Source organism: Hibiscus syriacus, unplaced genomic scaffold (genome assembly GCF_006381635.1).
Source record: "Hibiscus syriacus cultivar Baekdansim isolate YM2019G1 unplaced genomic scaffold, ASM638163v2 tig00111099_pilon, whole genome shotgun sequence".
Classification (NCBI taxonomy): domain Eukaryota; kingdom Viridiplantae; phylum Streptophyta; class Magnoliopsida; order Malvales; family Malvaceae; genus Hibiscus; species Hibiscus syriacus.
Window position 1 is genome coordinate 1,002,260 of NW_024062984.1, and position 138,481 is coordinate 1,140,740.

A 138,481-nucleotide genomic window follows, 5' to 3' on the forward strand; every position below is an offset into this window, starting at 1 on the left:
TCCCCACCTTCGAGCCTATGAGACACACAAGTTATGCTACAGATCTCAGCCGAGTGTTTTTCTTGGCTACAGCTCCCTGCATAAAGGGTACCAGTGTATGGCGCCTGATGGTCGGGTTTACATCTCCCGGCATGTTCTATTTGATGAAAATTGTTTTCCTTTTTCAGGTGCAAAGACTGTCAAAAATATGGTTTTTGATACTGGGCAACACGAATCTGTCGAACTATCTGTTATACGTGGGGCAGATAGAGTTTGCATGGGAGGTGGAACGTGCATGGTTCCACCCATTGGTTCTACTCTTCTTCACCTCAATTGGATTCCAGCTGTCACGATGTTATGGGAACTCAAGACTGAACTCCACCTCAAATGGGTCCCAATTGCCACGGAGATATCACTGATATGGAATTCAAGGTTGCCATGATGATACGGGAATTCAAGGCAATGTGCAGCAGTCTGGGAATGATGAAAGTCAGTCTGCTGTTAATGTTTCGGTTGATGTGACTGATCAGGGAGAAAGCTTACCCAATATAGATGTGACAGATCAGGCGGGATTCAATGGTGCATCCATGTGAACAACATTGGTCTGCAGCAAAACGAATGTTACGTTACTTGAATGGTACACTCGACTATGGACTCCCGTTTTTTCCCAGAGAGAGTTCACTTCAGCTAAATGCATTTGCTGATGCAGATTGGGGGGCGAGTGTCGATGAGAGGCATTCCATCTCGGGTACCTGTGTGTATCTAGGAGGAAACAGAAAACAGTGTCGAGATCCACGACTGAAGCTGAGTATCGGAGCTTGGCATAGGTGGCGTCTGATGTAACATGGTTAAATGCCTTGTTAGACGTTATGTGTGTGAGGCTAGGGACTACACCGGTGATTTGGAACGACAATTCCAGAGCGATAGCCATGAGTGTAAATCCGATGTATCATTCGAAAACTAAACATGTTAAGCTCGACTTACATTTCGTTTTTTGAGAAAGTTGCAGCAGACAAGTTGAGAGTGAATTATGTGCCTTCGGATCATCAGGTTGCTCATGGTGCTGACCAAACAAAAACACGCAGACCCATATGTTGACGTGGTGTGTTTAAATCATGATAGATGATGACATGACACTGCCACGTATGATTTATAAATAAAAATTAAAAATATTATTATTAATATTTATATATTTTTATTTAATATTTTTATCCAATAAAATTATGACATGTATTAACACCATATTAATTTAAATTTAATTCAAACAAAACGAGGAATTGAACAGGCTAACATGCTTGAAATATCAAAATCTAACAACAAAAACAAATCTTTTATTTGTTTATTTTTTACAACATAAAATATTTAACATATTCTTTACGTCTCTTACACATTTTACATTTTCATTTGTTTTATGCGTTTGCCGGCGAGTCGTTTGAGAAGAACGCCAATGTGTTGGAGGAGATGTTGGGTGTGATGAACTGGATGTTCCCACTCGCATGGTTTGGTTTTTGAAATCAAAAGACATTCTCCTGAAGTAGAACTCCATTAAAGTCCTGGGAGAGCTTCTCTCTTGCGACCAACGATAAGGAGAACACTTGGCAGCATGATTTTCAGAACCAGACCGGTTAGCGAACCGGCCATGCTATCGGTTCACTGGTTTAATCAGTCGAACCGGTCTGATCGATCGGAAGAACCGGACGACGTTATAATTATTTAAAAAATTAAATAAAAATATCAAAAATATTTAATAAAAAATAATTTTTTATATCACTAGTCATATTCAAAGCAAATCATAACATATATAAGTTAAAAATCATAAAATCAAGTGAAACAAAATGATTCAAATTAACAACAACATAATATTTAAGGTAAAATATATTAAATAATAAATATAATTATATAACTATAATTAAAAAATAAATTTGGGGCTAATAAAATCATAACAAAATAATATTGTTTGGTTTAATTTTTTTTAAAAACAATCCCACATAGCTAAGAAACATAGAAGAGCATCCAAAAAGTCTAAAGAATAAAAATATGATAACAAAACAATCTCACATGTCTAAAAAACATAGAAAAACATCCCAACTAACTTCTATAAATAATAGAGGTAATTTGACATTCAAAATCATAGAACCTTTTGATGATCATTGAGTGAACTATTCTTTCACTTTAATCAAGCTCGAATTTTAAACTTCAATTGAGCTTCTAATTTTTTTTTAGTTTAAGCCTTTTCGAGTTCAAGTTTCAAAATTATATTTCGAATTTAAGTTGAACTTGATAATTTTTAACTAGTGAGTTTGAGTCGAGTTAAGCTTACTTTTAAAGTTTTCAAGTTCGAGTCGAGCTCATCAATACTAGAGTTCGACTTGGCTCGTTTAACAAACGACGTCGTTTGGTTTAATTTTTTTAAAAAAGAAATACAAATTGACAGTTTTTTCCGATTTTCAGCCGGTCCGGTTCGAACGGTTCAACGGTTCTTGTCGGTTCACTAGTAGCGATTCAACTGATATAAATTGAACCGGATTAAGCAACGATTACCGGTTAAACCAACCGGACCGGTCCGGTTTTCAAAACAATGCTCGGCAGCCATTGATGTAGTCAATGGAATCCTACTCAACTTCATTAAAGATCGTATTTGTCCTTGGATAACAAAAGCTTCACTCATGGTGGTTTTCCACATGGTTTCACCATCAAACGAGAAGACTAAGGCTGAATTCGTGGAAATGGATCTCGTTTCTTTATTGTTAGAATCCATAATCGAGTCCAAAAAAAGTTACTGCGAGAGGGCTTTAGGTGTCATAGACAAACTCTGCGAGACAAAACAAGGGAGAGAATCTGCTTGCAATAACGCTCTGGCGATGCCGGTTATGGTGAAGAAAATATTGCGCGTCTCAAAATTGACAACCGAGTACTCTGTTTCGGCCATTTGGAAGCTGAGCAAATATGAAGAGAAAGTTTTGATGGAAGCTCTGCAAGTTGGTGCATTTAAGAAGCTTTTGCTGCTCGTACAAGTCGGGTGCGGCGACGAAACCGATGAGAAAGCAACTGAGCTTTTTGAAATTAATGAATCCATACATACCTGGAGTGGAGTGTATTGATTCTCTGGATTTCAACAACATCAATAGATCTTTTTGATATTCCCCCCCACCCTTGGATGCAAATTCTTGATTATTTGTAAATCTAATTCAAAATTGCTCTTAAAATTGATTTGTTCTCAAGAAAATATATGTGAAATTGCTCGGCTTTGGTTATGTTAGTAAGGTTGAAGTTCTGGATACCCCTGACTAGAACCATGTTGAACATAATCTAAGGGAAGAGTTGAGAAAAAACGTGACGAGAGACCTTAGAAGAGACCTAGTGAGAAGGGAGAGGTTTTTCTCTCTCTACAAACCATCCTTTAAAGATTGTCAAAAAGATGGAGAAGTGTTTGATAAAATATGTGAGAAGTATTATATATGTGTTAAATATTGTGTTGTAAAATATAAATAAATGAAAGCTTTGGCTTGATGGTTAGGTGTTGATATTTTAAGCATACTATTCAAGTAGAAATTCATACAAAATATGTTTTGTTTGGTTTAAAATTAAAATTAAAATGATATTGATATGTGTTATTATCTTATTAGATAAAAATATATAAATATTAAGAATAATATTTTATTTTTTATTTAAAAATCTGATGTGATAGTATCACGTTATTATCTATCATAACTTGAATACGCTATATCAATATTTGAATTTTCGTGTTCTTACTTGATTAGTATCGTATGTTAACTGTCAATTGACTAATAATTTTTATCTAATAAAAATATTTTTTAACCCAAAATAAAAGATTTAAATATCAAATATTCAAAAAAAAAGAATACTAATAAATTTAACAATACTGTGAATAATTTTATTTCATTGTTCATTCACTTTTTGTGTGTGTGGACTGTGGATATGTTCCATCCTTATCACACCATTCACCATCCATCTCCCATCAGCTCCAGTAATTCTCGGTCTCACGAAGCTTGTGATATTCTATGCTTTCTCCACGTGTCCTCCATGAGCCTCTTCCCTAAACATTCAGACTCTGGTCCACAGATCCCACGTTTCGCCGCATATCCCTAAATCTCCTTTACTGCTCGACACGTATCCGTTCCCACCCAAGCGCCTAGCAACACGTGTTGACACGAATTCCATCACGAGTCGTGATCAATATAACCAACAGAGGGCCCACCACACGAAATCCTACACGTTTTGTATCTCTTAAGCAGCCACGTTGCACCCGATTCCTGTGAATTCTGGCAAAATAATTGAATGTTTGAATAGAACGGTCGAGATTCGCGGGGACAATGAAATCTCGCACCACGTGTCCGCATACTGGCACAAGTGTTCAGAAAGTACCTACGCATCATGTGTTTCTGACTCATCACCAGCTCTTCATGCATATATGCCACGCGTCATTCCGGACTCCAAGTTTCCTTTTCTTAGCGATTTGCACCAAATTTAAAAGAAAAGGGAAAATCACAAATAAGTTGAATATGGATGATTTTGCAAACTGAAGCAAACATTTTAGAAATCAAGATAATATCTATAAGATATGTATATCTCATTTTTATTTTTCAATATAAAATTTAGTGGAAGGTTCATGTCAGTTGCAACAAACATCTCCACGTAACCGCTTAGATTCTTCATTTGTAGCATGAGGTTTTAGCAAGAATCGTTGTTTTTGTTTTTGGAGCATTTTTGAAATGGAAAACAACTGTGGGATAATGGGGTTAAGAGAAGATGAAATTGAGCTAGACCTGGGATTATCAATCGGAGGAAGCTTTGGAAAAGCCGAGAAACTAAAGCCCATAAAAGACGAACCAAAACCCAGCAATAACTCCGTCGCAGATCTCGAAGAAAGCGTTGTTTTTGATCCCCAAGCGAAACGTGAGGTTCAAGCTTTGAGGCGACAAGAAGCGAGGAAGAAGAGAGAACACAAGCAGCAAAAGAGAGGAATACATCACCGGAGCGGCGAGTTTCAAAGCAAAGACAACGGCGCCGGTGCAATGGAAGATAATGAATGCAAGAAAACCAGAGTTGAAGAGTTTTCCGGTAACGTAAATCCTAATTCGAGCGGCGAGCTGAATAACCTGTTGGTATGTCCGGTAATCCCGGTTCGGGTCCCGGACCCGTATCCGCAGATCCAGTTCGTGCCGCTCGCCACTGGGTTTGCGTATTCTTGCGTAAACGCGGTGCCTTGTTGGGGTGATGTAGTTGGGAATGAGAAGGACGTTGTGCAGCCGCTGGTTGTGGCTGTGAACGACGGGTTCCCGTCCTTTCAGACGACTCGAGTTTCGGGTCAGAATGGTGTAAATGGATATTATTCAGAACAGAATATTAGCAGAGATGAAAGGAAGAAGAAAACATGCTCAAACGGGTCTACAATGTATAGTTCCTCTGCGGGTTCGGATCTTCAAAGCTCTTCTAAATCTAATCAAGGTACGTCCTTTACCTTTTTTATGTAAATATTATGTTAGTATTTCTGTTTTAAAAATCAAAAGGGTTATTGAAAATGAAAGATGAAATCACGTGATGATACTCTGCATTTGTTCTTATATTTTGTTTACCGTTCATTTTCAGGTGGTTGCAGCAGTGAAACAGGAATCCCCACTCCACAAATGAATTGTTCAGTGGCAAGCAATCCTAAGGGCCATTCTGAACAAAGCGCTACTTCTCGCCAAACGGACTACGCCCAAAGCATCGAGAAAACACCATCATTGAATGTCACAGCGTGCACTTTATCGAATCCGAAGAAAGAGCCCAAACCCCAAACCGAATCCGATGTTAACAGCAAAACCGTTTCGACAAACGAAACTGCAACAACGATCTCAAAAGATACCAAGGGAAAGCCTCCTAGGCCTCGAACTCCACCGCCTACTAGCGACCACGTCCTTGGCCTTCGGAACATGCCTTGCGTCTCGACGAGGGGCAATGGCCCCAATGGTAAAACCGTCAATGGTTTTCTATACAGATACACGAATTCCGAAGTCTGCATCATCTGTGTCTGCCATGGAACTTCGTTTACCCCGGCCGAGTTCGTGCAGCACGCTGGTGGTACCGATGTTTCTCATCCTCTCAGACACATCACTATGGTTCCCGCCGCCTTTTAGTGGAAGACAACAAATGTATAGCCATATTCCTGATTGTTTTGCCTGTTTTCTAGACCATGTTTTTCCCCCCAGGCAAAACGGCTTCTAACAGCATTAATTTGACAAGAAGATTTTAGGTCAGTTTCTTCATGTGTTGTTTTCTTTTAATTTGTACAGCTTCCTTCATGCCAAACTTGTCTCGTTTTCCAGTGCTTTTGATGCATTTTTCAGATTATAGTAACGGAATTCCATTTATTAATTCTGCATTGTACCAGCACGTTGATGACAGATATTGACAACAAAACATCGATTCAAACAAATAGTAGAATAGTGGGCAATAGAAGAAAAAAAGAGAAGGGGGGTTGGGGGGGAAATCAAACTTGTTTGCAACGCATTGTGATGGTAATTGACTCGGTGTTTCTTAAACCCGATAGGGACCCCAATAGGCCAATACTTGGTGCGACGGAAACTGTACCAACCCGAATTTCACATGTTTTTTTTAAAGCTCAACAGTAGGATGTCAATGGGTCAGTTCGAGTTTTTGGGTCACTCGATCTGAGAAGAAAGGGTCCTCCACCTGTGACCCAACTCGATCCGAAAAAATTAATGTTTCATCTATCTCGATCCGAATATATGACTTAGAAACCCGATTCGATCAAAAATAATTAAAAATATATATTTTATTCAATAAAAACAGTGATTTAATTAAAAAAAATTATATATAGAGGGGTAATATTGTAATTATCCCTAAATATATATGTAAAATTATATATATTTTTCGGGTCGGGTCGGATTTTTTTCACCCTAAATCCGACTCGAATAGTGTGTTTTTTTTTTAAAAAACACGACCCGACCCGAATCTAATTTTTTTAAAAAAATTTGATCATATCAGGTCGAGTCGGGTCGAAACCCGTCTAATTCGGGTTGAGTTGCTATCCCTACTCAACAAACTGATAATGATACCTTTGTTTATTGTTTCGATTTTTCTTTTACCAATAACACGATTAAATTTCGTTAGCAAAAATATAACACGAAGAAAAATAATTTTTTTTTATTTAGAATGACGATTGAAAATCTAAGTAAATTTTATAAAATCTCATTGAGATGAAACGATAAGAGGATGATGAGCGAACTAAATAATCTGATAGATTATTTCACAATATAATTTAGATTATGTCAATAACCAACCATTTATCAAAGAGAGAATATGATTATACGCGATTACTAACAAATTAATCAGATAATAAATATAGTGATTTTTTTTGTGAGCACCAAAATAACCGTAAAAGTATGGAAAAATATCAAAAATCATAAAGATCGTGCTATAAGAGTAGAGAAAAATGTGTCACAATAACTTATATTATTATTTAAAATTAAAAAAAACTAAAATGAAAGATGTAATATAAAAAATAAAAAAAAACTACTAATCGTTAACGATTAACAAACAAATATTAAAATTAGTGTCATCCTTGATTATAAAAGAAATAATAGACAAAATATTAAGAAGAAAATTAAGTTATATAATCATATATTTCTTTAAAAGAGTCAGTAAGGCTATTAGACCATCCGCCAACTCGATTGTAGCAGCTTTATCTTCCACTACCTTTTCCTCCGCCGCTCTTTCCTCCGGATCCCCTGCTTCCACCGCCGAACGCCTCCTTCAGGCCATCCGCCAACTCGATTCCCAAATCCGCTCTCACGTCCTTGCTAGCCACCCTCTCCTCCTCACTCAGTTATCTTCTCTCAACAACGCTGAGGTTTCCCTCTCCACTCTTAGATCTTCCATCTCTTCGCTTCAATCTTCGGTTCGTCGAGTCCGATCTGAGCTCTCTGAACCCCATAATTCAATTTTCTCCAAGACTGTCCAGCTCTCGAATTTACATAAAACTTCCGAGCTTCTCTAACAATTATTTTGCTCTCGGCATTTCTTTTCTTCTTTTCATTTTTCAATTAGTTGTGTATAGATTTCGGTTTATCTAGGTTTTCGAATCTGGTTTCTAGGAGATTAGGATTACTTTTTCTTCTCTGGTTCTTTTTTTGACTGTTCTGTTGCAGAGTTGCTTTGTTACTGAGCAGAAAGCAAAGGAAAAGAGATGGCTCAAATTCATTGAAAAACATTAACTTTTGTGTGCGTTACAGTGCGTTTGAAAAAAAGAGGGCCTTTTTTCATTTTTTTCCATTCTGTTTTGTGTAAAGTTTGATCCTTTAACTTAAAGATTCACTTTTTTCCATTCAAGAAGGATCGATAAACTTGACACAATCATAGTTATTTTCATACATAGCAGATCCGGTGGTATTAATCTTTGTTTATATCCTTCGGCTTGAATCCTTCTTATCCATTGAAATCAAGCGGTTTCTTTCAGCTTCTCTTCTTGGTCAAGATCCGTTTCTTTTACTTTACTTCTGAACTAGATCTATGCAGTTACCGCTTACCCATTTCTTTTCAATCTTTCTTCTTTTTGGGTTTGTGATCTTTCTCTTATTCGATTGATCGTATCCTTTAAAATTCCAAGAATCTTCAGATCTCATATCTTCCTGGGCGCAGTTGAAATAATTCTTCAGATCCACTGACTTTTAAATTTTTTTTTCCTTTTTTTTTCTTTTCGTTTTATTCATTGAATCCCAAGAATCTTCAGATCCCAGATCTTCCTGGGGTTTTATCATTCTCGATACTTCCATCGTAATTTGGGAAATTGGTTTAGAATCAGGGGACACCGCTTATTATTATATTTTTTGCTTATTTGAATCTAACTTTCTGTATTTTTAGTATTATTATTTGTTTTCAGCTCAGTTTTCTCGCACTTCCTAACGAACTTTCCAGGCTCAATTTCTTCCGCCTTGCAGTTCGATCGGTCCACCTTCCTCGTAGAGCAACGATCGCCTTCGTCAGCGGTTTAATTTCTGAACAAAAAATTTTTGGTTTTCTCTTTTTCTTCTAATTTCATAAGATTTTGCATGCTAATTTCTTGATAGGTAAAGGTTTGATTTTGTGTTATAGCACGGTTTTTATCAGATTTTTATCTGAACAAAGATTGTTAATTTCGCATCCACGAAATTTGATATATCCCTTTTGGCTTTGTCGTTGTTTTGCATATCCCTTGCATATTTTTGTACTTAATATTTCTTAATCTTGTTGTTGTTGGATCTGCTTTCTTTGACTTAGCTTCTTGCTGTTTTTTCTCTTGTTTTTATACTGATATTTTTTTACCAGCTTTGGGTTTGATGTTTTTCAATTAGTTGAGTAGGATTTCATTACTCTTATATCTCGTGTTACAATTTTAATCATTTTTTTGCTTAGCTCGGATATTTATTAAACATTTTAAATTATAGTTTCTAGATATTGGCCTATAGTTAAATAAGATAGTATTATTTTTTCTTAAAATCCTATTAAGTAACCAACTAGGATTTTTAGTACTCCTCAATTCTCTAGCGTTTTATTAGTGCATCTTCTGTCTTATTTGGATTCTTTTTTCATAGTTCCTCATAGCTTCGGTTACAGATGATTACTTGAGGTCATGTCATTCTTTTAGATCCCATGGGGCGTATAGGGGGAGGGCTCGACAGAGTGGTGACAAGGAGACTAGATTAAGAGTTTGCTCGCTGAACGTAGGCACATTAAATGCTAGGCTGCTGGAGCTGACCGACGTACTTAATAATAGAAAAATAGATTTTGCATGTATTCAGGAGACTAGGTGGAAAGGGTCTCGCGCAAGAGAGTGTAATGGGTACAAGTTGTGGTATTCAGGCATAGATAACGCTAGAAATGGGGTGGGTATCTTGGCATCCTCTAGGCACAAGGATAATGTAGTTGAAGTTTGCAGATACCGGGATAGGATCATGATGATTAAGGTTATTATAGAAGAGGAAGTAGTGAATATCCTTTCAGTGTACGCCCCACACGTTGGCCTAGGGGAGGGGGAGAAACGTTGCTTCTGGGATCAGTTAGATGATATACTTAGGAGCATTCCGGAGGACCAAAGAGTTTTCATAGGGGGAGACTTCAATGGCCATATAGGAAGTGCAACCGACGGGTATGACGGTGTTCATGGGGGTTTCGGTTATGGTAGCAGGAACGATGGGGGGCGTACGTTGCTTGATTTTGCTACTGCTCACGATTTGGTGATCACTAACTCCTTCTTTAATAAGAGAGATGCGAACTTGATTACGTTTCATAGCGGGGGACATTGTACCCAAATCGACTACATCTTGATTAGAAATCAGGAACGATGGGCTTGCATTGACTGTAAGGTGTTCCCTGAAGAGGCATGTGCATCACAACACAAATTGTTGGTTTTGGTGTATCGCGTACCCCACGGGCGGAGCACTCATAGGAGGGCTAAACTTGGTAAACCTAGGATCCTCTGGAAGAACTTACATGGAGCGACAACTGATGACTTTAGGAGTAAGGTTTTGTCTAATACAAGTTTTGAAACTACAAACTCAAAAAATGCAGATATGTTATGGAAAAATATGGCAAATTCCATCAGAGATGTTGGCAAAAATACCCTTGGGTTGTCGACGGGGAAGGCCAAGGAACATAAAGAATCGTGGTGGTGGAACGACGAAGTCCAAACTAAGGTGAAGACAAAACAAACTTGCTTCAAGGAGTTTCTACAATGCAATGACGACGAAGAAAGGTCGAGAGCTAAACAAAGATACCAGGAGGCAAAGCGGGAAGCCAAGAAAACGGTAGCTAAAGCAAAGGATATGGCATACGAGGAAATGTACAAGAGATTAGACACCAAGGAAGGACAAAATGGCATCTTCAGACTTGCAAAATCTAGGGAGATTAGGAAAAAAGATCTAGGTAACATTAGGTTTATTAAGGACAACAATGGTGTTCTTTTAGCGAAAGATCACGATATTAAGAGGGTTTGGAGTAGTTACTTCTTTGGCTTATTTAATGACGGTGCCTCTCCATGTAGAGATAGTATCGTTGATGGGTTAGCCGACTATCTTACTACGGCCAATGACTGCCCTACAAGTAGGATTGGGTTTGAGGAAGTCAAAATGGCTCTTAGAAAGATGGGAAGGGACAAAGCTGTCGGTCCTGATCAAATTCCTATCACTGTGTGGTTGACCCTAGGAGAAGAGGGAGTTAAGTGGTTGACCAACATCTTTAATATTATTTTAGAGACTGCCAAGATGCCAGAGGAGTGGAGAGAGTCTACGGTGATACCAATCTATAAAAATAAAGGAGATCCCCAACGTTGTGGTAACTACAGAGGTATTAAACTCCTCAGCCATACCATGAAGCTATGGGAAAGGGTGATAGAGGCTAGGTTGAGACAAGTTACTAGGGTTTCGGAAAACCAATTTGGCTTTATGCCAGGCAGGTCTACCACGGAGGCGATTCATCTACTTCGACGGCTTATGGAGAAATATAGGGAAAAGTCTAGAGATCTTCACATGGCGTTCATTGACCTTGAGAAGGCTTATGATAGTGTTCCCCGCGATACGATCTGGAAGACTTTGGAAACGAGACGGATCCCAACTGCTTATATCCGGGCGATTCGTGATATGTACTGTAGATCTACTACTTACGTCAGGACTACAGTTGGTGACACCGAGGCATTCCCGGTGGAAATCGGACTCCACCAGGGGTCGGCTCTTAGCCCTTACATCTTCGCCTTGATCATGGACGACATCTATTGTGCGACACCAGACGGTGTACCATGGTGTATGCTTTTCGCTGACGACATTGTCTTAGTTGCTGAAACAAAATCTGAGTTGAATAGTAGACTGGCTACCTGGAAGACTGCTTTGGAAGAAAAAGGTTTAAGGATCAATATTGAAAAGACAGAGTATTTATGTTCAAACTTCAATGGGAACCAAAACGATGAAGATGTAGAAGTATGCATAGAAGGACACGTTCTCCCCTCAAAGGATTGTTTCAAGTACCTAGGGTCTATGATACATAAAGATGGGGGTGTAGATGATGACGTTACACACCGTATAAAGGCGGGATGGCTAAAGTGGAGGGCCGCTACTGGAGTTCTGTGTGACAAGAAGGTCCCTCTAAAACTTAAGGGAAAATTTTATAGAATGGCAATAAGACCAGCGCTGTTGTATGGATCAAAATGTTGGGCAACCAAGAAGGATCACGTAAGGAGGATTGAGGCCGCAGAAATGAGAATGCTTCGATGGACATGTGGTAAGACTCTGAGGGATATGACGACAAACTCTGCTATTAGGATATCCTTGGGGGTGGTGTCTGTTTCCGAAAAATTGAGGGAGGGAAGACTACGGTGGTTTGGGCATGTCCTTAGGCGACTACCGTCGGATGCGGTAAGGAGGGTAGAGTCGATTACAGTTGACGGTGCCAGAAGGAAAGGACGACCAATGCGAAAGTGGGAAGACTGCTTGAGATCTGATTTGAGGGATTTAGCCCTTACCGAAGACATGACCTCTGATAGGAAAATATGGAGGCTAAAGACTAGGGTAGTCGAGTAGTGTGGGTCACATCTATAGGGTGTATCATCTCTGTCTTCTTTTAATGTCTTTGTAGTATTTTCCATGACTTATACTTTTTATACGTTTCTGTTATTGGTATTTATGAAGGATTAGAACTGGGCTTGCTAACGTTGACTTCTGTGTATCATTCTCTTCATGTTCCCTCTTTTAAATTTAGCCGGATCTTATCTTTTGTTTCTGTCTATATGCAGAGATTCTTTCGCAGGGATTATTATGCAGGGATTAATTCCCGTTACAGACGCACATATGATTTTAATGACTGCATATGAATACTGTTTAGCTATGTATTTATGTATTTATTTATACATGCATTGCATTTTATCTAAATTTTTAATTTTCTGACTGCCGGAGGTCTTCCACGGAAGTTACTCTCAACCTGGCGTTGGGGGTAGCCTACTACCCTACCTCCCCCTTACCCCATACATATGGGAATTGGGTTTTGTTGTTGTTGTTGTTGTTTCTTTAAAAGAGTCAAAAGATTATCACTTATAATTTTCAAGTGTATTTTTTTTCAAGTGTAATTTATGTAATGTTATATGCTAAATAACTTATTAAAATAGGGCCTCATACATAATTTTAAATTTTTTAATTAATAATAAGTTGTCAAAAAGTTTAAAATTAATTCATATTAAAAAATGATAACAGTGATAACTAAGTGAAAATCATATAGAATTATGTATGATTGATCTTATAAAAGTAAACAAAAAATAAATAAGAGATTTACATAATACGAATAAATTAGAATATTTAATGAAAATAAAATAATTAAAATTTAATGATAAAATTTGATATCTTCGTTATTCGTTCATAAATTATTTTACAATTTATATTTAAATTGTCCAATCATGAATGAAATAATTTCAATTAACAATAATAAAGTGATTCATTTATACAAATCATAAATTAATCATTAACAAAATAAAACAAAGGATATAAGAATATTTAAAAATAAAAAAATGAATGAAATAATTTCAAATAAAAATAATTTTAAAAGTAATTAATTTATACAAAATCATAAATCAATTATTAACAAAATAAAATAGAGGATATAAGAATATTTAAAGAAATAAAAAATGAAACTAAAGATAATCTCACAAATCATTGTGTTATAAACTCTAAATAAATAAAAGAGATTATATATATATATAAGAATATTTTTTTAATTATAAATCTATATGCAATATACATGCCATAATTATTTTTATTTCTATATCTACTATATCGATTACAATTATTTGTTATTATACGAGGAGTTTTACGGTACAACAGTTTAATATAAGGTTAAGAAAATGCATAATTGAAAATATTAATTTTTTTTAATATTTTTTGGATGTAATCTTCTTCGTAGGGGCGGATGCATTAAACCCTAGGGGATCAAGTGCATCCTATTTAATGCATCCCATTATTTAAGAAAAATGTGAATTTTAGTTTAATATGTTAATGAAAAGTGGAAAAAAAAATAAAAAAATTACATACCCATTATTTTTAAGAAAATAATATTAAAATTTTGGATTATTATTCTTAAATTTATAGATATGTCACTGCTTCTTCATAATATTTTATCGTTTTATAATATTTTTGGTTTAACTGAAAATGTTAAAAAAAAATAACATTTTACTTATAACACCCATTTTGAATTATAAATATAATCAGAATATCTTATAACTATGACCATTACAAATAAACATCAACGATTTACATAAAAAATTAATACTATAGATTAAAATTGATTGTTATTGTTCGGGTATAAATACCAAAACCTTGTTGAGGTAATCTTTCCCTTTGCTGGCGCCTCTTCAAGATCCACGAAAACCCTAGAAACCACCCAACTTTGTCAACAAAGGGAGGTGAGAGAAAGAGCAACCAACGCAAAAGAAGAAAATATCTACTCTATCGACTCTCACCTCTTTTCTCTTTGCGATCTGAATCTAAAAGCTCTGGTAAGTAACCTCATTATCAACTAATTCTTTACTTAAATTTCATTTTTCTCTTCATTTTATAATATATACTTTTCCTGGATGGTTCTATTTCTTATTCAGATCAATTACTAGTGCTCAATCTTTAGATTTAAGAGATGCTTTACTGGAAAACTAAAATGTTGAAATTTAACCGCAACATTAGTGTTCAATAATCGAATCCACTAGAATTTCGCTGAATAATTTTCTCGAAAGTTCTTTTAATATACATTTTCTAGTTCAAAACACTTTGTTCGTTCGGTAGGTAGTTATGTCAGATGGTTTTGTGGTTCCCCTAGGGGGAATATATTTTCCTTATCTTTTTCTTGGCTTGCTACTTAAAATTGTGGTTAGAGTTTTGAGTATTGGTTTCAATTTGCCTTTGTTGATTTGCAGGTTACAACAATTAGTCAATGGCATCTACACAGAAAGTCCCTGCCGGAATTGCAGCTCCTGCTCCTGATGTTGTATGTTTTTCATTTGTATTTGGATGTTTTAATAATGCACTCAAAGTTAAGTTTCGATCTCTATTTTTGGTTATTTTAGGTTGGGAATGCATTTGTCCATCAATACTATCTTATCTTACATCAATCTCCTGAACTGGTTCATCGATTTTACCATGATAGTAGTAAACTTGGTCGACCTGAAGAAAATGGCATCATGAGTATCACGACCACTATGCAAGTGAGGTTTCTCTATCTATATTTTTCATACATCTGTGCTCGCCTTGAGTTAAACTTTCAAATTATGGATATGGTTCATTATCTTTTAGTTTTGTTTGCTTCTTTGTTTTTGTGCTGTTGTCCAAGCCTACATTTGGTAACCACGTTTTCTGCTCTTTTGAAAGCTATGTCTTTGTAAGCTTGGATTGGTTTAGTTTATTTGTGGTGCTTCATTTGTGGACCAGGCCATCAACGAGAAAATACTAGCACTTGGGTATGGAGAATTCACAGCAGAGATAACAAGTGTGGATGCACAGGACTCTCACAGTGGAGGAGTACTTGTTCTTGTAACTGGGTATTTAACTTTAAAGGACAAAGTGGGGCGGAAATTCACTCAAACTTTCTTTTTGGCTCCTCAAGACAAGGGCTATTTTGTTTTAAATGATATGTTTCGGTATGTTGATGATGGCATACAAGAAAGTGGGAGCCAAGATATAGTTAATAATATTGAAACCGCTCTTGCTCCTGAGCAAGGTAATTGGAAACCCATAATGCCATCTGAAGCACATAATTGTTGTGGTTTCCTCCTATTGACATATATGGTTGTCTGCAGATTCTTCACCTGCTTTGGAGAATCACATTGAGCAGGTGGAACCATTTTCAGAAGAAGCTAACGGGCAAGTGTGCAATCCTTCTGAGGATGATGATGATTCTAATGAAGAAGAGGAAGCACCAGTGGCCGAGGTTGCTGATGAGGTTCTTGATGATTCACAGATGGTTGCTGATTCTAACTCCAAAATCGAGGAATTGCCAAAGAAATCATATGCATCTATTGTATGTATTAAGTAGCATTCTGCTGCTTTTTGAGACTTAAGTTGATATTGGTTTTGGATGTATAGTTTGTGTTTAAGCTAATAGTTTTAGCTTCATCTATTATTGTTCTAGCTGAAGGTTATGAAGGAGAGTGCAATCCCTGTATCAATCCCTAAACATTCCCCTGTGAAGTCTTCAGCAAAATATCATCAGCAACCAAGATCTGCTGCACCATCGGATGCTCCTGCAACAGCATCCGATTCCCAAGTTTCCAGCAACAATGTTGTAGAAAATGGGAATAATCAAGATGTGGAAGGTATACACCTTTTCACGCCTGCACAATTTTCAACTAGTTAGCATCCAATTGATTTCTTATCTGCTTTATTATATTTTTTATTTCATTATGTGTCTACGTGCCTGTGAATTGTATACTCAAATATACTCTTTTAACCATGCACAGCAGAAGGTCCCTCTATCTACATCAAAGGTTTACCTTTGAATGCTACACCTAGCATGCTGGAGAATGAATTTAAAAAGTTTGGACCTATTAAGAGTGGTGGTATTCAAGTTCGAAGCCATAAGGTAAATGTTAGCTTATTTTCAACTGTTAGATTGTGACTGTATATTCAACTAATGTGTTCTCTATATTTCCCTACAGGGTTTCTGTTTTGGTTTTGTGGAATTTGAAATGGCAAGTTCCATGCAAAGTGCTATAGAGGTATTTATCATTTTTTTATGCTGATCTTTTCGTTATTTTTGTCATAATGCATTTTGTTATGTACTTAGAGACCTGTTGGCACTAGGTTGCAACAAGGTATGCAATTCTTAACTTGCCTTTGCCCAGGCAGACAATAAATTTATGATTCTGTTATTTTGTTGGAAATGCTGTTTTCTTTTAGGTGTTATTAGAAATGAGGAAAAGGTGTCGGGTCTATAATGTCTATAGATGAATATGGCGTAGACTCATAGTTGTGTAGTGCAAGGGTGATCCATGCCTTCATATCATATGTATAACACTAGAAGCTTGGATGTGGATTACCTCAGATAAGTTAAAGAAACATAAAGATTTGGTAGTGGAACTCGCTTGCAGAGACCAGATAAGGGATCCTAAAGCTTATTAGTTCCTTCTGGTTTGGTGGTGAAAAAACAGTACTTGTATTTTACCATTTCTCAAGTTGTAAGATTTAAAATAAATTTCTTTTAATAACTATGAAAAATAATTTAAAGAATGACAAAAGCTTCATGGAACATTGGTGATACAGATGTTGTTAATGGTGCTAAGATCTTCATATTGCCCGAGGCACAAAGCACAAAAAGGTACTTGCCCAAGTAAAACGAGGTGTTTGAAGACACACACATATATACACAAGTAACCTATATTAAAAATTATAGAGTATATTTAAATAATAAATCATGTTTATTAACCTCTTTAAATTTGGCCTGCCTGAGTGTAGATGAGGTGCTAAATTTATTTTTGTTTTGCCTATCTGTACCTAAGTGCTCGCCTTGACAACCTTGGGTGATGCCTGTAGAGTTTAGCCTAAATTATTTTTTGCTGTCAATATGGAGTTGCATTTCAAACGTTAGGCTCACATTCTTGCATTAAAAAAACAGAATTTTTTGTCGTTGGGTTTGATCATTCTTTTTCTTTAAAGCCTGTTTATCCCGTTGATGGTTTCAAGTTTATCTAAATCCCTGATTTAACTTTTGATGTTCTTCTCCAATAGCAAAGTGGGGCTTATCAAAGGGAGTGGTTTATTGTTACTTTTTTCTTTCTTTTTTGGTGAAATACGTTTACATATTTATTTTTTTCTTCAAACTTCTTTCAGGCTTCTCCTATTAATATTGGTGGGCGTAAAGCAGTTGTTGAAGAAAAACGATCTACTTCTCGAGGCAAGTTACTTTTGTTTTTAACTAAAGTTTATACTAAAGTGATCTGCATGATTCAGTGGAAATGACCAGAGTAGTAGGTTTCTAACATGGTAAGCCATTTCGTGATTATTAGAGTAATTAGAATTGAGATCTGCTCATCTCTGATAATGTAGATTCTTAGGTTAATGTTGGGACATTGTTTATATCACACAACTTTATGAAATCTGCTGTTATTGGCATGAGACCAATGTGTCCTTGTCCGGATGAAAAATGGTACTTTACTGAGAAGATTTTGCAACATGGACTTCAAAATTTTTGTCGACATTTTTGCATCTTGTAATATGATTGTTTTTCATATGCAGGTAACAGAGGTCGGTCTTCATCTGGATCTGGGGTTGGATACAGAAATGAGGGAGCAAGAGGGCGTGGAAACTACACTGGTGGTAGGGGCTATGGCCGGGGAGAGTTTGTTAACAAGATCAATAATCGAGGAGGATATTTCAACCGGGGAGGTGATGGATATCAGAGGGGTGAGCACATGGGAAATAGTAATGGTGGCCGTGTGAGTCGCTCTGGTGGGCTAGCCAAGAATGTAGCACCAACTCTATCTTCCCCTGCTTGAAGAAATTAATTTAGGAGTTGTCCGAAGAATGGCCAGAGATTTTAACTTTGGATTTACAGTGTAGTTAGCAGAAAGAACTCAATTTTCTTTGCGATGAGACTTGTCTCAGAGGGTTTATAAAAAGTGAGGGGTTTTGGGTGGTCGTGCATGGTTAGAATATCTTGTTAACTGAGTTACTGTTATTGTTCAGGCACGTTTGCCTTCGTTGCCTCATGGACAAGATGCATCTGCAACAGAATTTTGTTGATGGAATTTCATTAAACAACTCATTTTAGTCATCATTATGAAATTAATTATGAGAAAATTGTGTCCTTTTTCCCCTCTTAACCTTTGTGGCTACTATTCTTCGAATAATCTCAATCCATGTCATCCTTTTTTCCCATGCCTGCGTGTAACCGTGTGCAACCATCCAATCCTTATATGTACACTACCTCTGTAGATATTGTAGGACATTATCTTGACCCTCTCTAAAATTAAAATCGTAGAAAATAATTTATATTTTATATATGACGAGATAAATTGAAATGGAACGATATCTACGTATTTCAACGGTTTACTTTACAATCGACTAGTCATTTGATTGTAGCCGTCAATGCATTATGCCACGTGCCTGTCATCAGACAGGAGCCCATCACCTTTCAACTTTTTGACAACCAACCAGTAAAAGTCAAAACCATCAAGCGACTGGGCTACGTGTCGTTCCGCACAGTTAAACAAATAAAACGACACGTGTGAGCTGAGTTGCACGTGTTTCGTACGGCAGAGTTGTTTAATAATCTCATTGGAGGATCGAAGTTTTGACTGTGTTTTAATTTCCTCCACTTTAAATAAAATACTATAATTGTCACGTATAATTCTATTTATAGCAATCGCTCGAGTATTCCTTCGCTTTCGTTATTGATTTGTTAATTATCAGATTTGTTTTCCATGAATTTTAATTAATTAATATTTTTTTAATAAAAAATACGTTCTGTTTATGACTAAGTCATCAACTTTTTTGGGAGTCAAGTGTAAAATTATAAAAATTTAAAGGGTTAAAATATATTTTTGTTTTTTTTAATTGAATTCCACTTGATCAATTATTCTTCAAGTAGGATAGGAGGGCTCCGAAAATGACAATTTGTAATAAGCTTTAATTGGTTATCCTAAGGAGTAAATTAATCCAACTTTTAAATCCCTTGAACTTAAAAGAGATTAATAACTAAACCTCGGAAGGTCAATGAAAAATTTATTTTTTGTTATGTTACATTGCAGAGTTTGCATCTAAAAATGGATTTTTAATATTAGTAATCTATATGATTAATGCCAAATGAAATTAATAAAGTTAAAATTGTTTTTAAAATTTCACGTTTCATATGATTAAGTCTTTTAAGGAAGAAAATTACTTGAAAAGAAACAGTGACACATGCTCTAAATTTTCTTAGCTTAAAAATATTATAAAACTTGAGAAAAAAGTGTCTTGATATTAAAATTTACGAGTTTAAATTTAATTTAAAATATAATTATGTAATATAATTTTATTCAGAAATATCTTATCTTCTTATATTATAATATAATCTAATTCTCACTTTATTAACTTTTAGTGGTTGAAAGAATAGATGGTTGTTATCTTTAGAGGTCTTAAGTTCGAGTACCATGACTACAAGATATTTGAATGTTTATTGTCAAATGATTGAGACTCTCTAAATTGATAAACAAATTAATAAATAAATAGCAGGGACAAATCTAGATAATAAAGAAGGGGAAATGTTTATAGGGAAATACTTATTTGCCATTGGGCATTGGCAGGCCGCCCACCTATCAGCTTATCGTCGGTGCCCTTCGATCATTACCAACCCTATTTAATTATTCCTCTATTCCACTATTACCCTCCCCTTTTATTTGTTGTCCTCTTGGACTTCATCTTGATTAATTTGAACAACTTCACGTCAAACACTTAATTTTAGTGGCCGAATGTTCCAGCAGAAACTATTTATATATATAATAACTCAAATATAAAACTTTACTTAAATAATATACAAACTATTTATTACTTAAATCAACCCGTTTTTGCTTACCTTTTCTATTTAACTGCCACGCTGGCCACCTGGGCTTCTAGATTACTGCCACGTCAAATATGAACTTAATTTAGTTTTTACTTTTGGATGTACTTAATTACCTTTGATTAATGGTATTCATATATTTAACAAATAAAATTAATTGTCGTTTGATTAAGCTTTTATCTTGATGAAAAACTATATATCTTTTGAAAAGAGATACACAGGAGAATTTATCTCATACATTGTGGAGGTAGTTATCAGAAGAAAAAAAATGGAGAGTAGTTTAATAAAGTGTAAAATTTTAAAATAAAATAGTTATATTTTATTAATTAAATTTGTGTAATTTAAATTCGTAATAATTTATCGAGTGAAATACTCATTCACTACGAAACGTACCGTACCAACTAACAATTAAGCAAATGTTTTCCTAATTTTTTATTAAAATACAATTGATTTAAGGGTGTATGAAGTTGCACGAACCAACCCCAATGGCTAAAAGAATTGTTGTTGTTTATAGAGATCACGAATTCGAGCACTGGTGATTGTAGCATAATGATTGAGTATTTATTGTTAATTTTTTTAAAAGTTAAGTTTTTATTTTTTACTTAATAAAATTTTTATATTTTAAAATTTAATCATTTCACCTATTTGATTGATATTTATTGTTAAATTTAATAATTTCAGCTTAGTTGATTTCACGTCTCATATCATAATATTATCGATCGACATTTTAGAAATTTATTATTTTTAAATCTTTATTTTTAAAAAATATATACATTTAAATTTATGTGCTCGTCATGTGTCACATAACGATAATATCTTGTAACAAAATTATTAAAATTTAACAATTATAATTAATCAAGAATTTCAATTGATTCAATAAAATATTATTTATATTGTAATTTCTGTACCCCAAATAAAAATCTAATTAAAAAAATCAAAGTTAATCCGTATAAAAAAAAAAGGAAGGCAAGCGCAGGTAAAGAAACCTAAGAGAGATGGCATTTAGAAAAAAGGAAAGGGGTAAAACGGGAATCACAAGTTACACAAAACACAATCATACGTTCCCCCTTTCTCCAAGTTCTCTCCATATTAATTCAACATTCTCTCTTTTTCCACAAAGACTTGGCCTTTGGCTTGGCTGTTCGTTTTGTTTGATTACTTTTTTTTGGCCCCCTACACCATTAGCAGCTTCACGACCCTTTGATAAAAATGGGTTTTCACGAAAAAAACTCGGGGGAAAAATTAACATAAAAACGAACAACAAAAGGTGGTAGATGCATGCGCCACCACCACAATACCAACTTCTTAAATTCACTCTCTCTCTACTTCTTTCACAATCTTCCTTCATTCTTGTGTACACAACAAACAATCATCAGATTTCTTTTGCCAGATTTTGGTTTTAATCCTTAAAAAAGAAACCTTCTTTCCCCCCTCGGTTTCTACGCTGTCTCAACCACCACCTTTGCTTTTCCCTTTCTCAGGTACCAAACAATTGATGAAAACGACGACTTTTCTTTCGTTTTATTTGTTTATTTATCTTCTTCTCTGTAATGGGTTGTTTTTGCTTTTCCTGGTCATGGAGCCATGGCCCTTTTTTCGCTTTGATTGGCTTAAAGAAGGCTTTGGCTTTGTGGATTTCTTTTTCTCCTTGTTTTTTCCGTGTGTTTTGGGGGTTGGGTTTTTTGTTCTCTTGTGTTTATTACTGCCTTCGCTTCCATGAAAGGTGATAGGTTGGCGGGGTTGACTTGTTTTCCAGGGGGAGATTATTGGGATTTTCGTTAGGCAGACTCATTGGACAGCTTTGTTAGCTTCGCATATGGGAGTTTTGGCTTTACTATATGCAAATTATGATGAATTTCTCTCTCTTTTTTTAATGAAAACAAAAACTATGGTTGAGCTTCGTGTCATCTTGCTCCCGTATCCGGAGCCTGTTTAACTTTTAGAAGTGAATACCATTTCAACAGGGATTGAGGATTGACTGAAAACGTTTCATGGGATTTGCGTTGGTTTGTTCATATTATTATTTTTTCTCTAATTTCATTTATGAATGATTTCTGTTTTACCAGCATCAAGTCGACTGTTTTCCAATCCGTGCATGGGCTTTAGATTTAACCTCTTTGCTTCTCTATGTAGCATTATTGAAATAGAAATCAAACGTACGTGTTATGAGAAAATAGTTGGTTTTCAGCCTACCGAATAGAAGTATATATGGTTGATATTAGTATCTGATAACAAAAAAAATTGATTAACATCTGGGAGTTTTCACAAGGCAATTCCATTTTTCCCTTGAATTTCTTGTTTAATTACTTAGGAGCATCATCAAGTTACTTGCATTGACCCATAGTTTTGATGACCTTCCTTGTATCTATTGTCCTTTTTCTCATTTTTGCTTTATAGCTAAGTAGAAGAGGTGATGTCTTAGTTCCCGTTTACTTATCTTATGAAGCTATTTCCTATATCAGCCCTCTGATTTAACTTGCCATCCTGGTCTTTTTCTAATGTATTCTTTATTGTTGATCATTTTCTAATTGTTTAATCCACTTATAAATCTCCCATCTTTGGTAGCCTTAAGGGCACGGCCAAACAGATTGGTGCAAAGGACGATCTATTTAGGCATTGTTCACTGATTAAAAGGTTGCCAACATGGTGAGCTTACGCAGACGCAGACTCCTGGGACTCTGCTCTGGTAAACTGTAGTTGAAATGTACTTTATCTTGCACATAATTTAATTACTCCTATCGATATCAATGAGAAGGAACGTTTTCTATATCGCGTTATATAAAGTGTTTTCTATATCAATGAGTGTAATCAAGTTCTAAGTTATGATTGGATAATGTCATTCACGAAATTCGATGACCGTTTGTAGGGAAGAGTTCTTTTTTGACTCCACTTTCTAGATTTTTTGATAATGGAAATGCCCCTGAAAGTTCAACCCAGAATGAAAAATCAGTTATTGTGCATCCCATGCCCTCTGACTCCATCAACCACGTGCCTGGGGTAAGATTGCATTAATAATCAATTGACCAGGTGTAGTATTAAATGGTTTCCTGTTAATTTGCTTCTTGGTTGTGGCGGTATCAGTTGTTTGTATTACTATTTCCTTTTCCATTGTGTATGAACATGGCAGCTTGCTGATATTCATTTTACCTTTTTCCGCTTGGGCTAGGGATGCTTGCCTAAACAATGCCTCTTCACTTTATGTTAAGATTACTATAGCCTTTAGTTTTTTATCAGCATCCGAAATTTTGAGTGACCGGCATGCATATGATATATTATTGTGGATCTTGAATCATATTGCATTTCCCCTATCTCTCAAACACCTGCTAATCTTAATTTGGTCTTGTAATTTATCTTTTCCACCTGATGTGTTTTCGACGATAAAATAATTCTATGAGCAAGTCATTTCATCAATCATTGTCCAAATTAAGATAATAAAACATTTATCTCTTAAACATTTGCCTTATTTCTTTCCATATTTTAGGAGCACTTGGTGATATTTATTTAAGTAAACATGATAGAATGTGTTTGTTGATTCATCGTTGTTTCGCTATCTGTATTGACATATCAGGCGGTCACAATTGCATCTTTTTATGAGACCGGTCAATATTCATGGTTGGTTAATTAGTTATTGTTAAATGAACATTAAAGCCATCTGTTGGTAGCATGTGTGGTTAGTGAGCTAAAAGGTGGATCTATGAGAAAGCATAGGTGTATGTGCTGCTTGTTTTTTTTACTCCTTTAACGGAGCTGTTTGGGATCATTGAATAGAAAGAATTATTTCTTCACTCATAATTGATAGAAAATATGCAATTGGTAATGATAGTATCTTTTCTTGTGTTTTCAACTTGGCCATGCATGTGATCCTAAGGATTCCTTTGCAGTACAGAGAAACGAAAACGATATGATAAATTAATGAATTGTGGATGCTTGGTCAATCCATTGCATCATGGGGCACCCTTTCTTATTAGAGAAAACCTTGTTTACTAGGTCATGGTTCCCTTTTGAGATTTGAATTATAGGATAAATAGTCAGTTGTCAATTACAAATGATATTTAACAACTGTTTGCATTACAGAATTTGTTTTACTGTTTGTGACCCTTTTATGTTTTGGATTTCTAATCAATATTTTTTTAGTTTATTTAATTGGCATGCATGCAAACAGGGGTTCATAATGAATATATTAAGTGGTTCTGATTCAGATTCTCAAGTTCATGATAGATAAATACTAAGTGGCATGCAATGTTTAATTCTGGCCTTTACTTTAGAATTACGCTTAAATGTAACTACTTAATGCTCTCTCAGAAAAGCATCGCCAAGGTTAGCTGTGGATCACCAAACATTTCTGGTTCTGGAAAATCGAAAGAGCATCATAATCAACCTTTTCCGGGTTTGTATCTTTGGATCAAAATTGAAAAGTTTACTTGTCTATGACTTCTTTCTGGTTTATATCTTCTTGTTGGCTTCTTGCTGCTTAAATAAAGAAGCAGTTTCAGGAGGAGTCACCTTTTTTGTTAGAATAAAGATGAACATATATATCTCAGAGTTGAGTCAATGCCGTGCCATTTCCTTATTAAACATGTGATTACTCATTAGCGTCAATGTCTGATGCTATGAGCTGATTTATCATTTTACAGTTTGACTGATGCCTTTGTACAATGTATAATCTGTAGAGCAACCAATCAAACGAAGGAAGCGACACAGAAGGAAGCACGTGTCAAACCAAGAACCTTGCTTAATGAGGGGTGTATACTTCAAAAATATGAAATGGCAGGCCGCAATAAAAGTTGACAAGAAACAGATTCACTTGGGCACTGTTGGTTCACAAGAAGAAGCTGCCCGCTTATATGACAGGTATTAAGTTAGCTTTTATCTTTCTTGTAATGATTGCTACTACAACTTCTTCAGAAACTCTTTTCACTATATGTAATGCAAGTATTGCTTTTCAGTAGTCTAGTTTGATGTAAATGTATTGTTGTCTGATATGAACATGCAGTATTCATTTATTTTCATGTTTCTTCATGGTTATTAATGAATTTCATTGGAAGTGTTCATGCACATTGATAATAAATACAATGAAGTGATACTCGTATGCAAATTCCGCAAGAATATGGTATGGTATGTATGAAAAAGCGGTGAAGGTATATGCGATTAGCTTCTCTATATGAAGGATTGTTTAAGAGCTAAATTTTTATGGCATTTTTGTTTCCGTATTGTTTACCTTCTAAAATTTTTAACTGCCTTTTTTGTCATGGACTATAAGTAAATAATGCTGGTCTCTGCCAGTTCGTGATGTGCTAAGATGTGGTCCTAGCATTGATTTTTTGGTAATATAACTGTCCTTCATAGTTATGTTGATAGATAGATATTTTTTATATGTAGAGCCGCTTTCATGTGCGGAAGGGAGCCTAACTTCGAGCTTTCGGAGGAGGAAAAACAAGAGCTTCGGAAGTTCAAGTGGGAGGAGTTTTTGGCATATACTCGCCATTCAATTACCAATAAAAGTAAAATCCTATTGTGTATTGATGATTGTCTATCCTTGTTATCTCAGCTGTTGTAACATAAACATTCAATGGGTTTATTTTGAACGATGATTACAGAGTACAAGCGAAGGCATCGGAGTCAGACCGCAGAAGAGCTCTGAACCTGCAATAGAGGATGGTCGGTGACCGGGAACAACGAACAAGGAGTCAATAGCTTCTCAGCTTGAGTGGAGCTGAATAATCTGGGTCTATTGATTACACTCTAGTTGCAGAGTCTCCATTTTTGGGTGTATAAAAGTCCCCCTATTTGGGCAACATCTCAATGATAAATCTCCATTGTTATCACAGTGTTTAAATCCCAAATAAGTACTAAGTACTGGTTGGTTGCATCATCAGCCTGAACCATTGCTATTAGACTGATGAAAGGCATGCAAAAAGATAATTGCTGGAAAAATAACTTCTATTTCAGAAGAAGCATTAATCCTTTGCTTAGGTGGCCCTGTGTATCTTAACCATATTCGAATATAAGTAATGCATGCGTACCAAGTACTTCTCAACATTAGTAGATTCAACTGAATATTCCTTCAGTTTTTTTTCCATCAATTCTGCATAAGCACTAGCAAAGGCTAAATAACAGACAGCAACAACATAGTTTAAATTCAAGCAGTAATATCTAAGACAACATTGGGTCACACATAATATCACCTGTAAATCTTATTTTACAGTCTTAAAACCCTTAAACGATCAAACAAGCAAAAAAGCAAAACAAAAAGGGAACATTCTTTACTTTCTGCTGTGTTTGCTAATATTTATTTTGAGCATGTCTAGCTCTTTGTTACTGCCGGTATGTGATGTTTCCACCGACTTGAGCATCTGCGGTTTCTACATGACTGTCATGCAGAAGACGCGGTATTTTTCTAGGTCTTTCGATTGAATCTGATGGTTCCATCACATCTAAACACAGCCAGCTGAAATCTTCATTTTCAACAAAAAATGGATTCAAGAACTCATCTTCTATGTTGGTGATATATTGATCTTTCTTCCAATTAGAGCCATTAGTTGCCTCTGGTTGTTTTAATAGCTCATCAAACGATATTCCATCATCGTATGGAAAGTCCTGAAAACATATACGGAAACAGCTTACTTCTTTGTATCTTTATCATCATCTGCATAATCAAATGATTAATATAAACAGATTTTTACAATTGGAGTTAAATTGTCATCGGCAAGAGGCATCCCGAAGCTTGAAGGCACTTCGAATGGCTTAGATGCACTTCTTTCCATGGTGATGGTTTCATCATCACCATCAGTAAGAGCTGAATTGCTCAGTTCCTTTTCAAAGGTGTCATACATTTTTTGAAAACCATTATTGTCTTCAGGTCCGTTGCATTCCTTTAACATCTCTTTAAGGTGTAAAGTTTCCTGAGCCAGAGAAAATTGCATTCTTTTAGATAGTCAACCATCTATGATAAATGATTATGAAATTTAGCATCGGGCATCTTACTTTCGGAATCATATCCTCAACAATAGGATTTATCAAACTAGATAATAAGTGAGAGACTGCATCCTCAGCAACCATATTATGCTGATTGCTTCTTTCTCCGGCACAGATATCAACGCTACCGGATCGATCAGGAACACCATAACCTTCATTGTGCTGACCTGATTGACCAGCATCAGTGCTCGAAACATCAATCCTTCGCTTCAGTTTGCAAAGTTTGAAAGTTTTCTGTAACACATTAAAGCAAATATAAATGAAATATCAAACACCCTAAAGCTAAAAGCAAAATATTTGCAGCAGTTAAGCTTATGAATAAATTTCATTCAAATGAAACCACGACTTACATGATCAGTGTCGATGGAATTAGGGTCAGCCTTGAGTTCATACTCATGCGTAACCCAACAAGTCTTGATTTTGTTTCCATCATTACATTGACCTTCATAGTAAACCAAGGTCTTCTTGGTGCCAATCAACTCCCCTGTTTTAGGGTCTATAACTTCACGAGCATTGCCCGTAGGTTTCCAGTAACCGTGACGGGTTGTCCGGTTAATCCGTTTACTATTTCGGTACTTATATCTTGGTGAGTATATAAAATACCATAATCGGTCCCCAGCCTGCAGCTTCGATATCTCTGAAAATGCAAGCACATACACATATATTTCACCATATCGGGTATATGAAAAAAGTAACGACATGATCAACAAAGATTTAGTTTTTTTTTTTGGTATGATCCGTTTGGACTCAACTAGAGTTCATAAAAACTATATTTTTCCTTATATAGTATTAATGTCCAGAATTCAGCAGCAAAGAAAGAAGCTGTTACAGTAAATATGTGTAATATATATATAAACATATATATAATTTACCAGCTAGTTGCCGAGGCTCCCACTGGCAGATGTCGGGGACTTCATCAATAACTTGGACATCATAATCAGGGTCGGAGGTTTTGATCTGCAGAAACTCGATGAGTTCTTCATCAGTTGGGTGGAATCTGAAACCCTTAACTATGCTCATCTTATCTCACGAGATTTTCTAAAAAGAAAGCAGTAATATAAAGCTGAAGAAGGTGAAATGAAAAAAAGAGCGCTTAGGGAAGTTAGTGCCAAAATGATTAAACCTCATATATATATACACACACACACTCTCTCCTTGCTCGCTAAGTTATAGTACAAATATTCCAAGTGGATCCCACTGAACGTGTCTATCTTTTATTGTTGACAGTATAGTTACCAATAGTCTTCATCTTAGTTGCTACTTCGAGGGCAAGTTTGTGAAAACAATGATTTGAATATAGTTCAGTGATATCTTTTGTACCTTACTGTTAATAATATCAGGCTTAATATCAAAATAAGTGTTTAAACTATACCACTTTTCTCAAATAAATATCTAAACTATTTTTAAATTTATTCTGGTGCATAACATTACAAACGTTATCCATATAGGTACCCGGACTATCAATAGTGTCAATTTCTCCATTAAATGACACGTGTCACAACTTGTTAATTTTAAATTTTTTATTTAAAATTAAAAAGTTAAAATTATATATATATATTAAAAAGAAAATACAAATTTTGAATTAAACTCAAAACTTTGAAAACCTTCATTTCAACCCATAAACCCATGTTGGCTGCCGTCTTTTGCCATCAATGAAACTCCACCCGATCTCACCTCTCCCCGACGACAAAAACCCCTGTGAAATCGTGATCGATAGACGACGAATCAACGTTTTATACCCCATGAACCCTAGGATGAAAATTGTGATTCCACGCGATTCCGACGGCTAATCGATGGAAACTACGACGATGTATGAGTAGGAGGGTGGTAGGTACTATGTCGGTGGTAGTGGCCAAAAAGGGCGACTGCGGCGGAGAATTAAGGTTAAGATTTGAGATTTTATAGATGTTTTATAATACAATAAAAATTATTGTTTTTTTATAAATATCATAATATTTGTTTTATTTTTTAAAATAAATTTTAAAATCACCGATTATGACATGTGTTACTTAACAGGGGAAATTTACGCCGTTGACATCCTGGGCACCTAAACGGGTAACGTTAAGCACCTAGATGAGTCAAAAAATAGTTTAGGCACCTATTTGAGAAATGTGGTATAATTTGGGCACTTATTTTGGTATTAAACCATAATATTAGTCTTGCTAGTGAATATGATACTCTTTGCCGGAAGGAAAGTTACATTGCCATCATAAAATGTGCAGTGAATTCATCCAAAGCAAGGCAAAATAATAAATGAAAATTGATGCCAAATTGCCAATGCATCTTAAATGCATACAAACCCATTACAGAGCTCAAAGTGAGTGAATCTAAAAGGAGATAAAGAGTGAACATGTCATGTAAGATGACCATGTAAGGGAACGCTGTTCGACGGTACCGTTGCTCTACGAAAGTAGAGATACAAGAGAGACGAACTCCTGCGTTACCCGACCCTTGGATCTTGTGTTGATGACAAAGTGTTCAGGGTATTTTCTCAACAACATAAGCAGACCATACCATGGTTTCCCCTTGGATTCAGGACCAGGCCAGTCCTCGGATGTAAGATATCTTCGAACTCGGCTATGATGCCAGACATTACTAAACTGCTCAACCAACTGCAACAAGAAAGGCAAAGTAAGCAATCTTTGTAAAACATAAAGTCCCAAAATTACCAACACTGGGATAAACAAAATGAGAGAACGTAAAGCAGGAAATATAATCAGAACTCTTTAGCAAACATTAGCCAATGGACCACATGTTCTTCTCTATAGATCCGTTCAACTTTCGGGACATCCAACGCAAATACGTCTAGGAGATCATATAACCTCTAAATCATTGAGCCACTTTAAACAAAGGGAAGTTAGGAGAGTAAATAATTTGGGCAATTTAAAATCAATAAATCATGACAGAATAAATCTTGTTTCCCCCTCTAAATTGCAGAGGCAAAAGGAAACACACATGAGAAGAAAAATAAGTAGCACTATCAGTGGTGATTGTTGCCATTATCATTTCATCACAAAGGCTGTCTTCCTTTTTCTTTCCCCGATCAGTATAGATTGTATTCATGGCCTCTTCATAAAAATGACATCAATCATGCATGAAATGGCCTAACTTTTAAGTGCACTCCAACGCTGAAATTTCAGAGCAAAATATAGAAAGCCATTTCCATGCCAAAATCTTTAAAGCACATCAGTAAGGGGAGAATCAAAAGAAAAACACAAGGACTACAGTCAACTAGACAGGAGCGTCATCACCAAAAAGCAATAAAAAGTAAAAAGATGACGGGCCTAAAGAAATGGGATTAAAATAAGATTTAAATCACCCAAAGCTCGAACCTAACCTCAGTGTGGAGTTTCTCCATGGCCATCCATTCTCCAGGACCGCAAAGATCCGAAAGCACAGTAGCTACAGAAGAAACCACATCCTTTTCTTCCAACTGCATAAGTTGTTGATTATCTGATTCACGGTCAACTCTTGATCTTCTCTCCCCCTTCTTCTCTGCAGGATCTGCAGATATTACCATGCCAATGGAATGATATTTTTTATCCAAAGGAGGAACCTTTAGTTCCGAAGTTCAGGTAAAATATAGAGAGTAAATATTGACGAACTGAATGAGAACAGCATAAATGAATGAAAGTTCATGTACAAGGATGAAAAGCTGATCGTGTGTCAGAGTATATGACCAAAAAGAAAGAGAAAGGGCATCAGAAAACAATAGAACTGGTTGATGAAATCTTATAAATCATTTTTGGTGCGATAAAAGTCAAAAGACAGCTTTAGAAATGAAAGAGACAACATTGCATAGCTGATTTATCATGACTAATATACCTTAATCTCAGAGACCACATGGTAACCGAAAAACATACTTTCGCAGCTAAAATCTTGCTTATTTTCAGGTTGATAGGCAGGATGTCCTAATAGTATGATTCCATTTCAAAGATATAATCTTACTGACACCAATAATAAGCTAAATAACAAATAGTACAGTCAGATTAAAAGAAACAGCCAATAATAGTATGAGAAAGGTTAATGAGTAATGAGCATGCGAGTGGCAATAAAACATAACAAGAAGTGCCAGAAAACCAAATTCTATGACTGACCAATTACGGCAATTTGTAACATCTATAGAGTATTAAACCAGTATGAATCATTCTGCTTTCTCTTCTATGGAGGCACTGTTACTAGTATCATTAAAAGCTTGGTGTTCTGCAGACTATGCAATTCCTAAGGAGTATTACTAACGACCAAAGAAATAAAGATAACTCAAAGCCAGGACAACCCAATGAACTAGTGTGATTCTCCAAAACCAGATCAGAATTCAGAAGGTGCTGCAGGTAACCACTACTGATAATTTAAGGAATAATGAAATGGGATACTCATAGGGAAAATTAATGTCATAGATTAAACCCGGATATCAACAAAAATGAAGCTTTGAAACAAAAAGTCCATCTGGATAAAGGATTCGGGTTCACTCCAGAAACGAAATTTGACCGATGCAAATTAATTAACAATGCCAGTTTCTGATGGCCAGAAAAATCAAGAAGAATAACATTGGAAAGTATGAACCAATGAGCTAAATAGTTAAGGCAAGTAATAGCAGAACTCTATGTCAGAACATAAGTATCCTAAAACAACAAGCAAATCTGGTTCTGTATCATCAATAACTAAATATTCAGAAAACAATAAACTTTAAAAAACAATGGTTGAAGAATGGAAAGTTTTCTTCCTAGAGCTTCACAATGACAACTACCAGGAAATAATAAAAGACAAAATGTGATCAAGCAATCGCATAAATGATAATTTTTAAGGGAAAACCCAATAGTAAATTGTACAAACCTAATACTCCGGCCAACCCCACCTTCCCTCCGGATCCGGCCTCCGTCCTACTATACCAATCTTCCCTCCTAACCTTCTTCCCACCACTTCCAACATCTTCTTCCTCCCCGTAATCCTCTTCATAATACTCTCTTCCTCTGCCCTTCTTTGCTCCCGCCACGGACCCCACCGTCCTTCCCATTTCCGCACCGCCATGATGACCATAATGAGGTACACCTCCAGCTGCTGACCCTGCACCCGCCGTCTGGTAAATCGAAACATGGTGCCTAGGCGCAAGGGCTCCACCGAGAATACTCCTCACGGGGAGAAGAAAGTAAAACTGTTTGTCCCCGATTTGGAGGAGGTCTTGTGAATCGAGCTTGATGGGAGGGTTACCCGGAAGGTGGAGGACACCTTCTACGAGGCAGCCGTTTTTGCCGAGGACTTCGAGCGCGAAACGGCGTCGGGTGAAGTCGTAAAAGATACGGGCGTGGTGGCGGGAAATATTCATACCGCCTCCGAGGCTCGCTAAGTCGACGTCGACGGTGGATTTCTTGGAGTTGCGGCCGAGCATTATGGAGTAGGTTTGCATGTAGTATTCGAAGTCTTCCCCTTGTAGCTTGGCGAATCCCGCCTCCACGTCGCTCCCACCCGTCGTTCCCATCGTTCGATTGCGGATTCGATTGAATTATTGATCGGCTGAATGGCTTGCTCAAATAATTATATGGGTATCGGAATTTGCAGGAAGGTTTGCCCGCTCCGGTTCCAGTCTACCTTATAAGATTTACCAGATTTCATAATTAACCATTGTGTTTTTTCAATAATTCGGTGTTAACCATTGTGGGGTTAAAGAAAAATCCCAACTTTTGCTTCTCTAAACTAAAGCCCAAAGCCTAAAATATCCAACTTTGGTGTCTTTCTCTTTGGAAAAAGCCCAGTTTTGTTTTCTTTATTCTTTTGCTTTCTTCAAAATCAAATTGGAGCTCAAATAACTCAAGTTTCCTGTTCGAAACCAGTTGAAATACCTCTCTCTGTCTTGCTTTCCTGTTCGATTTTCTTCTCCTTCGGCTGCCGATTCAATTGAATCTTCCCCTCTCTTGTCAAAGGTAAGTTCTTTAATTACTCGATATATTCGTTACTCCATCTGATTGTTTAATTGCTTGAGGAAACATCAATCGTAAATTGAAACTTCCAAATGAACTTTTTAATGTGAATTTTGTCATAGGCTTCGGGTTCCTTTGTTGCAGAAAGCAAAATTGGACTTTGATTTTTTTTTTATTAGCTATCGCATGGCAGTTTATACAGTTTCGATCTGTTTGGATTGCTTTTTGCTTGTGTGCGTTTATTTTTCTTCATTTAAATTGGTTTTAGGTGTTTAACTTAGTAATGGTGATTTGAGAAATGACTGACCCCTTTACGTGAGTTCTTCAGGTGATGCTGGGGACGTTTTGAGCTAGGGCTTTGAGTTTCATCATCATGGAATGATTACTAAACTATCATTTCTGCTCCATCTCTTAGTCTTAAACTGGATACGAGAGATGGGTTTGCTAATGTAGTAGTTGATAATACTATTTGTAGCATGTTCATTGTTGTTTCTGTTTATCTGCAGAACTCCTTTCTTGGTGATGTTGTTTACTTCATTTTACAGTCCAGCTTCTCATTGGTTATGCATTTCGTTTTTTCTCAGCTGTACGGTTTTGCTTCATCTGTTTAAAGGTTTTAAGTGGTTTGAAATAAAAATCAGGACTCCTGAGCTAGTTTTCATTGCCAATCCAGTGAAGCATGTTCTAAAGCTTCTCTCTCTGCTGGTGGTCATCTCCGCACTTTGGATCGGCCTCTTACAGGCGTCTATAATACCACAAAGCCATACTTGGTTGGTGAGTTTCTTTCTTTCCTTGCTTTGGTGTTCTGTTATTTATGTCCACTTATTCTAATGCATTTCCACTTAATTTTTCCAGCTTCCCATCTATTTTATTGTGTCACTTGGATGCTATGGTTTATTCATGGTCGGAGTTGGTCTAATGCGGTTCCCTACTTGCCCTCAAGAAGCATTGCTGCTGCAGCAGGTATTTTGCTTCTCTCCGTCTCGTTTTATTCGCATACATCCTTCGCTTTCTGTGTCCTCTCCTTTTGTTTTCCTAGTATGTTCTTAAGCAGTATGAGAACATCTACTGTTGTTGAGACAAATTTTCCTCCCCATGCTATGTGGTATGTTCATAGGACATCGCCGAAGCCAAGGATTTCCTGAAGCAGAAAGGGGTTGATGTTGGTTCCAACTGATAGTTTTTCCGATAACATCTCTTCTTCGACTCAAGTGAGAACAAATTGCTGCAAGCTTTACCGATGGACCTCTGTTTTGGACCAGAGAGAAAAGGTACAAATTGGGAACTAACTAAAAAGTTTGTATTACTTTCATAGAAGAATTATATTGCCTGTGTGTCTAACATTGAGGAGTATATTTGGTAAAAGAAATGAGTTACCACTTGTTGAGTAATTTTTAGCTATGCTTGTCGTGTCGAGTAGTTTTCCCATCAATAGAACACATCGAAATCTGAACAAAGCGTCATTGTTCATCATATTTTGGATTGGTTGACATCTATTTGGTATGATCCACTCTAGTTAAATGCTATTATGATATTTAACACGTTGGAAAAGGGTAAAGAGATAGCCAAGCCAAGGAATCGGTCTCATATGTTGCTCGGATTATTCTTTTTGAAGTACTCGTGTCCGACACTTTTGTTTCTTTGTTTTTGTCTGAAAGATGAGTTGCCATATTCATCGGCGTCAAAATACGTTCTGGTTCATCAAAAACAAACCAAAAAGGATTCGTCCTCGAAAAGGCCCAATGAGCGAGTGAATCTGTAATCTGGTTTACCCCTGTATTCGCTTGATGAACTTTGATGAAGCACGAGAGTCGCTCATGCCTCGTTGAGCATAAATCCAATCACTGAAATATCTTTTTACAGACTTATCATGCGGTTAACGATGGCTATAGCGTCACCCTCGATAATCACTCGATTCCATCCATTCTCGTTCGCCGTTAGTAATCCTTCCAGGAAAACTATATATATAACCCATGAGGCTGAGTGGTATAGCACTTTGATGGTATGCTTTTCCTCGTAAATTTTCTAACTTCCGTGGTCAAACAAATTAAAAGTTTAAATACTAAAACAGATTAAAGCTGATAATTTAAATACTAAACATATAATTTATCCTTTATTATATTCTAATTAAGTAATCATGAATGATATGTTTAATACCAAGTTGTCATTAAAGATGAATAATATAAATAATGTCATGCTCTTTAAAATTAATTTTTTAATGTAATTTACATATATAAATTTCATAAATTCACGTTCTTAAATTTATTTTTAGGTTCATATACTATTAATATATGTCAATCACATTCTTTCATTAATAAAACTGTTAAAAATTCATCAAGTGTCATGTAAATACTCATACATATTATACATAATATATGCTGACATGAATGTTCATGTAAATACTCATACATATTATACATAATATATGCTGACATGAATGTTAGAATAAACTAATAATTAATTTATAGATTTTGAAATTATTATTAAAGAATGATTTGAATACATTTTTATCAGTTCACTTGATCGATTATTTGTAATCATGATCATTATTAAATTTTGTAATATTAATAATAATGTCTTTTTACATTCCAGGTCCCTCACACCATTTTTTTTTTATAAAAATGTTCCTTTTTTTAAGGCAAGAGCCAGATTCCAGCTCAAAAAACACCCCTCCAAATCCTATTCTCCTTTACTCATTTCACGACCATCTCGTCTCCTCCTCCGTTTCTTCCCATTACTTTTCTACTCGGACACCTTCAGTAGTTCAATGTCACTCTCTCCGGATCCGGCCCTTTGAAAAGAAGCAGCAAAACCCCATTTCGCTATACTCGTTGAAGCATTGGAAATTCAAAAGGAAAAAGATAAACATGGGTGGTTTGAGAGTCATGGTGTTTCTGTAAAGGAGTTAGCAAGTCAGAAAGAATGAAGGGCACCGTATTCTCAAGTAAAGCTCCGGCAATGGCCAGAATCACCGGCGCCTCCGGTGATGGAGTCTCGGTTGCTGGATTCCTCATCCACCGGAATCTTCTCTTAACTACTCTCGTTAACCTCCCTTCTGTGGCTGCTGCCGAGAGCTCCGAGATCCGGCTCCAAAACGGTGTTGCTGCCACTCTCGTTCCTCACAGGTAATTTTCCGCTTTTCTTTTTCCGGTTTGTAATAGGAAAAATGAGGGATTTGGTTCCATACCATACTATCATGAAAATGCCATTGAATTATGGTTAGTTTATTAAAGAAACGTGGGTCCAAGATTGATAGTTGGAGAAGTGTTTTTCATACTTTGTAGAATTCTCAGCTTTGAGATTTGATTGAGGTAATTAATTTGGCCTCACCTTTTCTGCTTATATATCAGTACATGGCAGAACTTTTAACTGTAAAGATTACATTAAAATAATATTCTTCATAATTTAAGCTTGTTTTTTCTTCCTTTTTTGTTGACATTTCACCGTCATGAATTTACTATGAACGCCCACATAACTGCAATGTGTACTTCATTTTTTACCTAGAAGTTAAATTACATTAAATCTTCAAAGGTTCATACTTCATACTTAGTATTTCACCTAAACTCGAGTATCATCTTTCTTAAGAGAAGTTCTTTGGATGAAGATGAAATATGGTATATTCTCAAAAACAGTTTATATACAAGATAATTTAACTTTGCCTATATGGCATGAGAGGGGTTTAATTTAATTTTCGTTGTTAAGTTAGTTTAATACAAGGGCACTTACCTGTTACATAAGTGCAGCAGAGGAACATGCTAGAGTCATAATAACTTCAATAGTTGATCATACAGGTTTGAATTGTGTAGCAAACCAGCAGGCAGTAGCATTATTAGGCGTTGCTCTCTCAACTGAATCATGAATCTTTACTCTTTTTGTTTTCCAGATGTGTCGCACATGACATAACAATATCCTTTGATTTGTTCACAAATATGATAGATAATATGTAAAAATGTATTTTGCTAACTAATATGTATTACTAATATTCAGTAATGACATTTTTTTTCAACAGTAGAAATAGAAACGTATTTATACAGTCGTCTGTGCTTATATATTGTTCATTAGCATTTTCGTTGTCTTAGTACATCGGTGATATTCATAATTTATCAATCACAGCTAAAAAAATTGATGTTTAATGTGATAAATTGGATTTCTTGTAGATAGTTACCCTCTTTAGTTTTGACCCTTTTGTTAGGATTGAAGTGGGAAGTCCTCCTCCTACCTCTCAACCTAACCATTGATGCAACCCTGACATTGTAATATTTCCTTTGCATATGCTGGTCTTGCCTTTCAAATTCAACCCATTGTCCCTTTATTGAAGGCAAGTGCTTACCTTTGGAAGTCAAAAAGTAGAGGTGGCTATAGGTGGGAAAATAGTCTGATCCCTGCTGTTTAAATGACTTGCGCTAGCCAGTTGATGTTGTTCTGGTTGATCTCTAGGTTGGCCCATTTTTGTGGTTTAATAGCTTCATGATTGATTTTCCTTCTGTGATTTACTGGTGTAATGCATATGCTAAGAAAAACAGGTGGTAGTTCTCCTGAAAATTTTCTTTGTAAGTCCTTTTTTAGCAACACCCCAAATTTTAATTCATGGTCATCATTCTGATTGCAGGTTTTTCATTACCATCTCCGTTTTAGATCAAACAACAGTGGTTTTAGATGCACCGGATGGAGAATCAAATACCCAGGGGCACCAACCTCATTACTTGAAGACGTATTCTAAACCATGTTTATATCTAGGAAGTGATGTTTACCTTCTAGGTTACACCGAGAAACAAGAAGTAACAATAGGTGAAGGAAAGGTGGTGATTGCCACAGACAACCTCATAAAAGTGTCAACCGATGGAATTATATGGAACCCTGGCTCGTCCGGATTTGATTCTCATGCGAACCTTGCATTTATGATCTGTGATCCTATGAAGCTAGCTACCTCTCCTAATATCAAGTTGTCCATGACTTCTTCCTCATCCTTGTCATCATGTAAGAAAGATACTCCTATGCAATTCGGTATTCCCATTCCCATCATTTGTGACTGGTTAAACCAGCACTGGGAAGGTAGTCTTGATGAAGTTAACAAACCCAAGCTACCCATTATTAGGTTGATGTCTTCGGTCCAGAAGAGTGAGCATTCTTCTGCATCCTTCACAATGCGCCATGTTTTTAAATCAACTGGAGATGATAGTGACATAACTCCATCTTCATCAAATATCATCATAAAAGTTAAGGATCAACCAGGGCCAAGCAGTTCGGCTGCGGTGAACACTATTGAAAAAGAGACGTGTTCTGATTCACATGCTGAGCATATACAAGGAATCCCAACACCTGAAATATATGAATCGCCAAAGTTGACTGCTGTCCGTCTTAGGAAGAAAGAAACCAGCCAAATCCATCTTTTGGATATAAATTTTCCTCCAAGGATTGTGAAATCTGCTGTAGTTCTGCAGCCTGACAAACAAGAACTTCCAAATACAGGTGAGAATGCTTTAAAGGAGCTTCCTCCAGAAAGCCCATTGAGAGAAGAGGAGCAAATCAAGAACAGACTACATGCAAATCCCAGAGAGGATGCCGATGTTGGCTCGATCGCATCTGTAAATGGGGCCCAGAGCGAGGTCCAGTTTAGTTCATCTCGAGTAGAACGTCCAGAGATGTATAATGGGTACAGCAGTGAGGGGGAGACCATGTACTCTTCCGAGACTGCCGAGAGTCGAAACTACACAAGTCTAAGAGAAGGGAAGTTTCAGCAAGTGGGAAGGAGCCAGAGTTGTGTGGGTTACACAAGATGGGGAGCTGCTCAAAGAAACCCAGCAGCTCGCAGGGCATTGCTGGAGAAGCAGAGGAGCTTTATACATGGAAAGAAGACTTACTCACGACGGCAACTTCTCAAAGAAGTAACGACTACAGCAGCCCTACGGTTTCCTCAATCATGAAGAAACGGAACAACTCAGAGCAGCCGCCAGTCAAACATCGCCCAAGCATCAGTCATTCATCCCCGAGATGGCTGTTTTAATGGTACCAAAATGATGCCAAAAAGCCAACAACAAATATATATACCAAAATGTATTTCATTATTTGCATTCAGTGCAAACTAATATGCTGTGATAATGTGCAGAGTGATTCAATAAAAAGAAAAAGATTCAGCCACCATACCATGTCGTAGTTCTTATCATTGATCCAAGCAGCAACAATGCTAATACAATTGCATTTTCAGGCACAATTTCCTGCCAAGTAACTTTGACAGTATCTTTTTATGCACGGATGAAGGCTTCATTATAACAGCAGTCGTTGCCTCGTAAATCAATGAGCATTGGGATGGGTTATGCTGTTACACGTTTCATTGAATAGGCCCATTAAGAGTGTCAATTAGGGGGACTGATATCCAGTTTAGTGAATTTCCCCTAAATAAATGAATGTTCACATTACCCTTGTGTTAGAGTAAAATTTACTTAAATGTTACACCCCTACCCGGAAGGCTGCATCGAGCAAGAATGGGTCCTTAGTAAATAAAGGTATGATAACAACTTACCAGTCGACTATAACCATTTCGAACCACAAACAATATTAGTTATCATGCAAGTCAAGGAGAGGCATTGGTTACTTATGGTTCAAGGTAGCCTTTCATACTTGGCAAGGATTTTCAAAATTCAAGTGCTGGTAGCGATACCTAGGATTGGGTATCCTCACTAGACATGAAACCGAGTTGGGAAATTCCAAAGATTTTAAGTCATGCCAACAATACCTAAAATAAAGGTATTGGTACTCTCAAAGTGAATGGCAACCTGTCAATTTAAAGTAGTATCAATACCAACCTGTCAATTTATAGTATCAATACCAACCATTTGGGTATCATACTGTATTTAGATTCGGGTTGTGGGGGATAACTATCCAAAAAGATTATCCGCTCAAACAGAGTTTAAAGCTACATGTCAAATGTTCCATATTCAGAGAAGGATTTGCTTAAACAGTGCCTATAGGCATTAGTTAAGGCTTATGTAATTATCAACTCTGATATTTTTCTTCCTTTTTCGGCTAAAAGGCACCAGTTAGCATTTTCCTTAAAAAATCTGTTCCATTGGCATGCCAACTCCGTTCAAGGACAGTCTGAATTGTCCCTGAAATAAAACCACAATCATCATCAGAACATAATTCAAAATAACAAATAATAACAATCCCAAAGCTGCCATATGAAAAGACTAAGGGAAATCATCAAGCTCCGGTATGGTGGTACCACTACAGTGAATAAAATACTCCAGATAATGCCCCCGTTTATGAAAATACAGGGTTGAATCCCAAGCACACGAGAAAGAATATATGCATGTCTTTGACAATGGAGTATTCTTTGTACAAACATAATTGATAATTCACTTTACGAAGCTGTGATTTTATTATCTTTCACTAATGGAAATTCAACCTTAAAATAAAGATATAGAATAGCAACTTACATTACTAGTTGGGCGACACGTAGAGCTCATCTTTAACGGGATGATGGAAGGAAGACCCTAATTAGTTCCTTCATGGTGACCTTTTTCCTGCAAGTTGGACATCTACCCTGCACAGCTAATGCAGCTTTAATGCATTCCTTGCAGAATATGTGCCCACACCTTGTCGACATCTCCTCGGTAAACAAATTCATGCAAATTGGACAACTGAAAGATGGTTCCCTTGGCGGTGGTTGCGGCTTTATAATTTCCTTGACCTGCCAATAGAAAAGTTAACGATACTTGAAACATTCATAAATTCAGTCAAAGTCAACAATGCACCAGTCAATAGAACACATGGATGGACAAAAATAACAAGAGATGTCTTAATCTGATGACCAGCCATAGTCGTACATTCTTTCCTCGAAAATATTAGATTACATCTTTTGAATAATGAACTGATGCAAGAGCTCTTACAATAGACTGTGGTGTGCTTTCCAAATTAATGTAATGATCACAATTGATAACTGTTTGGCTTGGAGGAAGTCTTCTACGTTTGTTCCGATTATTAGTAGTTGACCTAGCCGGCTGCCCTGTAAGGAGAGTAATGTGAGATACCTCAACTTCAGACAAAGAGTAATCTAGGGTTCGAAAGATAAATGAATGAAACAAAGAACCATCATTCTCTAAACTGGTTGAACCGGGCAATCTCATTAGTAACATAAAGATTGGACTTGACCAGAGTGCTGCCAAGCAATAGCTCTATCTTGGTTGAGGTCATATATTTATTCTATTCTAGCGCTTGAGCCATTGGCAAATGATAAACCCCACTTCAAAAGTCGCAAACCAAGAACAAGGGCTAACAGCTATCTGCCAAAACTAGAAATTTGTGTATATACTACTATATCCCCTAAATAAACTAGTACAGACTATAGAGATATCAAATACATTCGTACATTACATGAGTTTACTGCTCATTGGTCACAAATTCTTAATAAATAGCATCCATTCCAAAGTATCTGCAGTTTATTTCAATTTTTAGTGCAATTCACAAAAAAACATAATTTCAATACATCAGCTCCTTATAATCACTTCAAGGTAGATTATGTCACCTAGATTTTCACTTGGATTATGTTGTGTTGGTTAACTGGAGTGTGATTATTTTTGTTTCGAATTTCCCTCCTTCAGAAATTCATCTGCAGAAAAGACAAACAGGTTCCTTCCCTAATCTTGTTAATTATTTGATATTTATGAAACAAGAAAAAATGAACTGATGATTGAATAATACAAAGCACTTGAACAATGAAATTAACAAAGAATATTTTGACCTCATGTAGATAAATAGAATGAATTTACAAGATGGAATGGTGCATCAAAACAAGCTTCTGTCATAACATCCTTCTACTGCAACATGATGGAAATATTGTAAACGTCCTTCCCTCATAAATTAAACTACCTGAATCCACATCAACAACAGTCCTTCTGCTCCTCCTTGAATTATTTTTAGCCTGACATAAAATCCCAAGACAATTAGTAACACTCATGATTGAAATGAATCCATAAAGAACATATTTCACATACAGTTAAAGGGAAGAAAAAAAATTATTGAACAAGAGAAGCAAACCTCTGCAAATGCTGTAGCAGAAGATTCAATAACATCATCTTCAATAGCTTCAACATCAATGGCATCAGGTGGTACAGGCTCTATGGGATGGCCGGTCACTTCCTCGAGGTGAGCCTGTTGTGAACTACCCCCCTGTTCACTAATATCACAGGGTGGAGAATTTAGATCCAGCACCATCTTCCTTTGACGATACCCTCTAAGAGGAGTGCCTCTCGTTTCGATAGTGTTCATGTCCATTTATAATTTTCTACGCCCTTCCTAAAAACCACAGCCTCAACAAAATCTAAAAGGCAGCTAAAAAAAACAACTTTCTCAGATCAGTTCACCATATATATAATATCAAATTTTCACTAAACACATACCAGTTCAATATGGATAGTAACACCTCCAAGGTGAATGAGAGATATTTAGCAAATATATATATATAAACAAAGTTTCTATCAAATATATATATATATATAAACAAAGCTAGCTACCCACAAACGAGTTGCAACTATTGATTTAATCTTTCCAGTTGGATTTTATTTATTAAAAAAGAAATTATGAAAAATTAAAGGATAATGAACAACCACTTGACACGAAATCATTATTCTAGAAAGGGAATAAATTTAATCAAAATCCATACTCGAACGACAGGCCCAAAAGAAAAGCTATTAAGTATAATAAACTAATAATCGAATAACAAGTTAAAATTTAAGAAAATTTATCGAATAGGCCAATGTATCCTTTAAAAACTCCCGAAATAGAAGGAATATGAATCAACAGCAACACCGATCCTTGAATGAAAGCGAATTGAAATAAGAAAACAAACTGATAAGAGAATTAAAGAGAGTTGAGAGATCAAAATCTTGCCTTGAAACCCTGGGCTAAATCCAATAGCCTTCAGAATTTTCCAGACAAAACAGAGAATCGAAGAAAACAAGCGACGCCCAGAAACCTTCTGAAAGACTTCCCTGTTAAGGGGTTTTAAAGAAGTAAATTTGAGTGTGACCACGCACAAATAGTGGTGCCATGGGGTTTTGAGTTATGAACTTAAATTATTGGGTAAACTCAATGTATTGTCACAAAACTGTAGGAATGGTTTTATTTTGATCACTAAATTAAAAATATTATCAATCACGTCATTTAAATGTTCAAAATAGTATTATTAAAACAAGAATCAGATAGTTATTATCCCTTTAAATTTTAAATTGAACACTATAGTCTATATTTATACGGGCTTATGAGTGTTTATTAATAGAAATACCAATATGATAATGAAAAATTTTATATACGTAAGACTAAGATTAATTATCATTATAAATTTTACAAAATATCAGATGTGACTTACAAGTGAGAAAATAATTAAAATATTAATATAAAAATACATGAAAATTCAAGATTTATATATAAAGCAAATATAAATCGGAGTTCAAAATCTTGAATAGCTCTATCTAAACTTCCTTGTGGACCTTGTGTCTCGATCACTTACGACCGAGTCAAGAATACCCAATACTTCATTATGTGTTTGAAGAATAGCCTTATTGCATCCTCAACATTATACTTCTTTGGCACATAAATGAACACTCCATACTTACTAAATCGATGATTGATCGACTATCACTAAAATATCGTTGCATCCATCTACCATTGGCAATCCAATAATGAAGTACATAGAGACACTTTCCCAAGCTCTCTCAGAAATTGGTAAGGGTTCGAGTAATCTAACTAGGGTTCGATTATTTTTCCTCTGGACTTTTGGCTTAAGGATTCTTCCTCTTGTCTGGCTTGTATTCCTCCTTGAAGTCATTCAACTAAAAAGTGTTGTCATATTGCTTACTTCGAAGAGAGCTTCCTCTAATCTTGAAAGTAGCTAATGGTCACGCTATTAGTTTTTACCACAAAACTTGAATCTCAACAAGTAATGTTTCCAAGTTCGTAAGTAATATACTATGATAGTCATCTCCTTTTCTTGCATAGTATACCACCACTTTTGCATCAATACTCCCCATATGACAGTCAGAAGCATCACTGTGCACTTAAAATTTTATGTGCGATCAAGAAGTGCCGACACCGATTCCTTCATCACAGCTTGCTTTAAAGCCTCGAAAACTTGACATTTCTCATTTCAATCTTACACTGGATTTTTCTTCAACAAATCAGTTAAGGGTGTGACAATCATGGAATAGCCATAAATGAATCTCTGATAATAGTTTACCAATCGAAGGAATAATCATAACTCATGAACTTTCCTGGGTGGTTCACATTCTAGAATGACTCGAATCATAACCTCATCCATACGCAACTTTTATTGGCCTACAATGTGCCATAAGAATGTTACCTTTTGTCGAGCAAAGGGACACTTTTCCTTTTTCACATAATACTTATTTTCCTTTAACATTTGGAAAACTTACCTTAAGTGATCATCATTCTTTTTCAAAGTGTTATTATACACCATAATATCATCTAAGTACATTATAACAAAGCGGTCTAAAAAAAGTTGGAACACTTTGTTCATAAGTGTACATAAAGTTGAAAGAAATATAACGTTAACTAATGGAGAACAAGGTTGTATTACATCATTCTCACCCTATACAAATTATACCCACCACCGTCAAATACTTCTAATTTTAATCTAGATTGGGTTACCCATTAATGTTTGTTACATCAACGTTATCGTTGTCGACCCTTTCTTCTCACGACAAACTCTTTGTTTCCGTTTGAACCTTCTTCAAAGCCCTTGCCATTTTAACGAGGTACTTTCTCCGAAGTTTGCAAAGCTTAGAGTCGACATTTTCACTATTGATTATAAATTCAAGATATTATCCAACATGGACTTGGAACTATGCGTGCAATGTTGGACCGAGGATATTACTACCAAGCCTTGCAATTACATTGTATATGTTTATGGCACTAAAACTCATAAGCGACCATGTAACACCCTAAACCAGTACGACACACAGTTGACCGATCAGAGTGCTACACGGAACCACCGAGGTGATTGACCAAATATTTTTCTTACTTTCTCTGATTTTAAAGCGGCCATTTTAATAATAAAAACACCATAAAATATAACTTAAACTTTACATTAAAAATAATACAGACCAACTCTTAAATACAGTTACGACTCAACTTTACAACAGGGTTTACAAATATACATGCTCTTTCAAAATCTTGAGACGTACTCTGATATGCTTTGGTCTAGACCTTGGTCACTCTAAAGCTCTTCATCTGCTCCACCTAATCAGTGTAAGGAAACAAATTTCAAACGCTGAGCTAACTAGCTCAGTGCCACACTAAGAACTAGATCATACTAAAAGTGCATCACTGAAAGACTCAAGCTATCAATTCTATTGCTTTGCTTTAGTGAGTATATTTGTATACTCACTCTCTACTCTATGGTAGACATCATGATGCAGCTGAGCATTCTGCATCTCGGAGCTCACACACCCCTCTAGTCTACCGAGGAAAAGGCCCCCAGAATCTCTACATCAGACACCACACCCTCGACTAACCCACCCCTTACGAGTGTCAGGCCTTGGCCTTTGTTAGTTAGCTTAAAGTGCCTTGCGCACTCTCTAAGGATATCCGGATTGAATCTATACTTTCGACACTGCTAGCTTCTCTAAAGGAACTTGGGTGACTTGGGTCGTTTCCTAAGCATTCATACAAGGCTAATCTTATTTCATCATACTTTATCTCGTTTCTATGTTTGAATTAATCATTAATATATTCTCACTTGTAGTCTTATTTGGGAGTAATTATAAGCTTTTGGGAAACCCCACTTGATTCTATAATTCCCCTTGAATTACAAGCCCAATTCTAAATCTCGATATCGATACTTACCTTACAATATCGATACCCTCTCCTCAGTATCAATACCCAACCCCAGGTATCTATACCTCAGCTGAAATACCTTGAAAAAAAAGAGGAAGTATCGATACTCATATGGGAGTATTGATATTGGACCTTGGGTATCGATTCTCTTTAGAGTACCGATACCAAAATGGCATTCTAGAATCTCAGTCTCGATCCAGAACAACTGGTATGAGGAAGCTGTGAGTGTTACCTGATTGCCTTGGCTGCTAAAACCTCTCCAAATCAACTAGGGGTCACATTTTTTTTACCTCTAGCCTTTGAACGTTCAACCACTTCCTTAGCTAAACAAATGCAAGAAAAGGGGTTTACTAGCTTATATAAGACTTAAAACAAGGTTAAAGATACTTCAAACAACTGAAATTTACTAGAATAAACATGAATCCTTTGATTCCCTTAACCTTTCTTAAAAACACATTTTGAAAACTTAACCAAAACCTAAGATTTAGGGCTTGAAATGAAACTTAAGGAATGAGATTAAAACACTTACCTTAATTACTTATAACTAAGCTTGGAATTTGAAAAGCTTCCACATTTAAGCTTTCTCTTGGGAAGGAAAGGGGAGAGAGAGAAAGAAGATATTTTGGGTTTTAGTTTTCATGTGTAAACACTTAAGGTTAAGGGGGGGTTTATCCTTTAAAACTGGCTATGGGTAAATTGCTAATTTGGTCACTTTCCTTTTAAATCCATACTAAAGCCATCATTTACCCTTCTTTTGGGCCTACTGAAGCCCAAAACCCTTAAGAACTGGTCTAGGAAATTTAATGGGCTCAAATTATGGGTTTTGGGTTGACCCGGGGAATTACAGACCAGGAGACCTTGATGACCAAAGCTTTGGCGGAATCAAGGGGGAGTTTGAAAACAATAATTATGGCCTTAATCTCATTAAATCCTAAATGTTAATATCTAAATCTCTAAATTCTTAAATTTCAAGACCTAAATCTCTAAATTTTAATCAAATTTATCTTTTCAAGTTTTATCGATGTTGCATGTCGTCATGTGGCCCATTACACTTGTATTATTCTCCACTTTAATTCATACCATGACCATTACTGACTAAACTTTACTTTGCCTTCACTTAGGAAATATCATAACATTCACTAAGATATGATAGATATTAAGGAATTTTAGGGATTAGGACAATGATGAGTGGGTCGCAATAGGTGGACGGTCGTTTAGTGACGACGGTGGCAATGTCCATTGATAGTAATAAGGGCTTAGAATTAAACTTTTTAGGGGTTTGAGTTTTTTTCCCGAGAGAGAGAGAGAAAGAGAAAGAGATTTGAGGTTTTTGAAATAAGAATTTTATTTTTTTAAATAAATATTTTTAAAAAATTATAACCACGATATGTCACATTTTGAGTGGTTTTTTTTTTAATGATCATGATGAATCTAACTCTTAAAATGATCATGAAAAAATGTTAAATATCTATCTTAACCTAAAGACTTTAAGAATTTAAAATGAATAAAAAATAATTTAAACATTAATTTTTCTAGTTAAGTGATTAAAATTAAATTAATTTTGAACCATAAAATATACACTAAGGGTGCGTTTGGTTCACGGAATGTAAGATTACCAGTGGGAATAAAAGATTACCAGGGAATAGGATTACTGGGAATGTTGTATTTTGTGTTTGGTTGGTTTAGCAGGAATGTAAGATTACCGTGTTTGGTTAAAGGAATAAAATATTATTTGAATGTATATTTGACCAAATTGTCCTTATTATATATTTGTATAATATTACAAATTGTAAAATATTTATATATTTTCTTTAAAAAATTAAATTCATAATATTTATATAATATTTTTTACAAAATTAAAAATATAAAAAAAGTTTAATGAAAGGGTAATTTTTTAACAACTGAACTTCATATAAAATTTTAATTTTTGTAAATCTAAAATAATTTAAGGATAAATTTGTAATTTAAACTTCGTAGAATTTTTATTATTCAATGACAGAAGAAGGATATTTTTGGAAAAAAAATAAAAATTTAAGGGCATTTTAGTCCAAAACGCCGGTAATGTTACAATACCTAAGGGAAGGGAGGTAATGACATTCCTGGTAATATACCCCAAAAAATCTACTATTGGTAATAAAACATTACCGGGAATGAGATTCCCGGCCAACCAAACATGGGAATGTCACAATCCTTGAACCAAACACCCCTAAGAACAATACAAAAAATGATAGAAGGGAAGTACAAAGTATATATTTAAGGATTTTGAAATTAACACCAGGAACTAACTACTTACCGACAACGACATCTTCGATTCAGTTATAAATTAAATCTTCTATTAACTTTAAAAATGATAGAGCATGTCAGTTATGTAATCCAAAGAATTACTATTGACTTGGTAGGTAATATATATATTAGTAATATTTTAAAAAACAAAAACAATAGCATTAGTAAAATACAATGTAATTAAATGAAGCCATTAAAAGGCAACTGAAGTACATCTCATTAAACGGTCAACTCCACTATTTCAAATTTAAAGCCTTTTTTAGAACCGACTGTTCTTTATGCCGCCATTGTGCTATCTATAAAAGACTACACAAGCGCAGAGTTTGGCTTTAATGCTTTCTTCTCTAGTTTTGTTTCAAACGTTTCAATGGAGTATAGGATTGTATGGCACCAATCTCACCCTCTGCAATTCACACCGCACCATCGTCAAATACCTCCGTCTTCAATCCACATCGTCTTAACACTTAATGTCGGCTACATCGCCGCCGCCGCCGCCGACCCTTTCTTCTCGCAACGAACCCTCTGTTTCCGTTTGAACATTCTGCAAAGCCCCCGCCACATTAACGAGGTTCTTGCTCCGAAGCTCGCAGAGCTCGGAGTCGACACTTCCTCCGCTGATTATGAAGGTGTCCTTCAAGACATTATCCAATGTGGGCTTGGAACTGTGCGTGGAATGTTGGACCGGGGTTATTACTGCCTATCATTGCAATTACATTCCGATATGCTTGTGGCAATGGAACCCATGACCGACCAGGAAACCTTGATGACAAGAGCTTTGGCGGAATCGAGGATGGAATTCGAAAACAATAACTATGGGATGGTAGGAGCGACTGGGTCATCTGTTAAAAAGATGGTGAGGAGGGTCAAAGTAGAAGATGGAGAGGAAGGAGATTGCATGGTTTGCTTAGAGGAACTCGGAGTTGGATTTGAAGCATCCCAGATGCCATGTTCTCATCTCTTTCATGGCGGTTGCATAGAAAGATGGTTGAAGCAGAGCCATTATTGCCCTATTTGTCGGTTTGAGATGCCCACCGATTAGATGGATTACAATTCTGTGTTTCTGTTTTCTTCATTTGTTTCTTGTAGAACTGGTGATTGTTTATAAGTTGGTTTCGTTATTTTATCCAGAAAAATGGTAGTAATAAGATTGAATAGAAAGTTGATGAAAGTTAAATCCCAAGAAAGAAATATTAAAGTATCTGCTGATCATAAACTGGATTTTTATTTATGAATAATTTCAAACAAGCTAAAAATTGCTTAAAGGTAAAAAAAATGTTTCCAATTTAACAAAGCCTAGTTAGAATTGCCCTAACGATGAAAGCTTTACATCAAAGCTTCTCAGTTAGTTTGAATATGAAGGAATTAACAACGCCTGTATCCAGCACAATCCATGAAGACTCGAACAGTTCATGGAAGAATTCAGCTCCAGTTTCCTCGGCCGCGATCCTGAATGCAAGGCCGAATGCATTCCCTTTAAGTGCTCCGAGACGAGGCTTCCCACAGACCCCAACAATCAACACCTTGGATGGCTCTTGCAACATGCAGGCACAAAGGTTTCAGCTTTGCTCCCTTCTCTTTCAAGGCATCCATTAGAAAGTAGCAAAACTTAGTCAGAGCCTGGGGGTGACCCAACAGCTTTGTGTCTACTGAATCTTCAAGCTTCACCCACCTAAAATTTCTCCCACTCCTGATGCACCCACTCTTTGTTATTGAAGCACTCCCTTGCCTAAGAATAGCTCTTTGTATCTTGATTGCTTGCTGCATTCCAGATTTCAGCTTATCAAGATTGCATAGGGACAGTGCATCATATGCCACCCCAAACTGCTTCAAAGCACACGTGCCATCCGATTGCATAAATGATTCAAGCAGCGCAGTAACCCCATATACCATATCCGCTGCTGAAACCCTTGAAGTATAACCATGTAGGCGCAAGAAACTTTTGTAGTAGAAATCATTAAGTCCGTATTCAGGCAAAATTTGTTCAAATTGATCTTTCATCTTCTGTTTTACTTCATGATTCATGTACTGGAACTTCTGCTGGCAATCTACAAGTGCAAATCCCATCCTTGCAAGAAGAAGCTTAAGCTTCTTCATACCATTATCACTCCAGGTCTTCAACTTAGGGGCAATGTATGAGGAGCACAGCATTGAATCAAATAAATTCCACTCTCTTAACAACACAAGTCTTGGTTCATCTTCATAGGCAATTCTTGAGGAATCAGGTGCTCGAACCTTGGTACCATCTTTAAGAGTCACCGAAGTAACAGCATCGAGATTCCCTAGACTGTTAATATGCTGCTGAAGCTCCATAACCCCAGCTTCATACCTCTCATCTGTTAGCCCTTCGTGAACAAACTGATCAGTAAGTGAAACTCAAGCCAGCCAAGGCAACTCATTTGTGTTTTTCCTCAAAGAATGTGACAAATCATACATCAAACACCCTGATGGCTTTCCATGGAAAGTTCCCATCCGATAATAATCCCTTTTCAGTTTCTTAAAACGCCGCGACACTGGTTCTTCACCTTCTGAGGATGATCGTCTTCTTTTCCTAGAACTATCCCTGACTCTCCCTTCCTCCTCTTCCTCCTCGCTTTCGCTATCTTCATCTTCTTCACTATCCAACTCTGAATTATGCAAAGAATAGCTAGCATTTGCCAACTCCTTAACCTCAAAATCATAGGCCAGATCAGCCAACCGTTCATCATCATTAGTATAAAGAACAACCACTTGATCATTCTGATCACTCAAGTTATGCAAATGAATCGGCCTATGACTATCTATGATAAAAACCCTTGCAGCTGACCCTAGCTTAAGATCCTCTTGGAGGTCACGGTGGCAGCCCCAGTTTATCAAAAGCATAGGAACGGGTTCATCAGAGGAAGAACTCAATTCAGATGCTGCATGTTCTCGGATTTCTTGAAAAGAAGACACCGGATAACACGAGTACCGGACAGAATCAGATTCAAGAATATGGAAAATGATTTTGAGAGCACATAGAGAGTCAACATCGGAGGTGGACGGGAATATAAGTAAAGGAGAGAGAGAAGATGCCCCAGCTGATTCCCTAAGCCTCGAGTAAAATGACTCCACTCTTTCTTCCCTCACCATTTTCTTCTGTTTTCCTCGACTGGACGCTCAAATTTGATGGAAAATCGGAAACTTTTCTCCGGAAAATAACAAAAACTGATACCCGGAAACAAAAATCCCTCACTTTTCTTCACGTTATTTCACTAGATTGCATCCTAAATCTAAGACCTATAAGAAGAACCTCACACTATAATTCGATTGGTATCAATCTTAACTGGACATAAAAAAATCATGAAATTGGGGCAATCCTAAACAAACAATAAAACAAAAACCAGATTACAAATTGGTGATATAATAAAACACAGAAGAGCAGCGTTGACTTGAAAGAGAACTGAAAGTATTTCAAGTACCTGAGATTGAAGAAAGAAAAGAGAAGTGAAATTTTCTCCGCGCCTTTTGTTTGCTTATTTTGAAATCCAGATCTGGGAGCAAAATAAAAGACAGTGAAAAACGGAGGGGGAGCGCTGTCTTTTGCTTTAGCCGTGAGTGATTTTCATTTGGGTTTTTTGAATTTTAGGGGGTTTTCATTGAAATTTTGAATTGTTTTGAGCGACCGCGAAATTTTGACGCTGTTTGAGTTTCACTGACGCCGACGGATTCGCTTTTAAAAAAGATTAACGGTCATGATTAAATCGCCTTTTGGCGTTGGGGATGAAATTAAAAAGGGTTATATTTAGTAATTGTCCAAAAATTATTGTACAGATTTTGACTTGGCATAAACTTCATCGTTAAATCAATCAAGTTCTTCTACTAGTTTTTTTTAATTAATCCGGGGTAAGTACAAAACATTATATGTTATAAGATAATTCTCAACCCTTTAATATTGAACGCTCACACCCCTGACGTTCACGGTGCTCAAACCCGAGTCTCAAGTAATAATAATCATTCCTTTATTACGGAGACCACTCGATTCATGCTTCTTCTACTAGTTTAATTGTTAATTTAAGGCAGATGTCAGTTCGTCATATTAGAGGTGTAAGTAGCATATTTAAAATACAGTTAATTGCATCATATGTTCCCAATCCATGACCCTCATTTTAAGTTAGTCCCTAAACTTTTAAACATTTTAATTTCATCCTTAAGCTATGACTATTATTCTAAATTAGTCCTTAAACTTTTAAACATTTCATTTTCATCCCCAAGCTATGATCTTCATCCTAAATTGGTCCCAAACTTTTTGAATATTTCAATTTTATCCTAAATTATTTGTATATACTAATCACATCTCTTGTTAATAAAACCATTAGGTAAGTTATATTATTGTATGTTTGAAAAAAATTTGTTAAACTATGTTTGAAATGGATTACATATTTGGATGAACTTGAGGATGAAATTGAAAGATCTAAAATTTTAGGGACCAATTTAAAATGAGATTCATAGTTTGGGGATGAAATTCGAATGTTCAAAAGTTTAAGGAGTAACTTAGAATAAAGGATGAAATTGAAATATTTGAAAGTTTAAGGACTAATTTGAAATGAGAATCATAGTTTAGGGACATATATTGCATGTAACTCTTTAAAACATGAAGATTAAATTGTAAATTAGTATATATTTGTTATAATGATAATTTGGATCTTATGTGTTTAAAATATAAACAATGTCAATAAGAATTATTTATTTTTAATACGTCAAATTTAAATTATATGATGCTTGCGTTTTTAAATATTATTCATATTATATTTGAGCTGAATAATATTAATTCAGTTATTAAGTGAATATGATGAATCAATTAATACTTAATATTTTCAATATAGATTTAATTTTTTTTATCACAGTTGAACACCTTTGATGTTATTAATCCGATTAGACATTTTAACTTGTTTGAAATATTAATAAAAGGAAAAATACAATCGGAGATGAGAAATTAGAGTCTCCTTGTCCCATACTTTCGCTAAATTTCCTTTTTTAATATATATATATATATATATATATATATATATATATATATATATATATATATAGGTTATTTTTATTTAATCTTGAATAATTTTACATATTTATTAAATTTTTAAAATAGGGATGATTTTTAATTTTTTAAATTCCTACACTGATATATGCTATTTAATATAAACCCTAACATGATAGCTCAAAATTTCATATAAAATTTGTAACAAATCGAACAGAATCAAAATCAACCAAAAACTTAAGTGAAACCGCTATGCTTCAAAGTAGCCTTCAGGGTGCATTTAATTCACAGAAGTTGAGATTACCGGTGGGAATAAAAGATTATCAGGGAATATGATTACTGAGAATGTTGTATTTTGTGTTTGGTTGGTTTAGCAATAATGTAAGATTATTGTGTTTTGTTAAAGGAATAAAAAATAATTGAAATGTATATTTGACCAAATTGTCCTTATTATATATTTGTATAATATTACAAGTTGTAAAATATTTATATATTTTCTTTAAAAAATTAAATTCATAATATTTATATAATTTTTTTACAAAATTAAAAATATAAAAAATGTTTAATGAAAGGGTAAAATTTTATTTTAACCCCTGAACTTCATATAAAATTTTAATTATAGATTTTTTTTTTGTAAATCTAAAATAATTTAAGAATAAATTTGTAATTTAACCTTCGTAGAATTTTTATTATTCAATGACAGAAGAAGAATATTTTTGAAAAAAAATAATAATTTAAGGGCATTTTAGTCCAAAACACCAGTAATGTTATAATACCTATGGGAATTGAGGTAATGACATTCCCGGTAATATATATCAAAAAATTCACTATTGGTAATAAAACATTACTAGGAATGACATTCCCGGCCAAACCAAATGAGGGAATGTGGATTCTATTCCGGGAATCCCATATTCCCCCTCCAAACGACCCTCCATGTATTTTACAGTATCCCACACGAACAACAAAAGGAGCAAATTCGCAGGCCTCATTTCCTCCAAAATGGACAGCAGCAACCCTGGGAGAAATGAAGAAACACAGAATTAGCATGTATACATATGCGTGTGTGTAAGATTTTTAGAAACCATACCACAGCAATCAAAGTGCTCAGTGAGGTCACTGGAAAACATACCCTCGCACCGCTGTTAGTTGGTTTCCGATTACGGGGAGTGTTGCATGGAGATCGCTCACCCGGTGTTACCTTGCCTCCATTGTTCCTCTCTTCTCGCACCTGATTAAAAATGTGAGTGTAACCGTCGGCGGAGGACGGGTTATTCTCGTCCCAGTCACCGAATTTCGGAACAGCAGCACCTTTATCAGGCTGCGACACCAGAAAGCAAAAAATATTCGCATTCGAATCAGTTTGTATCAAGAAGTGTCATCGTATGAAAAAGAGCGGTTCGAGCTACAATCTCGAGAAAAGCAAGAAGAGCATAATGCATTATTATGTTGATGCTTTGCCATGTTAAATGAGATGATGTACGATGGATAAGCTATGCTTTTTCAAATCCACCAGCACACTGATTCTGTTTTATGCATTTGTGAAAGAATAAAACGGAAGGAAGGAAGATAAATTACACTTTCGTTCCCTCTAGCACTCGGCTTCATTTTGGATCTCCCGGGTGATGCCATGCTACCCCTTCCTGCTCCCCGTGCCTGGTGATGAACCGGTGATTTATCTATGCTGTTTTCTGATCCAATACTTGATCTCGTAGATCGTTTCGGGGCTTCACCAGAACTTGCTCCGCGACCATAACGAGACGGTGTAGAGTCCCCGGAAGGCCTGCGGTTGACGTTCTCATTGCGTGCCGGAGAGTCTGCGTGTTGTTTGCGGTCGTCCAATTCTGGCTTCGGTTGTGAAGCCGAGGGAGCTCTAGTTGGAGCAACGTAATCTTGATGTAATCCCGGACTCTCCTGGGGATCATTTGGGTTCACAATCATTCCCCCAATTCGACCCTGACGAGCCTTATCGAAATAAGCTGTGTAGGGAACATTCCCTTCACTCTCCCAAGTGCCAAACTTGGGTACACGAGAACGTTGCTGCAATCAATGGCAACAAAAAGCTAAAGATCAATAACGGGGTCAACGATTAGCAGATCATAGATGGGGCAAAAACAATTCCAAGATATGCGACTGTCTTTTGAACAAACTAAAGAGGAGCATGCTTATAACTTAAGCTCACACTTTAAAGCTTGGTCCTCCGTCAAATAGTAAAGCTGTTTCGATCAATTCTGAATCAAGCTAATTCCATTGAAGAATCCATTTCAGAAAATTCAGGAAACCAGATGAGCACTAAAAAAAATTTACCATTACAACATGAGCTTAACGAAGGATGAAATAGGGAACAGTTGGGCATGAGAATAAAGTAATCTAATCATTATTCTTGTCATAGATGTAAAATTGTGTTTGCATGATTCCGAAAGAGTTTTAGTTACAAAACTCTCGTCTTTCTCTTCGTCTTTTACAATTTTCTCAGGAAACAAACAGAATAATAGTGGAGACTAAACCAAAGCAAAAACAACAAAGGAACCTGGAAGAAAGATCAAAAAAGAGAAAAACTTACTGCCATTTATCTCTCCAGCAAACTTGAGAAACAAAACCCAGAATCCAAAATTGAACAAAAAATAAATCAGTTTCCTCTGTATTCAAACGAACTACAAATAAAACCTAGACAAAATCTACGACCAAAGAACCCTTCGACACAAAGAGAGAGAGAGAGAGAGGGAAGGCAGGTTTTAAAGAGAGAATTTAATCTCGACCATTGACCGGAGCCACCGGTAGTGTTTGACCATTCTCCCTCTCTCTGAAAATCTATGATGCTTCTCGTTTTCAGATCTCTCTCTCATGTCTTTCAACCCAACTCGGCGTACGTTAAAATTTTGCGAAAATTACGAGTTTAGTATTTAAACTATTAGTTTTGATTTGTTTTAGTATGTAAACTTTTATTTTTTAAATCATATATGAAATTAGTTTTTGTTTCATTTTAGTACTCTCCGTTAAAATTTTTAGTTTTTATTTTATTTTAGTAATCCTATTCAAAAGTTAACATTATTTTTTTAAAATTAAAAGTTTAGGTACTAAAATGGATCAAAATTTATAATTTAGGTATTAAACTCGTTAAGTTTTTAACGAAGGGTACTAAAATGAAATGAAATCTAACCACTTGGCATAATTTTGAAAAAAATAAAAGTTTAAATACTATAATGGACTAAAACCGACAATTTAAGCACTAAATATTAGTTTATCTTAAAATTTATGTTAAAAGTAAATTCTTAAATAAATTTAAGGTAGGTTGAATTTATACAATTTTAATGAAAATATAAAAAATATTTAAAACATATCATAATTTGATTTTTTTAAGACGACTGATTTTAACCTCTTCGGTCCATCTTTATCTAGGCTGGCTTCTTTTGACAGAATGCCACTTGCCCCCTCCTAACGCATCCCACACACTGTGTCATGCGCATATATAATTTAGTGTCATATTGTCATTTAATTTTTAATTAATTATTTAATAACAAAATGACTCTAGTGACACTATAGAAAAGTCATATACACGTTAATAAGAATGGACAAGGCCCATTTGCAAAAAGAAAAATTAAAAAAGAAAAAAAAAGTCAACAAACTTTCTACACAAAGTTGATATAATTTATTAGTTTTACATATAAAAAAATAGCAATTTGTTGGCAAAGATCAAAAGAATATTTAAATTTTGAAACGGGAAGATAATGATAGATCTAGAAATTAAAAAATATGATTTAAAATTTTATTTTTTTAAAAATGGATAAACTATGTATTTAGTACTTAAACTATTAGTTTTAGTCCGTTTTAGTATTTAAAGTTTTAATTTTTCAAAATTATATTTAACGTTTAGTTTTTTAATTTCATTTTAGTATCTCGCCATTAAAAATTTAACGCGTATAGTACCTAAACTATCAGTTTTTGTCCATTTTAGTACTTAAACTTTTTTTTTAAAAAAATCAAAGTTTAATGTTAAATTTTGAACTGATGTACTAAAATGAAACAAAAATTAAACTTTAGGTGTAGTTTAAAAAAACTAAAAATTTAAACACTGATAATTTAAATATTAAATGCGTAATTTATCCTAAATAAACTTGAAGAACCGAATACTTGTATATATATAAAGACAAACACAGCCAGTTGGAGTCCATCTCAATGTGGTAAAATTGAATTGATTTGGTCTTCAGTGGTAACTACTTTGTCAAACCGTGAATATAGGGAAGGCTTAATTTATTGAACTGCCAAACAATTTTACTATGTCCCAACTGTTTCTCCTGCGTTCATCGAGGGCAAAACGGAGTTATTTTACTGCTCACTATATCAAACATTATTAATTTTTAAATTGTAGATTAATTTCATTAGTAATTTTATAATATTTTAATTATATTTGATTAATATGAGGTACGTGTAAGATAGTAGTTATTTAAAGATAATTCTCAATCATTCGATAATGAATACTCACATCATTGACATTCCTGATGGTCGAACATGAGATCTCAACAATTCCTTTACTGTAGAGATTGTTCGATTCATGCTAAAATATTTTAATTTAAATATTAAATTTTAATTTCAGATTTAATTTATTGAGCTGCCAAACTATTAATAATTAAATTACATGATGGTCTTGTATTGATGCAGTGATGACATGAATGGAAAAAATAATCTATTTCATCGTTTTTTCTTCATTAAAGTTAGATATTCTTTTTTATCAATTTTCAGTCTTTGTTGAAAATCATATTTTTTTTAATATCTTTTTGCGTTCATCATAGATATTAATAAACTCTTTTTTTTTGTATTTTTATCATTTTATCGATTTAAATTTTGTTGAAATTCTTTTACAACTCACAAAAATAAACATAAATTGTTCGTATTTTTTTGAGATTTTTGATGTCGTATAAAAATTCAAAAAAATGATAAATATTCTTTCAAATGATATAACTTGAAATTAGACTCGTCAGATAATCATCAAAACAAATCAAAGAATTAGAACGTTAAACTTTTAGATGTAATTTTGTTGAATTTGATTATATTTCATAGAAAACCAATATAAGGAGAATAGAGATAGATGAAAGGTGAACATTTTGATTTGATATTGTCACAGTGATACACAATGTGAAGTAAATTGATATTCAATATTATTTACGAATATTTTACATCTAAGTCTTCAAAATATGAGCCTACTGAATGATGTTCGGTATTTAAATAATTATGTTTGTGATGTGTGTTGTTAATGAAAAGATTATAAACATATATTATTTTATAGTTATCTTAGATTATTTAAAAAAAAATAAAATCTTTTGATATCCACTAAATAACTACAAGAGATTCGATTATATTTAAAATAAAGTTATTATAATATTTTATTATTATTCTATTAATAAAGTAATTCGAATTCAAAATCTAATAGTCATCGTTATCGTAATTCTTTTATAACTTAAAATATGGTATTATTTTCATGTTCCTTTTTTTCCCCCTAAAAAGCAAGCCCATTAGCATACCACACACCACTAATCCCTTAGCTTAATCTACACGGATCAACGCGGCTGTGAAAAATAAATAAAATAAAGTAGGAAAAAAAAACACTAGTACATCTTTTAGTGTTAAACCCTCTTCATTATTCCAAAGGTAGATCCCCACTTCACTGACATGGGGCTTTTCGAGTTTAAGTTCAGAAACTAAAAACCAGCTACCATAACCAATGATTCCACTAGTTTCTTACTGAGTTTCCCATCCCCCCCTTTTTTATCTGATGAAATATCGATAACCACTATGTCAAAATCAAGTCATTTAGGATGATTCAGCTATTGTTCTTTGTTCTTTTTGCTGAAGGAGCAATGGCTTTCCTTCTATTGGTAAAGATCGGGCCTTTAAGAGAGCCCGTCATGAAGAGCTTAGATCAATTAAAGACGGGGAAAGGTCCTGCTACTGTGAAAACGATTGCAGGTACGATGTCTGTGATTCTTTTGTCGAGTCTCATGAGCATTGTCAAGATCCAGAACAAGGGTGCGAAGCTTGGAACCATGTCACCTATGGATCAGGTTCTATGGAGAACCCACTTGCTCGAAGCTTCACTCATTGGTATGATTCTGCTCTTTTTCATGCCACATTTGGTTTATGCATTCGCTGTTAGTAACTAAGAATCTTTTGCTTGACTGTTAAATCATTGCCTTTGTTTTAAGCCTCTTACAAAGTACAATGTTGTTTGGTGACTCTGGTTTTATGGTAGATGTTGAAACTATGAGAACAATCTTTGCAGCTGAAGATGACTGCAGGGTAGTTCGTCTTTCTGCATTGGGAAATTGCACATTATGTATCAGACAAAGCAATGATAATATAATAACATATCATGAAATCTAGTGCATAAGCTAAAAAGTCGTATTGCCTGTTTACCTTTATTGACTCGTTAAGTTGATTTCTGCGCAAAGACATTAGGAGTGTTTTAATCTTTTGATGATATTTTTTTTGTCAATGGGTCTTAAAGAAGAGCGGTAATATACGTTCTAGTTATTGATACATAATCACTTGGTGTTCGAGCAGTAATATATGTAGCCTTTTGAAACTTGGGACAGAAGATGGCCTATTTGTTTGATAAATCATTAGAGAGTTTTGGTGAGTGAAACCAAGTTTGTATTCAATAGGTGGAGATGTGGATTTGAACTCAAGACCTTTTGGAGGTTAGTTGTGGCTAGATTCAGGGTCAGGCCATTGCCTTGGCTTCCTTCACTCTTATTCTTTCTCTTGTTCTTGCAAGTGTTTGGTTGTTTCAGTCTTACGGGGTCAGTTCTCGTCTTCCTCGTGCCTATGAACTCACACATCCACAAACAATTACGGTGTGCGTTTCCTATATTTACCCCTACGGTTCACTTCATGATTCCATACCTAGAATCTCTTGGTGGACTTTTAAACGGTTCACTGTTGTCTAGATTTTATTGAGGTATCAGCTCCATGGGATGATAATTACTTGCTTTCCAGTGGAAAAATAGAGTAATCAAAACTCTGCAATTATGGACTTAACACCGTTATCAGTTGCTGCATGCTACAAATAACACAATATATATAATCTAACATTGCTAAATTTTCGTTTTATCTTCGCGTAGCATGCAGGATTAGAAGCAGTTGGAACGAATAAGCGTACGCATGTAACATAGCTGACATGAGTATTCTCACTATGAACTTTACCCGTCTCGTGCAACTAGTATGCTCTCATGTCATAAGCCTTTCTTAAAAGAATTGTTAATTCCGGATTAACCAAGCAAAGGTTATACTTAAAATGCATGCCAAAATTAAAGTTTAGGTTGTCTTGTAATAGAAACCTTGCTTGAAATTAAACAGTATGAACTGCGGTTCTGAGCATTTGCTGATCTAAACTGAATAAGCTTCATGCCTGTAATATTGACTGAAATGAATTTTCTTTTCTTACCCCTTTATTTAGTGGTATTGGTGCATAATTGTGACTTTATGAGCTTGATCTTGTAGGTTTTAGTCTGTTTCTCGGCTTCATAATTGATCGTATGCACCATTATATTAAAAAACTTATCGGGTTGAGGAGTAGGGTGGGATCGTCGAAAGAGGAAGTCGAACGTCTCGAAAAAGAAAGATCACAACTTAAAGATAAGGACAACAAAGCCTCCAAGGAGATAAAGCTACTGAAAGAAGAAATCTCTACCCTATCAGATAATTTGAAGAAGCTGAAATCAGAATCTGAAGAGAAAGACAAGAAGATCGAAACTGCTGAAGCACACATCGCTTCTCTTCAAAAACAATCTGCGGATTTGCTACTCGAGTATGATCATTTATTAGAAGATAACCAATACCTTCAGAATCATGTTTCAGGATACAAAGAGTTTGAGGAAATTTTGAAGGGTTCAGAGAGAGAAAAAATCGTGTTTAGTGTACTGATTGGTGTTACTTGAGGAGACTTAAAAGGGATCTGTGCAGGGGGGAAGTAGGCCTCTGCATTGTTGAAAATTTTCCAACTCTTGAAATGTTAATTCTTGGCATAACTAAATTTAGCTTTATTAAGAGCAATTTATTTGAACATTAAAGAGTTAATTAAGAAGCAATCATCAGTAAGATAGTACTAAACACCAAGCAAAAATAAAAATAAATAAATTATGAGCTATTTTTCTCACATTCAGAGGCAATTTGGTTCCCTGATTTCTTCTACAGTGCCAGTATGATCCTTCACATTGGTGCAGTTCTCTAGCCTCAATTTCCCCCCTCATCAACCCTGCTATTGCCGACGAATTAACTTTGCTCAATTAAAAAGGTACAACAAACCCAGTACTAAAGATAGGCCATGCCATGCCTTCCTGTTAAAGGTATAAAGGAGGGCACAGAAAGGAGTACTTACCTGTGTACTGAATCTGTATGGAAGAAGAAGAGCTTAATTTACAGAAGGCTGGATTTCTTCGCTGCATTGTCGAAGGCAGTTCGGAGAAAAGAACCTGCTAGTTCCTGCAATTATCCTCAATCCACAATCCTTGCAACAAAACAAACTTGGTTCAAACAGTCATTATCCAGCAGTGAGGATCCATAAACCTGAGTTGTAGAGGCTGAAAGCAACAGGAAGCCCTTCAATTGACCATGAAACTCATCTCACGGTCCAATATATCCAAGGCATATGCTATAGCTTCATATTCATGTTGCCTTTTATCTCCCATAACGAAAGCATGGAGTTTCCCATTCACATCCAGGACACTGTATCCAGGTACTTTCTTCTTTCCCGAGTTTTTCATGAGTTTCCTTACTGCAGCTACTTCATCCCACATGTTTCCCTTGGCAAAAAAGTTTGAGACCAATGCATGGATTCCCAAGTCATCTGGATTTAACTCAAGGACCTTCTTTGCTGCCACCTCCCCAATGGACAACTTCCCATGATTGCAGCAGCCAGACAGTAGAGCAACCCAAACGGCTGCCCCTGGTTCATTGTTCATAGACTCGATTAGTCTATAAGCTTCTTCCTCTTGTCCTGCACGAGCTAAAAGATCAACCATACAGGCATAATGCTTCTCAGTTGGTTGGATATTATATTCATTAGCCATCATATTGAACCAGTATTGACCTTCGTTCACCAGTCCTGAGTGGCTGAGAGCCGAAAGAAGTGCAGCAAAAGTTGTATCATCAGGTTTTAAGCTCATGTTTGTCATCTGATGGAAGAGTGATATAGCTTCCTTTCCATGCCCATGCACCCCATAGCTGGCAATCATTGCATTCCAAGAGATTATATCTCTAGAAACTATCTGATCAAAGACTGCACGGGCATAAGAAAGTGATCCACATTTCGCATACATGTCAATCATTGCAGTGCCGGAAACCTGTTCCAAATCAAGCCTTCTAGTGATACATCCGTGTATCAATTTACCCAGTTTTAACAACCCACACTGTGAACATGCCATAAGAGCACCTACAAGGGACACCAAGTCTGGCTTAAATCCGCAGCCCTGCATCTCTCCCAACAACTCTAGTGCATTTCTAGCAAAGCCATTCTGAGCAAAGCCAGAAATCAATGCCCCCCAAGAAATATTGTTCTTAATAGGCATCTTCTTGAAGACGTGCAAAGCATATTCCAAATATCCATTCTTCGCATACATATCGAGAATGCTAGTGTGAACCACGACATCCATGGAGAGACATTTCCTAATCATATATCCATGAATAGCAAGTCCCAACTTTGAGTCCCCAAGATTTACAGATGCCCGAATCAACCCCAACATCACAACCCCATCTCCTTCCATCCCTTCCCTTAGCATTTTTCTATACAAATCAATCGCCTCATTTGTCCGCCCACTCTGCACAAACCCTGTTACCATAGTAGTCCAACAGACAAGATCCCTTCTTGGCATCTTGTTAAACACCACCATCGCGTCATCCATTTCACCACACTTAACATACAAATTCAAAACAGAAGACACTACAAAGACATCATTCTGATATCCGAAATCAACCGCTTTACGCCAAATCTCCTCCCCCATTTTCAAGTCCATCGAGCTAGCACAGGCCTTAATAGCCATGGTAAAAGTGGAGCTGTCAGGCCTAGTGCCTTCCACCATCATCTGACGATAGAAACCCAGAACTTCTTTTGGAAGTTTTTTACGAGAATAGGCAATGATCATCGCATTCCACGAATCTACGCCTCTATTAGACAATTTATCGAACACTTTACGAGCTGATGAGATATCGCCAACTCGCTCATAAGATGCTATAAGATTGCAAACGGAGTTTTTATAGATGCAAAAGCCGGTTAGAATCATGAAAGCGTGAATTTTAGCTATGGATTTTTGGTTTTTGCAGGTTAATAGAAGAGGTTTAAGATGCTTTCGCCATTTAAGAGCCTGCATTTCGATGGAAGTTTAGTTATAGACCTTGCATAAAGATCGACTGAGGAAGGGAAAGAAAATAGGCGTGAATTGGAGGGACAACGATGAGTGAAAAGAGGAAAACAAACAGCTCTCTGTGGGAATCGAACCCACTACATGGTTAAAAATAACACGCTTTACCGGCTGAGCTAGTATGGCTTGCGAACTGAATGGTGTTTTGTATTTATTTGTAATATGATTAATCTCGAAGATTTCGCAACAATCTTTTAGTTTAGTAGTTTCAAAGTGCAGAACAGAATAAAGTGCAGCTGCAGCTTCTCCAGCAATGGCAGAAATCTCAGAAGCTCACGACTCGGATTCCTCGAAATTACAAGACAATGGTAGTGAAGCACCACAACGACCCGAATCTGAACCGGACTTCGACCCAAAATTAATGCGTAAAACCAAACCCGGATTGAAGCGCCTCTTTCTTACCTTTTCCGTCCTCTTCTCCTTCCTCCTTGGTCCGCCTCCATATCTCTGACACAGCTGTAATTCTAAATTTACCCCTTTTTTCTTAATAAATTAAACAATTTTTTTTCTTTTGTATTGAATTTGCAGGTTTCCCATTCTTATGGAAGTCCGTTGAAATCTACCGTTCTCCTCTTCCGTTTAGCGAAATCGACTCGCTCTCGACTCAGCTACGATCCGATAATTTACTATTGCCGCTCCATTTCCACGCCCTTTTCGTCGGATTTGATTCCGATCCCGATAGCGTCCGTCGGCCAATCCTATCCGAAATTGCCAAACCGACCTCTCAAAACCCTAAATGCTCCAACAACTATACTCTCTCTGTCACCGTGGATTTAGGCTCACGTTGCCTCCGCAGCCCAACATCGTCTCCACATTCGAGTTCTTACCGGTGCGGATCAATCACCGCCTCTGATTTTGTTCAGAACGATGATGTGGCGGTCGATGAGAGGCTGGCGTCAGTTTTTGGCGGGAAAAACAATGGGTACAGTGTGGTGGTGGTGAAGGGTGGGAGTGAGAGAGCTGTTGTGGGGAAGCATAGACACGCGTGGATGGTAGTTGGAGATGGCAGCGAGGTGGAGGTTGCAGCCTTGAAGGTTGCGGAGCTGTTGGTGAAGGTGTTTATTAATGGAGGAAGGGAGGAAGGGTCGATTCAGAACGAGTTTATGCCCGTAGGAACCAATGGGAAGATAGTTCTTTCCTTCAATTTGCTCAATGCTGATCCACGTGATTGGGTTTATGATTGGTATGAAGCATTTTGATGTTAACTTTTGCTCATCGTAAATTTGATTGATTTTAAAAACGTTTGTTGATTTTGTTTCTATTAGGTTTGTTTATGTTCAACATCTTTAGTTGAAGAACCGTTTGATAGAATTATTCTAATTTCTAAACCAAACTTGTTTTAGTTTGAATGTTATGGTGCTGCTGCTTTTTGCTCATCTGATATTTCCTTGTACTGGTCTGCAGGGATTTTGAGAAGATAGATGATACCTTGTTGGCCCCTATGATTGAGGCTTTGGGACCAGTGGCGAACATCAGTGTAGAAAGTCAGGTCAAGGGTCATCTTCCTTCTTAATTTCATTCGTATCTTGTATTCCGGTTTTCTTCTGATGGCGGTTTCATTGGTCTCATATGTAGGTTTTGTACCATACACCAAAGGCCTTGTTCTCTTATTGGAATCAAAAGTTGGAGAGCTATGTCTTTAGCACCAAAGATCTTCCTTTCTTTGTATGCATCTTTTAAGTTCTTCTTCTGCTTCTGTATATTATCAATAAAAGAATGCTGCATTTTATTTGGATTACTATATGTTTATGCAATTATCGCTTTTTGGCCCCAGGAAAATTTAGATATTGCAAGTAACGAAAGTTCTCATGATTTTAACAGGTAAATTCTAATGAATGGCACTTGGATACTTCAATTGCAGCTGGTGAGCGCTCAAAGATATTGCAATTTGCGGTGTATGTTCTTTTATTCGATGCTTCTTTTATTTCCTAACTGTAGCGGACGCATATATTGAACTGTAAGGGACTATGGGTGTTGTCAATGTATTTTTGGTTTGATGTCCATTTTGTGAGAATATGTTGATTCAGGAGTGTCAGCCAGCTTTGATATGCCTTTTCTGATAACCTCTCTTGTTCACTCTCATATTTGTGATTTGCTTGCATGCCTGTTTCATTTTCTCGAGCTGTTCATTTTCCTCTTTGTCGCCAGATATGTACCATCTGCAAAGGAATGCCCTCTTCTTCTCCAGCTGCCAAATGGAGAGATTTCTAAGACAAATGGCTTTGTATCTCCAGTTAGTTATCAAGGCTTTATTATATTCTTGTGTTTCACTTCTAATTATTCTGTGGGACTGCATTACCTTATTGCCTCTCATTTTAGATGTGGGGAGGTGTTATTGTTTGGAATCCCCGAGGCTGTTTAAAGGATACAGATTTCGAGTCCAGTGCCAAGAACATAATTCCAATACAGGTTAGATGATGGACCATGGAAAAGAAATGTGTAGTTGAATGAGTAGAAGTACACGTTCTTTTATTGCCGGTGGCTTCAGTTCAGTTTTCTCTACTTTGATGCATGAACATTCTTAAACAGGATCTTGAGAACATGTTTGAAGTATTCATTGGGCAGTTCCGGCAACTTTTTGGTTTCAAATCTGTCAATGTTTATGCTGGTGCATCAGGCGATTGGAATCTTCTGCCTAGTGAAAGAGGTTTTACTGAGTGGTAAACATAAAATCCTATGCAACTAACAAGCTATGCCTAATATGTTGTAGTTCCAAACAAATAATGGATTAGTCCAAACTGAACTCAATTTTGTAGTGGTTTGATCGGCATGCTTGTTCTTTGTGGTTGCTTAAGCCTTAAATTCTATCCAATATTTCTTAAAAGAATAAACAGTCTTCTCTAACTTGATCGGTTGTTCATTCTATGTTCGAGTTTTCTTACTTTCAGTTCTTGTCCAGGGAATTGGATGTCTTGTCGCGGCAGCAAACATGTTTTAATCTCCATTCATGTGTTACGACACTTGGATCACTTTCGAGATTGGTATGTGTTCATCAGTATTAAAAAAGAATTATCTGATTCAATAAGACTTTTTGCTACTGATGACAAATTTTAATGCAGGTTCAATCACTGCCAAGGATGATTATCATGGATGAGATCGGAAAACAGGCAAGATACCAAGTTTGTTTATCAGAGTAGTTGCATTTGTAACTCTGAAAATAACGATCAAACTATTTATGGCGGAGTTTTTGACTAGGTAAAGTTTTCTCTTGAGGATGCAAAGCTGGCACTAAGTAATGCTTCTAGTGGAGAGTATGAATATTCAGCTGGTATTTTCCTAAACTTACCTGTAGATTGTTTCTTAATTATCTGCTGTCCAATATCTCTTATCGGTTAGGCTTCTAACAAACGGTTTATGCCTTTTTTATCAGCCTCCTCTGGTAAAGCAAGGTCTCTGGCAGAGGATGCCTTTTTGCACCCATCGATTATGTCTGTTAGCTACTATTCCTTCGAGCACTGCTTTGCTGTCTACTCGGTTAGTTAAATGAAACTTTCATGTCTCTCTCTTGATAATAATTGAAGGGAAACTGAGATTTTCTTACAAAACCATGTTTTTCTTTACTTTTGGCTATTGGAGAATTAAGTTGGATTGATTGGACTCGAATGACTAGGCTCAAACTCAATGGCTGTTCTATTTTTGCAGCCCTTCTTTTTGCCGGTTTCAATGCATGTTATGCTTGCAGCTCTGAGAGAATTGAGACGATATAAGCAAGAAAAGGCAAAGTACCTAGCTTGGAAGGCTAAAGAAAAACCAGCATCTTAAGTATTTCCCTGGATGGAAGACTGACATCAAGCAATAGGGAAGATACTATAAGGCATGGGAGAAATTCAAGCAACAATACAAGATATGAGACAATTTTTGAAAAACTCTATGCAGGTTTGTATCCATAGAAAATTTAATTAAATCTGTTGAATTTGAGAATATTTTCATGAGTCCAAGTTTTGGATATATGCTGATTTACTGAAAGCTTACAAAAATATAAATTAAGACAATGCAGCACATAAGTTAGTTTGAAGTTTATAATCACTAATGGGCTAAAAGAACCACCCACGACCTATTTTTGTTCATAAAACTGAACATGAAATACCAATAAGAATTGCTACATATGCAGAGGCTCTTATATGCCAAAGTACAGCCTTGCAATCTTCTAGGATTGGCCATTAACTCATCTTCCGATTCAACAAGCAATGACCACTCGTTGCTGGATCTCCAAATATCAGCTTCTTGACTCCAATTCATGAATTATTTTCTTTCTTGGGCCCTAGAGGTACAAACATAAAGATTACTGAGACTCAGTGTAGGAAAGAGAAAAACAAGTCGAATATAGGGATGACAGAATGCTTTCAATACATGCATGTTAAACAAAAAGAATGATGAAGTGAAGGGTTGATAGGCGAAGGAAGTTCTTTAAAGACATTGTATAGTACTAAAGATGGAATTAAAGTGATATACAAGAATTTTCTAGAACTCCCTTGGGGACCAATTATCGGTACATTCCAAAAATACCAATTTCTTTTCAAGAGGCCAGCATTAACTTGCATCTAACTGTTAATACCTCCAAACAATCATATGCACAGAAGAAAAGCAAGGAAGATGAAGGGGGTTTTCTAGGCAATGTAAAAGAGAGAGAAATAACATTTGGAGCATCTCAAATTTAAGAAATTGGACAAAAATGATTTAAAGTTACCATTGGTATGCCTAAAGCTTTTAGATCCTCATCAGTCACGTGCACAAGTGCAGTCATATCAACCTGCAGAAAGATGTTAACAACAGATGGCAGAAATTTGTTTAATTTAATACAATGATAGTAAAGAAAAGGGGGTGGGGTAGAGATAATATAACATAGGATGGTAAAACTACGTACTTCCTTAGCTTGAAAAGTTATTGCATATTTTTCAAGACCCGAAGACTGGAGGCAGCCCTCCACTGAAGCATCAGCCTGCATAAGAAACCACACGACTTAGATACAAAAAAATATAACTACACAATAATGTATATTGTCCAGCCTCATCATAACTGAAAAACATGGAGGAATGCCTCTTATGTCAGAAACAACAAAATAGAAATATGGAAGTGCAAGCATGGAGACATTTACCATTCCATTTAAGAGAAAACCGGAAGTCAACTGAAACTTGCCCAAAGCCTAGCTGTTGATGGTGTCGAACAAAGTTAAAACATTGTTAAAACATTGCCCAAAACATTGTTAAAACAAGTAATATTCTTTGACAATAACAAATTGTAACAAAATGATTGTCACAATAACACGTTAAATTTAATCAAAATAAAAAGTTATGTCAAATTCATTTTGTCCTAATATTTTGTCTAAATAAAAAATTATGACAAATTTATTTAATCAAAATAACAATTTATAACAAATATTAATTTCTCATTATAAAAAAATTATGACAAATAATATTCTTTCACAATAAAAAAATTGTAACAAAATTATTTAGTCACAGTAAAAAGTTATAAAAAAATATTTAGTGATGAAATAAAAGTAGTGAGAAAATAAATTTTGTTGTAATATGTCTTTTTGTCACGAAAACAGTTTTTTGTTTAATGCTATAATTTAACTTAATTGTGACGAAATTTATTTTTTGTGATAAAATAATTATTTTATTTTAACAAATATTTTGTCTCTGTAAGTTACATTTAGTGACGAAATAGCAACTGCTACAAAATAATTTTTGTTACCTTATGTATTTTTGTCACAAAAACCCTTTATATTTGATGTTTAAATATAAGTTAGTTGTGACAAAATGTACTTCTCGTGATGAAATAGTTAATTGATTGTGACAAATATTTTATTGTGATAAGTTAATTATAATAACGAAATTTCATTGTTACAATAAATACTATACAATGGTAACGAACACAATTTTGTCACAATATACTTTACATTACAAGGTTGTTCTAACAAACATGGCAACAAATAAAATTAGTCAGAATAAATATATTGTGACAAATTTAGTACTTTTAATGATAAATAATTTTGTTGAAACAATCAAAATTTCTTGTAGTGTGATAGGGATGCTAAATGAAAAGTGAAAGGGAAAATAGCGTACGATGATGCGGTGTTGGGGAAAAGGGGGAAGCGACCTGAAATTTTTCTTTATCGATGGGAGATCGTGCGAAGCGAAAAGTCAATGAAGAGACGAGGTTGGCAGATATAATATCGGGGAATGGTAAGAACGACCAAAGTGTCACGGACTTACCTTTCCAACTAGGTTTGCAATCCGTGTAGCACCTGAAAAGGGACTCTTTCCAAGTCAAGTCAGCCTCAATCCTCAATGATCTGTCCAAGAAATAGCCACATGAGCCTTAGGATTATTGCAATAATAGAGTTTCCCAAGCCAAGGTTAGAGATCGTGGGGCATAGCAGATGCATACCCTACGACCTCACATTTCTTGTTGGGAAAAAATAGTTTATTATTAAAAAGCATCGGATTACATTGCCATACTCACCCCACACCACCGACTAGGCTGTAGGGGCAGCCCTCGATGGTGTGTCTACACACATACATTTACCTGTGAATCAACCCAAACTCTGTCGGCTGTCCACCCCCTACATATATGCGAAAACAAAATAATAGAAATGCTACCTATATACATTAAAACGCTCGAACTGGGGACTATGTATCCTACCCCACCTTCTCTACCTAAACATTGAAATGTTTGAAAAGATGACAAGCTTATTATACCCTGCCAATAGGCCCTATACATGGTTGGCCTTGGCGTACCTATTTGGTTGTGGCCACATAAGAAAGGAACGTCCACGACATTCTACCCCACCCAATTAGTCGATGTCATCATCGACGAGTGCTTCTCGAACCTTTCCCTTTTGACGTTGAGTTGAGGACTTCTCTCATGGTAAAATTCTTCCTTTCCAACTTCGGCAGCAAGGTTGTCGGTACTACATACGGGTTCTCTCCCAACAACATCAAACAACTTGTAGATGGCATCGAAATAACTCGTGCTGACATCATAAAATCGATACCTAAGACAACATCAAAATCATCCATCGGAGATATGGTAAAGTCAACTTCCCCCTCCCATACTCCTAGTTTTATATTCACATTCTTAGCGCTCCCACATATCGCCACAGCGGATGAGTTCACCGCCTTCATCTGCCCATCTTCCTTTGTAACTTTCAATCCGTACCTCATCGCTTCCTTAGGGGAGATGAAAGTGTTGGTTCCTCCAGTGTCCACCAGGGCCCTTGAAGTTATTCCATTCACTACGAGATCCACATACATGAGGCCCCTAACTGGCTCTTTCCTCAACTTACTAACTTGAGTTTGTAACACACACAAGAATCGAATCGAACACATTATAGCCGGTTCATTTTCAATATCTTCTTCAGACGGATCTTGTTGTGATTCATTCCTCGATGTGTTCACCAGCGCATTGAATGCCCTCATATGCGGACACTCAGCCAATCGATGAGAGACCTTACACAAATAGCACTCCAAGGATGACCTGGGTCTTTCCCCACTTTGCCTATATCCATTCTTAGGATACGAATTCACAGATTGCCTCGATTTATCACCACTTTGCTTATACCCATTACTTGACATATTCAGTGTTGGGTCTCGGAGAAAAGGTCTCTTATCCGCTTCCCAACTGAAAGCTCTATCCCTTCTAGCCACCTTATTCCCGTTACTCAAATTTATACCATCATCACCCCTAAACAAATTGTCCTCTCCTTGAAAGGGGCCTTTTCGTTTGACTATTACATTAGTATAATCGCTGAGACGCTCAGCGGCATTCATAGCCTCAGTCACATCCTCTACTTGTTGTCTCTAGATCTCTGTTCTAGCCCACGGTTTAAGCCCTTCCAGGAAATAGAACATTTTGTCGTTTTCAGCCATGTCTCGGATGTCTAGCATCAGTGTTGCAAATTCTCTCACATATTCACAAACAATCTCTGTTTATATTAATCCCCTCAGCTTCTTTCGTGCATTGTACTCCACATTCTCCGGGAAGAATGTTTTCTTCAATTATTTCTTCAAATCATCCCACGTTTTGATGGAACACACTCTGTCAACAAACTTGGACCGCCACCATAATTTGGCATCTCCTGCAAGATACATTGAGGCCATAGAGACCTTGTCCTCTTCGTAATTAGCCTGCATCACCTTAAAATATTACTCCATATCAAACAAGAAATTCTCTAACTCTTTAGCATCCCTGGTTCCGCCAAACCGCTGAGGTTCAGGTACCTTGACCCTTTGACTTCTGTCAACAGTGCCTGAACCCATATTACCCACAACGAGTTGAATTAAATTGACTTGAGCCTTGAGTTCGTCGAACGCCTCCAATACAGAACTGATTGCATCTTGTGCTTCAGCTTTAAGTTCGTTTAATGATTTTGAGAGTAGAGTTTGAGCTACCTCAATCACTCTAACTCGATCCTCCGAAATTATCCCAGCTTTTAGTGCCGCCACTTCGGCTTCTAAACTTTCAATTCTGTTATGGTCTACCGAACCACTGGAACGTGTTCCAACCATTTTCCAATATATGTTAAGTAACACTGTAATAATCACAAGTAAGTACCAGAATGCTTGGAATATAAATTGTCACAACACAAATTTTCCACCATCCTTGTGCCACAAAGTATCGCTTCGATGTCAACAACACGAATAAGCATTCTTGCACAAATATTACCATAAAGCACCTTTGTGCTACATAAAGCAAGATCCCCTGCCAAACATTGTAATTACGTGTGCTTGTATTGTTACTCGGATGAAAATATCCCTGCACATTTTCATAATTGAGCAACATTGTGCCTAGATCATCTTATTTCACCCAGCCTACTCCCCACATTAGGGCGCTTGACGTAAGATCAGGTCATCCTGCCTACTCCCCTCTGGAAGCGCTCGGCATGAACTCTGTCTATCCTGCCTACCCTACACGTTGGAGTACTCGGTGTAAATCAAGAACACCCTGTCTACTCCACACATTAGAGCGCTCGGCGTAAGATCAGGTCATCCTACTTACTCCCTTCAGAAAGCACTCGGCATGCATTGTCTCCCCTGCCTACTTTTAACGTTGAAGCGCTCGGCGTGATATTAAAGCACATCTTATTTCACTCGGCCTACTCCACACGTTAGGACGCTCGGCGTAAGATCAGGTCATCCTACCTACTCCCCTCTGGAAGTGCTCGGCATAAACTCTGTCTACCTTGCATATCCCACACGTTGAAGTGCTCGGCGTGAATCAGGAACACCCTACCTACTCCACATGTTAGAGCGCTCGGCGTAAGATCAGGTCATCATTAATACTTCTCTCTGGAAACGCTCGACATGTACACTGTCTCCCGTGCCTACTCTCAACGTTAAAGCGCTCGGCGTGATATTAATGCACATCTTATTTCACCCGGCCTACTCCACACGTTAGAGCGCTCAGCGTAAGATCAGGTCATCCTGCCTACTCCCCTCTGGAAACGCTCAGCATGTACTCTGTCCCCCTGCCTACTCTCAACGTTGAAGTGCTCAGTGTGACATTAAAGCACCCTGCCTACTCCACACGTTAGAGCTCCCAGCGTAAGATCGGGTCATCCTGCCTACTACCCACTAGAAGCGCTCGGTATGAACTCTGTCCCCCTTCCAACTCTTAACGGTAAAGCGCTCGGCGAGAATTATGAATGCCCTGCCTACTCCACACGTTACAGCATCCGGCGTAAGATCATGTCATCCTGCCTACTCCCCACTGGAAGCGCTCGCCATGAACTCTGTCCCCCTTCTAACTCTTAATGGTGAAGCGCTCGACGAAAAATAGGAATACCCTGCCTACTCCACACGTTAGAGCACCCGGCGTAAGATCAGGTCATCCTGCCTACTCCCCACTAGAATCGCTCGACATGAACTCTGTCCCCCTTCCAATTAGGTTTGCAATCCATGCGGTACCTGAAAAGGGACTCTTCCCAAGTCAAGTCAGCCTCAATCCTCAATGATCTGTCCAATAAATAGCCACATGAGCCTTAGAATTATTGCCATAATAGAGTTTCCCAGGCCAAGGTAAACTACATAAATGGTAACTTTTGTTCTTGGGATAAATTATTGGTAATTGTATTTTTATAAACCCAAAATAATTCAGGAATAAAATATTAATTTATCTCATTTTCCCATATGTTTTCTTCCCTAAACCTTTGCTTCATCTCTAAACTCGAGACCAAGTTTTAACAAGGATTTGTTACACCAAATAAGCTACTTGATACGTTGGGGGAATCTATAAAGATACAAAGAAATGTGGCAGAAGAGATTTTATATGATTTTTTTTCCAAAAAAAATACAACTTTAAATTGAGATCAAGATGCCCTACTTCACCATTGCAATCAACCATGCTTAGAGTTGTTGCTTGTTCGATTTGCACCATTGCTTGAGGAAAGAATCATAGTAAGGTCGATATTGTTCGATCCGAATTCGATTTCGTAACACCTTGTCGGAGAATTGAATATTCAAAGCTTACCTTTCAACAGATTTACAAAACAATATAAGCATCATTTCGAGGAAAAGAAAAGAGATATAAAAAAGAATTTGTTGTTTAAGCTCACTTGATATGCTAGTTCACAATTGAACTTGAACTCATTGAAGTTGTCGTGGGAGGGGCTAATGTGAGGAAATCTCCATCAAAGACCCTATTTGAGGATGAACAATAATATCATTTCCTGAAAATAATACAAAAAAAGAAGTTTTTTTTAGGAACAAGGAGATTAAATTCGAATCTGAAAATTATAATAAAACCTGAAATTATGGATTCTCAACAAAATCTCTCCAAAACTCTTCCTCTTCTTCTTGTCCTTCGCTCACCTTCTATTCTTCATCTCTTTTTCTTCAAGTCCCAATTACAAGCTCATTTCCATGTCCTCGACTCCTCCAAGCCAAATCACTCTTTCTTCGCCCGACACGCACCCTCCGTGATTGACTTCTCTGTGTGGGAAGCACCCCAGTCTCCTCAAAAACCCTTTTTCTTCTTCCTACTTTGAAGCTCGTCGTGGCCTCGAGTGCTAGACTTGACCACATCGACTTGCAAGAATATCGCCACCGAGGCATTACCGTCACCACCGTTGGTCAAGCTTTCTCTTAGGATGTTGTCGACTTTGCTATTGGGCTTCTCATCAATGTTCTCTGACAAATTTCAGCCAGTGATCGGTATGTTCGGTCCGGGTCGTGGGTCACAAAGGGAAAATATCGGTTGAAATTTTTAAAGTTTAGTGACCAAAACAGAAAAGGTAAAATAATTGAGTGTGAATGGTTTAAACCCGATTTAAACAACATTAAATAAAGGAGTTGGACTGCTTGACATGCCACGTCAGCAAACTATAACGGAATCATTGGTCAACGACGGAAAACGTTAGTTAAATGGCTACATTGAGTTCTTTGTTTGAGTTGTTGGGTCACATTGATAAAAAAAATGGATAAGGGCTATATGTTTTTTTTAAAGTTTAGGGGCTTCAGGTGTCTTTTGGCCATTATTTTATTATTAATAGCGTGAACTATAATGTTCATTTGACTTGAGTGGCACGTTTGAGACTAGGTGTCGGCTAAAGACAACTTAAAATGGGTAGAGTCGAGACTGGTACGTTATGAGTCTCTCGGGCTTGAATTGAATTGGACTAACTAAATTGTGGGTATATAACTAGAAACCTAAGAGAAACGGTTGTTTTGGCTCAATACCCCAAGCATGTTAATTATTTAAGGTATTGTGCCTCCAACAAATTTATTTTGGAAACTACAGCAATTTCTACCGTTCACACCGAACTCATCATCTCGAGGTGACGAGTTTCATAATATATTATTTTTAAATTGACCTATAAAAGTGGGCTCCATATGGGCTATTATGTTAGTATTATTAATAGGACTCGTCACTTTGACATGAGAAGTCCATTAAAATATTTTTTTAAATTACGAAAATAAAATATATAAATTAAAAAAATTAGATTGGGTGACGAGTTCCTTCAAATTTAAAAACTAGCCTTTGGCTAACGGCCACTTGAAAGTCTTCACTTTAAGATGATGAGTTCGGTTGGATAAAATTAAAAAAAATTAAAATTACAAAAATAATTTTAAAAAATATAAAGTAATTAAATAAATTCAAAAAATAAATATTTACAAATATAATTTATTTATATTTCCTAAGTTCTTGACGATGTTGCGGAGTAGTGGAATGATAATGTCGCGGGGCTTGTTGAGTACATCGGGGTCGTAGGCCTTGATCGTCGCCGTCATCATAGCCGTTGTCTTCTTCTTCTTCTTGTCGATGAGGTGTACTTAACACACTCAATCCACATTCGAAATGTTGTGATGGATTTATGACATTCGACGCCATCATTATCGTAATTGCTTCGATTTGACTTCTACTTTGTTGACCATATAGGATATCATGTTCCGTCAAAGATGCTTGAGTAAATTGCAGTGCATCTTATGAACCTCCAATCCAATTCGATCGAGTCTCGACTGAAGTATGAAATGGGGGATAGAGACTGAAACTAGACTGAGATGCATAATAGTACTCTTCAGCTGCAGATGCTAAAGCGGAAAAAGACGACGATGATGCTTTCTTCTTGGACTTGGCGCATGTGGCCTTATGATGTTCTCATTCTCCCATTTCTTACGGTGTCGTGAGATATGATTTTCCATTTGCTTCGTAATTTCAGAGATAGAGAGAATAGTCAAAATCTAGGTCCAGCGGTGTAATGTCGAAACACGAGGGAGCGATCGTTCAAGCTGATTTCATTGCTCCATGTATCTAGCTTGTTTCACCGGCTAATTTTCGGTATGTTTCACACGCGTATCGATTCTATGGAGCGCGTCCATATCAACCATCATCGTAGGAATTGGTTGATGCATCACAAACTGTCGAATCACTCTGTAATACCCCAAATTTTGATTAGTGACTAAAATATAAGTTTTGAAAGTTTAAGGGCTAAAGTATAAACTTTATAAAAGTTTAGGGACTAAAAATATAATTTTAAAAAATTATATATTTTAGCCATTAAATGAATAGATTTTCCTAAAACAATGATTTTCATGAAAATTAGATTTTTGATACGGGATTTGTGCTAAAAGTTATAAAACGATAAAGTTTGGCATTGAAATGGGATAACTGGATCGAGCCGGAATTTTACGAAAAATTGAAGAATGTTAGAAAATGGTTGGAAATATTATTTTCAATTTATACTAAAGAAATTTGGCTTAGAACACTGTAATTTTTTAAGATTTGGTTGAACAATAGATTAGTGACTAAAATGCAATTTTCAAAAATTGCATGGCCAAAGTAAAATCTTATTTAAAAAACCTCAAATTTTTTCTCTATTATAAAAAAAACTCAAACCCTTAAAAAATCATGAAAACATGACGTAAGAGTAACTAATTCATTACAATCAACAAAAATCCTATCCTTTGCTTAATTTCTCGTATTTAAAAAAATTTGGAGAGAAAAAATCTAATTATACTGAATTGAAAGAGATTAATTTAGCCAAAAAAAAAAGGGAAATATATTTTTATTTCTTTTTTATTAACTAATATGATCATAAAGTAGTATTTGCTCTTAATCATTTGACGATTAACGTTCAAACATCTTTACTGTAGACGCTGATGTTCAATCTTATAATTTTTAAAAATAACCATCATTTCTTCAACTATTTAGATAATTTGGTTAACCCGGAAAGATAATTTAGACTAAATGTTGCTGCTGATAATGGTGATTGGTGGTTGTTAAATTTCTGCTTAACGCGTGGCTTAATGATTGTTGTCAACTTGTCATTAATTTCTCATCGATTGTAGCAAAAAAAAAAAAAGATGGAAAAACACACTTGTAAATCTTATTTGGATGCACAACATTCTAACATTTATTCAATTGTGGACACCCTTCAAGCGTTCGCATTCAACTGATTGTCAGTGTCTACGTGATATATTCACTACAGCTCTAATTTTGGTTCACCTTTTGAAGAAGACCGAAGTAGGGGTTCGTCATTGCAGAATTTAACAAAGAACCAGCATGGTTTAGCAGCCGTATATCAACTTTATCACGTGGAAAAACCAAGAACTCGTTCCCTTCACTTCTCTCGAATCCGCAAAGCTCGAGAAACTCGATCCCTCCTCTCAAGCTCCCAACCCTTTCCTGAATCGAATTAAAGCTTGTCGTCACAAAATAGGTAAGAAAAGCACGGAGGAGGTCTCGATGCTATCCCACCGGGCTAAGGCATGTTACCTGGAACTTCGGGTTACCAAGCCGGATCTTCCTGAACTTTTCCTCGTCGGGACTCTTTGCGACGTTTCCGACATAAATCAACAGGGTTTGGAATGCCCTTTTAACTCTGTCATTGTCATCCTGGACTCAAAATAAGCAGGGATCATGTTGCTTAAAGTAGCATACACTAGATCCGGTACATGAAAGGGAAATGCACTTTAGGCCTGCAAATTTAGTGTCTAAATCTGGTTCATGGAGATACATTTCAATGCACATGGTCACTCATGGAGCAAATTACAACACATATGATATAGGCAGTCGATTCTTTCGTTCGATTAGCTGCGAAAATAACGAGTTAAGAAATCGGTTACCTTGTAAGCTAGCTTCAGAGATCTTAGGCATTCTCTCAAACGGTCATCCTTCTTAACAGACTTAACAGGCAAGTAATTCTGCAATTTTCAACAGGATCAAGCTCAGTATGATTTCTTAGTCTTCCTTGTGTTTAGAGATTCCATTTGAAAGATATATAAACCTTTTCTTCTTCTCGTGCAATAGGTCGAGTTGGATTCGCGGCTCGGTTTTCAAGTGGCAATCCGAGTGCTCGTTTTCGTTCCAACTGAGAAGTTACAAGAATTGATTGAACCACAATCAGTTTCAATAACATAACGACACTCAAATAACATACACAAACAACATAGTAAGTAACTGGAACAGACCTTATCCACTTCTAATTTCTTAAGCACTCTCTCCCTTGCCCTTTTCTCTTCATCCTTCTCGACTTTTCGCAAGGCCGTAAGGCTGATAAATTGTACATCCGGAAGTAAATAGCTAATTGTGTCATTGCTTTAAGAAAGTAGAGTTGCCGTAAGGAATACATATTATACGAACCGTTGTCGTTCATTTTCCTCGGCAATCCTCTTTGCTTCTTGTAGTGCTTTGCCTGCTCGAATCCTTTCCTGCACAAAGTGTCTCAGATACCAAGATGCAAGCAATGGCAAAACCAACAAAATGAAGGATTTCACAATACCTTCTCCCTTTCTCTTTCAAGTTTCTTTTCTTCTTCCCGATTTTTTATCCGAACTCTATCCCTAAGAGTGATCAGCTTAATGAGAATGTAAAGGAACAGGTTGGAAAAAAGGGTAGCATGAGTTTAACAAAGGGAGAATGCTTTCATCACAAAGGGATTGCTGTGCTGAAGGCAAACCTTAGTTCTTGTTCTTTGATTTTTACTGCTTCTGTGATATCATCGGGCTGAGGGGACTCAATATCCACGTTTATTGCCGCCTGTGACAGGAGAAAGAAAACCTTGTGAAGGGGCAAAATATATCAACAACACATGGATCTAAAGTTTCATCCTTCAATAGGCCTATATCCGGGGCGGATCCGAAGGGGCTGGAACAGCCTTAGCCGGTTGGCCACCGTAACTATGAAGAAAACACTATCAAGAAAGGGAAAGGCCATACCAGGGGCATCTGGTCAATGTCTGGATCATCCTCGTGATCAATGAGCCAATTCACAGCATCCTCAATGGTAGTATTCCCTGTATCAGTGGGGAAAAATCATATAAAAACATACAAAAAAGTCACAAAATATCTCTCAGAAGAAAAAACCATACTAAGTCGAAAGCTAACCTGAATAATGAAGTCCCCGAACTGCTCTGGCTCGTGGGAATCCCAATGATTCAAGTTCACCAAGTAACTTCATACTTACTTCCATAACCGGAATTTCTTTCGTGCAATGTAAGGGAGATGGATTAACAAAGACATACAGAAGAATTAAGAAGAAGAAGAAGAACCATGAATGAACGACACGTACCTTGTTGGGGCTGCATGGAAGACATGGTTTAAGAAGGCTAAGGCTAAGATAGTGGTTATCGGAAAATGAACAGAAATGGGGTTTAAATGATTTTAAATGGATTCTTAAAAGAAAACCCAACTTCATAAACCATCGAAGTACATATTCCAAGCATTAGAAAACGCGGGCAACTTCAGGTAATTTCTTTTTGGTTCTTGCTTTTTCGATTGGCAACATTTTTATTCCCTTGCTATACTTTTCGGGGCGACATTGATATAGCTCACACGCAAAGAAATTTGCTCCACACATAACCGCCTTTCTTCCTTTAGTTTTACCTAGCGTACGGTTTTTCGAGCCTACTATCAACGATTTATGTAAACAAAACTATTTATATCTTGTCACGGACATAATCTCTCAATTCGGTTGTCACGCAGCGACACTTAAAAGAATTTTTTTCCAAACAAATTAGATTTTTCTTCAATGATCAATATTTCAAATTAATCTGCCATACAAGTGACGTTATACTCGATACAAGTCATTTCGAGATCCCGCCAGGTATAACGAATGATAGAGTGCAGCCTCACTCCTCAACTAAAAGCGTGATATGAGGCCCTCACTTCAAACTATCCTCAAGTATTTATCCTAGAGAGACGTTATACCTTCCTCTCATTTTGAGCTAACAAGCGGAGCTATTATAGTGTAAGTGACATTCTCCTAGACTCATGTAGTATCTAGGTGTGTGGGTATTAAGATCAAGTGGACGGTACAATGTCTTTCTAAGATTACCTAGGGACAGTTTGAGGCCGATTGACATCAAGTGATCTCAATGGTAAAAAAAAAATGTAATTCTTTCTATCGGGTTCAAAGAGTTACAAGGGTGTGTGTACATTATGACTACGTTAAGAAAACTCGAAACAGATATTATCTTATAATTACTTCAAACTAGCTTTGTTAAAACTCAAATATAATTTATTTTAGATAATTGCACACACCTATATAAGTTTCCTTTGAAGATGTAACATCAAATATGTTACAAAACCACAAAATAACAGTCTAATTTGATAAATATGAAGAAAACTTATTACTCCAAGAACTATAATCCAATTTAAACATTACTCGTTGTAATTATTTCAAACATCAAAACATGAGGTGTTATTTTCCTCTAAAATAATCACCTCTCGAGAATTTAAAGTTAAATATATCATGTATGTATATAGAAAATAAATTTGTTCTCCAAATATAAATTTTTATTCTATAAGGATTATTTTTTAAATAAATTTAATTAACTAAATTTTCGATTATTAGAGCCATAATCAAATTTAAATTAAGTATCAATTAAAAACTAAGTTAATGGGTAACAATTTACCTATACTCTTTCACAATATTAAAGATTATATAAAAATAATTTTTATTTTAAATGATCACGCATTTAACAATATCAAATTACGTACAAATCAAGTGTTTTCTGTAGTAAATGAATTTTTGTTATTCTTAGAGGATATGGGGTCGAGCACTATTGATATCAGGGGTGTGAGCGTTCAATGTCAAAACGTTGAGAATTGTTTTTGAATAGATATTATCTCAGATTAATAAAAAACAATATCAAATTACTAAAAAATAATATTAATTTTTCTCAACAATCATTAATACGAAGGGGGAATCAAGGGGCCCATTTCTTTTGGCTCATTATCGAATGTCAATGTCCCAATTCACACCACCCAACTAAAACAACCCAACGACCCCACATCTTCTTGTTTCCCCTTAATATCTTTTTAAAAGCCCACCACCACGCGCACCTCCTCCAATTATTCTAATCTAAAGGCAGGTATTTCACACTTTACCCGAAACTGTTTTTCCCAATCTCGATCGTTGACTCACGCCATAAACAGTCGCGTGAATCAGTCTCCCGGCAAAAAAAAACCTAAAATAGGCAAAAATAAAGTAAGAAATCTTAGCATAATTAATGACAGATTAACAAAATTTAACCTCTCAGAAGAGTCTTCTATGTTTTGCTTAATAGTAATAACGTGAAGCAAAAACAAAAAGAGTTTAAAATATATAAACGTTATATTTTGTCTCGACCATAGATATTAGAGCGCATATCTCAAGTAAAAGCAAAGAGTAAAGGCTGCTGGGAAGTAGCACTGTAGCAGTGAGTGCCGCTTCCACTGCTTTCTATGATAGAAGTAAAATATTGGTGTATATATATATTTATTAATATTTTACATCTGTATTTGCGTGTGGGTGATTTGATTCGCTTCGATATATAGTGAAAAGGAAGAAGAAAGAATTGTCGATCTCTGTGTAACGGTTACTTTGAGCTTGTTGTTGAAGAAGTGAAGATTTGAGATTAAGGGAAAAAAGGAGTGCGATTTGATTCAGTTTTTGAAGGGAAGCAGAAGAAAATGGATTACAGCTACGATCGGTAAAGTTCTTTTTTTCTCTTTGATGTCATTTGGTTTTAAAATGCATAATATTGTTTCTGGGTTTTTCTTGTTCTTTTTTGTTTTATAATTTTATGACAATTTTTTTGCTTTTTTTGGGGGATCAATGCTTTTTTTCCGTAATGGTTTCTTGTTTGATTTTTTATTTTAAGTTATTTTTAGTGTATTAAATGCTGCAATTGGGATTTATTGGATTTGTATTTTGTACTGTAACTAAAATGCTAAATTGAAAGAGTGAAGGTGTGGGAACTTATTGAAATGGTGGGTCACTGTGGCTTTTTATTTGTTCTTTTGCTTTTTGATTAGCTTAAACACCAATGCTTAAAAACATATAGATTGTGATCCCTTTTCCTTTCTTGTTAGATCTAAATGGTACATGTGTCCTTTTTGTTACTATACATGTAAAATTTGTTTGGATCATAAATAATTATTGGATCCAATGCTTCAATTTTTCTTTTTGCCCTTTTTCTTTTTGTTGTTTTACTTCTGAGTTGGAAATTTTTACTGTTTGATGTTGTTTATCTCGATAATTTCCTAAACTTATAGAAACCCCATTTAAGATTTTGGTTAATGCTTGTAAAATGTAGCATGGATTCCACTTTGGTAAAGCATTGGATGATTCATTGTGAAGTCTGCATTGGCTCTTTGCTTTGGTCTGATTGCTTTACTAATATTTGTTTATCGTTTGATCGGCGACAGGGAGCCCTGGAATTGGCATGACGAGAATTATGGTGTTCAAAAGAACAACGATTTTGGTAACTTACTACCTTAGATTATCTAGTTAATGTATTTGAAGTAGCAAAACGAGTAAAAAGATCAAGACGTAGATTATTGATGTCTGAATGATATCTGAGCAGGTGCCTCCCAAGGTGCATGGACTCAAGTAACCTTGAACGAGGAAGACCTTTCCTACATGTTTGATGAAACAACCCCTGTTAAGGAATGTGGGGATCTGTCATACCGTGTTACTCATAATGGTATGCTTTGTTACTTAATATTCTTTGTAAATTTATTGGCATCGTAACACCTAATCTTCTATTTCCTTTAGAAGTAATCACTAATAAGATTGCAACTTTCAGACAATGTGAGTAAGGAATCAGAGGATATTAGGGAGACTGCTTCTCAATTTAAAAGACGTAGAATGCTCCTATTCGACACTCATGCATCAGATTCTTCCCTTGTGTGTGACGAGATGCCATCCGCTTTCCTGAAATCAAGGGTGAGTGCTAGATAACTCATCTAATCCTGTGAACCTGAAAGAAGCATGCCATATTTTCTAAACTTTTGTCTTTCAACTTTGTTTCTAATCTCTGACATAGATTTATATACCAGATGTGAATCATGGTTCTAGAAACGAATTAGTTATTGTAGTTGTTTTGTATTACTGAGAATAGAAACTCTATTATCCACATTGTTTTGTGCATTCATTCACTGGCTAGAGGTTGCTGATATCTACAAATTTTTATTGTTTCTACTAGTCACTAGTAATTTAAATCAAGTTCTTGACTTCTGCCTAGTCTGGTGGCCTTTTAGAAATATGCATGATAGATCAATGTCTGGCTACTTTCTCAAGAGATGCAGTCACAATTTATGAGTATTGCTTAAAATGTACCATGGTTATTACTATGTTTTGTTAATTTGTTTCTTCTTTCCATTGTTAGGAAAGGGATAATTTCATTGAAGAGGTCTTACCTAATGCATCTGAGTGGGTTGCTGGATTTTCAGGTTTCTCATGCAAGCCCATATGAATAAATAAAAATCAACTTGATCTAAATGCATACTAGGGTTTTTAATCATGAGAAACTTTTGCAGAAGATGCATCAGCCTCCGGTTATGATGGCCTACATCAGTCATGTGAAGGTTGGCTTGCTGAATATTTTAATGATGCAGATATGCTTCTGAGCTCTGATGATATGTATGCTTCTATGGACTTTCAACGTTTTTGTTTGATCATGCTATGAATGTGTTCTGATTGCTTTATGATATGAGAATCAGGAATCTTGCCGGTGCATCTGATGTTCAAGTTGATACTTCAGGTACATTAGTCCTTTTGTTCTAAAGATGTTGTATACAGTGTGCTGTTGTTGTCTTCAATTTTTACCTTCGAATATATTTCCCGTGTCATTGTTCCATCACTCTCTCTCGGTTTTACAATGAAACTCGACTCTCCATTCATAGGGTTCTGCCATGACCAACCTGACTCTGGGTCTGATGCTATTCGAAAGCAGGAAACTCGAACTATCGGAAATGTTGTTCTCAAAGGTAAACTATCTTGTTTACACTCTCGTTTAGTGCTATTGAATTTTGTTTTCCTTTTGATTGTCATGTCTTGGCACATTCTATCTCCATTCTCCACCCATCTATTCCTGCCTTTTTTATAAAGGGCAAGTATAAGCTTATGTGAATTGCGTGTGTATCTATTTCGAAGACCATGTCCTTTAAGCAGGACTCAATGACCTACCTTCATTTTAAACGAATACTTTACCTCGAAGTCGGATTAACACTGTCAGATTTAATTCAGGCCGGAAATCTTTCATTCGGATGCCCCCCACGGTAGCATCAGCTGTTGCATACCCATTTGCTTTCATTAAACCCTGTGGTTTCCACGGAGATGTTACGTTGAAGGACATAAACCAGCGAATCCAAACTCCACCACCAGCAAAACCAAAACAAAGCAATGAAGATCATGCTGATGCTTTCCCTACTTCTGCTTTCTCCGGGAAGCCTGTTGTTGGCAAAACTAAAATTCGTACCGAAGGAGGAAAAGGCAGCATCACAATTATGAGAACCAAAGGCTGAGTAGCTATAAATGATACGACATTCGAGATCGACTTATTTTCTTTCGGTTTCGGAATAGACTTAATCAACGCTTTAACCAGTAGAATTTTTGTATTCACATAGTATATCGATGTATAAAATGGTCACTGGCGTCAAGTTTTATGTTGTCCCACATCTTCTGCTAATGCATGTCTGCTGAGCTTTAGTTGGACTCAACAGAACATTAGTTTTCTGACCGATAATCAACCGTCGTCCTCGGAACTTAACCCACCTACACTGAAGAGCATTGTACTCTTTTCTCTATAGAGGGAGGGTTGTTCGGGCTTCAAGCTTTGAGTCTGAAAATAGGTATCAATAGGAGATATGATAACAACTCCAGCCTTGTGTCATTACACCAGTGTTTGAATTGCTTTTATTATGATGTATAGTTCCTATTAGGAAGAAAAGGTTTAATTGAAAAATAATTCCTCAAATCATATTTCTCTTCTTATTTAGGTGTTTAAAGTTTTCTTTTTGTCAAAATAGACACCTAATGTTTTATTCTGTTATCATTTTAAAATGTAAAATACTAAAATGTAATTATATTTTATTTTTCAAAATTTTATGGGTTTCAAAATAGACACCTAAGTCGTTTTTAGGTGGGAAGTTAAAGGAGAGTGGCGTCCACAATAATGGGAAATCAAGGTTCATAAATGCAGACAACTTCTGAGCAAGGCTCTGGCTGAAAATTTTGTATTATGCTTTTATGGGGCAACAGACTAGAGAGTGGAGCCGCATGATTTATTTAGGGTAGAATATTTATTGATACGCTGGGGCTGCCTTAGCCCCCACCTCATTAACATTGCCAAAAGCCCCATTTACTCACCTCCTGTGTTCATTGTGCCCCAAACAAACTATCAGATAATGTGGTCGCCAACATTTAATATATTCTTTTATTAATCTAAAGTTAGTGTAAGGTAATATATGTTATAAATACATGTTTAGATGCTTAAGTTATATTTCAAATTTATTTTTGGTGTCTAAATTTTTTTTTGCTAAAAATAGGTCCATAACGTTTTCAAAATCTGACATGTGTTAAGCATACAATATTTTTTAAAAAAATTAAAAAAATATACACTTTTAGGTGCCTAAATTATACCTTAAATTAACTTTTGGTGTCTAAAGAATCTTTCGTTAAAAAATAGGTGTATGATGTTTTTCTCGTTATATTTTTAGGTGTTTACCGTTATGTTTTTTATTTTTAATAATAAAAAATATTATTTAAAAAAAACTCTCCTCCGCCTTGTCCCTCTCCCTCCCATCCCCCACCCGACGATGACGAAGGGTCAATATCGACTGAATTTTGTTCGGAGCAGGGCGAGGAATAGTGGTTGATCGAGAAATATTTTTTAGGGTGGGCAAATATGTGTTAACGATATAAAATTTTTAAACGGGACACATACAAATAAAATTTTAAGATGATCCCGTTAATAAAATAAGTAACTAATTAAATAAAACTCAATTTTTTTCGCGGCGCTTTTCATGGCGATCGATACAGTTTCACGGTAAGTGGGGGTTAGTTTTTGGTTGTGGAGGGGAGACGGTTCTAACGGTGTCGACGATGATGGTCACGGACCGAAGGTGGTCGATCGATAGTGGAATTTTAGAATTTTTTTTATTTTTTAAATCATAATATTAAATCATTTTTTAAATATTTTTTTTGAAATTTTATATGCATGACAATTTTTTGATAGTGATCAAATTTAAAGGCCGTTACGGTTTAAACACTTTTAATGTTAGAAACATTATACACTTATTTTAGTGGAAAAAATTATGTGTCAAAAATCAATTTGAGGTATAGTTTAGACACCTGAGTATATTAACCCTTAAAAGTAAAAAAATAACGATAGACAGTACAATAGAGAAAAAATTAAATATTTTTTTCTAACGAAAAATTTTTTAAATAATAAAAATCAATTTAAGGTAATAATTTAAGAGCACATAAAAGTATAAAAAGTGTATTAAACCTTTGACGTACAAATGTTTTGTTAGTCCAATGTTAGTGTATCAAGCCTTTGATACACATCTTTTGTTAGTCCAATGTCTTAAGTTCTCAAATCACTCTATCTTATAATGTTTATGAGTGATTATTTGATTGAATTAAATAAAAGATATTGAATTATTTAAATTCATCGGTGTTATTTCGTTATTGAAATTTTGTTAAAAAAAATCAGATTCGAAATTATTTATAATTTTTTAATATTAGAAATACTGTTTAGCGCATGACAAGTCAGAGTGAGAAACAAACAAGATTTGTATTATAATCACCGTGTTGTTACAATTGAAAACGAAAAGACGAAGTAGGCTTTTGTCTCCTTCAGAAACCACGAACTTGCTCGCTCCCCTCTTCCGTCTGAAGATGACCGGTTTTTGGATTACGTGGAGCGCCGTTACTTAAATTCCAATCAGCAAGACAAGCGACAACTCTCATGCTTTTCCAACACTTCCGAAGCTAAAGCCGGCGACACCTTTGCTTTTCGGCCGACCGATTCATCACTTGTCATTCAGCTCTAGACAAATATATTAGGATAAATTAAGTGTTCATCAATTCGATTCATTTTAGTATTTAATTTTTTTTTCAAAATTATGTTTAAAAAAGTTTAGTTTTTATTTCACTCGTAGCCCGCCCTTAACATTTCTGTTACAACTTGATACTTTTTATAGGTAAATTACATAATTCATCTCTTAATTATATTCTCTCTGCTATTTTAGTTATTGAAGTTTAATTTTTATTTAATTACTCAATTTTCAAATTACTTCTAATTTAATCACTCTAACTTTCAAAAAAAAATTATTTCAACTATATATTCATAAAATAATAAAAAAATCATGTCATAAAATAAACTAAAGTGATTAAAATATGAGTAATTTGAAAGTTGAGAATTTAGATTGAACAATTTTAAATTTTAATGGCCAAAATAGGAGTAAGAAAATAGTTAAGGGATAATGATGTAATTTACCCATGAAGAAAACTTCATGCACAAAAGTTCTAATAAATTTTTAACGACGAGGTGGGTACTAAAATGAGACAAAAACTAAAGATAAGTATGATTTTAAAAAGAACTAAAAGTTTAAATATTTAAGCAAATCAAAATTGATTATTTTAATGCTAAATGTGTAGTTTATCGTATATATGTATAATATGACGGCCCGAGCGCAGAAAATAAGAAAGCCTGAATATTTTGAGGTTAATATGTATAATATGACGTGATATGGGGATAACAGAACATCAATCATGATTTTGACAGAGAAAGTAACGAAGGAAGATAAAGTTGTCAACTGTGTTAAGCAAAATCATCAAGAGCGACATCATTCGTTTACCATCTCAAAGATTTTAACAAAAGCACGTACAATAATTGCAACAAAAAAAGGGGAAGGGGGAGGGGGAGGGGGAGAAGAATGAGATGAGATGATTTCAGGTTACTTGAATTAGAAAAACAATCACTGATTTTTTATTTAATTGTTTTTAAAAGATGTCAAGAATTTCCATGATTATGCCGTTGCATAGCGGGCAGTTAACTCGCTGAACCCAAAGCTCCCTCGAGCAAACCCGACAAAACGTGTGGCCGCAAGGAATAAACGCCGCGCCTTTATGCCTAACCATGCACACGCAACACGTGTGCTGCATCCCACCGCTCGCTTCCGCCGTGTTTTTCTCCTCGTATTCTTCGTCGTCGACGGCGTTTTCCGTCGTGTGTCTCATCGGTCCAATCGGCTCTGTTTCTTCCAAAAAGTCCATCAATGACATCCTCACCGGCTCCGCCGTCGCTGCTTCTCTCGCGGATAATGCCCTCTCCAACGCTAATGCCGTTCCGAGTTGGCGCGTCTCGTTACGCGCCATAGGAGAGTCGTCGTCTTCGCTGCTCCCGGCGCCGTTTCCCGCGGTAATTTCCGTCCTAAACCTTCTCGACGGTGGAGCATTACTCTGCAAGTCGACATCGTTCTGAACCCGGTTGTTCCCGACCCCACCCGAATCACTTCGCGCGGCGCTTTGACCTCCGTTCACAACACGAGCCGGGTCGGCCGAGGGAGAACGAAAGGAACCGTGCCGCGACAACTGGGATCTATTATTACCATCAACAATGACATCAGAAGCCGGGACATGGACCGAGGAGGTCCATACAGAGACCGGTCGCTTGAGCCGGAGCTTGTCCCGTAACGTTTTCCAACTCTTCTTTTCCCTGTTAAACTCATCGCCTCGTATAATCTCAAGAAGGGTACGGCTCTGTGCTGCAGGCGATTGTTCAGGCCGCTTAGCGGTTCCCAAAATGGCTTCGAGAGTTAATCCGGCCAGAGTATCCCGGCCGTCATCGACCGCCATCATCTGCTCAAACAGCGTCAGCTTCCTCCGGCTACCACTTTCCATTGCATTACAGTTTCATTAAGAAAGAACGAAGAGGAAAATCAGATAGCGCTCAGTTGTTCATGATTAGTAATACAAAAATAAAATTTTAAAAATGTACAAAAAAAAATGGAAGATAGAATAGAAAGAGAAAGTTCTTAGAATTCTTGGAAATGAAAGAGTGAAGGAGAAATATGCGAGAGTTTGTTTGGCTTAAAATACTCGGATAAAATGCAGAAGGGAGATGTTCTAACGAGAGAATTAAGGAACCAGAAACTGTAATTAAAGGTTAAAATGATGATTACAAACAGAGATTTAATAAACACACATTAAACATTGAGATCCACGTGGTAGTTAGTCGGGTTGTATAAACACAAACAATCTTATTTTAACTTTATTATTTACATTATAAAATATAAAGGGTAAACAACATCTTTAATACTTAAACTGTTAATTTTAATTGATACAAATACCTAAATTTTTTATTTTTTTAAAATCATATCTAATGTTTAGTTTTCATTTCATTTTATTACTCCACCATTAAAAATTTAATGCGATTAATATTTAAACTATCAGTTTTGGTCTATTTTAATACTTAAACTTTCAATTTTTTAAAATTTAATGTTAAATTTTGAACAAAAATACTAAAATAAAACAAAAACTGAATTTTTAACGGTTGAATACTAAAATGAAATACTTTAAGTATTGTTTTGGAAAAAAGTAAATATTTAGATATTAAAATAGACCAAAATTAATAGTTTTGGTACTAAAAGGAAATTGTACCCAAATATATAATTGAAAATTCAATGCTGCAAATAATTCCCAAAGACAGCCGGGTTAGCATGATCTCTACTACTAGCGGCCAAAATCTAAAACCTGTTTGTTCTTTATACCAACTTTAGCGTGCATTATTGTCCAGTATTGCCTTTCATGTTTCAACGAATAAAATTAAGGTTTGATGTCTTCCCTTGTATTTTAGTTTAATTTTAAATTTTACGAATTTTCTGTTATTCTTACACTATTAGTTTATTCTCAATTAATATTTTTAAAGTTTTTTACTTCAAATTTTATATATCTATGATCTATTTTTTAAATATATTATTTTTTTACATACAAAACGAATTATAATTATTACCATATATTAAATTTTACATTTATTGCAATGTTTTATTATATTAAATTATTAAAACAAAACAATTACATCGACAGTTCACGTAACTAGGGGTGTAAATGAGCCGAGTTGAGCTCGAGTATTGCTGAGCTCGACTCGACTCGAAAACTCTGAAATGGAGCTCGACTCGACTCAAACTCGAAATCCTGAACTGAAGCTCGTGAGCAGTTCGAAAAGGCTCGAAATGAAAAAAAAAATCTTAAACTTAACTCGATTAAAGCCTCAAACTCAAACTCAAACATGAACCTTAAATATATGAAATCTTACTGTATTTTTTTTAAAAAGTCAATACATAAATATTAATATTATTATTAATTTATTTTTTTAAAAATAAAATCTTAATATATTATATTTTCGAGCTGCTCACGAGCTTTTCGAGTCGAATATCGAGTAATTCGTTTCAGCTCGTTAAGAACTCGAGTTGAGCTCGAGCTCGAGTCCATTCGATCCGAGTATTTATCGAGCTTTGATCGAGTCGATCTCGAATAACTTGCGATCTGTCTCGTCTCATTTTCAACCCTACACGTAACGTAGCTGGCCAACCGAGCTAGCTCTATAGAGGTGGGAATAATTAAGTATTAGTTTGACTTTAGACACGGTATGTTTAATTTTATCTTATCTTAATATTGATGAGCTCACATGTAAGACCCGTATTATTTAATAGCTTAATTAATGGACCACCCTTATGCTTAATGTTCTTCTGTTATTATATGTTTTGAAGGAATCCACTTAAACTTTACGCCAAGCCTATGGGTTTTACACTCCAACTTGTATTTTTTTTCTCGTTATCGTGAATTAATTAGTGCATTACTATTAAATTGAGGTAAACTACATTATTATATTTTAAAAAAATATCTTTCTAGAACTATCAAACGTTTGTCGATAAGGGTTTATACACATTTGACGTAATTTTGAACAATCAAATTTGATAATTGATACCTATGTATACACATTTACATTTATATGTATGATAACTCTAAACATGCCTCTCTTTATTCTATAGACAAACGAATACAAGAGCGACAATTTTGGCCCAATATCGTAGGTAGATTAATTATTTAGTCTAATATGATATTAAATATTTTATTTTGAGAACTACAACATATGTTACAATAACTTAGAACTCGTCACATATACGTCACGAATTTTAATAAAATATATTTTCTATTAGAATTTGTCATCCCGGCGTGACAAAATCCATAAAAATTTTATATTTTTTAGATCTCGACACGTCGACGTAATGAGTTTGAATAAAAAATATTATTGGGAAAAAATCGTCATGTGGGCATGACGAGTTTGGCCTGTATTATAGCATTTATCGTGTATTTCATATTAATTTTAGAGATTGACTTAATGGATTAATTTTTTACCCGCATTGCCTATAGAGTCAATTTTGACCACAAGGGGTTCCCCTAAGTGAAAGCAAAACAAGAATAGATAAACGTAGGCCCAAACATAAACGGCCCAAAATAATAATAAATAATAGTATAAAATACATCTCAAGTCAACAATGATATGTTATAAACGAAATATATTTTTTAAAAAGATTATAATTTACATATTAAATTAAATTATTATCATAAACATGTCACTTCTATTTTAAAAATGAAGTATAAATTTAATGTGACTTAGTATAATAATAATTTTGATCCATAAAATTTATATATTCTACAAATTATTATTAATTTAAAATAATTCTATTAATTTATTTTTTATATTTAAAATTTATATTGTTTTATCTATTTTTTACGATATTCTCAAATAAAGTGAGTATATGGAATCATATCAACAATTGAATAATTGTATCAAACCATAAATCAACAACAAAATTACTAATATAAGAAATTTACCAATGGATATCAATCAATTATATGTTAAGCAATTTCAACTTGTAACCTTATAAAATACATGTGTAAGTAAACTTATAACCAGAAAATGAGTATGATTGATGATATGTACACAGGGATGGATCTAAGCAGGGGTGCGTGTGGGTGATCGTCCCCTAAAAATCTAAAATTACCATATATATTAGATTTTTTCTATGTATTTTATGTTGAAAATTTGTTTTTGCTCCTTAAAATTTTATAAGTTCAAGTTTGTCCCCTTAAAATTTTATAAGTTTAAATTCGCCTCCTAACTTAATCTCATGCGTTCGTCCTTGCATGTACACTCTATACTTCATGCATTGAAAGCAACAACAATATATGAAAAAGGGTATTCTCAAAATGTACAATAAAAAGTAAATTCCATATGAAAGTTTATTTAACGTTCCTACCTCGTGTCTCATACAACACAAACAAAATGCTCACTAGTAAAATTTAACACAATATAAGATGTAGAGAGTAAATGAAAGCAAAATGAAAGTAATACATAACATTTATGACAGAGGAACAAACATTCTGAGAGAAGATTAATGATTAAATTAGATAAATTTAAGACTGAAATTATTATTATATTAGACCACAACACTAATCCGTCTAATATTCAACATTATAATGACATGTTTGCAATACTAATTTTAACTGATCGACTGAATTATAATCTTTAAAAAATGATGACCAATTTGAAACCGAACTAATTATTGCTGACTTGGAGTGTATATTACCCTGAATAATATATGAAACAAAAAAGGAAGCGGTCGAGAAAGTCTCCTCGAAATCGGACGGTTAGAAAGAGATTAATCCCAAAATCCCTATTTCCACAAATCGAAGGGCCTTAAATCGCCACCCAGTAAATTGGCAGCGACTGTTAGCCCAACTTGTTTCAAATTTTATTTTATCTATTATAAAAAAAATCATTTTTTAGTTGCAATTTGTCCTGTTGATAAGATTTCATTTCCCCTGTTTTGAGGGTAATTTTAATTTCTCACGCTCTCAATCTGTTTATTTATTTAACTATTCGATTCTTCTGTTGAGTGTTTCATCGTTTTGTTGATTCATCGATTCCTTTCAATTTTTCAGCGGTTAACGTTTGCTGATCGCAGCTTGGTTTACGGGAAGTAATCATGACTCATATCCTTTCGATTTGTATGATTAATGCTTAATTCACGAACTTTAGGGCTCAACTGTTGTCTTTTAATGGATGTTTTTAATCTCATGTTAAAACTCTTTAACTTTAGCTAACGCGGCAACCAGAGAGATAGAGATCGAGAAAGGGCTCAAGCTCGAGCGGCCGGCAAAGGCAAGACCAAGGACGATGGGTTAACCGCTGAACAACGCCGTGAAAGGTTTCATCTCTTATTCTTCTCTTGTTCTCACTTTTTTTATTTTTAGTTTTGCAAATGCCAGTCTCTTCCGTCCTTGATTTTGGAACTCTGAATGAACAGAGATGCGAAGGCCTTGCAGGAAAAGGCTGCGAAGAAGGCGGCGCAGGCGGCAACCGGAGGGAACAATGCTGGCGGCGGCGGCGGCGCAAGTAAAAACAAGAAATGATTAATGCAACGATGTCAGGTTGTGAATGATTCACCGCATTGTTTTGACATTGATTTGGAAATCAGATCTTTGTGTTCCTTTAGGATCTTCTTCAGAGTGTTTGCCTTCGTCGTCTTAAGCTATTCACAGGTGTTTGCTTAATTGACATTGAATTCTACTGTTGAGTCTTCTACGTAGCATTCTTCAAGTCATTCCTTTTTTCTGTCCTCTTTGGCACTGTTGTTATTGATTCCCCGTTAATAAAACCCCTTTCGTAATTTTGATCATCTTGTTGGTTTGATTGTTCTAATAGATTAGTTCGGATCAGTTCCTTTATTATTAAACATATAAATTCAGTCATTTTACTATAGGGTTAATGGTCCTTGAGGTACTTAAATTTTTTTGTCAACTAATTTTGTATCTAATGTGGCCCTTAGTTAGTATCATGTGATCATAAATTCTCATCAAAGATCCATGAAGAGTTATTCCAAGTTGGATTTAATTTAATCGTTTGATCTCTTGCATTAGATATGACCATCCAGCTCAGTTGGTAGAGAACAAGGTTCTTATCCTTGGGGTCGTGGGATTGAGTCTCACGGAGGACATTTTATAATTCGGAGGTCACCTACGGAAGCTGCTCTCAACCTGACGTTGGGGTAGTCTACTATCGTACCTCTCCTTACCCTATTACATATGGGAATAAGGGTCAACTAATTTTTTGTTTGATCTCCGGCATTAAATATGAAAATAATATATTTAATATTAATATTATTTTAATGTCAATGTCAATATTATATTAAATATATTAAATTAATTTAAAATTGTTTTAGTATTAGCGTTATTTTAATTTATTATGTTAATATATTATAAAAATAATATTTTATTAAATTTAATAACAATTAGAAACAAATATAGGTCAATTTCATTTTACACAAAAAAAGTAGGGATTAAACTAAAAAATAAAACATAAGAGATTTGACATATAATTTACGTCTTTTTATTGTAGTTATTAGTACTTTTGGATCAAAAGTGTCACATAATGCATTTCGATTAGTCTACATACATTTTTAATGATAAAAAAGTATGACAATATAATTAACTGTTTGAAAATTACGGGGATAAAATATTAAAACAATTAAGTGGTAATTCAGAAAAAATAATTAAGAGGTAATTCAGTAAAAGTGGCCAAATTTAGGAGGTAACTGGATCTCTAAGGGGTGTTTGGTTCACGGAAAGATCATTACGAAAGAGAAAATATAATTATTTAGTGGGTGTTTGGACCTTTATGAGGTGAAAATATTATTATTACAAAAAATATATAATTATTTAAAACAACATTTAATTTTGAGTTATTAAAAAATAGATCTTATATATTAAAAAATAATATATTTGTACTCGAGATCACAATATTATTTTTCATATTATATTATATTATATTATATATAAATATGATACTTGTGAAAATTATTTAAAATTATAAGTTTGATATACTAATTATATTAATTATATGTTAAATGTATTTTTTTCTTTAAACTTAGATAGTGTAATAATTAAAATATTTTTATAATTTTTCATTCAAATATTTATAATTTAATATTAAAGTTTTACTTGTTAAAAATATATATATTAGTAGGAAAATATAGTAAAATATGCATTCAAGTAATCTTATATTCCTTAAACCGAAAATTATAATCTTATATTCATGTTAAGTAAACCAAACAAGGCAATATAGTAATATTACATTTAGTTGATATTATTCTCGAAAGGTAATCTTACATTCCGTGAACTAAATTACTTCTATTGCTATGTAACAAATGTTTAGCTTGACCCATTGATTGGATATTGGAGTTATTAAAGTGGGTCTAAAGATTTAAAATTTTGGGTAAATTGTCCCAAATACCACTGATTTTTAGGTGATGTATTACCACTAAACTTTTAATTTCTTCAATTATATAAATTGAACTTTGATTTTAACTTTAATTATATCACTATGCCAAAGGTGAGATAATATGAACAAATCGATATCATGTTGGTGTGACTATTAATACCTAAAATGATATCGTTCTAGGCACTAAACTTTAAGGGTGTATTAATTTTACCATCAAACTTTTAAACATATCCATTTCGGACATTGCATATTTCCGTTCGTCGTTGGCAACCGATCACCGCCTGTCACTGGTTATCTTTCGCGAAAAGATTGATACTAAAACGTTCACATTTCATTTTTTTCTCATATGATTTGTTTTCCACGAAACCCACTTAAAATTGACGAAAGATCATTTAAAAGTTCAACATACAATACTTTGATATCTTCCAGTAACTATCTGGTAAGGCTAACTTTGAGGTATGTTGTTCACCTTCTCGAAATAATGCTTCTTAGTGTTCGAATTTTTGGACAAACGCCTCCAAATCCCTAAAACCTAAGAAAGTCCTTAAAATCCTAAAAATTACATTTTTCTTTTCTTTTCTTTTCGTTTATTTTCTTCGATTTTGAGTGAATTTCGTGAAAACTAATCTTATAAGAAGCAAGATGAGTGAAATGTGAATATTCTGGTATCGATATTGTTGTGAAAGACGATTGGTGACAAGTAATGATTGACTATCGGTGACAAGCGATGATTGACTATCGGTGACAGGCAATGAGTATTGATTAATTGTTAGCAATAGTCGAGAAAGCGCGAACCATGCAATGTCAAAAGTGGACATGTTTAAAAGTTTTATGGCAAAAATGATACAACTTAAAGTTTAATGCATAAAATAACATCATTTTATTTATCAATAGTTGTTGTTAAAACGGTGTTGTTTTATCAACATCATCATAATGACAAAAATAACTGCCCACGTGACATACTTGAAGTTAAAACTAAAATTTAATACTATAATTATAGAAATTGAAAGTTCATTAATATAAACAATATACTACCTAAATTTTAGTGGTATCTAGTGTAGTTCACCCTAAATGTTTATTAGTGCATGTTTTACCTTTTTATACCCGTAGGGGGGTGTGATGTATTATCATTTTAGATACCTAATGACTTGGTAGTGAATACTCAAAATGTATAGAATATGGTTTTAAAAAGAGTTGACAGAATACTTTAATTTTCTTTTAATATTTTATATTCCAGAATGAAAGTTGACAGCGATGGAAGGTCGAAACGAATTATTTATAAAAATATTCGGGCAAACCAAACTTGAACAGCCAAACTGAATTTTGACCCAAAACTAAGGCTTCATTAGTTGACAAAGTAATTAAGAATAAGGGACCGAAGTATTAAGCTCCGATCAAGTGTATTTTCATTATTTTAAAAAAAATTATTAAATTTAATTTAATGTATTAATAGAGAAAAATAAAAAAAATTACATATTAATTATTTTTTTTAAAAAAAAAATTTACACTGTCATTCTTAAATTTTTAAATTCGTGAATGCTAATAACCTAAAATAATTAACACGTTTGAAAAGAAACCTATGGGTCGAAGCCGAGGAAGCAAAATATCTTATTTTCCGGTCTTTGTTTTTATTTACTTACAAACGGAAATATCGTGAGTTTATTATATAGTAAGGAACTTCATTATTTATTATTTAATTAGAACCACCATATATTCTTTCGTGATAAACATGGATTCAAATATAATTAAATTAATATCACTTCAATTTATGATAATAATAATAATAATAATAATAATAATCAAACTTGAGTGAAAGAGGAATCTACTACTTTCTAATTCATGTGGAAAATATTTAAAAATATTACAACTTACATATTTATAAATTCATGAACGGACTCAAGATTTTATGTTAAGAGACGAACTAAAATTTTAAGAGACGAAAACATATTTTCAATTAAAAATACATATAAAAAATTTAAAATATATGATAATTTTAAATTTTTAGATAATATACCTATATCTCAAACATATTATTCTCACAAGTCAAAACTCAAAATCATTCATTTGGATTTAAAAAAATGTAAAACAAACATTAATTTTATTGTTAAAATAATAATAAATGGATTTAATTTTTACAAAAAATCAACATGTAATGCAAATGCGAATGATTATTATTATTTTTTTAAAAAAATAACAAGATATCATATTAAAATGATACGTGTACCAGCTATGATAATTTATAACACCCAACTCTAACACACCGGCTGGTAAGTTCCTACTTGCCAACGTAGACAAATGATTTGATATTTCGAACAGAATTTGTTTACAGATCCTAAGCGACACCGTTGGTATTATAGAAACATAAGCGGTTGCCGGCTGCGGTAGTTTTTGTTCAGTTCATCAGACAAAAATCGGCCACAGAGCATAAAGACGGTGAGTTCCCACCTTCCGATGTAACATTTGTCACCCCACTTTGTCGTTAACTGTAACAATCAATTCCTCGGAAACCGACTGCTGTTTTCTGACATTCACTTGTCTGTCGCCGCGAAATTTCCCCCCGGCTTTGATCCTCTTGTCTTTATTGACTTTGGGATTCTTAAAACTGATTTCCCTTTTGTACTTAACACCCAAGCTTCCTATTCATCTCCGTATCCGAAGAACTCAATTATCTGTGAAAATTCCAGATTTTCCCTCACTTGTTATTGGAATAACAACCCTTTTCTTGTTCCTCATAATTTGCTTTATATCTTCCTTTTGAAGTTCTTCAGTTTTGGAATTTGAACTTATTTGAACTTGAAATTCCTTTTTGGTATTGTATTTCTTATGGGTTTTTCCCCCAGGACTAATTCGTTTACTAGTGGAGCTGAAATTCTCTGGAGATTTTGAGCTGTTTAACTTGTGATGGTTTCCTGTGCAATTTCTTCATGGACCTTAACGGGTCTTGTAAGATCTTTTCTTGATCTTACTCTAGCTTATTTCCTTCTATGTGGATCAACCTTGGGTTATTTTGCTTGGAAATTCTGTGATGTTTTTGGTATTCACTTACCCTGTCTTTGTTCTGGGTTTTTTGGGTACCAAAATAGCAGCCTCTGCTGGCATAACCTGCTTATTCAATGGCCAAGAAGAAAGATATGCTCTGTTCAAAATCTGGCTTTGAATAGGTTCCCTTTCGACTCGGTTTCCTTCAACGACCGAACCTTGAATTCGAACGATGTTAAATTCGGTAACGGGGTCATTGAATTGGAAGGTGAAGTATGTTCTACTTCACTTTCAGCTGTAAGATTGCAAACTCTGGTGGACAAAGATAGTGTATATGATGCCAAGGGAAAACGAACCTTGAATCAGAAGCAGAAATTGGGAGCTCGGAGGCGGCGGAGGACTGCTTTCGGTAATGGAAAGCCTTCTCCAATATTATTGTCCGATAATTTCCCATCATCTATTTCAGGTGTTTCATCTTCTTTGTATATTAGTGGCGGTGAAACAAGAAGTGTAATTAAGAATAATTTCTGTCCAGTTGCTGAAATTGAAGATAGTTTACCTGGTATGTTAAATGTATCTCCTGTAAAATCTTTATACTGTAATATATATATATATATATACATTCCATATTGGTATTTTTAGCTTCGACCATTTGACTGGTGAAGTTTCATTGCTTTTTCAAGATCTGATATATTTTATTAGCATTACATGTGTGTTGACATATGAGAACATGCTATTTCAGATGATAAAAATACTCAAACTGGCACGGATATAGGTGATACAACCCGGCATGGTTTTGGACTGAGCAGTGGAAAGGAAAAAGGATCGAATTTTACGAAAAAATCGACATGTATCGACTCTAATGAGAAACCAGGGTTTAATGGAGGTGAAGCGAATCGGATCAGAATGTTGGAACAAGCTCTTGAAGAAGAGAAGGATAAACTTGCTGCTATATACCTGGAGTTGGAGAAAGAAAAGGCTGCTGCCGCTTCGGCCGCTGATGCAACCATGGCAATGATTTTGCGGCTACAAGAGGATAAGGCTTCTATACAAATGGAAGCAAGGCAATATAAAAGGATGATGGAAGAAAAAAATGCTTATGATGATGAAGAGATGAACATTCTAAACGAGATACTTGTTAGGATGGAGAAGGAGAATCACCTATTGGAGAGAGAACTAGAAGCTTACAGGCTAGGAGACAAGCCAGAGGAATGTGAATTTAGTTATACTTTGGGTAAAGAGGCACAACAGCCTTCGATTCAACTTGGACGAGGTGAAGATTCACTGGTGATGGTGAAACAGGCGGGGAATAGTGGATCGAGTGACGAGAAGGAAGTGGGAACAGTGGATCATGATGACATAGCCTGCCAAGAAATTGCAACCAAAATGGTCCAAGGCATCGAGAAAACTTCTTCAGCTGCAGAAGAGGAGCTCAAGAAGAATGCGGATTTTGGCAAGCCACTAGACTGTAACCTACATCTACAACATCCCACGTCTGACGTGGAGCCGGCTATCTATGATGTCCATGTTGTTGATGATAAATTAGACATTTCGGAGGAGAACTCAAAAGAAAGTAAAATGCCATCTGATTCTGCTTTAGATCACAAAACCTCGCTATATAAATTTCGCAGGACTTTCTCTGGGGTCAGTAATGAAATGTTGGCCATTGGTGCTGAAATCGAAGGCCTTAGAGAAAGGTTACAGATTGTGCGAGGAGAAAAAGTGAAGCTTACTTTCTCATCAGATCAGAGGAAAATGGTCGATACCCATTTGAAACAAATCGAGGAGCTGATGAACCAGCTTCGGGAATTTCAGCAACTGAAGGAGCCTGTTCGACAGGCTTCTTTACCTCCTTTGCCTTCATCTTCCAAGGTATGCCCTTCTCAATTTGACCGTCCTTAATTATATAAACCCAGGACCATCTCTTGCATGCTTGTTGGTTATATCTTATGTCATGCTGTTATTTCGGTTACCTATAAGGATTATTTGTATTGCTGCAACATCTTTATAATTGCAGAACGCCATGTCTGCATGAAAAATGGACAACCGTAATGAATGTCAACTGTGTTCACTTAACCTGTAAAGCAAGCAAAACTGATCATGATTTTCAGATAGTAACAAATGATAGCTGCTAGTTAAGGTGCCTTTTTGGTAGTATGTACGTGTCGTTTTAGGCTTTTTGCTTATACCATTAATGCTTAATTGCAGGGTCCTCCTCCATGCCATAGAAAACTTCTTTTACAAGTAATTTAACAATCTATGAGTCAAAATGGCTCGAAAATCAAATAACTCACACACCTCTTTAGGATAATGTTAGGGCTGTTTTTCCATTTAAAAGGGTCGGTATCAAAGCGGTTGGAATGTTGAATAGAAGGGGACCATATAATCACCCTCTGAAATTAATGCACAGCTCAAAGTAAGCATATAAACTACGATTGATAATTCCTCTACTTTCAGGTCGTTTCTAACAGGAGACGGTGCCGGAGCGTATCCGATGAAATCGAAGATGGTGCCTAAAGCCACCCCATGTATGGTAGCCTGTCGAATCCGGGAAGAAAACCGCCGCCTCCTTGCTGGTTTGTGTCAAGTGTCTTTTTCAGACAATTTGTTTATTGAAACTGTAAAGTCCATAAAGAAGGTAGTTGATGTTTGTTGGTTGCTGAGAAATTGTACGCAAAACTGTGTTAATATATTACTAGTTTTTTTCAATTAAAAAGAGTGAAAGCTTCAATCAAAGAGATTGCCCCCTCCAATAAATGAATGATGGATTTGTGAATGATCATTACAATTTTTGGGGTTCGGGTCCATTAAAATTTTAAAACAGAAACTAATCCCGCCCACCATCACCGTCGGAGACGGCCGCTCCCCTTAACCCCTGCCGTCCCCACTTCTAATCCCTCTCTCGAGAACACTTCTCTGAGTTTTGAACCCCAAACGCCCAACCAATGTCTCATTCAACGGCGGCGGCCGACACGAACGCCGCTAAAAAACCCCAACCCCTTCCTAGGACTCACCAGGAAACCCCCAACCTAATCCAAGCCTACCAAGAGAAATGGTATTCTCTCAAGGCCGACCAATGGGAGGAAGTAGCCTTAACCGTCGCCTCTCGTTGCAGCCTCTTCGACCACCCCGCCTCCAAGACCACCGTCCGGTGCCGTTACAAGATGGAGAAACTCCGCCGCTGTACCGCTCCGAACGCCAGGGACTCTCTTCGAGCTCCCCTTGGCCTTACTACGACGCCATGGAAGCGCTGGAGCACGGGACTTTGCCTTTCTCGACTCGACCATTGCCTTCTATTGTTCCAACCAGAGAGAGAGAGAGACATTTATCCCGATCATAGGCATGAAGCTGGAAATAACTACTGTAACGATGAAGAAGAAGAGGAGGGGGACGACGATGAGGAGGAAAATTACCAGTTCAATAAAAGCCGCAGTATCAATTACATTCTACGTCGACCAAGTGTTGTGAACCGGTTCTTGGGGCGGTTAAGCGGTGGGAAGAAGAGGGTCAGACCGGAAGAGGGGGGATGGTGACGTGGGGGTTGTGGGAATGGAGGAAGAAGACAAGAGAGTGGGCTTAGCAGTGGAAATAAGGAGATTTGCAGATAGGTTTGAGAGGATGGAAAGGCAAAAGATGGAAACAATGCATGAAACTGAGAGATTCAGAATGGAAATGGGGAACCAAAGGATTGAGAAGATACTGCATTCACAGGGGAGAATTGTGGATGCCATATCAGCCGGTTTCGGGTTAAACAAGGTTGAAGATGATTTGGATTCCTCCAAAGGTTGAAAACTGTCTGCAATTCCTTGTTCTATGCAGGTTCGGGGTTCGTACAGAATCTTTAATTAGATGGAACTAACAAAATTTAACTGCAAATGTTGAGATTTGCATTATCATGGATCATGGATCCAGTTTTGAAACTGTTCTTGTCTAGCAATTTTACCAGTGTTTGATCTTGATATATACTTGCCATATGTGCTAATTCTTGCTCTAATTTAATGGCACCTTGTTGCCACTGCTATAATGCCTTGTCTATATGCTGATTGTAGTCCAGAACCGAAGCCAAGAATGCAAGTAAAAAACGGATGCAATTGATAGCCAACATTATGCTTCAGTGAAGAATGTCTAGTATAATTGAGCCGATTGGATCTTAGTTTGATTGACATTGTTTCTATTGTAACATTCTGAAAGGACGTGGTCTCATATTTGTAAAATGAAATTTGGATAATTTAAGCATCGTATTAAAAAAAAATAGCAGTCGAATTCTGTTATTATCCAACAGTCGAAACCTGCTACAAGACAACAAAATCAATACACTTTGAACCCCCTCCCCAAACCACAGTCGAATAGCCTTCCTATACACTTTGGCTCGAACAATCCCTTTAATAATATCTACAACCTCACTCACACCCCAAACACCCTTAAACTACCTGTAGTTTCTTTCTTCCCAAACACAATAGATGTGAGCACTCCAAGCCATTCTCAAAATGTACGCCAGAAGCAATTTTCCCTTAAACCGAGCAACCGCCCGTCCAAGCTCCTCAGTCCTACAAATGTTACACACCCTCAAAACAACCTGCCAAACCTCCCTTGGGAAAACACTCAAAGAAAATATGATCCCGAGCATTCTACCACAACTCATCATAGTTCCTACAACCAACCTCCACATTCATTTCCATTCTGAGCAACCGATCAACAGTGGATAGCCTGTTTGGTACTGTCATCCAAGCAATGGTAGAGTGCTTAGGGACATTCATGGAAACCAAATCAACTTTTGCCACTCACCCTTGGCCCGTCTCACCCTACAATCACCTCGTTGTTATCCTACCCCCAATCAAAGTTGCCTGCAAACAAAGGCCTAACCTCCTCCCTCAACTTCATAATCTTCCTCAAGACCTAACAGAAATAAAGTTCACAAACAACCTGCCAGAAGTATACTCCCTTAAACACAGAAGCCCGGACCCAGGCCACCCATAAGGAACCTTTATTAGCAAGGATATTTTTCATCAACGAGAACACACAAGCTTTATTCCAGCGTATCAGGTCCTTAATCCCAACCCCTTCAAATTTGGGAACACAAATGCAATCCCACTTAACCATAGCCCCTTTGCAAGCACATCATCACCCTTCAAAAAAAACCAAGAACAAAGCTGCTCCACTCTCCTAATAACAGCAGAGGGCAACACTAACTTCCTACACCAGAAATTAGTAATGCTATGAAGAACTGCACCAATCAGCTGCAACCTGCCATCAAAACTAAGTCCAATTTTAGCTTTAGTCTTCTCCATCACAAGCACAATCTCTCTCTGCTAGCTTCCTAGGGACTAAGGGAACTTCAAGGTATCTAACAGGTAAAGATCCCTACTTAGACACAATAGCCTTATGAACCAGGGACATCTTAAACCCATTTGACAATCAACACTTAAATATTATGTAGTCTCTGGTGCTCAAACCTGGAACCTCTAAGAATAACAATTATTATTTTAACTATTGAGATAGTTTGGTTCGTGTGATATCATATCATATATTAAATAAGTTGATATAAGATTTTTAGATTTTTTTAATCATAAGTATATTGTTAGATTTTTTGTTAAAAACTTTAATACACAATTATATAAGCACGAACCAAGTGATATCGGTGATAAATGAATTATTGTTTTTCCTTGAGGTCTCAGGTTTAAGCACCAAGAATGTCAGAGGTACAAGCGTTAAATGCCAAACAATTAAAAATTATCTTTAAACATATACTACTTTGTACTTACATTATATTAATAAAAACAAATAAAATTTTCATATCATATTTGTATATTCAATCAATTAGTATATGGTTTTATGATTTTCCCTAATCTGTTCAAATTTTTGTTAAAAACAAAAAGTTATATAGTTTATTTATTTGTTTGATAGATTTTCTAAATTATTTAGAAAATTATAAATTTTTAATTAATTAAATTAAAAGATACTAAATATTAAAAAACCATAACGATTAGACATTATAACAACAACAACAATAATAATTACACATTTGGTCATCATTTTTGAATTCTTATCTATCAGACTATCCAACTATTTAAATACATTCAATCAAGCCACACATAAGTGATGACGTGATTGTTAGTAAAATTGATATAATTACAAATTTGGTCACTGTTACTTATATATATTCTTTCAATTTGGTCCTAATTTAAAAAAAATCAATTAAATTTAATCTTCGAATTAGATTAATACCACATGACACTAATACCAAATATCATCACATGTGCCATCACCTTATTAAAGGATTTAATTTATTTTAATTTAATAGATTTACTTTTCACCATTTAGAGGATGACACACGTCACCCTCCGGTGAAATTTTTTTAAGGTATTAAAATTAAGGGAGTGTGGGATTTGAACCTAGGACACATGGGAGCTAAAACTCCCTCATAACTATTTGGCTAAGCAAACTTTTATATCTAAAGTAGACCACATATGGTATATATTTTGTATACTAGTCTAAATTTAAATTCATAATATTTTATACTACATATAAACTTAAATTCACATAATATATTAAATTAAATTAACATCTTAACATTAAAAATATATATTTTATTTTTATCTTAAATTTTAAAATATTTTAATTTTTATCTTCACCTATTTTTACCCCTGTTTGTTCAGTTTCGATGCTGGATGCATGTCTTGCACACACTCCCATGTCCAGTGGTTGAGAGGGAGTTTTATCTCCCATGTGTTCTAGGTTCAAATCCCACGCTCTCCTACTTAATTTTTTTCCAAGTATCTAGTGTAAGGGGACATGATCTGATTTAAAGATTAAATTTATTTAAAATTTTAAAAATTAGGATCAATTGAGAGAATATATAAGTAACAATAACTAAATGTGTAATTATATAAATTTCACTAACTTCCACATCAATACTTTCGTTTAATGTTAACGGCATGCATTATGATTGAATGAATTTAAATAATTAGATGGTCTGATTGATAATAATTAAAAATGGTGTTCAAAATAAAAATTGTATATAATTGGGTGGTGTCTGATATTGTTTACCCAATCAGATGTGCTTGGTGAATGACACTACCATCTCACCCTCAGTCCTCGCCAACCCCCACAGACCACGTCAAAGTGTGATGGCTCAATATTGACCTTACCAACTAGCCAACCAAACCTACTCCTCTTTTGTTTCCCTTTGTTTTTTATTTAGTTTTTTTTTGGGGTCAACCTCACAGCACACGGAGCTTGTGGCTACTACCCAACCACAAGAGAAGAACAGTATATTTTGCCATATATTTTGGGTTTAGTTTGATCACCAAATCTGTGCTCTTCATCACCATCTTCTTCGTTTCTTCTTTAAAAAAGCAAAAATGGAGGGAGGAAATATGGGTGGAGAAGTAAAGGTCTACACTTTGGCCGAGGTTTCTCAACACAACCATGCTAAAGACTGTTGGCTTGTCATTGAGGGCAAGGTAAATGCTTCTTTTACTCGGTTCAAATTTCATTGATAACCCATGGTCTTGGATTTATTTAAGAATGGTTTCTTTCTTTCGCTTACATTTTTGCAAAAAAAAAAAAAAGATTTCTTTTTTCAATTTGATTCTCAAGTTGCAGGCTTTGGTTTTTGAGAGTTCTTGGATCTGGGTTAGATTGGTGTCCCCCCTCGCTCTCATTTGATTAATATGTGTTTTTTGTTTGTTTGAAAAATTGATTTGATTATGATCAGTGATCATAAGAAAATTCTGAATCCCAGTGGATTGATATCTCTTAGAGGCTGACGGCTTATATACTCTGCATATTTGACTTATCTCTAGAAGGCTATAGCCCTCAAAAGAATCCATCTTCAGTATGAAAACTGAAATTTTCTACCTTTTTTTCTTCTTCTTCTTCTTCTTCTTATTTGTGGATTATTAGTTAGATTCAAAACAATCATCTTCAGTTCCAAAAACAATCTTTTGCTTAGATCTCTTACTATCTTTGTTTTAATTTCACCCTTAGATGCACTATTTTTTTGATGAATTCTGCATGTTTATTTCCCTTCGGTTTGCGGAGCATACTTGTTGGTCCTTGGTGTAAGAACGTTTCCCTTCAGTTTGTTTAGTTATTAGCTTAATCCAGAATGGTGGTTTTGGTCATTAGTATGCCGCTTCACTGCCATTAGACTTAGTTTGCCCTTAAAATGCAATTTTGTTTTGTGAATCCTGCATCATGGACCTTGCACGGTGTATTTCTCTTGGTGATTGGTGATACCTTTCATCAAGAGGGATTGCCGGGTCGGTTTTTTTGTGTGTTTTCCATAATTTGCAGAGTACTTGTCGGTCACGGGCATGTACGAGTGTTTTCATTGTTGATCGGCCTTTTTGTTCCGTTTCTTCGAGAATTTAAAAGTTGGCTATGGTGTTTTAGTTGGCTGACATCTTTCTATTGATGATTAATTCGAAGAATATGAGAATTGTAGTAACAATGTTCGCACCTTGCAGTATCGTACTTGTTGGTAGATGTGCTTCGGATGAGAATGACATGAAAATTTTGTATACGCATTGAATGCTTTACATTTGCGTTTTGATCTCCTAAAAATTCATCATCTTATGTTTGAACAGGTATACAACGTGACCAAATTCTTGGAAGATCATCCCGGTGGCGATGATGTCTTGCTGTCTTCCACAGGTAAGACGGATATCCGCAATCTCTCGACTCGTTTTGTATAATCTGATGTTGTAGAAAAACGGACATGTCCTTGTTTGATGTATGGTTGGCAGGGAAGGATGCAACCGATGATTTCGAGGATGTTGGTCATAGTAGCAGTGCTCGAGCAATGATGGACGAGTTTTACGTGGGCAACATCGATACATCGACCATTCCCACCAAGAAAAAATACACTCCTCCCAAGCAACCTCACTATGACCAAGACAAGACCTCGGAATTCGTCATAAAGCTTCTCCAATTCCTCGTTCCCCTGCTGATCTTGGGGTTGGCCTTCGGCGTCCGCTTCTATACCAAAGCACCGGCTTCATCTTGAGACCCCGAAAGAGGATTCAAACGATATTCCCAATAAAATTTACGCTAGTTTAAATTTATTTGGAAGTTTTACATACCGTGGGATAATGATAAATGGTTGGATATTTTCATTCAAACATTTGTTTAAATGAATCCGACGATCGATTCATCCTGGATTGTGATATTCTGATAATTGCCTTTTCTCCTTGTGTTTGTCCAGTATCTCCCTTTTCTATGATCAACGTTCAAATGAATGTCCATTCATTCATGCATGCGGTTCTTCATTAAAACTCATCCAAGGCAAAATAGCTAATCATTTCATATTGCAAAATTGCAAAATAAATTACATACATATTCCATAACTCATACATCAAATTCCACTCAAGTCTTTTAATCATTCCAGAATTTTCATTGGACTGGAAGCAAAATATGCTTTTTTCATAACCATATCTAAGTGAACAATACGAATACGATCGTATTTCTGAACAGCTATACTTGAATGCTTCACTAGCCTCATATATTTCTGAACAGGTGCGGGCCACATCTGGATTCGTATAACGCTTTGGATGTTGGAACGGGCCCCGAATCAACTGCATGCGGCTACTACTGCCTTCCTAGCAGTCACCTTTGCCTCCTCCATTCCATTTCTAGTGCAATATCTGACAGTAGCAAATCCCGCGGTTCGAAAGCCATCACCTTTTACCTTCGACTCCGGAAAGTCAGCAAATCAGTCTTATTGCAAAGTCTTCTCCAATAGTAAGAGCATATTCAATTACACTAAGAGCTCCCCCGGTGGTAATGCCGTTGCTTCTGATCTCTGCTAGCAATGACATTCGAGGAAAGACTAGACCGGGTACAGGGAAAGCTACTCTTCACCGGAAATAGTAAGAGCCGCGAAAAGGCATTCTCTTGAAAGTTTTCAGTAATCGTCTGCGCGACTCACTAAAGGATTTTCACTTAGCCCAGCCGCTTATCCAACTGCAACCCTCACTCTAATAAAGAGCATTTTCCTCGTCAGAAGGTTTTTCCCTCAGTTCAAAATCTTTTCTAGTTTTAGTCTCATCAAGGAAGCTTTTCTTTACCGGGATTGGCTTGTGAAAAGGCTACTCTGGAAAGGCGGACTTGAAAGGCCGTCCATCCTCTCACCCGAACGCGCTTTGTACTCTCTCTACCATTGCACTCGTTGGGCGTATTCCCACCTTACAGCTAAAGCTGGGGAAGGAAGATGGAACTCTCACTCCCTCATCTTGTCCAAAAGAAAGTCGAATTTAGCCAAAGATTCTTCGCCCCAAGCGGTCTGAGCATTCGTGAGAGCCCCCACTTCTTGTACTTAGTTCCTTGTCCATTCGGAAACAGAGGGGTCCTTTTCATCTGATGTTCCCCCTTTGAGGTTTCAGGACCCTTGTCCAAGATTCAGAGCTATAGCCGCTGTAAGTTCCCGAAGCAGCTACTTTCGAAGTAACAGAAAAAAAAGCAACGACTGGAGTGGGAGAATCAGAGTCGAAAAGAAAATTCCTCACTTCTTTCTCTCATTCAAAACCGTGCATGAGACTTTCATCTCGCACGGCTCCTAAGTGATAAAAGTAAAGAACTTATCTTCTTCTTTTTTATTACCTTCCTACGTATATATAAGATCGAACCCATTCGATTTCTAAAACAGATTACTAATCCTTAACTTTTCGAGGAATCCTTCATCAGTGGTTGTGAACGACTGATTTTTCTCAATCTTTTCAACCTTGGTTCCGTAGGAGCAAGTCAGAAAGATTGAAAAATAGAACCATCTGATTTGATTCGTTCTCAATAGCCATGAGATGATCATCTTAGGGTGATCCTTTTGTCGATGGATGCTCCTATTACACTCGTAGTCTCTGAAGGATGAGAACCAACTATATAGCATCTACATCAAAAATTCAAGTATTGTATACGTCATTAGTCCGATCCTTTGTAGGAACTACCCGTAATAATGAACTTGCAAAATGGATCTGTTTATCATAAAGAGAATCGTTGTTCCTGACCCTTCTTCACCTTAATTGTTACTTGAACAAGTCAAAGTTATGTCTTGGTCTGAGTGGGGATAGCATTTCTCTTCTGCATGTCTATTGAGTTTTGAAAAATCCAAACATCTAAGAGATAAATAGAGAGGTAGGAATTTATCGAACGAACCACACTCCTTCGTGTACGTCAGGAGTCCATTGATGAGAAGGGGATGGTCCAATACCGGAATTTCCGGTAGAGCGGGGTGAAGTTCCGGAGCTTCCAGAGGTTCTTCCGGTGAGGAGTAGATATATCTTTACTTTATAGGTTACGGGGATAAATTTTGGCTTTAATTTAATGACTCCTCAATGACCTCTCAGGTAACCTAATCAAAAAGCAGACGGAAAGCTCTAAAGTTAAGTTAAAGACGGAAAGCTCTAAAGTTAAGTTAAAGACGGAAAACTCTAAAGTTAAGTTAAAGTCGGAAACATAGGGGGGTTCTGAAGCTTAGGAGACAGTTTCACTTTCGTTAGATTGTGCGGCAACGTGAGCCAACGTCACAGAAAGGAGTCGGAGTCCGGTTCCATCAGAAGAGGACTCAGTCTCCTCACTGAGGTCTCAGTCAGAATCGTCAGAAGCTTCAGCTAGCTCATTCCCTTCACAACGTGGGTTAGTTTTATTACCCGCAATGACTACGATCGATTCATCTCCAGTCCTTTCCGTCGTATAGACAGTGAATGGCGGAAATTAGGGCAGCCCTGGCCCGTCAAAATGAGATTATAGCACAAAAACAAAGAGGCGCCGAGATTGCAGCCCCCAAAACCCAATTAAATGCAGCCCCCCTACATCTGAAGAAATTTTGGCATAAAAAAGAGCTGAGTTGGCTGCTCTGGAAGCACTGATAGCAGCCTCAACTTCTGCACCTCCCGCTTTTCAGCCTTATGTTCCAGCTGCACAAGCAACAGCACCTCCACCTGCTCAGTCAGGTCCATCTACTTCCGCACAGTTTGTCACTAAGGAAAAATTGGATGAAAAATTCCGTTTAAAAAAGCCAAAGAATGCAGGAACAATCCAGCCTTATCGCAGTCCATATCCTCCATATCATGACACGGTTCCTTATCCACCAGGGTACCAAATCCAACCATTTTCTATGTTTGATGGGAGAGGTGGCCCTAAAAGACACTTATCTTATTTCATTACCATAGTATGGCAGAATGGTATGATTATACGACTAGAGAACAGATAACCAGGAAAGACAGAAAGGGAGAACCGACCGGGGCCTTGCCCTTACTTTAGCTTTAGGAAGAAATCCAGACTTTGGAGCTCAGCTTAGGGATCAGAGGTGAACCACCTAGTATGGAACACAATCAGTTAACTAAGACAATCGGAGTAAGCGGGCTATGAAGTTCACCCAGCGTTTAGGGTTTACCGAACTTAACTCGTGGAATGGCGATTCGGAGTTTAGTTAACGGGCTTGTTCAATCAATCTCATGTTCTTATGGCTCGTCCTATCCTATAAAGAAAGGGGATATACCATAACCATAGGGAAGAAAAGGTGCGAAAAATAAGCTTTTTCTGAGCATATATAGTGGTATAGTCTTAATGCGCAGGGGAAAGAAAACGGATGCGCCGTACTAAGCAAGAAAGGGGCTGCGCATGTATGTCCAATGTTTCGTAGACATAGTGATTTATCATTGTACGAAGTTCATCAATCGGTTTAACTTTCTATGTATATAGGAGAAAGGATGTAGTTCTCATTTGTTTTTCGCTCAAAGACGTTATATTTCTGAGCTTAATGCTGAGAAATACCTTCTTGTCATGCCCATCAGAAGAAAAATGACAGCAAGTTACTTCATTGTTTCTGGCCTGTATACAACCAACCTCAGCAAAGTGAAGCCTGAAATGGAGAATTTGAAGTAAGCATGCTAAAACAATGCATCAAAGGTAAAGGCATAAGATGCAATGGGTTTACCTTTAGCAGACTCCTTTTGGTGCTCAGTAGGACATCGTTTAATGGTACCATAGATGTCCCTTCCATCACTGTCATGTGAAAGTAGTGACTCCATATTTTCATCCAAAGGATCAATCCTATCCATGTCTTCCCGCATGAGATAACGATGCTATAAGAAATTAGAAGTAATTTCAGCATTTTATTAACTTGCTCACCAAGAAAGGATTTAAGAAACACATGTTCAAGATAATCTTATCACCATTTACTCTTTCCTTTTCAGATATATATATATGCATATATATGTCTATTATATTATATTTTGATTTCTCTATTATATTATATTTTATTTAGATTTTACTTTAGGCCCCACATAAAATTAAAATTATTGAAGGGCTAAAGACGTAAATTAAATTATAATTTCTTAAAAAAAGGCATAATAGGGATTCTCCACTGCATGTTTAAACCATATTCGTAAATTTTTATAAATTTAACCCAACAATAATAATATTTATATAATGTTAATATTCTAATATGCTTATATATATACACACACATGTTATCTAATTTTTTAGGATTTATTTAATTGAAACTTCAAATTCATTTACCTAAAACTTAAGTTATTACCCCCACTAAAAATTAATATAAATATTAAATTGAAAAGTAAAATGAGGATATAGTTTTAAGAATATGATCATCTTGAAATAATAATTTCTTTCTTTGAGTTGGGATCCTGAGGTCGAGAGTTCGAGCCTCTCTCACACCAAAAAAGATAGTTTCAGGTTTAAGAGTTTTAACAGTTGTTGGTAAATCGATTCAATTGGAAATATACCACTCTGCAAGTTTGTGTCGACCAATCGGAAATTCACAAGGTCAAAGAATCTCTTGTTTAAAAGTGTGAGCATTCGATTGAGTCGAGTTATATTTTACAATTTGAAGTTAATTTGAAATTATTTTTTAATCGAATCGAATTTTTAAACTTTTATTTAAATTTAATTATAAATATTTATGATATTATGATATTATTTATTCTAATTTAAATGATATTTTTGTAACTATAAACAAATTTTCATATTTTTCATATATAATATACATTTATGATACAAAGTCGAATGACTCAACTTAAACTTAAAAATCAATCTATTAATTACTAAAATTTTTAAGTTATTCGAGTTGTAAAATTAATATTTTTGAATTATTCGAGTTGTATTTTACAATTCGATTTGAACTTAAAAAATTTTTGAGTCAAGTTTATAAAATTACAACTCGAAATTAATTCGAGTCGAGTCTAAAATATTAGTTTTTCTTTTTAAATCAAATCGAATTTTACTCGCTAGCGTCAAAGAATCTCTCGATGGCGAACAAGATCAACAGTGTCATTATCTTCATTGCATTTAATGATATTTCGATTTCGAACTAGAAGATGCATCTTTTATAAAACGAGGTTCCAACAGCAAATTTATAAACTGAGAGAGAGAGTACCATTCTGAGTAAAATTCCAACAAATAGAATCCATTACATTCGAAATAATAAAGTAATGAAAGAGAGTTTCAGTATCTTTGACCGCATAAATGGGACGCCGATACAAGAGTTTCAATACATCGTAAGCATAACGGCCTAAAACCAGAATCACACACACAATAACTGTTATTATGCACACAACAACGGGGCATCAATGTTAAGAAAAGCAATCTGAAATGAAATTCCACATGAATGTCGAGAAACTGGGATTTACCAGCCCAAATATCTAACCCCTTTTTCATGACTGATCTTCATCTGACCTTGGGCGCATTAGTCTTCTACGCCTTCTTGGGATCGGAGATGCATCGCCATCGCTCAATGTGCGCACATCACCTTCATTGTCCTCATCTTGCAGACCCAAGATATTTTCACCCCAGAGGAACCTACGCTCAGGACGTCGATGCCTTGACCAAACCCGGGACCTTGCTCTGGGTTCACGAGCACTGTCACCCGAACCAATCATCTGAAACAGAAAGAAAGTAGTCCACCACGCTTCACCTGTGCCATTCTCCCTCTCGCCAGCCAACCTATCTCCATCTTCGATGACGTAGTCTCCAACCACAACGGCACCTGGCATGGCAGATCGAATAGCACTTACAGTGTCGTCATATCCTCTTTGGTGCTCAAGGCGGCGCCAGGCTTGTTCTCTGGATGGATCAACATCTGAAGGTCGTGTCATTGGGTGAACCCTCCTGGCATGCCGGCGCAATTCCTGGTAATTCCCACTGTAGGAGCAAGATTCCTTAGAGCAAGTTCTCTTCTTCAAGTTTAGATATTTCCTGGCCTCTTCCACAACCTTCCAGCCGAGTATGTTCCCTCCACAGAAAGGGCATTTCAAACTAGATTTAGAGTTTGATGTATTCTCTGCATCTACTTCTTCAAATTCAGCTCGTCCCTGAAAAGATTCCCCCGTACCTACAATGCCTTCTCCTCTTGAATCAAGGTTTATTTCGTTGAGATTTCGACTTCCATTACCTTCAATAAACACTGTTCTCAAGTTCATATCAGCAGTAATAGAATTCTGTGGGTTAATGGGTGTGGGATGAGGTAATATCCGACTCTTACTAGAATTATCCCTTAATTTTTTAAATCGGTCTAAGCAATTTGAATGCCTGTAACTTGTATCACAGATGTAAGATCTGCAACCCTTCTCATGCGAGCTGCACAAGAGGAGAATAGCATTGTGCGGATATTCCATGCAGATTGGACATGAAACTTCATCCAGTTCTTTATGGAAAGCATGGGCATCCGAATCAGTAATTGCTCTTCGTTTAATCCCAGCCATCTTGCACATGCTGTGTAAAGTTACTCAGCATATTGAACTCATCAGGTAATGAGACCATAGTCCATTAATAAAAAAAGATAAACTACATTGTGATCGCCATAACCAGCAATCAGCACCATGCAAAGAACATTTTCAAAAGTTTCCACCTACGTAACTATTGAATAGTAAAACGAGACAGGAAAAATGGCATCATTTAACAGAATCGGAAAAGCAATCAGCCAGATACACCCAAGATCAGAGAAAAAGAAAGACAAGCAAACAATTCAGGAAAGCCGATCATCTTCCGCAAACCCCAATTTCTTTCTTTCTAGGAAAGACATGGTGCAGGAGGGTAAAGGAATGAACATTCCCTAACTTCCTTGACAACTGCTTTCTCATCCTCAATTCCTATCCCATTCACACAAACACACTAATAATGACATGCAGAGTTATGTTTTTTCAAAACTCAAAAGCCTGTACTTGATAGCCTTTTAGGGATCAACCACCAATCTAGTTTATATTGAAGTAAAAAGGCGTCTGAAAAAAAATCTTTGGCCCCATACATAGGCGGGAATTAAGATGAAGTGCAGTTCACAAGGACAAGCATGCATCACAATGGAAGGATCTGGCACGAACTATTATAGCTTAATTGTTTATTTGGCCAGAAAAAAGAAGAAAATATATCTTACCTAATGCCACTAATTGTTCAAAATACTAATTTCACAAGTTGATTCGCGGAAAATTACTGGCAACATGGTTTGTGGTTTACAATGATTCCTTGTACCACTAAGTTCGCATATAATGGCACTCAGGATTATTGTTTCATTTTTCTTTCTATTTTGGGGGACAAAATGTTCATTTCATGTGATTTTATTGATAAGTTTCTCCCCTCATAAGGTAAACACACATATACCAATATAAAGGAAGTCATTTGCTCTTCACAATTGGCAGAACACCTACAAACCTATATGAAATGGAAAATCATGCAAACCACAATACATTTGGAAAGATTTTTTTTCACTTCATAACTTTATCAACTACATAGCAGACCAAAAAAAGTTTGGTAAGTTGTTTAACAAGTCCCCTTGAAATAGCCTACTTCAAATAGCAATAGTCTAAAACATGCTCCAGTAACAAATAACAATTTGCTGAATGCTAGACCAATAATTAAGAAAAAAATTGAACTTGGATATAGCGCGCCCAACCATCTCTATCACTAACCCTTTTATGTGGCTAGAGAAAATAATGGTGGCGATGTAGAATCATGTGACAGTGAAGGGGGGAAGCAACCATCTTCCATTTTCAAAAGGTCCCATTTGACATGTTATCAACAATCATTTAAGTGGTGAAAAGCTAAACCATTTGATAAAATCTTGCTGTTTTTCTAGGACAAATTTTGGAACCCATTGCTAGACCACTCCTTCCAAAATCAGTCACATGTCTGAAACTAGGGCCAGAAAGGAGGGTACGAATACCTACTATCCATCTAGACAAAGGCAATATAAGAACCACCAGCCAAAGCGTTTTCTATATCTTCACTAATACTAATCAGCTTAGTAAAACAGAAACCTACTCAAATCTTGAACGAAGTTCCCTAGATTGTTCCTTAATTTTTCAAGTCAAAACATAGAACTTAACGACATTCAGTACTCTGTACAAATAACATTTTGATGTTCAAACTTGAAGATATCACTTCTCTGATTTTTTTCACATACAAATATATATAAAGAAGTAACCACAAGAACCATAGATGTTTTTGTGTATGAATTATAAAAAAAATCAATGTAGGCATGGGAAACATTAGCCAATCTATTAAAGGAGTGACATACCAAGCACAATCAATATTTCTATAACATAAGGAAAGCATTGAACATTGAACTGAACATAAACTTACCACGAGGCTGAACTTTAAATAAACTTCCTACTGCAGCTTTCTGTGTCTCTATGTGCTACCAACTGAAAACTATATAATCCTTACTTATTAACTTCTACAGAGAAAATCACATTTCACAAGAAAAAGCCTGATGCAAAGCTCCGAAGCTCTGAACAATTAATGCACTGTAATTAGTCCTATAAAACTTGATCAAACAGAACCCTTGATTCAGTATTAAGAATTAATTCATGAATCATAAGGCCAACATACCTGCAGTCAGATAAAAAAACAGAAAAAAGAAATAGTCATTTACAATATATATCCAAATCTAAAATTCCTACCAACTACCAATGGAGAGAGGGCAAAATGCATATAACCATCCAAACAGTTCAGAGGAAAAGATTGTAATGGTGGTTGAACCATCAATGCAACAACACCTTCTCAAACTTTTTATGCTCAATGAGACTAAATCCCCAGTTACTTGAGGATAAACATATGAGGCTGCAATATATATATATATATATATCAGTCATCAGTCCGAACAACCTTTTTTTCATTTATGCACAACTTCTTTCAACAAACACCGCAAACAAAACTTTTTTCAAAGTCGATTCGAATTAAACATCTCTATAAAGTAGCTAAAATTTGTGCTCAGATACACTTTTCAATCTAACCAATTATCTACATAGAAATAGAAACCCGATCTCCTCGGCAACTTTAAAATAGAATATAACACACAGAGAGATATACAAGTTGCTTTCCAAAAATAGAAAAACAAACTTCATCTAAACCTCACATAGCACCTCATCTAAAACATCAATCTTACCACCAATTTATCCAAACCCTAAACCTCTCCCCCAAAAGGATTCCTCATTTATATAATCATCGATTTAGAAATTGCATAAAAAAAATCAAAAGCACCTCCCTGGAGATAATAACACAGATCAATTCCTGAATAGAAGAACACATTTTTAAAGATTAAATATATAAATATATATAAAAAGAGGATTTACAGGAGGAAACACGGAATTCGGGAACTGTAATCATCCGATCTCTAAAAGGGAAGTTGAGATTGCGTCGGAAAGGTAGAAGAAACGTGGAGAATTACGATCAACAATAATTGAATTTGAAATATAAACAAACTTAAAGACCAAACCCTTATCGATTTTTAAACTATTTTATTCAGATTTATGTGTATTTATATAGGTGAATGAATAAGGTTTAGGGGGTGTGGGTAAACAATCGGATACAACCGCCTCCCTTCTTGTTGATGGATTGCTGCTCTTACACGTGTTCTGCACGTAATTGATTTCTATCAAGCCATGGGTTCCGTAAATATGACGTGTCATCCTTCTCATCGCTAACACGCAGATTCGCGTCCCCTGGGTTTTGGATTTGTTTAAGACGGTGCGACGGGCCGTCATCGACCCAGCCCAAGTTTGCTTTAACCCGTGACAATCATTTATGGGGAGCAAGAGACAATTAGGGGGTCATTTGGGCCCAATACCATAAATGGGCTAATCATTTAGCCTAATACAACACTAGATATTTTATTATGTGACTACGCATTTGTTACAGTGATTTAGAAATTGTCACATGGACATGACTAGTTTCAATTAAAAATATTTTTTATTAGAACTTGTCAGTCCGATGTTACGAAATTGAATAAAAAATTATATTGTATCGAAACCTATCACCTCGACATGATGAATTTGAATAAAAAAGTATTATTTAGGCAAACTCGTCATGTGGACGTGACGAGTTTCCATGCACTGTAGCATTTGCCATAAATACCAAATTAATTTTGGAGATAGTCTAATGTGCTAAAGATTTTACACACCAAAGGAGTTGGTTCAAGTGGTAAGCAACATGATATCGCTTAAGTAACATCTCAGGTTTGAGTCATTGTGTTTGCAAAAAATTCTCGTTGGAAGACTAACCCATCAAAATTATATGTATGACCCGAGTCGATCCAAATTAATTAATACTAGAAATATTGGAACTGAAAGGGGGGAAAATGATTTTACTACTATGGTCTATTGGGCAATTTTACCAACAATTAGGTTATTGAATGTTATTACCAAATGTAGTAATTCAAGTCTGTCTTCTACCTAATATCGGGCAATAGGATGATTGTTGGTAACGAAGTGATCTTCGGTTCAATCGATTGATTCAGTTAATTGATCAAATTGAATTATCCAATATCATTAATTGGATTTTTTTTCTTTAACTGATTATTGAATCGATTTTTTTTTAAAATTTAACTGAACTAAGTTCGGTTTATTAATCGGTTAACTGAAATAATAAAATTTATAAATTTATATATATATATATATATATATATATATTATATTTAATATTTTTTGTTAATTCGGTTAAAATCACAATTTAAACACCTAACTAAATAATATATAAATAATATATCAAATATTTAATCATTTTAGTTAATTAAATTAATTAACCGATTTTAAACCAAATTAACCGATAATCAAAGTTTAAAAAGATCATTAACCGTTAATCGATCAAACTCAAAATTTACCGATTGATTAAATGAAAAAAATTCAATTCGATTGATTAAATTCGATTTTAACCGAATTATGAACTCCCTTGTTATCAGTTATTATCTTCATTGACTATTAGATCACTAGTGGAAGGACTATTCAAATAAATTTTCCGAGGACTGACTGATATTTCAGGAGAGTCTAACAACATGATTTAGAAGTGTTTACCTTAACAAATAATGATTTTAAAACATGTTAGTGGTGAGATTACAGAAATAAGGGTGGAGTATATAAATGGTTTCAATCATGACTATTAAAAGTTATAAATAATTTCTTAATCATATGACGTTATTTTGTTGAGTTCACATACTATTAAAAATTATAAAATAGTCACTCGACTATTGATATGTTTTAAATTCCTCTTTTTCTGTTAAAAGATTAATGATTGTCTGAGCTAGATGTTATCCTATTGATTGAAATACGATAAAATTTGATCTCAAAACTATTTAAAATTTATAGTCGTTTGAGATTCCGAAATTAGATTTTATCATATCTCAATCAGTATGTCAACGTCTACCACAAAAGATCATCAATTTTTTAACGAAAAAACGAGTTTGAAATATATAAATAGTTGAATAATCATTTTGTAGCTTTTAATAGTCGGAATACTTAACAAAGCAGTTATATATAATCATAAGACCATTTTATATTTTTTTAATAGTTAAAATACTCAATAAATCATCACACTATAATCGGGATCATTTATATATTTTACCCTAATAATTACTTAAAATTATATATGAAATTGAAATATAGATTAGAGCTTAAAGTTGAGCACAACACGGGCTAAAATCATAATTTAAACAGGTGATGTGAGGCAAACAGAAGGACCAAGACGAGTGGAAGAGCGTTGGCTTGTCCAATATCTGGACATCAGGAATGGCTAGAAAGCGACAAATTGGATGGCAGATTAGCAGTGGAGAATGAAAGCAACGCTTGCTGGCTGGCAGCCTGTAGCCGCACAAGAGCCAATTTTGCATGCAGAAAAGGGGTTCAGATCAAGTGGGACCGACTACCGAGTCGGAACTTTATAATTAAGGCACCCCAATCTTACCACATTAGCCACCGAAACCTCATCTTCCAAAGCTCATCCCCAGTACTGATGCACTCTGACTTCCATTGATGACGTAATCTTCTTTCTTTCCCATTGAATTAAAAAACATTTCTTCTCAGGTTCAGCATGCACCAACGTTTTGGAGAATAGCTCCATCGATCCACTTATCTCTTCATCTGATTTCTGCTCCAATGCCCATACATTACACTCTTCAATCTCCATTTTAATAATTATATTATGTTCAGAACTCTTCACGTTTCCTAAAACTTAGCTTCTCAATTTTGAATTTTTACTATCTGATCATCAGATGCAAATTGCAAACTTCCCCCAACAGTACTTCTTCTTCAAAGGTTTTATTTTTCCTTTTTTTTTCTTTGTCTTGTTTGTTGGTACATCCTGCAAGGAAACTGGTAGTTTGTCCACAGGTATTGAAGATGACCATCGAGAGAAAGCTGTTTCTGACGATGGGACAACAAGGTTTTCCCTTGCTCATATTGTTCGAGAAAGTTTTACAGTTCTCAAGCATTGGGAGGCCACCAAAATGCTCACAAGAGAGAAAGAAGTGCTGCACCTGCACGGAAGGCTAAAAGGGCATCGAAACATGGACCGACCGGTAACTTATTGTCTTCGTTGACGTTACCGATTGTTTATGCACCGCACCGGCTGCAGTAAGCCACCATTTGAGTTTCTTACACCCTCCGATGTATATAACAGCTCATGCTGCCAAATTCCGTTATTTCCCGAATCATCACCGTTTATCCGACAGGTTCGGGTCGAATGGTGCCGCCAGGTTCGGTAATAACGGTGCAACAATGGTTATCGCCACAATCATCATGCTGAAGAGGACGAGCAAAGTTGCTTCGATTGGAAAAGGAGCATAAGGTTCAACTTATCTCTTTGTTTATGAATCAAGAGAGAATGATGATCGATAAGCATTTTTTTTGTTGGAGCGTAATTGCTATTGTTTTTGCTTTAAATCTTCTCCTACATGCTTTAAAAAAAAAGATATGATGATGTGCAAGAATCAGTTGATACTTATTAATAAAATTTATGATAAGTTATGAATAAAACACAAAGAGGATGATGTGTTTGATGTTTTTGAACTGAATCTTACTTTCCACCCAAAATATCTCTGTATGCCTATTAGCTTTTTTTTAATAGATATTTGTTGCTGCGATTGTACGTACGTGAAAATATCAACATATGAATCACATGCAGAAAGCTTCGACAGTGTACGTAAATGAATGTACTTTCCACCTTTGTCTGTAAATTTATAAGAACATGCTCCGAAAGCCAGCAGATGAATTATGTGGAGAGAAAATGTGTACATGTCTTTTTACAGTGCATATACAATATATAGAAGTGCAATACAAAATTTCGGATGATAGAGAGCTAACTATAAATGATCTTGCAGTCTTCATTTGTACTTTTCCATTATTTTCCTTGCTTCTTCTACAGGGTCTTCCATGGAGCCACTGCCACTGCCACTGCCACTGCCACCGCCACCACCTCCTCTTGGGGCTTGATCTTTGTTCAAGGCAATAAAAACGAAATAAACAAGTCCCATCGTGGCCTGTTTATCCAGAAGAACACATTATTCGTCATGATAAAATGGTGCAGTGCCTCTAGCGGCTGCCACCACCTTGTTAACAAGAAGGTTATTTTTAGTGATAGCCACGATTTTAACAAGTTAATTGAAAAGATGAGGTTCGATATATAGACATGCAGTTAAAATCTTCCTGGAAAGGAAATGTTGCAACAATTGTAATGACCTGCCAAATTCCTTGAGTAAAAATGAATGAAAAGTCAGATTAGACATGAAATGACTTCTAGAATCACGAACAGTAACAAAGCTGGTGACCCGGAGTTATTCTAATGTCACAAATGAAAATTATACATGATTCAAACATAGACTTTATTTTTTTACACTATAAGTTGTGACCTGCAGCACTTGCAGGCATCCAAGGAAACCAATAAGTGAGGGTTGTGATTTACGTTGTTCACGTTCCTCGTGGTTTATAATGATGCTTTCCGGGTTCCTTCTCAATGGTGAATAACAATCACCCAGTCAGACAGACTGAATATCAAGTACACAGCTACCTCAAGCTGCTAAATCAATTTTTTATATTTCGCATTTCAGAAGGAAAAGATGGCATCATCTTCTGTTGACCTATAGAGAATATAGCTCGTAATTAGATTTAGATTTAAGTAGCAGCACTTGCCATTTGTGACAGTTTTGCACGGAAAACATTATTCAAAAGGGATGCCTGAAGATGTCACAAAAAAACTATGGCTTTAAGGCAGTGTGTGTGTGCGCGCGCGTGTGTTTTACATATCACATTCTCATAGGTTACACGCTATACTACTCAGATTTCAAGGGTGAGTGGAAAATACAGTTATGTATCCTATTCCTATGTGGGTATTTATATGCTGATTTTCTCTATGAGGGTTGTACCTTTGTACCCATGTCCAGACATCTCTTTGACACAAATACTAAAGGAAAATTGAAGAGTTTGAACTTTGAAAGACTAAGGTTACAAGATCATTCTAATAGAAAGACCTTCTAACAATATAAGTGCAAAATGAGAATCGCACAATATATTTGCCGGCAGTTATATATGTATAGTGGTCGACAAGGGCTTGTTCCCTCTCCTTGCATCTAAGTTTTAAGGAACAACAGGCCCATTTTGTGCCTCGTAAGCAACACACGACACAAGTGCTTGTTCCTACTGATATGTTTGTTTAACTTCTAAAACTGAACCTATGCTGCTACTTAAGCCTCTCCCGGATACGTACAGAATTCATAATCAGAAGAAATCCACAGCATTGCATGTTGCTCACCAAACAGACTACAATAAATCAGCAGCCGTAAATAATTTCTTTTCCCTTTAATATTCTGTAAGCAGTAAAGGCACACGATGGCAACTACTAACTGTGAATCTACCATGAATCATACACAGGATATACAGCAGCAAAATCACTACATAATCATATAAGCAAAGAAAGAAATACAACATACCAGCGCAAAAAAGGCTGTTGACAGGAATGACCTGAGTACAAAAAGTGCAGCAGACAAAGCAACTACTGTAACAGAGATCCTTGCGATCGGCCTCGGTACAGAGTCCTGAACTCGAAAACATAGGAACGAGCATTTTCTACTATGATGTTAATCCGAACACTATAACCACAGAAGAACACAAAAAATGAACTTACTGGCACTAGATTGGTTCCAGCTTCAATTCCATCCTTCCCAACCTTCCATACATTTTGCATAACTGATAATAAAGTTCAAACAGGCTTTCAGTACAAATTGAGAACAAGAAATTGAACCTCATACGCTTGAATCAACACGAACTCTATAGCTCATCATTACTAGTCAAAAGACCCACATTAAAACACAGTCCCAAATCAATGAACTTGTGATAGAATTTATCCAGAAAATTGACTTGCCTTAATGTTACAAATCTAAACTACAAACCCAGTTCTGAATCACATCATTTTTAAACACTCATTTACATGTCAATGCTTATTCAGAAGAATAAGAGAGAGAGAGAGTAAAAGCAAACCTTTGAAGAAGTTGGACTGAAGTGCAAAAACAAGGGGTCTTGGTGCTAAGGGCTGCTTAGATTTGATATTTGAGAAAAGTGTCTTTCTCTTTAACCTTAAAAAGGAAGTGGAAGACAAGAAACTGGAGTTAGTGAGAGCTAGGGTTTGGTTCTTGTAGAAACATTTTGGAGAGAGTGGCGATGTAGAGAACATGCTATTAATCATAGCTGGGGAAGCCATGAAACGGAGAAAAACAATTCAGTTGAAAATCTTCCAGTCGTTTGTATTGTAGAGTCGAGAATCCTGACGCTTACTCTCCACCTCACAAAAAGGGAGACATAGGCCCACATACAGATTAGCCCAGCCCAGATAATTAAGCTTAGGGTAATTTTCAAAATAATTTATGTTAAAGAAAAATTTTAATTGATTGTTAATATAATTTTAAGATTTAAATTAAGTGAAAATTTTGAGTACTAAATTAGATTTTTCATTTTAAAGGGATTTTTTACAATCAAACATATTTATAACATTATATGTATAAAATTAATTACAATAATAAGAAGAAAAAGACCCAATGAGTAGTCACCAAAGGCTCAAAAGAGATGAACAAATTACATAATCCAATAAATCCAAACTCAAAGCCCATTTTCTATTTCTTTTATCCAATTAATTAAATGGGGAAAAGAAAATCTACCAAGGAAGGTGGCTTGTTCCCAAAGCCAAGCACCAATTTGTTCAAAGCCCCCAAGGGCATTCTCCAATATCTCAGCTGAATATCGGAGACGTTGATACGAGCACCAATCAATGGGTCAAGGAACACCAGGCGATATGAATAGGCAAGGTTTCCCGGGGAACCGCAAACCCGATTGCTCCGACAAGAAAGATAAGAAATTTGAGCCGGCGCCGCCGCCGGCCAGGGTGGGTCGCAAGCAGCGAAAACAGAAAGGACCCGAAGCCGCGGCTGGGCTCCCGACCGTAATGCCGCTTACAAAGTGTAAGCTCCGGCTTTTAAAGTTGGAGCGGATCAAGGACTATTTGCTGATGGAAGAAGAATTTGTGGCTAACCAGGAAAGGCTGAAGCCGCTGGAAGAGAAAGCCGAGGAGGATCGATCTAAAGTCGATGAGTGTGGGTAATTTGGAGGAACTTATCGATGAGAACCACTCGATTGTTTCATCGTCGGTTGGGCCCGAGTATTATGTGGGGATTTGGTCGTTCGTTGATAAGGACCAGTTGGAGCCTGGATGTGCTATTCTAATGCACAACAAGGTAATTAAAGTCTCAAGATTTATTGGTTTTGTTTTAGTTTTACGGTTTCTTTTCTTTTTCTTTATTAGAGATTGTTGAAGAAAACTACTTAAGAATTCTTTTAGCTAGTAGAGTAATGAGTTCTTTAACGTGCATTTAGAGTCTGTGCTAGGGAAATTATGATATTTTGGTTATGCAGCTGTAAGATAATAGAAACTGCTGTTATTTGGATTTTAGAACAGTGGTTGCTAAATTATCATATATGTTACAGTTCTTGTGAAATTTGAATAAACAAGCTAGTGGGTTTTAATCATATGATTGCTTTAGCTTAGATTGACGAGCTTTAAAACTTTGAACCTTTTATCAAAGCTAAATTCATAAACGAGTTCAATCCATTCTCTAGATCTCAAACTAGAGGTTATCTCAAATAAAATTGAGCGATGATTGATATGAGATTAAAAATAAGCAAGACCATGATGGGTATTTGCTTATTGAGTTTGCTATCATAGTTGGTGATATTCATGTGTTTGGGAGTATTGTTCGAGTCTAAAGATCTTGAAAGGTTAAACCATATACCTCTTATCTCCTTTAATTGGATTGTAAGAATCTTTAAGGCATTATGTTCAATCTTTATTTTTGTTCTTGGAAGGATATTCATGCTTGTTTATTGTATGTCTTCAGGTTCTTTCTGTTGTTGGACGTCTGCAAGATGAAGTTGATCCCATGGTAGGTCGAAAAGGCTCCATTGGAATCTTATGCAGATATAGGAGGTTTGGATGCTCAAATACAGGAGATTAAAGAGGCAGTTGAGCTCCCTTTAACTCACCCTGAATTATATGAGGACATTGGTATCAAACCTCCGAAAGGAGTCATCTTTTTTGGAGAGCCTGGGACAGGCAAGACCTTGCTTGCAAAGGTGTGTATTCGTTTATCTCTTAGAACACATTTTTCTTTCCATGCAAATTGTTTGATTTGGGGACAAAACATGTCTGGACAACATGATAAGCTTCTAAAAATTGCAGTAGAGGGATATCATGGACTCATATGAACTTGAAATATGTGATTTTGTATTCTATTGCTAATATATATATTTTTATCTTGGCTATAGGTCCTTGTTTACTCTAATATCACATGGTTGTTTCGGTTTTTTTTCTGCTTTATAAAATATATCTGAGCTTGTTTTGTGACTTGCACTATTTCAGGCAGTGGCTAATTCTACATCAGCAACTTTCTTACGTGTTGTTGGAAGTGAAATAATTCAGAAATACTTGGGAGATGACCCTAAATTAGTTAGGGAACTCTTCAGGGTTGCTGACGATCTTTCCCCTTTAATTGTCTTCATTGATGAAATTGATGCAGTTGGTACTAAGAGGTAAGTTAGTGAAACAGTTGGGCCTTGACGCAAATAAATTTGGAATATTTCTCATGAATCTCCGTACAGGTATGATGCCCATTCTGGCGGTGAACGTGAAATTCAGAGGACCATGTTGGAGTTGCTGAACCAGTTAGATGGCTTCGATTCAAGAGGAGATGTCAAAGTGATTCTTGCAACAAATAGAATTGAAAGTCTTGATCCAGCTTTTCTTCTCCCTGGTCGAATTGATAGGAAGATCGAATTTCCCCTACCTGACATCAAAACAAGAAGGCGTATTTTCCAGGTATGCGATTGTCTTATGATGCATTGGAACAGTATATCAAATATGTTCCACTCTTTCTTTTCATTATACTAACCCACTTTTCAAACCTTTGGACCGCAGATACATACATCAAGGATGACATTGGCTGATGACGTGAACTTGGAAGAATTTGTTATGACAAAAGATGAGTTCTCTGTTGCTGATATAAAGGCCATATGTACCGAGGCTGGCTTGCTCGCTTTAAGGGAGAGACGCATGAAGGTGAGACTTGTATAAGTTCCTAATAATCAACGTTTGTGCTTCTTTTTTCTTATATCATATTCAAGCAAATTACTTAGGCATATTTCTAACATCTATGTTTGATTCTACAAGTTTACATCATGGATCCACAAGTAATAGAATCTAAACCAGATTGATAGCTTAACTGAAATTTCAACATGATTGTTATCAATTAGCATTGCCTATGTTTTAACAGATACTCTGAAATTTCAGCCACATAATTCTTCCTTTGCTTTTAATTTTTCTTAGGATACTGAGAAACCTGTTAACTTTACATTGTTAGCAAGAAAAAAGGTTTATCATCTGCAAGTGGAATGCTTCATTTTAAATTTTAGGAGGGTAGTTTCCTTGACAACCTATTTTGGCCTAATATTTTAGGCTAAAGCAATGCTTCATTACTGATGTTATGTGTCTATATCCTCCATCAATAATATATATATATATATATATAACGAGTAATTGTTTGATCCGAGTTTCTGATTTTGACTGGTCCGGCATAGTAGGTGACTCATGCGGACTTTAAGAAGGCCAAGGAGAAGGTGATGTTCAAAAAGAAAGAAGGCGTTCCAGAAGGACTATATATGTAGTCAATTTCAAGATATACATGTTATTGGCTAATTCTGGATTGTTTCTTTACCCGGATTTTCAATTTTTTGTCAAGTTTTAGGAAGCAACTGAAATGTTAATCCATTCAATGCATTTACAAAGACAGATGGGGTCATATCCTGTCTACGTTGATGGTCTCCTAGTGCTTAACAGATGATAAAAATGTCAGTTTTCCTGTCTGCTCAATCGTTTTTCCTATCATTAAAATATATATAAATTCATGAAGAGATGATGATTACTCACAACTGTTACATGTTTGTGTTTTGTTTACTTAACTATCCAATTCACATAATTTCAAGTGTTACAATAATAATCGTATTATGATGAAAGAAGGCAACACCTAAATGTATGTAAAATAAATATGCTTAATATAAAAATGAGTGTCCTAATTATATTTAAAATTAATTTTTTGATGTCTAAAGAATTTTTCGTTAAAAATATATATCTAATATTTTTTCTGTTATATTTTTAGGTATTTATCGTTAAAAAATTATTAAATGATATGTGTCATTTAACAATTATTTTAACTGTAAACACTTAAAAATATAATAAAAAAACGGTAGACATTTATTTTTAACGAAAAATCTTTTTTCCCAGTCAATGCTTCTTCGCTTTCTTAGTTTGTGAGTTTAATATCATGAGGAATAAAAAAAATCTCCCTAAATAAGAGTTGTTCCTAAGAAAGATGAACATAAATTGAAGATAATCTGGGAGTTCCCTTGGAAGTTCGCACCTCAATATCTCTGATATATCCGACTTTACTTGCATGTTCACATTGCACACATAACACTGAACTTCTCGGCTCCAGTCACTGTCAAACAATAATTTTCTTAATTTTGACGATATTTAGGTGGTGTTTGTTTTCACTGTGTAAGCTCTTCAAATCATTTATATCTGCGTCGCGCAGACTACACGCAGACATTAGACTTTGCAGACTGTTTTTTAATAGACAGAAGTTCTTCAAACTTCTGCGCGAGCTCTTCTTGATGCAGACATGATTTTATGTCTTTAAAGGTCTTCAAACCTCTTCAAGAAAAACTATAAAATATAGTTATTTATTAAAATAATTTTAAATAATTTAATAAGATTATTTATTATAAAATAATTTATTATAAAATAATTTATTTTAAAATAAATTATTATAAAATATATATTGATTTATTTTAAAATATAGATTGATTTATTTTAAATAATTTATTAGTATAGATTGATTTATTTTAAAATATGGATTGATTTATTTTAAATAATTTATTAGTATAGATTGATTTATTTTAAAATATAGATTAATTTATTTTAAATAATTTATTAGTATGAATTGATTTATTTTAAAATATGGATTGATTTATTATTCTAGTTGTATAGATTGATTTATTTTAAATAATTTATTAGTATGAATTGATTTATTTTAAAATATGGATTGATTTATTTTAAATAATTTATTAGTATGAATTGATTTATTTTAAATAATTTATTAGTATAGATTGATTTATTTTAAATAATTTATTTGTATAGATTGATTTATTTTAAAATATGAATTGATTTATTATTATAGTTGTATAGATTGATTTATTTTAAATAATTTATTAGTATAGATTAATTTATTTTAAAATATAAATTGATTTATTTTAAATAATTTATTATTGTAATTGTATGAATTATTTAAATTTCAATATTGTAAAACTAAAATTATTTAAATCTCAGTATAACAAAACTCTTTTAAGTTTAAAAAATCAGTTTATTTATATTTCAGTTCATTTTAGCAATTTACAGACGTTAAAAAACAAACAGTCTTCTTCTTTCAGACTACAGACTTTTGGTCCACATCTTCTGCTGCAGATGCCAACAGATATAGTCCGCAGACTACAGACTTTTTACCTCTGCAAAAAATAAACACCACCATAGTCTACACTCGAGAATAATGGGGACCCCACTACTCTTACATTATTTGCACCTTTATACGGTTCGGACAGTGACAGCCCTGATGTTGCAGATGAGAGACCTCTCTAAAAGTTGAAACCTAAAGTTGAGAGGAGCTGTAAGGAACTCAAGTACGATCTCGGGTTCGAATTTTATGAAAAGGTAATGTCGGGACAGCTTTGTCCCTCCTATAAGGGTTTGACCCGAATCAAGTTCGGATATGATCGAAACTCATGTGGTTACCGAAGATTCTTTTTGAGAGGTCTGCTTCATATTCTGTTTTAGTGCTTAGAAACTCAAGGTTATATACTTACTGGACCACAATTCCATAAATAAGGTCATCGATGGAGACAAACTTTCTTTCACCTTTTTTAGGCCTGACACCATTTTTCTCGTTTCTACAAGTTGGGTTCACTAGTCCTAACCACAAGGCTATATAGTTTGATCCTACCGTCGGCCTCCGCCGTGCCGAGATAAAAATTTTCCTTTTAACCCTGATTCTACTGTCTAAAAGCCTGGGGGACACAAAGCTAAAGGAGAGTGAAACTTGAGCATATGGAACTATTTCTATGGTGATGCAATAATTACATGTTAGATGGTGTTACAAGTTGCACCAAAATAAATAAGTGAAAAAAGGGGTTTCTCTCAAACAGGATGTTCTCTTATTCTACAAAACTGTAGAAAGGTTTAAGCAAGAACCTTTCGGGAATGATCCACGCTTGAATCGTCAACCTGAAATGAACATGAACCCATCTTTGACATTGTATGTTGCGGAGTAAAAGGAATAAACAAGCAACACCTTGACCAGAATTCAGAGCTATTGTGCTATATCACCTTCATGATATTACAAAAAGAAGTTGAATCAGAAATCATCCATAATTAGACGGTAACCAACAGTTTTTTAGTCAAATGCTAATAATTATGTTTCATTCCTCGCTGAAACTGGCATGGCAAATCCTTTTAACTTACTTTTAATGTGCAAGTGAAGTTCTATATAATTGGTAAAACCATGTTATTCAACGTGGGAGCAGAGAATACTTGGTTAAACAAGGTTCTTTTCATGTTAAATGCTTAGAGGTGGTAAAGTGGTAATGGCATGTATTGTTATTTCCTATATGTATGCCGTAACCCGTTGCAGATCCATAAATATTTTTGAGGGTAGGCACACACATATGTTAATAACATAAAATTTTTGTATGGGTGGGCACAATCAGTAAAATAAGTGATTATCTAAAGAAAATTCAGATTTCAGGGTGAACACTTGCCCACCCTCACGCCTTAGTGGATCCGTCACTGGTTGTAATATCATTTAATAATCGGAAACTAGAAAATAATGGACCAACCTGATGGGTGATTTTCAAGATTCTCATGTCCCTTACTGGTACCCGGTTTACTCGAGCCTGGCTGGGCCATTGCTTGAAACTGTAGAAGGAGAAATTTATAATCAATACTTTATGCCGGTGTGTAAATTGTATGTAGCAATGTGATTGTGCTGATGTCAGATCAATAGTCCAAGGAAAGATTCCTTGAGGAAAATAAACATGATAATGTTAGAAACTAGATTTAAGTTTCCAACCCTAGAAATAGTTGAGAAAAGCAGTGAATGAGGACTTATCAGTAATTTTCTTTTTTTTTCCTTCAAGAAATTATCATACATTCAATGATAAGCTTATACAAAAGGCAAGACAAGCCAACATTACCTGTGGAGGTTGTAATTGCATCTGATGAAGTCCAATATACTGCTGATAAGGATCAGCAAAATTAAGGATCCGTGGATGGTTTGGGTTTTGCATGCCAAGTGGGTTCAGCATGGCAACTGACTGATTGTTTGGTTGGAGTCTTGATGGATCGGGAGGAGGAACTTGTGGCGACATATGAAAGGCTGGCATAGGAAACCTTGGATCCAAATGAGCTGCAGGAGGTGGTGTTGGCAAACCTGAGCCAGCTAAAACGTTCGGATATGGCATCATTGGCCGATTTATTCCCATATCCATGACCATGCCCATCCCAATTCCCATTCCCATTGCCGGCATGTACTGTTGAACGCCAGGAAACATCATTGGGACCAAGCCACAACCCATGGACATCATCTGCAAAAAATTAAAATCTAAAACTGTCATAAATAATGCACAAGCTCATTCTTTGTGTAGCACAATCCCAACAAAATGTTCCAAGTCTTAAATTAACCATCTTGCTAGGGAAAAGAAAAGACAGAAAAAGCCTGAAAATTCAAAATTTATCTACTCATCTACATCAAGTAAAAAATGTCCCCAAAAGAGATCTTGACTTGTGAGCTTGGTGGTGTTCGGTGATTTTTTTTTTCAGTACAATGGCAAAAGTCCTGGTGATTAACAGTTCCACAAGCATTCATAATAAGGCAGGTAAGAGATTGTTGATTAAGGACTTGGTGCTATACTGCTATTAAGCCATGATCCTCATACGTGACAAAAATGTATTATATATTTAAAACAAACAAAACTTACTTCTATTATTGGCATTTTTCACAATAATATTGCTATAAAAAAAAGTAAGAACCCAATTATATCACCCCATGAAGTATAGTTGTAAGAAAAGAAATCTTGGCTAGCTATATAATCTCACAGGTCCCTCCTTAGCTATAAGCAAAGACGTACCTGAACTTGCAACTGAAGTGACTTCAGGTACTCGATTGCTTCATCCAGCATTGAAGCTTTGTCTGACTGAGACTCGTATAAATGAATGAAACACGTCAATAACGGTAGACTGAGAAATACCCAAATTGGGAAAAACAAGTCCTTAATGTTAAGTGCAAATTTAAGGGAAATCATACACATGACAAACCTTGTTGCAACGAGGAATAAGTTCTTGCAAAGCTCTCATCTTTTCATTTATCCTATCTCTGCGTCTCTGCACATGAACGAGATAACACATCCAAAGGAATGCAATTACATAGAAGAAGAAGATCATGTACTATGATGCCAATTGAATACTGACCCTCTCCGAGAGGTTATGGACCTCTGCAGCACGAGTCCTTTTAGTAGAAGTGGATCCACGTGATTGTTTCTTTCCGTCAGCGGAGTCAAACTCAGCATCCTTTGGCAACAATAAAAAGTATCAGTAAAAAATTAAAAAGCATGGAACGAAATTTAATTGAAAGAAAGGGGATGAATGAAGTCATTGATTTCCTGTTTTAACACATTAGAAAATACAGTGCTATCCTAAATCTCACCGTAAATGGGGTTTTGTCTATTTTCCACAAAGAGCTGCCTGGTTTAAGCATCCACGTGAGCTTACAAAAAGGGTATTCTAAAACTTGTGTACTTGACTACCTTATATGGTTGGCTACAAAAAGAGTCGAGACTAAAGTCTACATTCTTCATATAGCTTTAGTTTTCAACTTTCTGTAATTAAGCTAAACAGGAAACAATAAGAACCCTCCCACATTTCTGAAAGAAGAAAGAATATAGATGCTTCCATAATTAAATTTGGTTTCCCAACATATAAATATAGAAAATAGGACATAAGCACCTGCTGTGCGTTCTTAATACCAAAGAAAGATTCAGAGTGGACTACCAACTCTTATCTTCAGAATATTAAAATTCATCGCAAGAGTTATAGGAATATACTCATTGATATTTGGTGTTCTTACATACTACTAAATAAGCTCTCTAAGCTTGATGAGTGAACATATTCCTAGAGATATTTGTAAGGGTAACACAACTTTTTATATGGGTGGGTAGAAATAAAATATCATGACGAACACAATCAACCAAATAAATAACTGATCAAAGAAAATTCAAATTTTAGGGTGGAGAGCAGATCCGCCATTGAACATGATTCCTTTATATAATAATCTCTTAACTTTGCCATTGAATCAGTTGCCCTCAAGACTCAAAGATGTTGACAGCACTGGAAGAATATAGGTACCATTGGAAAGAACTCATCAAAAGTAATACATTAAATAAAAAACACTTTTTAAAAAAATAGTAATTAAATGATAAATTTTGTTAAAAAGTATCTATCAATAGATTTTTATAATTAATATTCTGCTCATAATACTAACTGGGAAGGGTTGATAATTTTATTCTATCTGGTTGGATAGTAACTTTGGATGGTAACCTTAAATAATATTGTTTAATGACACTTGCAAACAAAACTATTAAATAATAGTTAACATGTTTTTAATACTTTGTAATCAATGATTAACCGGATTTTTCTAAAAAAGTTTCATACAACCTAGTATCTAGGGTTGCAAAAAGGCTGCTTATTTTTTTCAGAATTCCCACGCACTCAACGTAAAAAAACATTAGAGAAACTAACATTAAGCTAAACGAGAACTGCTAAACAGTAAAGTTTTAAGCAATTAAATCAAAATTTATTCAAAAGCCAACCGATCCTCCCTCTTTCAATAATAAAATTCGTGTCAATTTCCGCAATTATTCTAACACGTGGCGTTTTTTAAATGGATGTTTCTGACACGTATACGATCCAGAAATTGTACCATGGTGACGAAGTGAGGGGTGCTCACGTCACGTTAAACGATGTTAAGTGTTAACCACCCATCCAGGCGCACGTTAGCCGAGGCAAATTAGAGAGAGAGAGATATATTAGTAATTTCAATGAACTAACCTCGCTGTGACATTTGGCGTCGTCCGGTTCTCTTCCTTTACGTTTCCGGTCATCAGCTTGGACAGGCTTCTGAGCCGTCGGTTCGGCACTGGCACTGGAGGCGTCAGGTGATGATGTCACCATGACTTCGCACGTGGCTAAATTGTCTTTGCTGGCACCAAAACTGACACCAGCTGATTGCATATTGGCAGCTGCAGCGCTGCTCATGTGGGCGCAGGTATTGTTGTTGTCCCCACCTGTTGCTGCCTCGGTGCAGCTCGGTATAGCTTGAGAGGCTCCCGATTCGGGAGCCAACGCCGGTGTATCACAGGAATCAACGACCGTCAAGTCCCTCGCTACACTCTTCGAATTTGACGGTCCAGATTGCTCCGCCCTCGCCGTTCTATGCCTGGAGAAATGAACGAAGTTCTGGATCCTCGTCCCCGGCGGTGTTGGTGGCCTACGAGCTGGCACCATAGCCGTAGCTGAAGCCGAAACCAAAACTTGAGGAACTCTTCCGAGTGGTGGTGGAGGAGGAGCGGTGGAGGTAGCACGAGGGGCGACGGCGGTGGATGTGGAAGGATAGAGTAGATCGGCACAGAAATCGTGGTTGAAGTTAGCGTCGTCAGTGAGAGGATAGTGAAGCAATGAAGTCATTTCATCTTCTTGCATGAAGAGATTATCAGTAAAGGATTGCTGCAGTTGCTGATGATGAGATGACGATGATCGGATATCTCTGGAAACTGGTTGGTCGGCGTCGTGGAATTTGATCGGCGCTGGCTTCTTCCAAGATCTTTGATTCTGACTTTGCACAACAACTTGACCATTTTGCCACAATAGCTCCATGATTTCATCCTCTGGCCTGTTCCATAACTTCATCAGTTCTTAAATCTTACAAAAAGCAATTTTCATTCTAAGAATTATAATTTTTTTTTAAAAAACCCAGCAAATTAGCAGCTTACATGGAAGGTTTCTTAGAGCGATTTAATCTAGAAAGTGAAGGGATTGCATAATCGTCCTCCATTTCGAAATCTGGAACGCAGTGATTCATCCTCTACCCTTAACATAAAACAAAAAAATCAAATAAAGCACAAAGAATCAAAGAAATTTCTAGGAATGTCAAAAAGAAAAACCACCTAATTGTACTATTCAAGCTGTTAAAATCACACAACTGTTTCTTCTTCTTCTTTGAAAAATCTAAAGGAAATACATAAAAACAGTGTTATCTTTGTTGATATTGGAGCTGGGCCTCTCTGTGCTACTGCTGATGAAATGGACTACCAACAACCATTAACGACAAAGGAGAATATCATTGGAAATCTAAATCCATGTGAAGGAAAACAATATCTCTACTACCTCTCTTCTCAACGTTAAGAAAGGAGAAAAATGTTTTTATTTCTCTCTTCTTTTTTGAAGAATTTGTATTTGTTGTCCTTTTCGGCTAAATGTTGTTTGCAGCCACCCAAAGATGAGCCTTCCACTTTCTCTCCGAATAATATGAAGCAAAGGACAGTTGATTTTTCGACATCATTTTTAAGAATCGTACCGGTTAACGAATCAATAGTGCTATCAGTTCACTGGTTCAATCGATCGAATCGGTTTGATCGATCGGAAGAATCGGACGACGTTATAATTATTTAAAATATTAAATAAAAATACTAAAAATATTTAATAAAAAATAATTTTTTATATCACAAGTCATATTCAAAGCAAGTCATAACATATATAAATTAAAAACCATAAAATTAAGTAAAACAAAATGATTCAAATTAACTACAATATAATATTTAAGGTAAACCATATTAAATAATAAATATAATTATATAACTATAATTAAAAAATAAATTTAAGGCTAAAAAATCATAACAAAATGATATTTGTTTGGTTTAATTTTTTTAAAACACATGGCTAAGAAACATAGAAGAGCATCACAACTAACTTCTATAAATAATAGAGGTAATTTGACATTCAAAATCATTGAGCCTTTTGATGAGCATTGAGTGAACTATTCTTTCACTTCAATTAAGCTCGAATTTTAGGCTTCAATCGAGCTTCTAATTTTTTTTTGAGTTCAAGCCTTTTTGAGTTCAAGTTTCAATATTATACTTCGAGTTTGAGTTGAACTTGATAATTTTTAGCTCATGAGTTTGAGTTGAGTTGAGCTTACTTTTAAAGTTTTCAAGTTCGAGTCGAGCTCAGCAATACTCGAGTTCGACTTGGCTTGTTTAACAAACGACGTCTTTTGATTTAATTTTTTTTTAAAAAAAAAATAAAATTTCCGGTTTTTTCTAGTTTTCAGACGGTCCGGTTCGAACGGTTCAACGGTTTTGACCGGTTCACCAGTAGCGGTTCAACCGGTGTAGATTGAACCGGACTAGGCAACAGTTCCCGGTTGAACTGACCGGTCTGAATTTCAAAACAATGTTCGACATATGCAAAAAGAATAATAGTAAATAAATATTTAAAAAAAAATAAAAACCAACACTTACTAAATATTAAATCATTCGGTTTCTATAATGAAGTAAATAGAATCCCAATAAAAAAATTATTATTATTTTTTTCAGAGTTTAGGTTTGAATACTATAAATGTAATAGGTGTAATTATTCAATGTAAGATTAAGAGTTATCTTTGAATAGATAATGTTTTATATTTATTCTAGATTATTAAAAAAAGTAAACTAAGCCATTAGTCATTCATGTTTGGGGTAGTGCTCATTTTCATCATTGATGTTTAAAAAGTCACAAATCGATCACTAACGTTATCGTTGGTTACAAAATAGTCATTTGACATTAACAACCCTTAATAGGCGTGACAAAAATCACATTTCTACTGTTATATGCTAACATGGATCGTTGACCGCTACAGCTGAACGATTTTGACCGATTGTTCTTTTTTTTCAACCCAACCCCATCTTTTTCCTCAACCCAACCCGTCTTCTTCTTTCTTTCTCTTCACAATGGGTTTTGGAGGCTAATTGCCATCCTTGTTCAATATTCAATTTCATGGATCCTGCTGTGTATGAAACACCTTCAGGATTTCCTTATGGATTCCATACGTTTCATGCTGGACAAGATTGAATAAGAAACAACTGTAGCTTTGAATGAATCTAACAAGACTGATATCTAACGACAACTTATGAATCCAAATGGTGTTTCAGAGAAGATGTAAGCCATCAAGTGCCAATGAAAATATGGTATTTGCAAATACATTGCAGACCTAGAAAGGTACCAACATCAGGACAGTTTTCCACTCCGTTACCGGACAAGATTTTCATGGTCTCTAGTAGAATAGGATATGTCGAATCCCTGATTCACCGAGGGCAATGGTACAACCAAACAAGCAATCATCACAATGTCTCCATGTCTCGGGGGGAAGGAAAACTTAAACTAGTTTTTTTTTTTTTTTGAAAAAGAGGGATTGACACTGATTTGAGTTGTTCTTGAAGCAAAAAACGTAATCTACAGTGCTCTTGGTATATTTACATACACTAAATAACCATCATTGGCCAAAGACTTGAAACTATTTTCACCAATAAAGCAGAGCAAGCACGACAAAGAAACCAATCAACAAAAGAAGATTCTTCAATACATTATATGCCTGATGCCCTCTGGTCGTCGGTGGGGGGAACCCATGAGCATGAGGATGTCCAACATGAAACGTATGGAATCCATAAGGAAATCCTGAAGATGTTCCATACACAATAGGATCTGGTTATCTATGAAACTGAATATTGAACGAGGATGGCAATAAGCCTCCAAAACCCGTCGTGAAGAGAAAGAAAGAAGAAGAAGAAGATGAGGCTGGGTTGAGGAAGAAGAAGAGCCGGTCAAAATGGTTCAGATGTGGCAGTCAACGATTCATGTTAGTATATAACGGTCCGACTGTGCTTTCTGTCATGCCTGTTAATATCGAGTAACAATTTTATAACAAACGATAACGTTAGTGATCGGTTTATGATTTTTTAAACATCAGTGGTGAGACAAACACTACCCCTAACATGAGTGACCATTGTTATAGGGTACCCTTAAAAAAATCATTCAGTTTCTAAAAGGAAAAAAAGGTACGTATTACTCCTAACCAAAAGTACCAACTTTATGAAAGATGGTAATGTCAATATTAATGATAGTTTAACATTATTGTTGGATATTGTTGCACTATTAAAGTACAAATGAAAATGATTTGTAAAAGTGTTAGTAAAGATGTTTGGGTATGTTTGGTTTATCAAATTATATAATATTTTATTTTTATTTTAATGGATTGAAAACACATTTGACTGGAAAGTTGTTTTTAAGTTTAATAATTGATGTATATAAAAATGTAGAAAGATATTTAAATTCAGATGAATATTTAATATAACCATTGATTAAAGTTTAAAACTTTTAATTTTTAAAAAATCAATAAATGATAAATTTAATAAGACTGGGATAATATTAATTAAATTTTAATTATCAATTGATGATTCATCGATTGAGTCAT

General features: G+C 35.7%; 22 protein-coding genes, 1 long non-coding RNA gene and 4 pseudogenes across 28 annotated transcripts in view; 15 read left to right on the forward strand and 12 right to left on the reverse strand.

The window, feature by feature from the left end:
• Positions 1-4,624: 4,624 nt before the first annotated feature.
• LOC120153260 lies at positions 4,625-6,269 on the forward strand. The gene is made up of 2 exons (XM_039165249.1): positions 4,625-5,448; positions 5,590-6,269. Exons 1-2 carry the CDS (start codon positions 4,713-4,715, stop codon positions 6,117-6,119), a joined length of 1,266 nt encoding a protein of 421 aa, XP_039021180.1. The 5' UTR covers positions 4,625-4,712; the 3' UTR covers positions 6,120-6,269.
• Positions 6,270-14,414: 8,145 nt separating this feature from the next.
• Positions 14,415-18,528, forward strand: LOC120153293 (nuclear transport factor 2-like). The gene is made up of 10 exons (XM_039165282.1): positions 14,415-14,512; positions 14,924-14,994; positions 15,074-15,211; positions 15,435-15,723; positions 15,803-16,023; positions 16,135-16,318; positions 16,463-16,584; positions 16,661-16,720; positions 17,832-17,895; positions 18,237-18,528. Exons 2-10 carry the CDS (start codon positions 14,941-14,943, stop codon positions 18,494-18,496), a joined length of 1,392 nt encoding a protein of 463 aa, XP_039021213.1. The 5' UTR covers positions 14,415-14,512; positions 14,924-14,940; the 3' UTR covers positions 18,497-18,528.
• Positions 18,529-21,656: 3,128 nt separating this feature from the next.
• LOC120153295 (ethylene-responsive transcription factor-like protein At4g13040) lies at positions 21,657-26,516 on the forward strand. Its single transcript, XM_039165284.1, has 7 exons — positions 21,657-22,019; positions 23,104-23,224; positions 23,405-23,535; positions 24,841-24,925; positions 25,209-25,389; positions 25,918-26,039; positions 26,136-26,516. The coding sequence occupies exons 2-7, from the start codon at positions 23,182-23,184 to the stop codon at positions 26,177-26,179; spliced, it is 606 nt and encodes a 201-aa protein (XP_039021215.1). The 5' UTR covers positions 21,657-22,019; positions 23,104-23,181; the 3' UTR covers positions 26,180-26,516.
• On the reverse strand, positions 26,482-28,624 carry LOC120153294 (NAC domain-containing protein 71-like). The gene is made up of 6 exons (XM_039165283.1): positions 28,386-28,624; positions 27,864-28,150; positions 27,523-27,747; positions 27,222-27,440; positions 26,699-27,135; positions 26,482-26,517 (listed from the first exon to the last, which is right to left on the reverse strand). The coding sequence occupies exons 1-5, from the start codon at positions 28,531-28,533 to the stop codon at positions 26,854-26,856; spliced, it is 1,161 nt and encodes a 386-aa protein (XP_039021214.1). The 5' UTR covers positions 28,534-28,624; the 3' UTR covers positions 26,482-26,517; positions 26,699-26,853.
• Positions 28,625-29,816: 1,192 nt separating this feature from the next.
• LOC120153174 (FHA domain-containing protein FHA2-like) lies at positions 29,817-33,088 on the reverse strand. The gene is made up of 3 exons (XM_039165176.1): positions 32,347-33,088; positions 30,851-31,017; positions 29,817-30,125 (listed from the first exon to the last, which is right to left on the reverse strand). Exons 1-3 carry the CDS (start codon positions 32,987-32,989, stop codon positions 29,916-29,918), a joined length of 1,020 nt encoding a protein of 339 aa, XP_039021107.1. The 5' UTR covers positions 32,990-33,088; the 3' UTR covers positions 29,817-29,915.
• Positions 33,089-33,935: 847 nt separating this feature from the next.
• On the forward strand, positions 33,936-34,807 carry LOC120153175 (dolichol-phosphate mannose synthase subunit 3-like). Of its 2 annotated transcripts, XM_039165179.1 has the most exons (4): positions 33,936-34,014; positions 34,102-34,202; positions 34,284-34,391; positions 34,546-34,807. In XM_039165179.1, exons 1-4 carry the CDS (start codon positions 33,951-33,953, stop codon positions 34,603-34,605), a joined length of 333 nt encoding a protein of 110 aa, XP_039021110.1. In that variant the 5' UTR covers positions 33,936-33,950; the 3' UTR covers positions 34,606-34,807. The 2 variants fall into 2 exon arrangements, with proteins under 2 accessions (XP_039021110.1, XP_039021108.1); XM_039165177.1 differs by having other exon boundaries at positions 33,936-34,202.
• Positions 34,808-36,024: 1,217 nt separating this feature from the next.
• On the forward strand, positions 36,025-39,643 carry LOC120153250. Its single transcript, XM_039165241.1, has 2 exons — positions 36,025-36,553; positions 38,038-39,643. The coding sequence occupies exons 1-2, from the start codon at positions 36,351-36,353 to the stop codon at positions 39,350-39,352; spliced, it is 1,518 nt and encodes a 505-aa protein (XP_039021172.1). The 5' UTR covers positions 36,025-36,350; the 3' UTR covers positions 39,353-39,643.
• A 542-nt stretch (positions 39,644-40,185) lies between these two features.
• On the reverse strand, positions 40,186-43,443 carry LOC120153251 (E3 ubiquitin-protein ligase RNF4-like). Of its 2 annotated transcripts, none has more exons than XM_039165242.1 (6): positions 43,317-43,443; positions 42,465-42,758; positions 42,297-42,348; positions 41,318-41,433; positions 40,865-41,121; positions 40,186-40,534 (listed from the first exon to the last, which is right to left on the reverse strand). In XM_039165242.1, the coding sequence occupies exons 2-5, from the start codon at positions 42,699-42,701 to the stop codon at positions 40,897-40,899; spliced, it is 630 nt and encodes a 209-aa protein (XP_039021173.1). In that variant the 5' UTR covers positions 42,702-42,758; positions 43,317-43,443; the 3' UTR covers positions 40,186-40,534; positions 40,865-40,896. The 2 variants fall into 2 exon arrangements, with proteins under 2 accessions (XP_039021173.1, XP_039021174.1); XM_039165243.1 differs by having other exon boundaries at positions 40,199-40,534; positions 40,865-41,118.
• A 5,487-nt stretch (positions 43,444-48,930) lies between these two features.
• Positions 48,931-49,602, forward strand: LOC120153340 (E3 ubiquitin-protein ligase RNF126-like). The gene has a single exon (XM_039165317.1). It carries the CDS (start codon positions 48,931-48,933, stop codon positions 49,600-49,602), a length of 672 nt encoding a protein of 223 aa, XP_039021248.1.
• Positions 49,603-49,891: 289 nt separating this feature from the next.
• On the reverse strand, positions 49,892-51,762 carry LOC120153229 (annotated as a pseudogene).
• Positions 51,763-54,456: 2,694 nt separating this feature from the next.
• Positions 54,457-56,324, reverse strand: LOC120153186 (RPM1-interacting protein 4-like). Its single transcript, XM_039165189.1, has 4 exons — positions 56,117-56,324; positions 55,132-55,593; positions 54,686-54,874; positions 54,457-54,571 (listed from the first exon to the last, which is right to left on the reverse strand). The coding sequence occupies exons 1-4, from the start codon at positions 56,120-56,122 to the stop codon at positions 54,542-54,544; spliced, it is 687 nt and encodes a 228-aa protein (XP_039021120.1). The 5' UTR covers positions 56,123-56,324; the 3' UTR covers positions 54,457-54,541.
• Positions 56,325-59,200: 2,876 nt separating this feature from the next.
• LOC120153185 lies at positions 59,201-61,546 on the forward strand. The gene is made up of 2 exons (XM_039165187.1): positions 59,201-59,652; positions 61,051-61,546. The coding sequence occupies exons 1-2, from the start codon at positions 59,367-59,369 to the stop codon at positions 61,485-61,487; spliced, it is 723 nt and encodes a 240-aa protein (XP_039021118.1). The 5' UTR covers positions 59,201-59,366; the 3' UTR covers positions 61,488-61,546.
• A 408-nt stretch (positions 61,547-61,954) lies between these two features.
• Positions 61,955-63,914, reverse strand: LOC120153202 (putative pentatricopeptide repeat-containing protein At3g25060, mitochondrial). Its single transcript, XM_039165204.1, has one exon. The coding sequence runs from the start codon at positions 63,912-63,914 to the stop codon at positions 62,151-62,153; it is 1,764 nt and encodes a 587-aa protein (XP_039021135.1). The 3' UTR covers positions 61,955-62,150.
• Positions 63,915-64,174: 260 nt separating this feature from the next.
• LOC120153176 (GPI transamidase component PIG-S-like) lies at positions 64,175-67,917 on the forward strand. The gene is made up of 13 exons (XM_039165180.1): positions 64,175-64,396; positions 64,494-65,148; positions 65,370-65,454; positions 65,541-65,630; positions 65,787-65,860; positions 66,114-66,198; positions 66,285-66,374; positions 66,495-66,625; positions 66,865-66,946; positions 67,025-67,072; positions 67,161-67,233; positions 67,336-67,439; positions 67,608-67,917. Exons 1-13 carry the CDS (start codon positions 64,219-64,221, stop codon positions 67,725-67,727), a joined length of 1,815 nt encoding a protein of 604 aa, XP_039021111.1. The 5' UTR covers positions 64,175-64,218; the 3' UTR covers positions 67,728-67,917.
• A 108-nt stretch (positions 67,918-68,025) lies between these two features.
• LOC120153193 lies at positions 68,026-69,030 on the reverse strand. The gene is made up of 3 exons (XR_005518768.1): positions 68,830-69,030; positions 68,653-68,715; positions 68,026-68,226 (listed from the first exon to the last, which is right to left on the reverse strand). It is a non-coding gene; the product is annotated as an uncharacterized LOC120153193 (long non-coding RNA).
• An 8,741-nt stretch (positions 69,031-77,771) lies between these two features.
• Positions 77,772-80,139, reverse strand: LOC120153214 (UBX domain-containing protein 1-like). Its single transcript, XM_039165215.1, has 11 exons — positions 79,974-80,139; positions 79,790-79,885; positions 79,622-79,698; positions 79,363-79,442; positions 79,186-79,246; positions 79,047-79,114; positions 78,875-78,956; positions 78,691-78,774; positions 78,530-78,607; positions 78,180-78,299; positions 77,772-78,089 (listed from the first exon to the last, which is right to left on the reverse strand). The coding sequence occupies exons 1-11, from the start codon at positions 79,996-79,998 to the stop codon at positions 77,895-77,897; spliced, it is 966 nt and encodes a 321-aa protein (XP_039021146.1). The 5' UTR covers positions 79,999-80,139; the 3' UTR covers positions 77,772-77,894.
• A 1,915-nt stretch (positions 80,140-82,054) lies between these two features.
• LOC120153189 (protein XRI1-like) lies at positions 82,055-85,449 on the forward strand. The gene is made up of 9 exons (XM_039165194.1): positions 82,055-82,377; positions 83,096-83,151; positions 83,254-83,373; positions 83,476-83,615; positions 84,058-84,121; positions 84,209-84,311; positions 84,392-84,432; positions 84,575-84,658; positions 84,918-85,449. The coding sequence occupies exons 1-9, from the start codon at positions 82,358-82,360 to the stop codon at positions 85,193-85,195; spliced, it is 906 nt and encodes a 301-aa protein (XP_039021125.1). The 5' UTR covers positions 82,055-82,357; the 3' UTR covers positions 85,196-85,449.
• Positions 85,450-88,637: 3,188 nt separating this feature from the next.
• Positions 88,638-89,698, reverse strand: LOC120153190. The gene has a single exon (XM_039165195.1). It carries the CDS (start codon positions 89,577-89,579, stop codon positions 88,680-88,682), a length of 900 nt encoding a protein of 299 aa, XP_039021126.1. The 5' UTR covers positions 89,580-89,698; the 3' UTR covers positions 88,638-88,679.
• A 4,017-nt stretch (positions 89,699-93,715) lies between these two features.
• Positions 93,716-94,288, forward strand: LOC120153192 (small EDRK-rich factor 2-like). Its single transcript, XM_039165196.1, has 3 exons — positions 93,716-93,737; positions 93,850-93,952; positions 94,052-94,288. Exons 1-3 carry the CDS (start codon positions 93,731-93,733, stop codon positions 94,155-94,157), a joined length of 216 nt encoding a protein of 71 aa, XP_039021127.1. The 5' UTR covers positions 93,716-93,730; the 3' UTR covers positions 94,158-94,288.
• Positions 94,289-98,299: 4,011 nt separating this feature from the next.
• On the forward strand, positions 98,300-101,710 carry LOC120153279. The gene is made up of 3 exons (XM_039165264.1): positions 98,300-99,565; positions 99,746-100,875; positions 101,461-101,710. Exons 1-3 carry the CDS (start codon positions 98,926-98,928, stop codon positions 101,518-101,520), a joined length of 1,830 nt encoding a protein of 609 aa, XP_039021195.1. The 5' UTR covers positions 98,300-98,925; the 3' UTR covers positions 101,521-101,710.
• Positions 101,711-101,785: 75 nt separating this feature from the next.
• On the forward strand, positions 101,786-102,897 carry LOC120153282 (annotated as a pseudogene).
• A 3,302-nt stretch (positions 102,898-106,199) lies between these two features.
• LOC120153283 (cytochrome b5-like) lies at positions 106,200-108,263 on the forward strand. The gene is made up of 3 exons (XM_039165266.1): positions 106,200-106,466; positions 107,595-107,661; positions 107,754-108,263. Exons 1-3 carry the CDS (start codon positions 106,365-106,367, stop codon positions 108,011-108,013), a joined length of 429 nt encoding a protein of 142 aa, XP_039021197.1. The 5' UTR covers positions 106,200-106,364; the 3' UTR covers positions 108,014-108,263.
• A 5,195-nt stretch (positions 108,264-113,458) lies between these two features.
• LOC120153281 lies at positions 113,459-117,737 on the reverse strand. The gene is made up of 3 exons (XM_039165265.1): positions 117,585-117,737; positions 116,593-116,841; positions 113,459-114,729 (listed from the first exon to the last, which is right to left on the reverse strand). The coding sequence occupies exon 3, from the start codon at positions 114,726-114,728 to the stop codon at positions 113,673-113,675; it is 1,056 nt and encodes a 351-aa protein (XP_039021196.1). The 5' UTR covers position 114,729; positions 116,593-116,841; positions 117,585-117,737; the 3' UTR covers positions 113,459-113,672.
• Positions 117,738-120,571: 2,834 nt separating this feature from the next.
• On the forward strand, positions 120,572-121,093 carry LOC120153341 (annotated as a pseudogene).
• A 426-nt stretch (positions 121,094-121,519) lies between these two features.
• LOC120153163 lies at positions 121,520-124,010 on the reverse strand. Its single transcript, XM_039165159.1, has 4 exons — positions 123,753-124,010; positions 123,400-123,461; positions 123,206-123,310; positions 121,520-121,759 (listed from the first exon to the last, which is right to left on the reverse strand). Exons 1-4 carry the CDS (start codon positions 123,970-123,972, stop codon positions 121,604-121,606), a joined length of 543 nt encoding a protein of 180 aa, XP_039021090.1. The 5' UTR covers positions 123,973-124,010; the 3' UTR covers positions 121,520-121,603.
• Positions 124,011-124,436: 426 nt separating this feature from the next.
• LOC120153225 lies at positions 124,437-127,668 on the forward strand (annotated as a pseudogene).
• A 2,227-nt stretch (positions 127,669-129,895) lies between these two features.
• The window catches only part of LOC120153168 (transcription factor PIF1-like), a 9,872-nt gene continuing 1,286 nt past the window's right edge, over positions 129,896-138,481 (reverse strand). The window contains exons 1-9 of one of the 4 annotated variants that reach the window (XM_039165169.1): positions 135,141-135,458; positions 134,967-135,058; positions 134,026-134,866; positions 132,391-132,489; positions 132,238-132,303; positions 132,051-132,116; positions 131,118-131,507; positions 130,761-130,839; positions 129,896-130,251 (exon numbers count right to left, since the gene is read on the reverse strand). In XM_039165169.1, the coding sequence (XP_039021100.1) occupies positions 130,235-130,251; positions 130,761-130,839; positions 131,118-131,507; positions 132,051-132,116; positions 132,238-132,303; positions 132,391-132,489; positions 134,026-134,866; positions 134,967-135,055 (1,647 nt within the window). In that variant the 5' untranslated portion in view covers positions 135,056-135,058; positions 135,141-135,458 and the 3' untranslated portion in view covers positions 129,896-130,234. Of the gene's footprint in view, positions 130,252-130,725; positions 130,840-131,117; positions 131,508-132,050; positions 132,117-132,237; positions 132,304-132,390; positions 132,490-134,025; positions 134,867-134,966; positions 135,064-135,137; positions 135,460-138,481 lie in introns of those variants that run through there. The other 3 variants (XM_039165167.1, XM_039165166.1, XM_039165168.1) reach the window with 3 other exon arrangements.

Coding starts and splice junctions, on each gene's coding strand:
- LOC120153260 (XM_039165249.1), top strand. CDS start 4,713: ATGGAAAACAACTGTGGGATAATGGGGTTAAGAGAAGATGAAATTGAG. Junction 5,449..5,589: donor CTCTTCTAAATCTAATCAAG/GTACGTCCTTTA, acceptor GTTCATTTTCAG/GTGGTTGCAGCAGTGAAACA.
- LOC120153293 (XM_039165282.1), top strand. CDS start 14,941: ATGGCATCTACACAGAAAGTCCCTGCCGGAATTGCAGCTCCTGCTCCT. Junction 15,212..15,434: donor GTATCACGACCACTATGCAA/GTGAGGTTTCTC, acceptor TTTGTGGACCAG/GCCATCAACGAGAAAATACT. Junction 15,724..15,802: donor CGCTCTTGCTCCTGAGCAAG/GTAATTGGAAAC, acceptor GGTTGTCTGCAG/ATTCTTCACCTGCTTTGGAG.
- LOC120153295 (XM_039165284.1), top strand. CDS start 23,182: ATGGTGAGCTTACGCAGACGCAGACTCCTGGGACTCTGCTCTG. Junction 24,926..25,208: donor TCATAATCAACCTTTTCCGG/GTTTGTATCTTT, acceptor TATAATCTGTAG/AGCAACCAATCAAACGAAGG. Junction 25,390..25,917: donor GCTGCCCGCTTATATGACAG/GTATTAAGTTAG, acceptor TTTTATATGTAG/AGCCGCTTTCATGTGCGGAA.
- LOC120153294 (XM_039165283.1), bottom strand. CDS start 28,533: ATGAGCATAGTTAAGGGTTTCAGATTCCACCCAACTGATGAAGAACTC. Junction 28,151..28,385: donor GGAGCCTCGGCAACTAGCTG/GTAAATTATATA, acceptor TTGCATTTTCAG/AGATATCGAAGCTGCAGGCT. Junction 27,136..27,221: donor ATGACAATTTAACTCCAATT/GTAAAAATCTGT, acceptor ATATGTTTTCAG/GACTTTCCATACGATGATGG.
- LOC120153174 (XM_039165176.1), bottom strand. CDS start 32,989: ATGGGAACGACGGGTGGGAGCGACGTGGAGGCGGGATTCGCCAAGCTA. Junction 31,018..32,346: donor GGGGTTGGCCGGAGTATTAG/GTTTGTACAATT, acceptor TAATATCTGCAG/ATCCTGCAGAGAAGAAGGGG. Junction 30,126..30,850: donor TGGAGAAACTCCACACTGAG/GTTAGGTTCGAG, acceptor TTCTTGTTGCAG/TTGGTTGAGCAGTTTAGTAA.
- LOC120153175 (XM_039165177.1), top strand. CDS start 33,951: ATGTTGTTTACTTCATTTTACAGTCCAGCTTCTCATTGGTTATGCATT. Junction 34,203..34,283: donor CACAAAGCCATACTTGGTTG/GTGAGTTTCTTT, acceptor TAATTTTTCCAG/CTTCCCATCTATTTTATTGT. Junction 34,392..34,545: donor AAGCATTGCTGCTGCAGCAG/GTATTTTGCTTC, acceptor GTATGTTCATAG/GACATCGCCGAAGCCAAGGA.
- LOC120153250 (XM_039165241.1), top strand. CDS start 36,351: ATGAAGGGCACCGTATTCTCAAGTAAAGCTCCGGCAATGGCCAGAATC. Junction 36,554..38,037: donor GCCACTCTCGTTCCTCACAG/GTAATTTTCCGC, acceptor TTCTGATTGCAG/GTTTTTCATTACCATCTCCG.
- LOC120153251 (XM_039165242.1), bottom strand. CDS start 42,701: ATGGACATGAACACTATCGAAACGAGAGGCACTCCTCTTAGAGGGTAT. Junction 41,434..42,296: donor TGTTGTTGATGTGGATTCAG/GTAGTTTAATTT, acceptor CTCTCCTTACAG/GGCAGCCGGCTAGGTCAACT. Junction 41,122..41,317: donor AAAGCACACCACAGTCTATT/GTAAGAGCTCTT, acceptor CTTTTCTATTGG/CAGGTCAAGGAAATTATAAA.
- LOC120153340 (XM_039165317.1), top strand. CDS start 48,931: ATGGAGTATAGGATTGTATGGCACCAATCTCACCCTCTGCAATTCACA.
- LOC120153186 (XM_039165189.1), bottom strand. Junction 54,875..55,131: donor GTGCTAGAGGGAACGAAAGT/GTAATTTATCTT, acceptor CTGGTGTCGCAG/CCTGATAAAGGTGCTGCTGT. Junction 54,572..54,685: donor CAACTAACAGCGGTGCGAGG/GTATGTTTTCCA, acceptor CATTTCTCCCAG/GGTTGCTGCTGTCCATTTTG.
- LOC120153185 (XM_039165187.1), top strand. CDS start 59,367: ATGATTCAGCTATTGTTCTTTGTTCTTTTTGCTGAAGGAGCAATGGCT. Junction 59,653..61,050: donor GCTCGAAGCTTCACTCATTG/GTATGATTCTGC, acceptor TTGATCTTGTAG/GTTTTAGTCTGTTTCTCGGC.
- LOC120153202 (XM_039165204.1), bottom strand. CDS start 63,914: ATGCAGGCTCTTAAATGGCGAAAGCATCTTAAACCTCTTCTATTAACC.
- LOC120153176 (XM_039165180.1), top strand. CDS start 64,219: ATGGCAGAAATCTCAGAAGCTCACGACTCGGATTCCTCGAAATTACAA. Junction 65,455..65,540: donor ACATCAGTGTAGAAAGTCAG/GTCAAGGGTCAT, acceptor TCTCATATGTAG/GTTTTGTACCATACACCAAA. Junction 66,626..66,864: donor GAAAGAGGTTTTACTGAGTG/GTAAACATAAAA, acceptor GTTCTTGTCCAG/GGAATTGGATGTCTTGTCGC.
- LOC120153214 (XM_039165215.1), bottom strand. CDS start 79,998: ATGTCTTCCATGCAGCCCCAACAAG. Junction 79,443..79,621: donor ACATTGACCAGATGCCCCTG/GTATGGCCTTTC, acceptor CTCCTGTCACAG/GCGGCAATAAACGTGGATAT. Junction 78,300..78,529: donor CTCTGAAGCTAGCTTACAAG/GTAACCGATTTC, acceptor TTTTGAGTCCAG/GATGACAATGACAGAGTTAA.
- LOC120153189 (XM_039165194.1), top strand. CDS start 82,358: ATGGATTACAGCTACGATCG. Junction 84,122..84,208: donor GTGGGTTGCTGGATTTTCAG/GTTTCTCATGCA, acceptor AAACTTTTGCAG/AAGATGCATCAGCCTCCGGT. Junction 84,433..84,574: donor TGTTCAAGTTGATACTTCAG/GTACATTAGTCC, acceptor CTCCATTCATAG/GGTTCTGCCATGACCAACCT.
- LOC120153190 (XM_039165195.1), bottom strand. CDS start 89,579: ATGGAAAGTGGTAGCCGGAGGAAGCTGACGCTGTTTGAGCAGATGATG.
- LOC120153192 (XM_039165196.1), top strand. Junction 93,953..94,051: donor GCTGAACAACGCCGTGAAAG/GTTTCATCTCTT, acceptor CTGAATGAACAG/AGATGCGAAGGCCTTGCAGG.
- LOC120153279 (XM_039165264.1), top strand. CDS start 98,926: ATGGTTTCCTGTGCAATTTCTTCATGGACCTTAACGGGTCTTGTAAGA. Junction 99,566..99,745: donor AATTGAAGATAGTTTACCTG/GTATGTTAAATG, acceptor ATGCTATTTCAG/ATGATAAAAATACTCAAACT. Junction 100,876..101,460: donor CTTTGCCTTCATCTTCCAAG/GTATGCCCTTCT, acceptor CTCTACTTTCAG/GTCGTTTCTAACAGGAGACG.
- LOC120153283 (XM_039165266.1), top strand. CDS start 106,365: ATGGAGGGAGGAAATATGGGTGGAGAAGTAAAGGTCTACACTTTGGCC. Junction 106,467..107,594: donor GGCTTGTCATTGAGGGCAAG/GTAAATGCTTCT, acceptor ATGTTTGAACAG/GTATACAACGTGACCAAATT. Junction 107,662..107,753: donor TGTCTTGCTGTCTTCCACAG/GTAAGACGGATA, acceptor TATGGTTGGCAG/GGAAGGATGCAACCGATGAT.
- LOC120153281 (XM_039165265.1), bottom strand. CDS start 114,728: ATGTGCAAGATGGCTGGGATTAAACGAAGAGCAATTACTGATTCGGAT.
- LOC120153163 (XM_039165159.1), bottom strand. CDS start 123,972: ATGGCTTCCCCAGCTATGATTAATAGCATGTTCTCTACATCGCCACTC. Junction 123,462..123,752: donor TCAGTCCAACTTCTTCAAAG/GTTTGCTTTTAC, acceptor CTTTATTATCAG/TTATGCAAAATGTATGGAAG. Junction 123,311..123,399: donor CTGGAACCAATCTAGTGCCA/GTAAGTTCATTT, acceptor TTTCGAGTTCAG/GACTCTGTACCGAGGCCGAT.